Genomic DNA, 128,034 nt, shown 5'->3' on the forward strand with positions numbered 1-128,034 from the left:
GACAAACTATGAATTCGTCGCAGAAACAAACATATCTAAACAAAAACGGATCAAATTGCGAAAACAGTTAGAAGAGCGTCGTTCTTACCTTATGGAGAGTGGAGAACGGGGTGAAACGTCCGAGTCTGCGTGAATCCAATGGTGATGTTCGGTGTCTTCATTCAGGCTCGGTCTCCGTGTGCAGCATCTCTGCGCGCAAAGAGATGCGAAATCACACAGCTTCCAGTCACACAGGGCGCATGGTGCGTAAAGTCTGACGCAGGAGCTCAACGCCTGCCACAAGTTCGGTTACTGTAATGACATTAACGTGTGCTGGTGACGGCGCACTGCTTCTGTTTCCCTCACTCCGGCGCTTTAACGATGTTCTGCAGCTCTGCTACAGAGGCGCTCGCACCTCTGCTCTCCACGTGATGATGGCTGAGTTGAGGGATAAATCGACTCCCCGAGGATGGAGAAATTACTATGGAAAGTCACGACGAAGTCTGACGCAGGTTTGACTCACCCGCTCGTGCACACGTCAGCAGTTGATTAAAATAAATAAATAAATAACATCCGCAATGTTCACAGGACGGTAGTAAGAGCGTCACACAGGTCAGATACATCAGACGAACTATATGCTGCTCGTGCATATGGTGGCCCAAATCCTTTCTTCTGTAACAATAATAAAATGTATTATTATTATTATTATTATTATTATCTGCAGGATTCGTATAAGAAATGAACATATCTATCAGTTCATCAAATATTGTGTTTCATTGATGTAAAGGAGATAAACAGTTTAGGAAGTGTTTGATGTTAGTACCTAATAGACATGTCAGACTTTGAGCCCATGGTGATGCAAAATAAAACAGGTGTGAAAAGGCAGAGCTTCCTAATGGACGTTTCTCAAGAGTAGATAATTTGTGGCACAGTCATTTTTCTCCCTGACACCAGCAATTTATTCTGCCCTTGGCTCTGCCTGCCACGGCTCCACACTCCATATATCTTCTCCTCGCTCAGTGGGTGGCTTTTTATTTTCACAAAATAGGCAACAGGGAAGTTTTCATGGCCTTGTTTTTGCTATTTTGGACTGAATTGTTTGCCCAGATGATAACAAATGTGGATCATTTTTCAGACAGCTCAAGCTCTCATCAGCTGAGAGGGAAAATGAGGCTGTCAGAAGGTGTGAGTCAAACAAGCACAGGGAGGCTGTTGTTGGGATTAGAGTATTTAGGGATGGGATGTGCTACTATGTGTCAGACACTGAAGGATACCCGCGGCAGTTTGCTTTGCCACTGATAACATCTTGACTATCATCATAGCGTTGTTGACTGTTAGCCCAAACTTTGAGAGTTTCACAGTGTCACATTTTCACAGTGAAGGTGTTCAGTGATCGCTGCTGTTCCTCCTGTACATCAGCTCCCACTCTGTGACTGCTAATGTTTTTCAAAAATAAAACATAGAGGGCATCCTAACCCAGCTGTGCGTGCTAACCCTGGACACACACACACACACACACACACACACACACACACACACACACACACACACACACACACACACACACACACACACACACACACACACACACACACACACGTAGTAGTGTATCAAACCACAACATGTATGCACAGTATGCTTCCTGTCTCCTTCAGTTCACTCATGTGACTCAGTTTCCAAGGGCTGAATGCCTGGATCAGTTGCCATGGCAACCAGCGATCATATGATGGGTACTCACACACTACACTGTGAGCATTCCCCCCCCAGCACCTACTGGCTTTCTGCAGTACGCCTGTGAATGAGCTACTGAGTTACTGTACAATAACCCCCCTTCACTGCCCAACTAAACACAACTTATCACAGGGTTTGTTTTCCTGCTTCTGGTTCAGTGCTTCTGATGTGTGACTTGACTCGTGAATGCGTAGTTTATCACACTTTTAAATTATGCAGCAGGAAGCGCAGTGTTTCATGTCCTCCGGTCACAGCCAGAATCCTGCTGCAGTATTACTCACCTTAAAGCCTCATGCATAAACGCAGGTCATAATTCTGAAAGTGATGGCACCGAATCATCATGGCAGGCACTGTGGATGGAAAAAAAAAAATAAAATAAATTTAAAAAAAATCATATCTGATGCTTGGTGCCACATGACAAATATTCCCCACACTGCAGCATCAACATGACTCTCCGTCATTACAGCTCTGACCTGAAACATCTTGACCTTGAGCTGGGTGATGTTATTTTTATTTGTCTCGCCCGTCAGAGAGGGTAGTGGAGGAAGAAGCTGCAGTGAGGGCCTGGGATTCAGCCTCAATATTTCACATGTTAAATTGGAGCACAGAATGCAGAGGTAATGAGCCATCAGGCTGGGCTGTGATTTACTGAGCCTTTTAAGACCATTTATAAGGGTTTTGCTCTGTGGAGTCAGACTGCTAAATGCCAAGTAAAGAGACAGAAAGTGCGCTAGACTGACTGCAGTCATATGCATTAATGTAAGCCAAGAGTGCATCATCAGATATTGATTCTAGATAATACCTGGCATTGGAGCAGGTGGGAGATGACATGTTTCCCCACTGCATTGTTCAATAGAATTCTATGGTATTCTTCAGCTCGAGAGCAATTTATGAATGGCAGTGATGTTTATATATTTGATAATATTGTGAGAATCTCATTCACCATCAGTTGGGCACCAGCCCTTATCTCCAGACCTCAGGAGAGCCCAGTTGCCAGGTCACAAATTAACATGCTGACGAACACCGGCAGCCTAAATCTGCTCCGCGTCTCGAGGGGGGTGTGTTTCTGTGCAGCTGAGCCTCATCGCCACTCGCGATTCAACTTCCTCCCTCAGCTCTCCCCTTTGCCTGCTATTAATGGTGCAGTCCCAACTCTGTCAATGCACCGACACCTTTGCTTGCTCCCCTCCGGGCCTGAAAAGGCTGCCATAGGAGAGGGATGAACAAATGAGGAGGGAGGGATACATCAGCTAGTCCGCTGACTGCCTACCTGCTGCTTTTCTGTCCCTCAATAAAGAGGAAGCTGCAAGGCAACATGCTCTACAAAGAAATGCTACTGATGCATCAGTACTGAAAAAGTAGTGTTGAACATTTGTTCATTAAAACCTACATATACTATAATGTTCCAGGACACGTATTTCATTCAGTAATCCTCCCCTTTCCCTTTAATTGGCAGCCCTTGCTGTTCAAATGACAAGAGGCTCATCAGCATTCTGGTAAAGCATCACTCCTCCTCCTCCTCCCTCGATAAAGAAACATACACAGCAGTCTTGACCGCGAGAGGACAAGCAGGAGTATTGACACCTGTGATGAATGTGCAGAGGTAAAATCGATGGCGGACATGTGGCTTTGAGACTGTGTGATAGAATTAAGATGATGATCCATGATGGCTGTAATGTTCGACACGTGACACCACCAAGAGCCTCCATACAGACAACAGGCAGCATTTAGGTTTGATTAAATAGCATCTGAATTTGAGGCTGCTGTGGTGGAGTGTAACTAAGTACATTTACTCAAGTACAGATTTGAGCTACTTGCTACTTGTCTTTTCTTGCTCTTTTCTTCTTCTTCAGTACAATTTAATACTTGATGACAAACTTAGCAAAAAATATATCAAGAATTTCTAATATATGATGTTTTGTTCTAAATTAAACTACTCTCTACAGCAGAAACTAATAGTCCATTAATCATTTCATGGATTGGCAGAGAATGAACTGGCAACCATTTTGACAATAGTTGAAGCGATTTTTCATGTAAAAACATTTCATTCACAAATGTAATGATTTGCTGCTTTTCCCTCTAATAGTTTTAATCATTGTTATCTACTTTTTGGTCATTTTGATGTTTGGACTATTGGTTGGAGAAAACCAGCATTGGCTTTGGGCTCTGGGTAATTGTGACATCATTTCTCACTATTTTTAGAATTTTTACAAACCAAACAATCATTCAGTTAATAGATAAAATAATCAGCAAATGAATCCATAATGAATATAATCAGCAGTTGCAGTCGAATGCAAAATAGTTCTAAATGAGCTCCACCTCGACCAACTACATCAGTAAAGTAAAATCCTGCTTTTACATGGATGCATGAGTACAAATAATCTGTCAGTCAAGTACATTTTCCTGATTATACTGACACACTTTTACTTTCAATACAGGACTTCCGCTTGTGGCGGAGTGTTTTCACAGTATGGTATTAGTGCTTCACTTGAGTAAAGAATCTGAACTCTTCCCCCATCACGATGACTCTGTCTGGGTAAGCACAAAGCCGTCTGGCCTTCTCCCGGATGATTTGACAATATAACTCTTAGATCCAAACAAAACTCCACAGAAGAGTGAATTTACTACAGAGGTAGCTTTCATGAGCTCAGAGAGGCGTCGGCCTGTTAACACTGGAGGCAAAAACAGATTCCAGCCAGTAGACTTTTCATTTCATCATTCAGACATCTCAGCAGAAACTTCAGCTGCACAGAGAAATATGTAATTTGTCACTTCTCACTGAGCTTTACAGCCCGCTCCACATCGACCTTTGTTCTCTCATCCAAAATGCAGCGAGATTGTTTCATATTGGTTCAGTTCTTTGATAAAGATTACTCACATTATGAGGGTTTGTTCAAATGGAGAATAAACACTGCACTGCAAACCGCTAATGCCAAATTCCTCCATTAGAGCCCTGCGGTTGTCTATACAGCATGTGTGTGTGGGTGAGTGAGGAGAGGGGGCTGCTGGAAATAGATCAGACAACTTATCATGTCAGCAGCATTACCACATCACTGATCGTTCTGTTCTCTGAAGAAAATCTAATGCAAGTATCGTGCAGAGCATTTGGAGCAATTAGTATTATAGCACAACATCCCGCCTGATCGTGTGCTCGCTTTGCAAAAGGCAGAAACACATCTGAGTGTTCATTTGCTGGGAACAAAATCAGTGAATTGTGAAATGAAACAAATGTCACAATTCTTGTTTTGGGTTTGCTGTGCTTCCACCAGCCACTTTCACAAATGATGTGTTAATTGGTCTTTTTGATACAGTGCAACAAGCTGGAAAGGTCATTGCGTAAAGTGAGGCTCACAGAGGGTTAAAGTCGTCGCTGTACATTTCGGGGAGACTGTGTGAACACTGGTCCTCCTTGTCCTGCCCTCCAGTGTACCAGATGGCCGTTCAGAGCCCCGCTGTTTGAGGCTGTACAGTAAAAGAAATACGCAAACAGTAAAGACGTCCTGCTAGTCTGTGCTGATCAATGTGCATTCATCCCTATCATGCATAATGAATACTCACTGGGCCTTGCTGGTTTTAATGGGCCTGAGCTGGTCTGCCCTGATAGAAACAGCAGAACTTTTTAGTGGGAGCTGTTGTTCCCGTAAATAACAAAATTGTGAGTAAATTTGAACTCCATCATATGATCAGTTTTTGCTTATATGGCTAAATACAGAGTATGCAATACCTTTAACGTGCAGCAACATTGTGACCAGAGGAGCGTTTCTGAACACGGTGACATGATACACCAAAACCTCACCAACCCAGTCAGTGGCCTGTGAAAAGTCTTCCTCAGACCGTGGACACTTCTCTGCCACCTCATGATGACTAATCCACAGCGACTGGTGCCAGGAGCGCGCTAGAGCGCTTAAAGACACAGAGCAGGCACCATCTTTTTTGCAACGACATAAAAGACTGTGAACAAAATGTTTGCACCCCAGCCGTTGTGACCCTGTCAGCCGCATTCTTGTCATAAACCTACACTCCCTCAGGACGATCAGGATATGCTCATGTGCATTTGCACGGCCGTATTAACCAAACTCTCTGTGTTTTTACTGTCTCTGTTAACCAAGCTCAACCACAGCAGATGCGACAGTGCAAATTAAGATTGTAATGAGGTGTTTCTTTGTCATATTTCTCTAGAATCCATGTTATTCCCAACCCATCCTATTAATCAGTTCTCCATAATCAACCTCTGCTGTGCTGATACTATAGATGTTACTGAATGTTTTAATGACACAGCACACCATATGTAAATTAGGAATCCAGTCTTGGATAATGTAACTTTGCAGAGCTATACAAACCTATGCTGTGAGGCTTATTTATTCATGGATGAACATCTAATGGACCTATGCGATTTAAAGGCCACTGCTCACAAACAAACCACAGGGTGACTCATGTTCCCCTGCCTCTGATACCTCAGCCAGCACTCTGTAGGGAATTCAGCGCTGAAACTATGAGCCAGCCTGAATGAGGAAAAGACGAGAAGTCAAATTCTGCACCAAAAATTAGATTTACTGTTTTTGTTTGCAGCGTTTGGTAGTCTTCCAGTCTTTGCAGTCTTTAGGTTGTGAATTTTAAAAATCTTGTGCAGTTTTTCCACTTGTCACACAGCAAACTAATTCAAAGCTGATGGAGTTTCAAAGTAGCATAACACAAATGTAAATATCTGACCTATCTTCACTTACAATGTACTTTCAGGCCACAGCTCTGCCACATATTTTACCTTTACAAAGGTTATAAGAGCCAGTTCTTGTTCAGTTTTTCCATGAGGTGTAAATTCAACTCTCCGTGTGAGGCTGTGGTCAGCGGTAGAGTTTCACTGAACTGCTTTATTTTGAGATGTGTTTCTGATATTCTTCCCTGCTCATGTTTGTACACGAGGGCAGGAAAAACATTAAAAACACCTTTAATACAATGCAGTTCGACACCAGTGCAACCTCAATTATACACAGTTGAATGAACACGTTTCTGACAGTGTCGATCAAACCTGAACATTATCATCTTTAAATGCAGAATTTATGGCTGAACTGTTGTATTGGATTGCATATTTTAAGGGTGTACTTTGTAACTACAGTAAGTGTACTCTTAACCTGAAAGGGACTGAGGAAAGTTTCTGATTCTGGATGATCCTGTGATATTGTTGTGCCCTCTGCTGGTTAGAATTAAAGCAGCTACATATAATGTAAATTTCAGGACAAACCAGACCAGAGGTTATTTCAATACAGCTCCTTTGTATGCCTGCAGTGAGAAGTGAGAATGGAAGAAGCGCTCAGAGAAAACCTGCCCACGATGATGCTATATCATAAAAAGGTGTTTACTCTCCAATGTTGTTCTATGATATCAGTAAATGGCAAATATTGATTAGCCATCTTCCACAGGTTTGCACAATCAGTCTCACGTCTCAGAACGATTAGCATGGTAATCCTCTCTCCTCCCTCCGTCTCCTCTCCGGCTGTCGAGGCAGGCTGCTCAGACCTCTGCTGCGGAGGGAGGGCTTTGCTGCCATCTGGGCTGCAGCAGGGAGTGGCAACCAAGACTCCAGCACCAGACACACACTCAACCTTTATCTACCATCAGCAAGGCACATGGAGGAATAAGAGCCTCTTTTTCAAGGCTGCAGAGCTCACGCTCGAGGATAACAAGAGAGGACAAAGAAAAATACAAATCCATCAGAATAACAGGGACGGCATGCAAGCGTGGTTTTGATATAAATCAAATGCAGCAAACTCTAAAAGCATCCACACTTACAAGATACAGATAGCTTGATAGGTTGTTCAAAGCCACCTGGCTTTGCAGAGCACCTAGCCTAAAGGTACGCTGTGAATTATTCTGGGATGACAGCACACTGGATCTAAAAACAGGCCTGTGCTTACTTCAGGATCCTCCAGAAAACGGCTGTTCTTCAGAACGAGACTCCTTTCTCAAACAGAAGAGAATACACTGTTTTGTGCCATTAAAAACACCAGCTATGAATCTAATAGCAGGGTGACAGGGAGCATAATGAGCATATACAGTGTGTGTGTGCACTCAAGCGTACCCATAGAGTACAGTAAGACTCAATAAATGTGGATTTTTACATTTGGTCGTCACTGAATGCCAGCTCTGGGGTTTTCAGCTGGGAACATGGCTGATGTAACTGCCCTGCTCTCCAGCCTGATTCCCTCTCCATGTTCAGATTCATGTCTTCATCAGTAACAAGGCCGGCAGTCACTGTGATAAATTCTGCTGTTGCTCAGACGCCCTCATACAGAGTCTGGCCGGCTGCCAGCTCCATCAGCAGACAGCTCTGTCTGTACACCTCCTCTCCGTCCTCTCTCTCTTTCTCTCCCTCTCCTGGAGACAAACGACCTCATCTCTGCCATCGCTCTGTGCCCGCCATCGATTATCACTGCTCGCCGTCTCATTCTCTCCTCTCCTCACCCCTCTCCTACCTCGCTCTCATTTAATTTCTTGTTTTCTTTACACCCTGTTTCATTATCGATTCGAATGCAGGGTGACAAGAGCTTGATGTCTCTTTTGAAGTTTTTTGTAACGATACAGCAATAGCAAAAGGTTTCTGCAGGCTAAAAGCAAATATGATAAAAGCAGCACCTATTTATTAACATCCTTTTCACAAGATGTTGGCTTGACAGGATGATTCAAATGATTAAGGCAGAGTGTCATTCTTGTTGTAAAGATGCTTAATTTTGGGGTCAGCAGCATGTTGCCTGAGTTAAAATCAGCCACTGCAGCCATGAAAGCTGGCAACAGTCTGCCATTAAAACCATAAACAACAGAGTAAAGGGTGAAATGACCTGGTCATAAAATGTGGCTAGTCGCTGGGTTTGATGTACAGTTCTGGGCTCTATAAAACCTGCCTTTGCTCTGAGCTCCACGGCCATTAGTGGGAATGATTATCGCCATATATTTCAACCTGTAGTCGCCTACTGAAGTTTTAGGTAATAGCAACTCCAAGGTCTTGCTTGTGACAGTAGGGAAAACAAATGATTATTATAAGAGGGTAAAGGTAATTGGCCATAATTCACAAGGCCCACAAAAGAGTTTCTGGCCGTAATCAAAGCTGCTTTCCATACATTGAAGGTGCCTGTTTGACAGGCCGTTTGTCTGGCTGCATGAAGCTATTACACTCCCAGCTCTCTGTGCATGTGCCAACCTTAAGAGGAAAATGATTTTAAGTTGCATGATTTTGATGATACTATTTCACCAGTCACCACAATAGCTAAAAGCATATTTGGGCTTCAAGACATTTATCAATTACAAGACCTTGTTCTACACATTTACAGGATGTAGAAGTGAAATGCAATGTGAGAGGAAGCATTCAGATCCTTTAGTACAACAACCTCAAATTTGCTCTTAAACACTGCACTTGATTAAATGTACTTAGTTATAACCCACCACTGGCACCATGTTCAAAGCAGAATACCCAATTAAAGTTTCCATTGCTAAATCAACCTACTAATAATATTTTCACCCTTCATGTATGATCATATAAGCCATAAGCATGTACAGTTAAAGACATAGAGCCATGGCAAACATTTGCACTCACTGTTGATAAATTCAAAACAATGGATGCAAGTGCACGAGATCAAATTCTGGATGATATAACCGTTAATCACCACTAGATGGTATCATTAATGTCACCCTGCCTCAGGAAGTGACATAATGATGATGAGTAGCTGGCTTCAGGCTTGAAATGCCCATGCTCATTACAAATGTCAGTCTGTAGCTGCTCTCCTAGAGCTGCATGCTGCACTCTGGGATGGGCTGCATTCATCTCCACACACATAATACATGTGTCAGCTTCCTGGCTGACTGTAAACAGACGTTTTGTGTTTCATTACGCAGCAAGTAGACTGACATGGCATACACACTGACATCTGATATCACCCATATCTACAACCGGTATTCCAGCACTGAAGTTAGCGGGCCAGACAAAACAAACACTGGTTTCTGGCTGTAACTATAGAAAGCATAAAATTAATTTCAGGAACAGAAGTCATATTACTTGCGTGTGCAGGAGATATAGTCGAGCTTGCTAATAAAACAGCAAGAAACTGCACGAAGCAAGTAAAAACTTAGCTGTAAGTCTTAAAAGTGAGGCAATAAAATTTTTTATGTGAAAAAAAAAAACAGTGTCAAAAACACATGGACACACACAGACTTCAATAAGCGCCGTTGTCTGTTTGATACATAAAGGCCACTGATCCCTCGCCTTTTTCCTACGGGGTCAAAGGTAAAGGCCTGATCTGGTAAGGCCAACATGGCCTTGTTAATAAAACAATAAACAGCAGTCTTCTCTCAATAACCCCCCAGCCAGCGCCCTCATCAGCAGGGTTAGCTTTCTGAAACACGCACTTTCATCCCCTTACAAAATACAGCTAGCATACAGGTACACAAGGGAGCGCGCACATACACATGCATGATTTTGTTCATCACTCCAACCACAGGAATACGAGGCTCATAATGTATGATAAATCCTGTTTACACACGAGTGCTAAAAGAGAGTTTAATAAGGCTGTATTTACTCTGTGCCCACCATATGTGATGTTCCCGAGTGTTTGAAATCTAAGATCAGTCACTGGGGGAGGGGGGCTGTGGCTCCCAGGACACCTAATACTCTGCGTGCTCCAGGGCCGGTGAGAAGAAAAAGAGCACAATTGGATTAGATACCAAAATAGGGTCAGTGTTTGTTTTAATCAGTCTGGTGACACAGGGAGCTCTTGAAAGCACCGGGTAAAGAGAGCCTGGAGAGAGAGAAAATGAGAGAAAGAGGAAGGGAGAGAGTAAAGGAGGAGCAGATAGTGAAGGAGAAAGGGAAAAAGAGAGCCGGAGAGGGCAGCCGGGGTGATTGGTCCCCAGGCTATGGCTGGATAATGGAGACTAGAGGCTGGAGGGGAAGCTGTCTGGGAGGTGGCTGGCCTTTAAGAGTTCACTGCCAGGTCTCCAAACCAAGGGGACAGTGGTCACTTCCACTATCCCAACATTGGACAAATATGTGGTGTAGCTGGTTTGTTTTCCACACAGCACCAACAAATCATCTGACATCCAGTGTCTCTGAAGACATGAGTGTCTGTGAAATTGCTGATTTATCTGTTGATGGTCACATAGATCAACAACAACCACTGCTTTGTTGGTTTTGTGTTGATGGGGATTCTAATAAAGTTGTTCTGAAGGCATTTGAAATCCGAGGCTGGGAATGTCAACTGTCTTGTCTTGGTCCAGGATATCTGATTACCAAACGTTTTTGTAATCTTAGGCACGCTGGATAAGAAGTTTAGAAAGCAAGAGTGCTGCTGAAGCTTATGATTGAGAGAGATAGAGCACACCATCGGGCAGAGACAGGTCTCCTGTAAGTGCTCGGCTTTGGCTTTTTTTTTTTTTTTTTCCATCTAGGTTGTTGTAAGATTACACTCCCTCGCCAAGTCAGTGAATTGTGGCTCTTGGGGAACGAATCGTGGTCGCAGCTGACTAGACTTTCCATGGCAGGGCTTAAAATCCTTACTGGGATACACCACTGAATTTCAGATGTCAAAAATGATTTTCCTTTGTCCCGGGACAAATCCGCTCTGTGTCAGGAGGGGACGTTTACTATTGTTTCCTGTGGACAGAAACAAAAAGAGCAGTACTCATGCCCATTATCTGTGATGTCACATCTCAGTTTCATGAAGAATGAACAGGAAAACACAGAAAGGTTGGTGGCTTTTTTTTATACAAATAGATGTATTTTCTGGTTCATTACCAACCTCAAGTGAGTCAGTCTCCAATTTATGGTCAGTGGAGCTGCTCCAGGCTGTGGATCTGAGTGGTATTACAGATTAATGTTTTAGCTGTCTGGCTTTGCAAGTTAGTTGGTTATTTAGTTCCAAAATACCCATTGAGCCCTGATACATATAAATACTTAAAATGAGTCCTGCTTCCCTTTCAGTGTCACCCATGTACAGTCCACTGACCTACGAGTTTAGTTAAGCATGTAATAAGGAAAGTAAGAACAAGAGATCAAAATAGTGGGAACACACAAATCTTTATGTCATTATTCTTGTGTGAAGTTGCCCAAAATAAGCTGCAGTGTCATATCTCTTACCTCGTGTGCGATTTTTCTGCTGTGTGTGCATGTGCATGTTTGTGGGCAAGCCTCTATAAATATACAGCATACGTGTCTGTCGCAAAGAGGCAAGAGAGCAAGAGCGGGAGTGTCCTCCTAACTCCTGCATATCCATCAGCCCTCTCTGTGGTGTTTGGTAATGGTATCCCCTGGTCGGAAGTGCAAATCCAGCTGCTGCGAAGTGGCCATAAATTAGATTTTCTGAAACTTGGTGCAGACGGGGTCTCCAGTGTGTCGTTCACTGGAGCGCTCAGGCCCCACTCGCCCACTGCAGCTTTCATTATCATTACCTAAATCCCTTAAACTTTGCTGATCAATTGTCACATACCTCAAATGATCTCATTTGTGTATCAGCTATTCTGTCTGCTGAAAGGGTGTTTCCCTACAAGCCAAAGCAACACAAAAAGGTTAGTTTCAGTTTAACTTGAACCTCCAGCAGTGCAATTTATCTCTTCTAAAAAGCAGAGACATGTTGAAAACATTACAACTCATGCTTTTGCTCTCTGAGCCTAGAGGTTAGTGTGATGTGCCTGCTGAAAGCTTTTCCAAATCACAGAGAAATCAACTGAGTAAGTTCAGATTTTTGCAGCTGCTTTCTATTCCTCAATGTGCAGAGTAATTCCAAACAGTTTATTTTCTATCCAGCCACTTCAGCCCCCAAGGTCATTTGCTTTTTCTCTTTCTAAACAGGCAGAATTCTCACATGTCCTTTCTCGGTGAAACTCCACTCAGTCTAATTCGCTATGCTGGTCTGTTCTTCCCCAGCAGAGTTGTGACAGCCTCATTCAGATGTGTCAGAGTTCCTTTAATTCACAGACCTCATCTCTTGCCTGAGATCTTCTGATAACAAAATAACAGGGCCATTTTCAGCTGCATGGAGCCTTTCACACGGATTACACAGCTGAGCGTTGAGCGTAATGATTGAAAAAGATGCTCTCTGTAGCTTTTCTAATAGCTTAGAGACTGCACACGTGCTAAAGTAAAGGAATACCTTCTGAGTGCGCTGTGTGAGCTGCATGTGCTTAAATGTTTGTGCATAGAAATGCTATAATTGCAGCTATGTCCTGCATGATAAAAATACATTTGAAAGCAGAGGATGAGTCAGCGCAGACACAAAACACGAGCCACCATGCTAGCTGCAGTGAGCTGCGGGTGAAGGGGGGGCATTATGGCCAGTGTCTGGGTGGCTGTTTTGGGGGGTCATACTCTGTGCCCAGGCCCTCGGGGCACCAGTAGCAGGATGGGCCCGAGCATCCGCTGAGAGGATGACCCCAGCTATCCCTGTGGAGCTTGGCTTGTACAGCTGTATCTGATTGGACAGGAACAAAGGGCTGCACTGCACCAGGGGGTTTGGCATTCAGCAGATAGAAGGACTGATCCTCTTAGACAGGACTCATCCTCGACTTTCACTAATACTTGTGTTGATCTGTACTCCCTCCACGGAGGATGGTGGAGAACGTGTTTAAAGGAACTTTTTGCGTCTCTGCAAGGCAGACACGGTGGCTGCTAACAACACAACTAATCTTTATATTTTACCAGCAGTTCCAATGTTAACGCACATTTTCAGACTCATGTCTTGAGCATTGCAGTTTGTACTGTATTGTTTAAATTAATAAACATACATATGAAAAATCACTGCAAGAAATTTGATTTTGCTCACATTGAACTTTTAAATCCTGTTTTTCATGATCTGCAGAAATGCCTCTAAATGCAGAATGGAAAGTTTTATTGTTTACCATAAGTTTTGCTATCAGGCAACATTTGATGCTGCCTGAGAATCTAATTAAACATGAGTCTGAATGTGGAAATATGATCTATCTATCTATCTATCTATCTATCTATCTATCTATCTATCTATCTATCTATCTATCTATCTATCTATCTATCTATCTATCTATCTATCTATCTATCTATCTGGGTTATTTCTCATTGCGAAATTCTTATTTATTTCACATATTCCTCGAATCATTTTGTAGTATTTAGTCGCAAAAACCTACTAAATAACAGCCCAAATCCTTCTGACACCACTGACAGCAACTGAGAAACATGAGCAAGTTAGTTATAATTTTTGCATCTGTCATCCTTCCCTCAACTGAACTCGCAACAGCCGGCTGATTTATTGTGAGGCGCTCCGGAAAGAAAATAAAATAAAATCATCATCATCCAAAAAAAAAAAAAAAAAAAAAGTGTTGTTCTCCCGCGACCGTTCATAAGTATTATCCAGAATATAGCTGACAGGTTTCTTCCCCAAAAAATGTGAGAAAGCGGGTCGGCTACCGGAGACCTCCTGTGCGTCAGGAGTTTTCTCATTTGATGCGCTGGAGACGGAGGCCGCTGCCAAAGCCGCAGGTCCTGTCTGGAGCCTCAGGATTACAGACCTGTGAGTGTCTGTCTGTCAGTATGTCTGTCTGTCACAATGCCAGAGCAATCAGACACACTGCCACACTCACCGATGGAAAGGCTGCGACCTTGAACGGGAATAAGACAACTGGTCACCAATATCAAAAGTCACTTGTGCTTTCAGAAAAGTCCGTTTTCCCCGCAGAGATCACCTTTGTAGTTTTACATGGTTAACTGTGAATTTATATTTGGATAAACAGTTGTTTCTATTTATGATTTTTTTGAAATATTCCGTAAAATGTAAAGTTTAGGATAACATAGTTTATTCCCATGCATTTTAAACAGAGAGTAGTTTATTATACTGTTTTTAATTTTTATTTTATTTTGCAATGTCGTCGGCTTTAACAACTTCAAACTTTTTGCGAACACAGAACATTACAATAATCTCACTTATGTTGTATTTCGTTTCGTTATAGGTTTCTCATGAATTAATTTGAATTTATTTCACTGCAGGCCACTAAACATTTGAGAGTGAATATCTCCTCTCCGTTCTTCGTCTTGAGATAATTAGCCAACAATAATCTGATTTTTTAGTCAGTGAAAATCACAGAACAGATCATTCATTTTTATATATACGCCTATGAAAAACGTCGTGTTGATCCATTGTTCGTTGTCTTGCTTTAATCCGTTATCACGCTATGGAAATGCAACATGTTTAGCACAAAGCTTTGAGATGATATGTGAATTTCCGATCCCGCGGTCAAAAAGAAGCTCGTTTCCTTTGATCAACAATGAAAACTGTCTTGACTTATCTCCAGAAAATAATGCCAAAATTGATCTATACTGGGGATGAAACTAAAGGGCAGTTTACACGCCAGAAAAAAAATAAGTTTCCACCAAACGTTCTGCTTTTGTTTTGCTGAGATAGAAACGATGAAAATACAGAGAAACTGGTCAGTAACGCTTGTTAAAGCATCATTAAACCAAACTGATAACGAAGACGAACTCATTGAGTTTTATGTACGCCTTAAATATTCATTTATTAGTTAGTCCATCATTGTACTTAATTTGCAGAACACTCGAGTTTTAGACAAGTGAAAAAAATCAGGAGTAAGCTGGTTAAATGTACAGCTTAATTTAATTCAGTTTGGATATACTAAGTATGATAAATAGATAAATAAATAGGTCTAAATGCCACAACTATGTTGATTTTAATTCTCCATTATTATACAATGATTAATTTATTTTTCTGGTCTTATTTTGTGTTAAAATGTATTTTTGAACAGCCTACGCCTAAGCGTCCACTGTTCCTGTCTGACAGGTGAACGTCACATGTTTCCGGGAAGTGCTCACCTTCCACACGCTCACAGGTGCTGCGGACGGTCTGCTCACCGGAAACCCGCGGTGGCTGCAGGACGCGCGGGCCCGAAGAGCCTCCAGTCCTGCCTCTGAGTAACCAAAGTCTCATGATCTTCACTGCGTGCTGTTTGTCACTGCTCGACCATCCCTAATTCAATCCCAGACCCCGGGTCACGGGCAAAACAGCATCAAGGATTAGAGCTGAAGTGACCCCACAGTTTAACCGACATTTGGCTCGTTGCGTTAGCCCACTTTCCCCTCAATGTCTTGGCGGAAATCAGTCAGAAATAGGCTAATTTATTACCTCAACCTTAACCTTCGCCAATAATGCTCACGACAAACAAATAGGCAATGCTATAATGTTCCTAAAAATCCAGGTTATACTTCCACCTGAAGGAAATAGCCTTTATTGACCATTTCTAATCTAATGTTAGTATATTTTAACCTGCGTCATTAAAGACGATGATTACTAGCTAGCTTAAGTGACATCAATATCTTAGGTTACATAAAATATAGTAGATGAGATCTAGGATAAGAGTGGGAGTTTGATGGGCCTATGGAGCTATAGAAATTAAATTTAATATTTAGCCACATATGCTAACAGTTAACAAGAGCAACGGCCTAAAACCGTTTTGACGGAAACTGCGGGCTGACGCATGCGTCACGGCGCGTCAGGGTCTCTTCGTCAACGGCTCTCCGTCCGCTCTGAACACATTTAGGGATTGTTTATTTTTAGCTCTGGCGTGTGTCTACGTATCGGGGGCCGAGCTGATACATCCAGATGGTTTTGCTAAGGTGCGTGTTTACGGATTCCTGGAGATTGTGAGTAGGGAGCGAGGCTGCACCGGTCTGTCCTTCATTAAGAGCCAGTCAGAGCAGAGAGGCATTTATCACGACAGACTGGGCTTTCATAACCCGGTGTTCCCGCACACACAGAGCATTTCTCTCCCTGAGCTACTGTGCCGAGCAGGCCTGCTCGTTCAGCTCTCTGTAGCCAATATAAAAGAGGTTAAGTGCTCATATTAAAGTGCTAAAATGTCAGAGGCTAAGCTAGCTACCTGTGCGGTGCCCTCAGCTTCCTGCCATGACAGCCCCAGTGAGTGCAGTGTGGCAGAGCGGTTCGCTGCTGGTATGTACAAAACCGGCCCGTAGTTATTACATTATAGGTGTGTTTTAAGTAAAATGCGCAGCTAACAATTATTTTCTTTCTGGATTCATCTGTCTGTTATTTTCTCGATTAATCCATTCGTTGTTTGATGTCAGAAAATGGTGAGAAATGTCCATCAGTGTTTCCCAAAGCCCAAGATGACGTCCTGAGATGTTTGGTTTCGTCCACAACCCAAGGACATTTACCTTAGGTTAACAGAAAACAATATACTCTTTTAAGAAGCTGGAATCTGAGCATTTTCACTTTTTTCCTGGACAAATTACTCAAAATGATTGATTGATTATCAGCCTAGTTGGTGACCAGTTTCATAGCTGTCAGATAATCGATTACTCGTCGCAGCTGTAGTGCGAAGTAAAACTGGCAGTTTTCATTTACTGCTCTGTCTGTCGTGGGCCTTGTCAGCCTTTGTGGTTCTCCTGTCTTGGATTTGAACTAAGTGCTCCCAATTTCTAGAACTACAGTAAGAAAGTAACACACAGCATGTGTTGCAGCAGAAAATCTTTCATCATAAATCAACCATAGGAGAGCTAAGTCCAAATTTAAATTAACAAAGGGTGCTGGACTTGTCATTGTTGGTTTGTCTACACTGTCAAACATCAAGGTCCTCTGGTTTGAAGAACCACCAGGGGGTTAATTGAGTAGCTTAATATGTCACGATCTTTCCAGCAGTGAAATGAATGGAAAAAACTTTTCCTTTTCAATGTTTAATGCTCTTGCAGAGCAGCATGGAAAATAATATTTTCATACAGTAAAGTTCTAAGCAAAACAAAACATGTACCATCTATTATGAGAAACTTTTTTTCGCCGACAGATATGCGCCCAGCTCATCTCGTGTGTGTTGTGGCTGTGGATCCTGACTTGCAGCTAACGCTCACTGGGCTCCAGTGTGCTCCATGACGCCTCATACGAGGTCAGACAGAGGACAGCAACCCCACTTCCCATTTCCCTTCGAAACCTCAACCCCCATTGCCACAGCGGTCCGGCTTAAGCTTCCCAGAATGCACCTCTTCCAGCCGACTGACCCTGGGGTCGGCAGCTGTCAATCACATCCTCAGCTGGCTCTGCAGCTTCTGGACACAGACTGGAGGATGTGAAGGAGGCCTCTGAGAGGAGCCCTGGCTCTGCATATGGGATCATCTCTGTGCATTCATGGCGGGTAATTAAATTAGCTATCCTTCTCCTATTCTAATGCAAACCTCAGGTTGAATCGCCACCCTGTACGTGAGAGGAAAGGCCCCAGGCAGTGATAGCCAGACAAAGACAGCCAGCTTGTATGAAGCACAGAGTTGTACTTCATCCTAGCTGGCTGTCTGTGTTCATGTGGCAGGTCGCTCTTAATAACTTCTCCATCTTTATGCTGATCACACAGATAGTCACTGGAAAAGGTCAGATCTTTGTTTACTCTCTACACTCATGATCATGTGCTCTTAGAAAATCACTAATTTATTATAGAAACTTTTGAAACTCTGATTTTGTGTTGTAAAGAAGATGAGTGCACAGCTGCTTAATTCATCTGAGTACGGATGTGTGCACACATGCAAACCTGTGCTCACATGCCATGAAGTATACTTGTGTAAGACAGAGGATGTAAGGTGTAACTGGGTGTGACAAAGCCCTGCAGACTGACAGCCAGGCCGAGAGGATGTAGTGGAGGGAGGGGTGGAAGCGGCTCTCTAACCCGAGGGCCGCAGGGTGCGCGGTGAGAGTGCAGGGTCACCTTTATCCACGCTGTCTGTGCCCAGAGCCGGGGGGTGGCGGGGGGAGACCTGGGACTCCCAACAGACTGAACTGATTTCCTGTGCAGGGTCATGCCCAGGACAGGCTTGGGGGACAAGGGTTTAGGACCACGGGGAACAGTGAGGGGAGCTGGTCATGGTATGGACAGCGGGTTGTTGCTATTTTCTGCCATTTCCCTGCTTTTAACCACTGCCTCTCTCCCTGTGAGTGGATGAAGATAAAGCGCACACGTCTGTGTCCGAGGTAGGACTTAGTCCAAATTTCACATAATGTGCTTATTTTATAAAGGACACTGCTCTGTTCTGTTTGATGTGGCAGAGATGTCAATGTCTGTTTTACCCTGAAAGTTAGCCTTTTCAGTGCATGAATGGACTGCCCCCCCCCCAAAGTATAATTAAGGAAGCCACAGCACCCAAACGTTCACATAGGAGACTTTGATTCCTCAGCAAAAAACATAACCCATAATCCTCTACATCTTCTGCTCTCTTGATGCAGTATTCATATAAACACTGTTACCTGCGGCGGCTCGGAGATCATAGCGCAGACGTTCTTCCTCTTGCCCACATTTCTGGAATGCATTTACTCAGCTGGGTTTGCGAATTCAAGAGTGCTCTGCTGCCTCGGGCCACAGAGGACATGCTTGTCACGAGATTTGAGAAACATATCCGTGTCCCCCCTGTGTGCACATCTTAAAACGTATGCTCCCCTCTAACAGAATTATAAGGTTTTTAATGGTGGTCAGCCAGACAGCTTGATAAATGCTGGCATCTACACCTAGGCTGAAGTTTACGGGCTTGAATACGCTCAAGAGTGTGTGAGGGTAAAAGGTGGTCACTGTGGTTGTGATTAACATGACAGCGCGGTCTTTTTCAGCCCCTGTGCTCTACTGACCCAAACATGTTAATCGAAGTCATGCTACTCATAAATGTCATTAGCTCTTATATCTCAGGTCACTAATCATTTTAAACTTGAAGGAGCTCTTCTTTTCCATGCAGGCAGCCTCGTCAGCCATGCAATTTGTGTGCAGATGAAGACTGGAATTTTCTTTTTGTTCATGACTACACTTTTATGAGCCTCTTGGTAAAGAGAGGAATGTAGCGTCAGAGGATTAATCTGCACATTGGAGCACCAATAAGATCGCTGTTAGTTTTAAAAAATGTTTGATATTAAAAAAACGTCCGTTTTTTGACAAGAACAGTTTCTTTTCTCGCTTTTGCTCCATTTGTTATTTGAATTCGGATGTGAATCAGTCTTTGTGCAGATAACGCTGTGCGCTGGAGCTCACTTGGGGCCATCATTCATAACTCCACTTTTCTTTCTCCTTCCGCTTGGATCTGAAACGCATGCTGTGGACACTTTGATACTTCAGAGCTCCAAATGGAATCAAATGGGGCTTATAAGGCCTCTAAGCCCAAATGGACCTCATGTTTACACACTTGTCCATCAGCTGAGCGGCGTGCAGCCTCAGGTATCCAGAGAGATGGTGAGATGTCCCCAAAGCCAGCGGTACCATGTCTGAACCTGGTAAGTGCACTGTGTTTAGACGAGGTTTGTCTAGATCGGAGATAACGTGTCAGTATCAAAAGCCTTCTATCTGACTCTTTCTGAGGACATTCAGTCAGTTTTTGAGCTGCATGGTAGAAGAATTAGTAACACATTTTGAGCTCTGTTCTATGGACAAAGTGTATTTTTTTCTGCTTTTGCTTTAGATATTATTATTTTTGTTTTGACTCTTATCAAAATACTTGTCAAGTAAAAATCCCGCAAGATTTAACAAAATATTGCATTAATTAAAACTGCACTTCACTGCAGGCAGAGACATGGTTTGACCTTCATGACTATTGTTTGGCCGTTTCCGTCATTTCTGAGAGGCATTCAGTGTTGTTCAGTTCAACCGCAGGAAATGAGCAGCTCAGTTTAGAGCTGAACGACAGGGCGACCTCACTCACTGCCGGGCCCAGCATCGATAATCTGAAGTAACAAGGCGAGTTTGGATTTAATCTGTTCATCAGTATATTCATGATAACTTATATTTCGACTTGCTATTGATTTTCTGGGGTGTAAAGATTGCCGATCTAATGATCCTTTGAAAAAACAAATAAATAAATAAATTTAAAAAAATGACGCGCAGACTCGGAGTTTAAAATTAATATAAATTAGAACAGTTTCCAAAAACCCCAGATTATAAAGTTAGCTGCATATCTAAATATATTTTAATTAAACTCATTTTGATATTTTTTTAGATGCTTATTTCTTGAACGCAGCATTTTGAGCGAAAACTAGCAAAGGAAAAATCGCATTGTGGACAGTGAAATTATGTCACTAAAGTTTGTTATTAGTTTATTCTAATCAGCATGTTTAATGATGAGGTGTGCTTATCGATTGGTGTGTAATTTATTATCCACATTTGTTTGACCTCGGCACTGATTCATGCTTTGTGTTTTTATTTTTTCATCTTTCATTTTTTACACGAGCCTTTTTTTTTCTTTTTTTTTTTTGATGATCACTAATTCTCACCCAGCAGGGAAATTGGTATTTTTTTCCGTGACACGCAGGCTGAGCCTTCTCTGCTTTAGCGGCAGAAGGACGCTTATTTGTCGTCAGTAGAATAATACATCGAAATCCAATCGGAAAAACAAATCTGAATTATTTAATAGGTTGAACACTTTATTGTGCGCGCAAAGAAAAGTTCAGTAAATGAAAGAATCATCAGTCTGATTTGGCTAGCCTACAAGCACAGAAACAGGATTTAGGCCTGTTCATTATGCCCGACTGTGAGAAATAAAACCAAATCAAATCAAACAAAATCAAATCAAATCAAATCAAATCAAATCAGATCAAATAGCTGCATGAAAAAGTTAAAAACAAACAGACAAAAATAACAGACGTTGTCATGATGGCCTTCAGTAAAGGTGTGCTTTTATTCAGCCTTTCTCAGCGTAAACGTGTGTGTGCGTGTGTGTGAGAGAGCGTTAGCGCGCGCGCGCCTGCTGTCTGCTTCTCCTGTCCTGCTTCATTTGCTGATTAGACCCATAACAGTATATGAAATAGGAATTAAATGGTTAATTGGACGGACAGAAACCACACGTGATTGAATTTTTGGCGGATTATATCAGACTGTTGCATGCTGTAATAGACATCCCGACACACACACACACACACACACACGCACACACACACACACACACACACACACACACACACACACACACACACACAGAGCAGAGCTTCTCTCTCACACACAGACACACACGCAGCCTCTCTCTCTCTCTCATTCACTCACACACACACACACACACTCACTCTCTCTCTCACACACACACACACCCTCTCACACACATCCTCACACAGTCCAGTCCCGGTTTCACGGGTCTTTGTTTCTGATCTGTTAAATCCCACCCACTTGACATGAACACACGGGAGAGGAAAAAAAAGCTCTCACTCCGGCGCCCACACCATCAGCGCCCAGTCGCTGTTGTCTCTGCTGCCTGCTGGACCCGTGAGATGGACACGGACAGTTGTTTGCCTTTCTCTTCGCAGACCAGCAGGAGGACACCGGAACACTCTCCGAGGCTGGAGCACGGCGGCTCCGGCTCCTTCCTCCCATGCGATGAGCTGCAGAAACCCTCGCACCTTCCTCCTCCTCTCCCTCACCGCCTCAGCCTGCGCGGGGATCTGTACTCCGCCGCCGCCATGAGCAGGTTTGGGGATGCTGCGGCGGACTTCACGCACGGCGCTGCCGCGGCGAACCCGCCCGCCTCGCCCTCCAAACACAGCAAGTTCTTGGACAGTATAAACCAGGATCAGAAGGGGACGGCGATCAGCGGCAAGCCGGCGTTTTATGACAGCAACTCGGAAGGTAAGTTAGAAATTATGCCTTTCATGTATGTAAGAAATAACCGAGAAGTAAAAGAAGGAGCAACACAGCTCCATAAAAATATAATGATCTTTATGCTTGGTCTTCTATTTTAATTACCCCTGTATGAAAACTAAGCACAACTGATTGAAAATACACAAGACATTTATACTTAACAGGCATTAAAGTTAAAGTATTTTATGCAGACATTTCTCTAGTGTTGAAGACAATCCTTACATGAGCTTTTTTTTTTTTTTTTAAATTTTGACATTTCAAAAATTAACATTATGGCCTTCCTGCGCAGGATAAGGCAGTGTAAAATAATGCATATATATGGAGGAATAAAATCTGAGAATAATCTTTATCCTTTCAACAAATGTCAATAATTGAATGACACAAATCCAGATGATCACTTGAACAGTTTTTTTTTTCAGTTTGCAGGCTTTGAAAATGTGTCATTTCAACTAATAACCACACAGAAGCGTTACGTGGTTTTTACAGGCTATGCAAATGAAAGCGCGGCTGTGATAAAAATGTCAACAAGTTTTCTTTCACCTGACAGTCCTTGATGGAAAGTGAGGGAGGTTAAAGGTCAGCCTGGCAGCAAGTTGGGTGTGTCATTGGACTCGTAGTCAGCCATCAGCTCTGTAGGCCTGTGTTCAACTGTGTGTGTCTGTGTTTTAGCCCTTAACCTCTTTCTCAGTCGCTCCTTATTCTCCTGTTATGCACCTTTTTTTGTCACATAAAACCTCAAAATCAAAATTGATGTTGAATTTCACAAGTAGGCATGCGCTCAAAGGCTGTCAGACATATTAGCCTGGAAATGTCCGTCTTAGAAAAGTTACAGCTGAATGTGTTGACCCGAAGCCTGAGGAAATGATGTGGTCTTTCACTTTATTTATTGGTGTTGATGAATCTGCAAAGCAACAGAGGATATGAGCGCTGATAAGGTCTTTCAGATATCAGTGTCCAGAATAATATACAACAGCTTGATTCATGTTACTGCCAAAGACAGCCGATGGACTTTTTTCCACAATTAGTTATGATAATGATATCAGCTCTCCTGGCTGAAAGTGAACTTTCATTACTTTTCTTTTAAATTCTGTTTAAAGAAGCGAAGCGAGGCATGTATGCTTTCCCCATTCCTCTGGCGCACACGCACGTACGCACGCATGCTCACACACACAAATGCATGCTTGCGCACTGACAATTTTTCAGTGTTAGTTTATTTTGTAAATTACTGACTTTATTGCTGTAAGCGAATAAGGCTTTGCATGTATGCGTGTGCAGAATGGATACCGTGTGTGTGTGTGTGTATGTGTGTGTGTCCACCCATACTACTCAATTTGTGTGTTTTTAAATTTGGGTTTGTGCACCTTCAAAGGCAGACACGTCTTCCTGTTTTGTCGACAGTGGGAGGAAAGTTTAGTGACGCGTTTAAAACCCTTCGCTCACCTATGCAGACTTTGAAGTTTTAAATTAGTTTTGCAATTTTTTTTTTTTTTTGCAATAAATGTTTGCATTTGGAATACAGAATTACAAGATTTCAGTGGTTGAGCCGATTTCTGTAAAATACTTTCTTTTTGTAATGCAGACTTCTTTTTTTTCCAACAAGTCGACCCAAAGGTTTCTCACGTTTTTTCCAAATTAAAGGGGTCAGAATGTGAAAAACACATCTTTTGTGTTTACTCACACTTTAATGACTTTGTTATGATGTTTCATGCTATTTTTGCTGCATTGCCAATTTCTGGTTTATATGTATGATGTTCCCAGAGGGACATTTGTGTTTTTATTTGTATATGTGTCTGACAATATTTATCCCAGATAAAATGTATCCAAGGGTACAATAGACTTCTTACATTATTCATATTTTCTGATATATTTCTGATACACACTTCTTATTTCGCCGTCAAAATAAAAAAATCTCCCTTCTATCTGTGAACTCAGCAGCATAAACTCAAGCTCAAACCTTGCTGTTAGAGGCTGAGATCACCTCATATTTAATTACCTTCACTTTTATTATTTGTCTTTATTAACTATAAGAAATGAATTTAAAACCAGGGAATTTTCTACATCCGTTTAAGAAACAAGATGAACGTATGTTTGAAAGACTGAAGTGCCGTTTGCTCGGATTGATTATGTTAATGTACAGAGCAACAAGCCTGGAAAAGACGCAGCTTTAGTTTTTACCACGACTATTTCAGTGCATTAGAATTGATCCCTGCGCTCACAGCATGACACTCCTACCTACACATTTTTTATTTATCCTCTATTTGCCTTTTCCCGTATTTCACATAGATCTCCAGTTACACTGGAATGGAGGCAGAGCGGATGTGGGTGTTTGACAGGGTAAAAGCTATACAATGTCCTGCGGCCCCAGTTTGCGAGCTTACCGGAGAATATTTTCAGCATGAGCGGCGGTGTGAGGTGGGATCTAATGGACACGAGGAAATTAATGTTGCAATGAGAAGTGCTCTCTATTGGGTCCCATATTGAATTAGGAGAATAGCAAAGTAGTGTCTCAGTTGTCCCCAGTGAGTGAGTTCCTGCAGATAGATGGAGAGTGAGTTTTGTTTTGGACCTCTGGGTTAAATGTAATGAACATGGACAACAACATCAAAACACTGCAGGAGGGAACAGCCCTTTCCATGGTCTGTTAACAGGAAGGTGAAACCATGCTTTCAGATGTCTCCTTACAGCTCAATGTAAAGGGCACGATGTGTATTATTAATTCAAACAATCTTGTGCTTTATTAGATAGAAATATGTCAAATAATTCAGCACTGGGTCCTTGTTTTCTTAATGGGAATATTTTGACGTGGTCTGTAGAATATATTGTTGTGTCAGTTTGGAAGGCGACACTTAACATTTCTGTTTTTCCAAATGAAACAAATCAGATCTTGTTTCTCACTTATTGCCTTGTGGGTTTCATTCAAGCCAAAACACTGAGAATTCGCTGCTTTAATATGGGTTGCCCGAAATAATCAAATTAAAATGCTGTTTGGTTGGATTAGTGTTGTGTGTTGCTTTTCTCTCAGCTCAGCCTCTTATGGAGCTTTGAGTTTGGGAATCAAATTGAGAGGCACAGAAAAATAAGCACGAGGCGAACGGTTTTCAGTGATACATCACAAACAAAACGCTTGATGTGATCTCCTGTTTAAATTCATTTTGTGTTGTTCTTAAAATCTGTGCGGCAGAAACACATCCAGGTCAAAATGTGCTGGTTAAAAAAGGGACTGAAACTATTTCTCTGCCAGTGAAACTGGGAGTGGTTCATCATTCTGCTGTTTGCTGAGCGCTGACCTTTTCTATCCAAGAGCTGCGCGTTTCTCATCCTCATGTTTGTGATTTCCTCACAATTTGAAAAGATATTTGCGTTGGGTATATATACGTCTGATTATCTATATTTATCCTTTAAAGGCGGCTGATCTGTTGGTTGTGTTTCTTGGGGTCATGTCCAATCTTTCTGCAACCCTACAAAATAAATTAAGATGGAGCAATTAAAAAAAAAATAGCGATAATATTTAAATTTTATTAAACCTTTAACCACAAAACATTCACTGACATCAAAAATATTTTTTTCATTAAGATTTTTTTTTTTTTGTCAAGAGTGTGTGGCAGCGACAACAGTGCGCTCTCAACAAACAAAGTGAAACAGATTCCACAAAATGTTTCACAGATCAGACGTTAAACAGTGTGAAAATTTTAGTCGCTGAAAGAAAAATCTTAATCTCAGAGCTAAATAAAGCCAACACCCTGAAAAAAGACAGCGGTCACAGCGGTATAAACCCATCAAACAGTTAATTTAAGCTGATGAATTTGTGTTCATTTTGAAATATATGCAACTGTTTACCTTTCTCTGTGTGCCCTCCACGCCTCAGTCAGAGAGAAAGGCGCTCCAAAGACCATGGGCTATCCTGGCATTGGCACAGACTGTTGTGGAAAGCTGAAAGAGCCAGGCGGCGGTTTACATGGGGACTCTATCGCCGACTCCATCGACCTATCAGGCAAGAACAAGAAGCGGCGCAATCGCACCACCTTCAGCACCTTTCAGCTGGAGGAGCTGGAGAAAGTGTTTCAAAAGACACACTACCCTGACGTGTACGCCCGGGAGCAGCTGGCCCTGAGGACCGAGCTCACCGAGGCGCGGGTTCAGGTGTGTGTTAGGGCGGCGACCTCGCATTTCACACCTTTTCATTTTATAAGTGTACGCAGAGGAGAGTTTATGGCCTGAACAAGGCCTGGTGTCTTCTGGAACTTTCCTGTTCAACGGTCTTTTTGTATTTGAAAGGTTTGGTTCCAGAATCGTAGAGCCAAGTGGAGGAAAAGGGAACGCTATGGGAAAATCCAGGAGGTCCGCAACCACTTTGCCACGTATGATATCTCTCTTCTCCCTCGCCATGACACGTACCAGGTAGGCCGCTGCAGATCTTCAATGACGGGTTGTTGTTTTTTTTTTTCAAGCTCAAGCAGACCTTTGCTGATTTTGTGTCTTGCTTTGATGTTCACCATATGAAGGATTTCCATATTTATTCCATCAAATTCCAAATGTGTCCTGTCTGAAATCTCTCCTGGTCCAGATGCAGGGCAACCTGTGGCCAGGGGCAGCTTCAGGAGGAGGCGGAGGTTCAGGTGCCGGCTGCGTCCTAGGAGCTGACTCCATCCCCTCGTCCTGCATGAGTCCGTACCCTCACCCCCACAGCAATCTGCAGGGCTTCATGGGCATGCCTCCATCCTCTGGCCATCCCCATCACCACCACCCGCCTCACCATCCGGGTATCAATGGCCTCTACTCGCTCCACAGCTTCCCGGGAGGCCTCGGGTCCCCTTCCATCGAAGGGCCTGAGACCGAATACAAGCCAACAGGCCTGGTGGCGCTGCGGATGAAAGCCAAAGAGCCAGGCAGTATCCTCTCCTGGCCTACATGACCACAACAGTGCCAGCTTCCCATTATGCACTGACTGAGCCAAAGCATATTACATTCCTGACCATAGACAGTCCCTGGTGTGCACACCCACCTCAGCATATGACTCAGATATTTCCTCTTAGCGTTTATATAAGCCAATTTGGAGACTTTTCACAGTTCACAAAATCCTGGAATTTCATGAACATGGAGGGCAACTCGAGCCTTTTGCACGAAAACCCAGCGTATTCATAGGAACTTTATTGTTTTCGGTTGTAGTTTGATGTCACAATGCTGAGACCAAAGAGGAAAAATTATTTAAGCATGTAAAAATTGTAATTATCATATTAATCATTGTTTTTTTGTCTGTTGTGCTTTATAGTGTGACCAGTAATAAAGGCCTCCATCTAAAGCATCTCTCTTATTCAGTAGGAAACTATTTTTGGGGAAAGAAAAATGGAGCAAAAGCAATCTCAGGCAGAATTATGTTAGCCCTAACGTGACTCTTTAAAAAAAAAAGAGGAAAAGAAACGACAATCAAGAGAGTTAACCAAAAGTCTGTGTCGCAAATTTAACTGGGAATGTGGTCGTGAGGCAGAAATGCTTCGCAGGCTGTGGTTGCCGTAAACACAAAGATTTCTGCTGTGCGGGAAGTGAGCTTCTTTGTATTCAGGAAGCGCACAGAGAGACCGTGCATGTGCAGCCTGCTTGGCCTCGCTTCAAGAGGCCTTCAGGTGGCACCTCATGTATCAGGAGCGAGTGGCAGGTTCATTAATGGAAAGCTAAGTGAGTGACCACACTGCACTATTGATGATAAAGCAGAGAGCCTCAGACTCAGCCGCAGACGGCTCGCTTCACGTTTCTCACTCACATCTGCCATCAGAGGTAAACCTGACCAACTGGGTAACGGGTTTTGGTTTCATTGAAGAAATCGGGGCTACTGTGGCCCGCAGCGTGTTTGTTTGATAATATTATTCACTGAAGCCAGTTCATCTGCTTTCTGTTTTTATTTACAAATATGTGTGTTCATTTATCATCTTTTTAAAGAAGAATATGATATAAATAAGCTGCTGTGGCATACTTGCTCTCACATGTACTCTGAATGCATTCCTAATAATTGTTTTCAGGAAATCTCCTTGTTGTGCTCTACCCCAAACAATTTACTTTATTGTCAAGGAAACACTGAATTGCATGGTACCATCCCATCTGGTGTAAATTACTAAATACCAACATATTCATGTCAGATGTGCAAACATTTCAATCTGTGTGAGACTGAAAATGCAACTTGAACAGAGGAAAAAAAAAAAAAGAAAGAGAGAGTTCCACTGGTGGACAAAGCCCTCCCAAGCTCCACTTACTCCCCAGGAGTGTACATGGCTTACGGCGGAATATATTGGCTCGCCTTTCCCCTTTGCTTGCTTCACCATGACAGCCATGCTGGGGCGGATTAGCTGCCATTCCCTCGGTCTGTGCCGGGGTTTTGTGCGAGCCACTAACATGTGGTTCCAATAGAGGAATGCACAAACCCATCAGAAACACTTTCCACACCCACAGCTTCAAATTCCAGCCAGGCCCTGGGAGACGGCAGCCCTTACTGCAGTTACATAGCCCCCCTGATTAAATCCCAGATTAAGTAGAGAAGATAAGAAGACCTGTCAGTAGGGATAAGGGATTGAGGCGATGGCCATCTTTAGGAAAGCTGAAGAAATAGCAGATGGTGGATCAGTGTTCAATTTTAATATTTATTTTCAGATAGGGAGCAGGTTACATGTAGATACATTTTATCCGTCTATATACAAAAGAGGAGTTGCAGTGGCTTGATGCAACATGAACGACTCACTTCATCTTCAATGCAAACTTTATTGCACTTAAAAAAGGACCAATTACCTTATTTGACAGTAGGCTGTTCAAGCTTTGACCGTTATTAAAGTTACAGTGGTGTGGCAGAAGCTTTGATCTGTATCGACTCAATATATCAGGCTACAGAGGCCTTACGTGATTTGTCAGAAAAGAAATGCAAAATGTTGAGTTGCGGTTGTGCGATGCTGGGGGCAGTTAATTACCCAGTATCACTGTGTGTCAGGGTCATTGGGTGAAGACTGTCACTGGAAATTACACTACCCCTTAGCCTCATTAATGGACACACCAAAAAAAAAAAAAAAAAAAAAAAGATTTAATGCTCATTAAAATCTGTAAAGCTGCCTGCTGGCCACTGTTCTGAGCTTTGATCTCAACAAGATTTATCTTGGCCTTGAAGTGCAGCTATTGTGACACAACAGATCCGTGTATTTGAAGCAGTCTAACAGCATTAACATGTCCCACTAAGCTAAACAATGTGGTAGCACAGTCAAACAGTGGAGTGAGGCAAGTTCAACACAGTCTGTCGTGAAGTATTTGGCTGCTTCCAGTCATTTATCGGTAGAACTTCATTTTACAGTTCATCGTCTGTGGGGGAAAGAAAAAAAAACCCTGCCACACTGACTTTTTGAATTTAATTATACAGTGTGCACAAAATGTTTTTACATTTCCACGTGCAAAAAGTTGTTGAAAGTAAGTAAGAAACTATGAACTCAGCTCGGTGTTATTGCTTCAAGCAGTTTGAGGGAGAAGATAAATCTGTCAAGTGGCAGCCAGATAACACTGGTGTATTTTTGTTTTACTTTCGATTTATACCTCTAAAGGCAACCAGAGTATTCAGAAGTAACCCATTAAAAGGCATGAATTAATATAGTGGCCTGAACTCTATCCAATAAACCTCCACTACTTAACAAGGCTCATTAATTACCCATTAACTTAGAGGCTATTAATTCCATTTTTCATCAGTCAACATAGTTATGACTGACGCTTGGTCTCTGTATACTTATTACAAAATACATACGGAGCAACACCGTGAGCCTGTCGTATCTAAGTCATTCTTAAGGATTACTTCAGGGCTTATCGGCTACTGTAGGTTTATGGCCTCTGCACAAATACTGCCATCTTGTGGTTTAGGTTGAGTTGTGTAAAATGTTTCTCCATCACTCCCTGCTGGGGAAAGATACAGTTACTGTCACGGAATCGGGTCATTTTATACTTTTAATGTGCGCACTGTCTATAATAATAAAGTCACTTAACCAAATTTAAAAAACAAAACAAAACAAAACACACACAAAAACAAACAAACAAAAAAAAACAAACAAACAGTAACGCCTCACAAAACAATGCATTCACATAACCCTGCCACAAGTGTAAATAGTGTAAATCTCTAAATAAATACTACCTTGTTATGCTCATAATGTTTAATATGGAAGATTTCGTTAGTTGTAAAAAGCGAAAAACGCATAAATTATTTCACGTAAATGTCTCAGTGGGTGATTGACACGCACTTTTAAGTTTCCCACCCACTTTTTTAACCAATCAGGTCGAAGGGGAGGATCCTGTCAGTAATCTTTACAAAATGGCGACTGTTGTTGTTTAGCCGCAGGGGCACTGAATAAATCCGTTTTTCATTTCAATAATTTTCTGCACTCCGTTGCAGAAACAGCACCAAAAATAGCCCAGACGTCCCAGGGGTCGGCTCCGTGTGGACTGAAATGAAAGGTAAAGAGCGGTCGCCGATTAAAAAACGCTCCCGGGCCTTGGACGATATTCGAGACAGGGGAGGATGCCACCCGACCAGCAAGAAAATGGGGGCTATCTCCGTCTCCAGTGGGAGTAATAATGGAAATAGCTCTACCAAAAGCGACGGCGGTTCGACGAGAAGGAGTCTGCTCGGCGAAAAAAGAGACCGAGATTTCGACGGTCACAGTCGGACAGGAAATAATCACAGTTTGTCTGCCGCCGCGACCTCCGTCGGCAAAAACCACAACCTGAGCCTGACGCTGGATTTAGCCTCACCGAGGACCGCTTCACGGGGGGAGCAGCGGGTTCAGCCGCCCGGCGCCGAGAGTGAGTACAAAACCCTAAAAATAAGCGACCTCGGCGCCCAGCTGAGCGACGAAGACATAGAGGACGGACTCTTTCACGAATTTAAAAAATTCGGAGATGTGAGCGTGAAGATAAGCCGCAGCAACGACGAGCGGATAGCGTTTGTGAATTTCAGGAAGCCGGAGGACGCCAGAGCCGCGAAGCACGCCAGGGGCCGGCTGGTGCTGTACGACCGGCCGCTGAAAATCGAGGCGGTGTACATCAACAGGAGGAGAAGCCGCTCCCCTGTGGAGAGAGACTTGTATGGTGCAGCTCAAAGCCACAGACATTTGCAGAGACCACTCTCGCCCACCGGACTCGGGTACAGAGACTACCGGCTGCAGCAGCTGGCTTTGGGACGGCTCCCCCCTCCCCCGCCGCCCCCTTTACCCAGAGAGCTGGAGCGGGACAGAGAGTTTGCCCTGTTTGAAGCCAGGGCACGTCCAGCTTTCATTGCGGAGCGAGCAGCTTTTCGTGAGGAGGATTTTATATCTCCAGAAGATGACCAAAGAGCCAACAGGACATTGTTTTTAGGTAATCTGGACATAACTGTTACAGAGGCGGACCTGAGGAGAGCTTTTGACAGGTTTGGGGTCATATCAGAAGTGGACATTAAAAGACCCACGAGGGGACAAATCAGCACATATGGATTTCTGAAATTTGAGAACCTTGACATGGCTCACCGTGCTAAGCTTAGTATGTCTGGAAAAGTAGTTGGCCGCAACCCCATAAAGATAGGTTATGGGAAAGCAACTCCCACCACGCGTCTGTGGGTGGGTGGACTTGGACCCTGGGTTCCTTTAGCTGCCCTGGCGAGAGAGTTTGATCGTTTTGGCACTATACGGACCATAGACTACAGAAAGGGGGACACTTGGGCTTACATTCAGTATGAAAGTTTGGACGCTGCACAAGCAGCGTGCACACACATGAGGGGCTTCCCGCTGGGAGGTCCAGAGAGGAGACTGAGAGTGGACTTTGCTGACACTGAGCATCGTTACCAGCAGCAGTTCCTGCAGCCTCTCCCAATACCACCGTTTGACATGGTGGCCGAGTCGTTTGTCCACCGTGCCACTCCTGAACCTCTGAGGGTCAGGGAACGGACTCCACCGCCGCTTCACTTCAGGGAAAGAGAGCTCTTTCCTGGAACTGAGTGGCCCAACCCAGCACTTCGTGATCGGGTACGAGCCTCACCCTTTGAGCCCCTGGAGCACTTGGAGCGTGAGCGGCGGGCACGGGAGCCCTGGTCTTTGGAACGAGAGCTGCAGGGACGGGAAGCCGTACGCAAGCGTCGTGTAATGGAGGATGGACGCCATATAGACCACTCCCCTGACAGCACTGAGAGGACAGTAAGGCGTAGGCGTGCTTCTCCAGATGCTAGTCCTGGAGGTAGCAGCAGAGATGGAGGACGCTTCAGTGACTCAGAGCGCCCTCTGCGGGGCGAGAGACCTTCCCCCACACGAGAACATCACAGCGCACTGGAACGAGGTGGGGCTGAACGGAGACTCAAAAACCAGAGCCTCTCTGACAAGGGACCTCCGAGCAGCAGTGTTTTGGCTGTTGGAGAGCGCAAGCGCAAAGCAGGCGATGGTGGCAAGGGGCCGAACAAAAGAGAACGTTCTGAGAGCAGCGCCAAGGGAGGCCAGCCATCCAAACCAGACGGCATGAAACTCGGTTTGGCCTGGCATGGCATGCTGTTGCTCAAGAACAGCAACTTCCCAGCCAACATGCACCTGCTGGAGGGCGACCACAACGTGGCCAGCGACCTGCTTGTAGACGGCACAACGGGGAGGCAGGTGAGCGAGCTAAAGATCACCCAGCGTCTCCGTCTGGACCAGCCCAAGCTCGACGAGGTGTCCCGACGCATCAAGGTGGCGGGTCCCGGCGGCTACGCCATTCTGCTGGCAGTTCCTGGCGCCACAGAGGATACGTCTTCGACTGACCCCGCGGCCTCAACTCAGCGGCCGCTTCGCAACCTGGTGTCCTACCTCAACCAAAAACAAGCAGCTGGAGTCATCAGTCTGCCTGTGGGGGGGAGCAGAGATAAAGACAACACAGGGGTTCTTCATGCTTTCCCTCCCTGTGATTTCTCCCAGCAGTTCCTGGATTCCTCTGCCAAAGCTCTGGCTAAAAGTGAAGAGGACTATCTGGTCATGATTGTGGTTCGCGGAGCATCTTGAAAAAGTCAGAACACACTAAGTTCAAGTGGTGTTAAAAAAAAAAAAAAAAAAAAAAAAGAAAGAAATGTCTGCTGTATGTCAGTAACTATTGCATGCTGTGTGTTCTGCATTATGGGGTACACTAGTATGGTTCTTGAGTACTTTGTATGTTGCCATGTAATCCACTCTAAGGACAAACGGTGCCCTCCCACAAAACTAAAAGGAAGTGTGTTTTTGAAATTATTTTTTAAGGGAGAATGACATGCTCTCCAGGTCATAAACCTGCAGCGATTCAGTACTGTAAAACAGTAAAATATGAGGAGCATTTGTTGAATAAATTTCAGTTTCATTTAAGAGGAGATAAGTCCTATAGAAAACAAAATTTTGGTTCATTCACAGGTTTAAAATCTTAGCTTCCCAACTCGACTACAAGAAAAGAACCAGCAAATTTAGAAATGCAGCGAGCAGACACAGTAACACCTCCACTACAATAAAATGGGCAGAAGCTATTAGTGTTGAAGCCACATCTCTCTGATGCAGTCTTAACAAACGCTGAAAATAACAAGCTGAACAAAGGTCACGTTTGTTTCTGGGCTAATGTGCTGTATCACCTGAGACTGTGTAGGTGTTGTTGTGTCTACCTGCTGCACAGGTATTTACATGAGGGAAATCAGAAAACATCCCATTTCAAAGCTTTGAATTGCAGTGCAATAACGTGTCTGCTATAATGACTTTCTGACGGATGGAGGCAAAGGTGTGCATGACAGTTTCTGAGCTGGAGGTTTTGCTGAAGGTGTGGTGAAGGATTTGGTTCTGCAGTTTCAAAGCTCATCTCTTTGGAGAAAGACTCCTGGTAACATTTTGAAGGTCAAAATATGTTGTACCACAACTCCTCCTCAGCACACCACACTCCATTCACCAGATGAGTTTTTTTTTCCACCGTCTAACCACCTGATGACAACAATATGGCTGACAAAGTCTGGTGAATGTGGTGCACTGAAGAAGAGTTGTGAGCTGCAGACTTTAAAACCTCTCCAGATAAACATGACACATTTCAGTTACTTACGCTGTGAATTGTGTTTGAAGAATGGCAAATTATGACCAGGATCACGGTTTGAATTTGAGCAAATCTTCAATTAATGTGTTCCTCAACATCAGAATACCAAATTGCAGGATAGACAATGAACCGGGTGTGTGTCCACTGGTAAAACTAAATTGTTATGTCGCCTCGATGTGGGATGCCGAATACTAACAGATGTGAGATTTTTGCCCAGGGAACAGCCCATAACACGATACGCATAGCATAGTGAAGCAAATACTAACATGTTTTTCATATTTTTTACTTCACATTTTACTTTGTGCATCCCTACCTTAGAAATGGTTGTGTAATGTGATCTATGAAAAAACTACAGTAGTAATGGATAAAAAGCTTAGAGAGTTTTGTGTTGTTTCATTTATTTCTCTGAAACCAGTAGCTCCTCCAAGAATACATTCAGTATCAGTAAAATGTTGGTTCAAAGCAACAGAACTCCGCTATTTGTTCAGTAGGTTGGGTTTGTGTCATTTTAAAGTTTTAGAAACATTTTTACAGTTAATATTTAAAGTAAAAAGGTCTAAATTGGACAGTATTTTACTCATGCCTGCCAACATGTTCCCAAGGCCGACTTACCGTATTTTGTTTTGCCACTGTCTGTTTGTCATGCAATAGTAACCCACCCTGAGTTATAATTTGCTGAGTTTGGTTTAATATGTATTGAAAACAAATATGTCGGAAAATTGTCATGTGTGAACGTTGCACCCACTTCAACACTGGACTCCAGAGGAGACGAGTGCAGAGCTGAAACGCTCTGCAGAGAAGGCAGCCTAGTGTTTGTGGGTCCTCACTAATGAGGCAACTTTTAAGTTGTGTGTCCCATCTGCACCTGTGATGACTTCTGTTTTAAATGGAAAATTGAGCAATGTACACTTTGATGTCATGGGAAAGGAAAATCCGTAGAGCCCATGCGAAGCTGTTCACATACCTGCAAGTGCATTTGGGCACTTAATGTGACCGATTATCAATAAATTGTTCATTTGAAGGGAATCATGTTTCTTCGATGGAGGTGAATTGAAGAAACAAGCTGCCATGCCTTATTGTGTTTCGAAGGAGTTGTCACTTGAAATTTTGTTTCTGCACACCAAAAGGGAGACAATTTGCAGTTTGTTTAGCACCAGTGACGGGAGACCTCTGTATCACGCGAGGATCGCTGTTTGCTGACAGGCCTGTGCTGAGCTCCTAAGTTGCCCATCTTAAATTACTCTCCCACGAGCCACTGTTATACCCTCAACTGTTCCTGTTGGCATGTGAACACCTGCTCAAGACGGAGGAGCCACTGCCGCCGCTGCCGCCCCTTGTTTCCAGCCAGAAATCCAGTTTACAGCGTGAAACGGTGGCAGCGGCAGACGGCGGTGCAGTTCGGGAGTCGAGGGCCGGAGCAGCAGCACGCGGCAGTATCCTGTTGTCTTCCCTGGTCAGTGCTCTAAAGGTTTCATGCGCATTGTTCCTGGTTCTGAGTAGGAGCTGAGGAAACCCCGCCACCACGCCACACACTCCACTCGGGAGATTGTGGGTGACACTGCTCTGAAATTTCCATAGCACCTACAGTTCAGGCTGTCTCGCTGCAGATGCCAACCTGAACCACTGGGCTGATTTGTCTTTATTATACTTTGCCCAGTTATGATTTGATTTGACTTAAAGTTTGGCTCAGGCAAGAGGATTGGCCCAAACCTCAGCCAGGAATATTGTTTGCTCCCATCTTTGTGTTCTCCTCTGAACCCTCTCCGAGGAGACGAGTGAAAACGCGTTTGCTGCGCTGAAGCTGTATTCCATCATCATCTGAGGTCTGCTGCAGCTTGGAAATGAAACACCGACGGGGAAAAGTGTCCCTGTACCCTTTTTGACACCGCTGGAAGGAATCCACACTGCGGACCGCACCCCTCCCCCAGATTCTTCTAGGAGACCTGTTTCATTTAAGTTTATGGCCACTTTACACAGGAAAGAAAGTTTCCATTTCCTGCTGTCATCCATTTTAGTCATATTAGTGTGAAAACAAATGCTGTGTTCTGTGCTGAGAAGGACCGCTCGCTTCACCAGAGAAACATTGCCATCTTCAGGACCACGGAGCTCCTGCTTTCCCCTCTCACAGTCTACCTGACAAATCACACTCATGCACACCAGACAGCGAGGACAGAGCTGCTCTCACTGTACGACTGCTGTGTAGAAACGGCGTGAGGGTGAGTAAAGAGGAAAAGTGCTGCCTGCCAGCTCTGTATCGGTGGCTTAAGCAGCAGTGGTAAGTATGAAGTGTCAACACCATGTTTTCGATAACATGCACAACACTGTCGTTTTCAGCCAAAGTCATTACTGACGTTATTACTGATGTTACTTCCACCTTATTGGCATCAGTCCAGTTGTGTAAGATAATGCGTCGTTTACTGCCCACAGTAACCCATTGCAGCTTTGATCAGCAGTTAAAAAAAAACAAAAAACAGACCAATCTGATGAGAAATTGTCTAAAACAGCAAACATTTTAAAATCCAGATTGAACCTTTTGGTTAAGACACTCCTGCAGAAGCTTTTGTTTGCATTCATTGCAAAATTGATGTAAAGGGTTGAAATATAATTTGGTGACTTTTTATAGTTTATGTTTAAAAACACTGCACATTCAGCTGTTGCAGCCGTAGTGGAGATGTGAAATCAAATGGGGATTATTATCATTCACTTAAAGACTGATCTTGTCTCTGTTGAAGAAGAAATACAGGTAACGTTAATGTGATGTGATCTGTGAGAAAAGTGGCCTAATTGGTTGATGGCCATCCAACCAGCAGCTTCAAACCACTGCAGTCTCTCTTTAGACTCACATTCATGCGTAAGGTTGTCAGTAAGCCATTAATGATTATAGATAGTTATTGATTGGTTGTGCTAAAAGAAACCTTTATTACATTACTTGCCAAGCCTAAAGCATTATTATCAGTTCAGAGCTGGTCAGCTGGAAGGAATTATGATGACATAAGCAAATGACTTCTGCCGCAGAACTGTCTTTGCATTAGGAGATGTTAATGATTACAGGCCCCAAATGATGCTAACCTCCAGTTAATGAATGGACACTATTAAGACAAGGTATAAAGGAGGTCTGGCCTGCAGCCTGTGCCTCGGTCACATGCCACCAGTATAGCTCGTGAAAACAAAATCAATACTTTCAATCTGGCTGCCAGCACTTCACTGATACCAGTATGGCTTTTACTGTGCTCCCACTATATTATAGATGATATTTGTTACACTGTGTCAATTAATCACAGCCAACTAAATATTTACTCATCAGTATGAGCAGAAATACACACTTGGCAAAGTGTTTTGTTTGAAAATGAGATTCATAATTTAAGGTAAATATGCGCATAAAAATAAACTTTCAGTTTTTAGCTCAATGATCAGTTAATTTAGTCATTGATTTACAGACTGATGTTTGGACAGCTTTATGTTGATAAACAGTGTTAAGAAAATAGGACCATTTTTAATCTTAAGGAACTGGGTTGTTATCTATAGTCCTTTGCAAGGATACCATAAGATATCTTAACATTTCACAAATGTCCAATTCCAGAAAAGTTTGGTCGCTGTCTAAATCATAAATACAATAGAATGCGATCATTTGCTAATTCTTTTTGACATAAACTCAACTAAAAACAGTACAAAGACAATATATTTACTATTTTACCTCATCAGCTTCATTGATTTTTCTAAATATCTGTTTATTCTGAATTTGATGCAGCAACATGTTTCAAACATGTTGGGAAAGGAGCAACTAAAGACTGGAAAGATGTGGAATGCTCCAAAAACACCTGTTTGGATCATTCCACAGGTAAACAGGCTCATTGGTAACAGGTGAGAGTATCATGATTGGGTATGAAAGGGGCATCCTGGAAAGGCTCAGTCCTCAAGCGAGGATGATAAAGGATATGACTGCATGGACTCAGGAACATGTCATAAATCTGTTGTCAGTAAACACAGTTTGTTTGTAAATGACTGCATTCTGTTTTTATTTGTTTCACACAGAGTCTCCACTTGTTTGGAACCTGGTTTGAAGATTGGTGTGCAGCGTGGTATTGTATAATCACCTCAGTTCAACATGACATAATATTTGCTGTGAGGAAGATTATCTGATTTACTGGTCAACAAACAGTTTAGTTTATAAAAGCCACAAATTACAATTTCACACTTGATTTGCTCTCCATGCTGATTTCAGTGCAGTCCATCGCAGTATAAAGCACTCACTTGGATATCATGTCAAACAGCATTTGAATTTCTAATAACAGGTTGCACAGAAACTTGCACTGACAAGCATTTTCAAACACTGTCAAGATTAAAACACATTTGTTTGTGTCCTTCGCAGAGTTCTGCTGGACAGGTGCATCCGTTTGTTTCCAGGCTGCCCGTAAACACACCGTCAACTGTCATCTATTGTAAGTAACCTGTTTGCTTTGATTAACACTACATGAACAATCTGAAATTATGTAAATTGTTGAACCCTTTTTTGACAAAGTGAAATAATTGCAAGCATGTGTTGGGCCTACTTTTAAGCCTAAGATTAAATGAATGTAATATATACAGTCAAATCATTATGTTTATTCGTGTCACCGTGTCTAAATAATGTATCAATAAAATATGTTGAAGATGTTGAAAGTTGTGAGTGTTTTGTGCAGAGAGATAGAAATTGTTCTGGTATGAGTTAATTTATTGCTGAGTTGTCTGAATTACACAAGAACAGACTTGAGGCACATGTCAGTTTTTTGCAGCTGACTGTGCACTGTTACAAGGCTTAAAAATGAACTCGAAGGGCTCAGAACAGGACATCTATGATTGGTTAAGCATATTTTCTAAACTATCGGTTCGCAATCCAGGAGCCAGAGTTGTGACAAAACAGTGCTTTACCCATAAATTCATCTGCTGCAACAAAAACACAAGATCAGATGCCATCAAACAGAGCTCAGTTCCTTATCAGTGGTGTTTGAGACATCACCAAAAGGACATAGAAATTATTTCAAGATATTTCTCAAACATACAGTTCCTTAAAATATCCACATTACTAAGTAAAATAATCCCCAACCAAAATCTACTTTTAAAGCGTTGAATACTTTCATAAAAGATTTATTATGGTACAAAATATTCAGTGGTCCTCAATCACAAAAGCAAACTGGTGGTGAATGCAACTCGTGAGTCAAAAGAGCTTTTGTGCATGACTGTCGTTATTGAAACAATACAAAGAGCCTTGCTTAGTATTGTGAAAGTGAGCTGAGGGGGAATAATTTGGTACTAATTGAGACAGCATTCTTTGAGTAGAAGCATTCCTCTGCCACAAGAGGGCAGCGTAACAAAATTCATGTCCATCACTGGAGTCTGGGCTGTCCTCAAGACTTGGAAGTGACTGAATAACGGGTGGTCAGCATTGAAATCACATAAACTGTTTTTTTTGTTGTTTTTTTTTACTAACGATAAGGTTCAAGTTGTAGGTAGGTTTCTAATGTGTCTTTGGCTGACATCACAGGAAAGTTAGTAAAGATACAATACAGTACCTTGTAAGGCAAACTGGTGAAAACACAAAAACCTCAATTACATAAAAAAAAAAAAAAAAAAAAAAGATTCAACAACCAACAGACTTCCACATATAAACACAAGATAATTCTAAGTTGCATTGCCATTAATTGGCCAATTGCAGGCACTGTAAAGGCTGGGCAACTGTTTCCTGCCAGTCCAGTTGGGGCACTGTGTATCTACATATGAGGTCGACAACATGACAGTCATCCTTGCTATTCAGCGGAGCTCATCGGCTGCATCACCAACTGTGATCAAAACATTTTGGAAACATACAAATCTCGAGAAAACAGGCTGCTTCTTTCCTTAGCTGGTATATTTGCGACAGTTTGAATGACGTGCTAGTGAGCTGTCAATAACAGGAAAATCTCTCTGTGTGCACTTGCATAGAACGGCTCGCAAATGATGAGCTCGGCGTGAGCAGTTTCTCATCTGAAGATGCTGATTTAACAGGTGTACTATCATTGTTGACCCACTAAAGAAGAAAGGCAGTTGTAGTTTCGTTGTAGTATTTAAAAGGTCAAAACTGAAGATTTGAAGAAAAAAATTAAGCATGCTCGCTTGCACTGAAATGTGCAGGTGCAAACACTGTAAACAGGATAAAATGCCTTAAAATGTGATTACAGTTGAAGACGAAGCATTGAAACTGTCATCTGAAGTGAAAGGAGCTGAAGCGTCAGTAGAAGAGCTGAAGGCGGCTGAAATCAGATGAAGTGTTGTGGCTGAAATTTTAACATTTGTTCCCGCTCAGGAGCTGTTCAGGCACTGAAGGTGGTTAAACTGTTAGCTGAAGCGTAAGAGATAAAAGTTACACAGTGAATGAGTGAAGGAAAGACAGCTGAAGTTTGTGAGGAGTGTCAGTTGGTGGAAATGTCAGTGAAAGCAGTTGAAGAGTAAAAATCAGCTGAAGTGTAAGACATGAAAGTAGTTGGAATGTCAAAAGATGCCTTCACTGCTGAAAGTAGGTGAAGCGTCATTTGAAATTAAAGCAGCTGAAATTTGAAAGTGGAAATGCTGCAGACAGTTGTAGCGAGTCACCTGTGAGCAGTGGAAGTATCAGTTTGTTGAAAATAGGAGATGAAAGCAGGTGAAGTGAGTAGACGTGAAAGAGTTTAAAAGGGTTACTCTGTGTGAAATCAGTGAAAGCAGCTGAAGGGTCAGTTTATGCGCCAGTGCAGAACACAGCTGACACCTGAACTTCCCACTGCCTTTGAACGCTCCACTGCTAGAAGTCAGTGCCACCAGCACAATCCACACAGCGTCGCTCCTGAAAAGCTCCGAAAACGTTTAAAGCTTCAACTGCGATTCCAGAGAAAATACGAGATGTGAAAAGATGGAAGTAAAGTCCTGAAGTACTAAGATACAAGTATGAATGAGTATGGAGGACTACAAAGGAAAAGAAAGTGTTCAAATTTTGATGTCTGTCCATTCATTTCTAATGGGAAAGATGCTGAAAGACAGATATCCACTAATCTGAAAGGAAGCACAGATGTCCTTAATGAGCTGGACATTTTGAAGTTTGAATGGTGAGCCCAGAATATTAATAATAAAGTTATAAAACGGACAATAAGAGTGCATCACCAAAAAAATGTTAAAGTTGTTATACCTGGAAATGCTCGCACATGCCATACAATCTACAATAATCTTGTTGGAGGAAGAGATACATTTTCTTCTGTTTAACTACTGAAGCAGTTGCTGCTTTTTGGCTTTAAAGAGCAGATTACACATTGTGTCATAGAAGCAGGCTGCAATTAACTGGAGGCTCAGTATCTTCACTGTGTGCCAGTTAAAGATCAGAGGAAACGTCATGCAGCATAATCACAACTTGCCCCAAAGTGCGAAGCAGTGAGTACAGGTTTACAGATACAGGTAAATGCTTCCAGAGAAATCAGGTAAAATTATCTCATCATGGATGTGTGCTTCCATTGATGTCACCACAGAAAGGAATAGCTGACAGGATTTCGAGTTCAACTGCAGAGCTGAGTTTGTAAAAATGATGTGCAATGACAAGTTACTGCAAGGTGAGCGTTCTGCTGTCGTATCGGAGAAAAGAAAGACTGAACAAGTTATAGGTGCAAAGCTGCTAAAGTTAAAATGTGCAGTATGTTGGAGATTATCTTCGGTTTGGATGCATGTACCTCTGATAAGAACAAGAACGGGATAAAATAGTTTGCAGAACACTAAAATTTTGGCTTTTTAAGTTCAACATAATCATCTATTGACCGTTGCCCAGACTACTGTATGTTCTCAGACGTCTTAGGCAGTTCTTCTCCTTGGCCTGTGTTACGTTCCTGCTGAAATTAAGGGTCACTTGGGTCCCGACTTTAAGCTGGAGTCCAAGGTCCAAGGTATGCAGGCCTATGGCAAGTTATGAGCATGCTGGTTCAAGATCGAAGGCCTTCCCTGGGTTTCACTCCTACACAGCGCCGTTCTGTAGGCGGTCGGGGGCGAAGCAGCCGTTGGTCTTACAGCTGCTTTCTGCTCTCTTGTCCCGGGTCAGCTTGTTCCTGGCCTTCCAGCGCTGAGCCAGCGGCTCCATGAACAGCGAGAGGGAGGAGAGCAGATAGCAGAGCCCAGCCAGGTAGAAAGAACAGTCGTAAGTCTGAGTGTAGTCGTACAGGAACCCTGCAAAACACAAACATCACAGGAATCGTTTTTTTCTTCGACAGTTCGGGGCACAATTCCCAGGTTTCATGAAAGAGTTGATGTTTATCATCTTCTAGCAATTACTTAATTTTTCTAGCTCTTTCGATCATGAGGAAAAGAGCTGCAGAATGTCCAAAGCAAAATCCATGGGTAAAAAGAATTTATCGATAGTGTATTGATTTATTATTAAAAAAAACCCCTCTCTATTAATCACTTATTAACATGTATAACTGCTGATTTGATGGCTTATTAGAAAATGGAAACCCCATCAGTGCTTCTCTGTGTACTACAGAACATTCATAACTGTATTATTACCAAAACAACATTCAAGAGATTTTCTGTAAACTATTAATAAAGCCACAGGTCACAACAAACGTCTGTATGCAGTTTGTCCTGTCAGAGGGTTGTACCAAAAATGACATGGACATTGGTTCATAAAACTATTTTTGACGATAACGTTCTTTCAAATATTATACGATTAATTTCACCTTTTTTTTAAACCCATAATGGATATTGTTCATGTAATATAAACTCTTTATATTTCACATTTGACATATTCATATTACAGCATGGTGAGGGATCACATTTTGAGCATTCGTGACTTCAGTGTAAACTATCCTGCAGGTGACTCATAACTTCCTGTGTTTCTGTGTTTGATTTCTTTACACGATCCATGTTGACATTTCACTTTAGACATGTGAACTGGAGTGAGACAAGAGCCCCCGAGCCAGATAAAAAGCGGCAGTGAAGCTGCTGCAGAGGCAGTGAACAGACGCTTGGTGATCCTGAAGAGATGGACTGAACAACAGGAATGTTATCACAACCTGTGGCCTGAAGGAGGGACCTCAGTTTGCCTAACGTCCGTTTCTCACTTGAACCGCAGGCAGGGATGTAAACAGAGCCACACGCTATTTCCGTGTCACCCTAAAGGGGGTCACTAGTCACATTTCAACCCCGAAATCCATAAGCTCCTCTAAGGGGATTGCCCAACACAGTGTGCAGGGACCATGTCAATAGGTTCAAAGGAACCCCCCTCTGCCTCCACTGGGGCCAAATGTTACCTATAAGGTTATTTTTCCTGGAAACATATTCTCAGAAAGGAAAGTGTGGTGAATATATGCATTGATCATGACGAGGCTGTATCAGTTCTGTGCAAGTTTCAGTGTCCCCTTTATGAAAGATAAAAACTGGTCTGGTTCGAGAGGATGATTGATATCTGTCTTGTTTATTTTTTTTTGTTTTCATAGCTGACCTAGAAAAGGTGTAGTTGATGTAACAAAGGAACACTGTGATAAAAAACATATCCCAGATTAGAAACAGCTCTCTAGGGCTAACAAAGGCAATCTGCCATCACTTAAAGAAAGTGAGTCAAACCCAGCCATGAACAGTGTTTTTCTAAGGGTTAGACTTGACTCACTTGTTGGCAGGATGAAATTTGACCCAGTGACCCCTGTATGCATTTTCGTCAAAGCAACCTCAAAATCCCAGGCTGCACAGAGGGCGGCACTTACTATAGGTTGTTTTTCTCCTGTGTGTTTCAGTTTTCACACTCCACAGTGACTGCAAGCACACAGACGGGCAAACGCACACTTGGAGGCACTGCAAAGAATTTAGGGCCCCATGGAAAAATGTGCTACAACACCCCCCGCAAAAAAATATATGTCCCTAAGAATGGCTTATCAACCCCTTTGCTGGTCCCCCAACTCACTCACTCCGTTTGAAGCTCCTCTGGACCACCCCCGACCCCCCCCAACCCACACACACACACACACACACACACACACACACACACATACAAAACTCACCTTGCCCTCTGTGCAACAAATCACTTTCGATCAGTAACGTCACAGCCACAATTCCATTCATATGCAGCACACATGTAAGCGTTTGTTATTGTATGCATGTGGAAAAGTGGGTTAGCACATGTCTGAAGCCTGAAGGTTTTCCATGACGTGATTCACTCACCTGCCAAAGGAGGCCCTGTGAGGCAACCCAGCCCGACAAAGAACATGGAGAAGCCCATGGAGTTATTGAGTTTCTCTGACCCCACCAGGTCTACCTGCAGAGCAAAACAACACATTCAGCCTGAAGCTCCTCACACACCGGGACATCCATCTTCTTTCTTAATGGCACTTTGAAATGTACAGATAAGAGTGTTTTGTATGCATTTCTGCACTGCACAAATCACACGTACTTCACATTACTTCCATATTATAACACATGTTTTTCAAACCGTACAAGAATTTTAAATATATTCAATACAAAACCAGATAAACTGAAAACATTAAGCCATTCATAGATGGTGTAAAACAAACAAACAAACAAACAAACAAACAAACAAACAAACAAACAAACAAACGAACAAAAACACAGTTCAGCAAGTTGAACTTAATGGATCATCTGTCAAACTGTCATTTAAAAGTTGAAAGGAACGAAAGCCAAGCTGCTACAGAAATGATATTTGGAGAATGGTAGAGCGGTGTGCTTGACTTGTAATAAATTGTCTAAAACATGTAAAACAAACAAACAATAAAAAATAAAATAAAATGTAAACAACACATATTTTAAGACAAAACATAATCTGAGGTGACTCTTCAGGAAATTAATTTGGTAAAAATTGGCATTATTTGCAAATTAAATCATAAACAAAAATTATATCAACAAACTCAACATATGACACAAATCCTTGCTTCTAATTATTTCAGACTATTTATAAATATTTCAGAAATATTTTAGCTGAAATGGGACAAAGATTCAATAAAATGTTTGGTGTATAATTTCCCAAAGACTTAGACCAGATTTTATCCAGCATCACCTACAGACCTTTGAACTCTGAATATGAGGACAGGGAATGTCTCTCCATCTCTAGATTTAATGAATGGTCTGCCACGACCACTCTATGTCCTCCAAACACTGCTCCGACAGTGACAACCAAATGGTTCGCGGTACAAACTTATACCTATAGTGATGTGTGGAATGACAGAATAGCAACAATTAAAAGTAAAACCTTACAATCTGAAGAAGAACTTGGAGGAATGGAGCTCTTTTTTTTCTTACTGTGTCATAACTTCATAAAACCATTATAAAACACAGGTATATTTCACTGCTTTTCAAGCGTTATTGATGCAAGAAACCTTCAGCTGCATCAGAAAACGTCAGTAACTCAGACTGAGTCAGTGGGAGCTCCTGTGCTGAAAGACCTGTCAATCACTCTGGGAGCGACAGCAGTTCTGGGCCTGTGTTTTTAATGCTCTCTTGTTTAGTTTTATTGTACTTCTAGTGCACATACAACACAATACCAGTGAAAAGGTGACTTCAAAAACATCAGTACGTGTCAGTACTTGTTCTCAATTTATCTGATCCTCTGAACTTGAACTGGTTTGACTGGTTCCTCCATTAAAAAAATGATCCCACTCAACATTTAGGCCCAGAGGTATGTCCTGACCTTTGAGAGCACATCATCACACCACACACTGTACGTCCTCACGTTTTTGTTTTCAGCTGTGATATGACCTGATGATACTGGATACTCACTCCAGTTAGTTATTCCACCAACACAATGATGTAATCCAACCACCTTTGCATGATGGGAAAAGTCTCAAAGTACAGATACAGTTAGTGTGAATTCACCGTCTTACAGTCTGATACTGTAGGGGTCTGCATGGTTAATGAACGACTGACTGATAATATTGTCACAAGTCAAATGATACTGAGAGAGCACACTGCGGCACTCTCTAAGGGTACTTCCTAATCTTTATTGATTTTCTAAAAGACAGTTTTCACTTGAAAATTGTTCAGAATTCCTCTTACTCTCTGCACTGTTCCGTGAGGTAATGTGGTAAAGAAGCCATGATGGTATTTCATGCCAAATTGAGACACATCTTAGACTTTTGAATTTGCCAGTGAAAGCCAGGCAGCGCTCTATTTTATGGATCTGTAATTTTCCAATAGCCTATTCGCAAATTACCTTGAAAGGATTATGTAATGTGGCACAAGTGAGTGTGAGTCATGCACAACTGGGAGGCAGCGCAAAGTGAGCTGCTGGTATTTTGGTGGACAATGTGTCTTAAACTTTGTGACGAGAATAGATTTCATCAATCAATTTGAGAAATCAGTCTGCATTTATTTACAAATGAATAGAGTGACTCCTTCTGCATGTGTTACCCACAGCTGCTTTATATATCTGCTGTGTTAGAATCTCCTCCCTCAGTTTATTAAATCCCTGCAGTCATCTGAGGACAGCAGGACAGATATGTAGATAAATTTGCAGTGTCCAGTTTGAGAAGTGCCACGTCAGAGTGCAGCGCCATCACGCACAGCAGTCCACCATGTTTACCACTTTCATTGAATCATGTGTCACCTGGCTGCTACAAAATGACCGCATGCACCTCTACACGCATCAGGCGGGTTGATTATAACTCTGCATTGTGCTGTTTACGTGGGAGACATCGGACTGCCGGAGCTCATTGATCCTGTGCATTTGCAGGTGGCATTTCATTCTTGAAAAGCATTAGGATACACATCATGCTGCCCTGCACCAACCAAAGAGCACGTTCCTGGAGGAGCCTCTTTCCGTTTGTTGAGCTGTTGTCTTTATGCGTCACTATGATTGGCACAGCTGTTGCAGAGCAATGAGACCAGTAATGTGACTGGCTGAGAGCACTTTTATTAATCAAGATAACCTTTGGTTTCTATTCCACCTTAGCAAGCCTTTTTGCACTTTGCACTGCTGCACCTACGTGGACCTTATAGCAGGTGGGCTTAGAGACCACACATGCTCAAAACCTATGGCTTTAAAATAGGGCCTTTGGTCTTTAGACATATTAAATGAACACTGTCTCCTTTTTTCCTACGATTAATACCAAATTAGCCCACTCAGTCCATTCCAGGAGCCCTCCAATGAATTTCAAGTTACATATCAGTGATTTTCTATCATTACTGAAAAGCATTACTGAAAATTACAACCCTACAAGCAATAGTACAAGTGCATAGGCATGTTCAGACAGGGTGGTCTCCTTACTAGAACAGGCAGCAGCAGAGCCATGTATCCACCACAGAAGATGGCAAAGAAGATGGCGTAAACCATCAGCAGGATGTATGAGGTTGCCAGTGGGGAGAGCAGGTTGACGAGGCCGCAGAGGATCAGGTAGGCCTTGTGGTAGTGGTACTTATGGAACAGGTTCCTGTCTGTCACCCAGCCCGAGGCCAGCTGAGCGATGGTCTCTGTGATACCTGCAACAGAGGTGGACAGGTGAGGCTTATGAATGGGTGGAAGTAAAACTGTAAGATGGAGATGAGTCTCAGAGGTGAGAGAGAGAGAGAGAGAGAGGATTAAGCAAAGAGACTTCTAGTTTCAACCTTAAGCTTCCACAGTTCAGTGATTTGATATGGGCCTTAAAAATACTCAATTAGAAGATGGATCATTTTGAGACACAGGCTGTTTGTGATAGCACAGCTGTTTTCTTATGTGTTCTTGTCTTATTGTTTTTGAATGTAGGCGCCCAGAATTCCTTGGAAGGCAGTATTGATACTGAGCGGATTATCCCACATTGTCTTTCAAGTAAAGCGAAAAGCTCAAAACTGATTCTCAAAGGAAGGGATAAGAGAAGAGAGGCAAACTGTGGAACAAGTACAATAAAATATTCAGGTAGTTACAGGAAGTTGCTCTTTGGTAATGCAGATTTTGATGGAATCCAAAAGACAACAAGGGCATCGCTGCTATCTTCACCTCTGGATAAAAATGTCTTCAGTAACCAAAAAGGCTCACATTGAACATTTAAAAAAAAAAAAAAAACTTCTCTTGGCTTTGGTGGTTCCCTGTCCTTTCCTCTAGTACCCACGATATTGATATTTCTCTTTTTTATTTAAATGTTTTGACAACATGGAGGGAGTGGTCATGTGGATCTATATGTGTGTGTATGTGTGTGTGAGAGTGTGAGTGAGGGTGGGGCCAAAAAAAAGACGCCCTGCAGCAAAACGTAGGTCTGCATTAGCATGAATGTGACGTCTAGACAAGCCTGTTTCAAGCTGTTCCTGTTGTCTGAAATTAGAACAGTGCAACACCTCCATTTGTTAACATCTGTATCACACTCACAACAACCAAGCAAATTACTCATTATGCACTCCATCCCATCTGATTGATTGTTTGCTTCGGCCGGGTATGATGACTGGGCAGATATGTGCTGCTCTCTGCTGAGGTCAACTGGAACGCGATAGGCGGTGCGGAAACTGCAGTGGTGTATTGACCGTCGCAGGAATAGCTACAAGCAGGCAGTGCTGAGCCATTGATCAATGAAACAAACTGGTTCTATGCAGATCAGAGTTACCCCTCCTTTGCTCAGCCTCTGCACCACAACAGCTCAGGCTGCAGCCACCAAGACACTCAGCTTGAACTCAAAACGGATGAAAAACTGCTGAATATGGATGAAGTTGCACACAGTGTGTATTACTAAATAAAGTGTGCCTATTTACTTTTACTGTGACTGAAGTTCACATTAATCTACATAAATTAACACATAATAACTGATGATCAGCTACATCTTCACTCTTCAAGGCTCTGAATGAACTTGAAATGAATAAACAATGAAATGCCTCGTCAGTGAGCACCTCTGCTTTCCTTACATAACAGAATCTAGTTTCTCTCCTCCAAGGTTAGAGAGATGACTTGAGGCAGCTGTGCTGTGTTTATGTGTCCTCCTCTAGCGACCCACGACAGTGTCCTGGGGTGTCCCCTGCTTGCATACAGACGAGTTGTGAGTTTGTTTGTGTGTTTTAGCCTCAGCAGGTTGGTGCAGGCCTGCAGCTGTTCCTGTTCAAACTCAGCACAATGCAGTTTAAATTTGGCCTCTCCAAGTAGCACCTTAAGCCAACTGCATCAGGGACATTATTAGTTATGTCCATTTCTCTCTGTAGCGCTGACATTAGCTGGGCTTTAGCAGACCATGGGGGTTTTTTTGCACGCCATGGAGAGATGCCATTCCCTTTGCTTCAAAGAGGAGCATTTTGTCACTATATTAAAGCAAAGGGCCATAAAAGGCATATTGGTTTTCCCAGCTTCTCTGAGGTTGCAGTTGGCTTGTCTTGCCTCCCCTTTTGTACGTATTGCTGCCTCAGTGCTCCTCCGCAAAGTATCAGCCACTTTAGAGCCAGACTCAAACAAAATTGGGAGCCCCTCTTGTCACCATGCCAGCAAATTTACTCAGTTAGCTGTTGCTTAGCAACTTCAGTTAGCTCCAGTGTTGGTGGCTGAAGGTTGACGAACAGGCTGACCCGGACGATAGTGGCCTCCCTCCCTCAGCCGAGTCAATGGGCCTCTATGACAAGCGCCAGGTTGGGGACAGAGGGACAGCGGGACTCTGGCATGGCGGCTTTGTGGTGTGGGTGGCACCCTGTCTCTCTAGCTCTGTCTTCTCCTCTCTCATTGGGTGCACATGACCTCAGAATGTGACAGAGCAAACGTGTCCGAGTTGAAAGAATCTGTCAGCCTTTCTGCTCGCTGGCGCTGATCGCTGGCGCTGATCGCTGGCATGAAACTCATAAATAACTCGACAGACCATCAGGAAAAATTAAGACACCTACAGCATTTCCTCTGGTTTTTGTTACATCTCCACAGAACCATTGGAGAGAACCCATACAGCATATTTGTCAGTTAATTTTAGAGTATCCTGTGTAACTTTATACAACAGTGTTATTTAACCCCAGTTTTGGCTCAATCCATCAATGTCTCATCCCAGCTGTGTTTCTTATGCAGGTGTGCATAGTGTTTTCTTCAGACCTCTTTCTTCAATCTTTCCCCATGTCCTCCAGCAGTGGTGCTGTCCAGCTGCTGCTGCACATCAATGCAGCAAAGGAGATACAGAATTCTTCCAGGCTATCTACACACTGTATTTCAAAACTATGTTATTTTTTCAAAAATGCATCACTGAAACAGTCCTTCAGGAATTCTGAAACCATTTCCTCAAAAGCCAGAGAACTGATGCATAATTCAAACAATTATTTCACATTGAAGAGATGTGATGTAAAAATGTAAGAAATATGTTTGAAGTCAGCACTTGTGTTTGACGGCAGCTTCTCTCACACCCTCTCTCTTTATTACCTCCTTAAGAAAGTGTTAACAGTTGTATTTCAGATCATGTAACTCTCCTTAGCCTTATCTGAAAGACACCTTTCATCAAAGGCGATACAGTATCTATCTGCAGAGGGCTGATTACCAGGGGCGGAATTACAAAACAGAAGCATGTAACTCACAAATGCACAACCCCATCTGGAATATTTTAATTATTCAAGAACTGTGTGAAGAACTCTTGAAGAATCACATGCACATGTGGTCAGTGGTCAAAATGTTAATGCTGTTTTCTGTTCATATGGAGCGGCACCATCAGTGGCATACTGCTGAACCCACCCGGCCTGGCCAGTGGACCAAAGTTCAGCTTTTATGTAAGCACATTCATTACGTAAGACTGCAGAGTCTGAGCAGCTCACAAATAATTAATGCCTAGAAGTTGACTGGGGACTTTTTTGCATTGCTTCTTAAACTCTTGCCTTAAAGAAACCAGGACCTCCCTCCTCTCAGTCACAGTGAAATCCCTGCTGGAAGCCAAATTCAAAGACAAACAGCAGCATCGACTGCGTATTCAGTCTGTAGTCAGATTTCTAAAGAGCGTCAGGTTTATTATTTTACTTTATGCTTTATCCAAATTTCAGACAGTGCAATCAAGATTGGTAGCAATCTTCTCATCTAACTTTTGTTATAAAAGTACATACATTGTGTGCCCCAAAATGTCAAACTATTCCTTTAAAGTGGATCAATAAAAACACAGTGGGAACTATCGGTCAATGTGTGCCTCACCTGCCACAGAGATGATAAAGGAAGCGTCCATGGCATCGATGCCCAGGGTCCTGGCACGGGCAGACAGGTGGAAATAGGGGATGAAGTAGGCCAGCTGGCTGAAGACCAAGGACCAAGTGTAGATGCAAAAGAATGGGTCCTTTAGCAGGGAGAAATCCAGTACTTTGGCTTTTCTGACAGCCACCTCACTCGGTGTGCTGGCATGTGAGGGAAATCCAACAATGGTGGACCCATTCATGCTGCCATTGAGCTCCGTGGAGCTGTCTGGACTTGTGGGTTTACACTGGCTCACGTCATGGTGGGGCTCATGGCCATTCACACCATTCAGGACCAGTCTGGTCAGTTCAGGGTTCACTGACTGGTCCTGGTGTCCCTGAGTACCTTGGCCTCCCAGGTTCTCAGCGTCCCCATGAGGGGCAGGAGGAGGGGAAGGGGAAGAGCATGAGTCTGATTTGGAGATGCCATTAGATAGGTGAGAGGAGCCGTTCAAGCAGCTCTTGGTGTATTCCTTCTCTGAGGAACTCTTCAGGGAAACTGCAGGGCTCTTTTGGATGGGACAAGAGGTAGGGTTTGACACAGGAGGCTTCACATTGATGGGTCGCAGAAGCATCCCTGAGGCCACCAGGTTCAGCATGAGACCGCCAAGAATTAGCATTGCCCCTGTTTCGGACAAAGAGAACTCAGGACCTGAAATGTTACCTTGCACTGCATGAGCCATAGTTCTTCTATATTTTATATTATGCAATGTGCACCAAATCAAAGAAATGCATTATGGTCTGACAGTGTCTGCTCACTGACAGATCTGTCCTGCCTACCTTGCCAAGCATACTGATCCAGGAGCAGCTGAGTGAAGGGAGCAAGGGCAAAGGTCAAACCCATCCCGGAACGCCCGATCGCATATGCTGTCGCCAGCCTTTTTCGGAAGTACAGTGCTGTGACCACTGAGAAGGACTGGTAAAGTAGTGCAAAACCCATTCCTAATAGGACAAAGAAGGTTATCTTTATCAAAGATTCTATCTTTCAAAGGAATGTGAGCAGACAAGAATGAAAAGGAATTCATAGCTCACATAGATGCCCTCATGCAGAGGATGACCTTGGCTTTGTTTTGTAGTTGCAAAGTCATCAGGGAAACAGCAGGTGTCAATCTTATTGATATCTTTTGGCTTTCCACATATTTCTACTCACCAACTATTACTCCCATGCTGATGTAGAGGAACACCACATTGTGGGCAAAAATGCTCATGAGGAAGCCTCCACTAACCAGCACAGCACCGGTGATGGAGGTCACCCTGACACCCAGCTTGGCACAGGCCACAGAGGCAATGGGTGCTATGAACAATACAGGAGAGGAAGCATGAAGACAAAGAATCTCAGATTTTTGCATTTTCTACGGTTCAACATCAACATCACGCTGGGGAAATGTGGCTCCAAATGGTGACAGCTTTACTCTTCTCACAAATTGATCAAGGAAGATGCAATTACATGAGAAAAACTTTTGAGATAATACTGTCCAGTCTATGAACTCAGTGCAGAGCTGTGTAGGTGATACAGACAGAGTTGACGTTTCATGATGCAAACCTCCAGAGAGACGTAGACTCGACATGATGGAACCGATCCAGCTGATGCTCTCTGCAGAGCCTCCAAACTCATCTTGAAATGCCACAAAGAAGATCCCAAAGCTCTTCAGTGTTCCCATCACAAGGACATTTACCTGTGGGTGCACACGCACATGCAAATAAGAGAAAGAGATCAATGCCAGGAGAGACTGCATGTGTGGAAAATCAGTAACATTTTTTAAGGCTTAATTAGTGTCCTTGTTACAGGATGAACTCAGTGAAACACACATAAGGAGACCCAGAAAAAGAAACAGTGGCAAGCATTTTGCCTGTTAAAGTTTTATCTTTTCACTGCTATCTAATGAGAACTTGTTGAAAAAGACCAAAAGCCACATCATTGCACACACTATATCAGTGCACGGGAAAACAGGCAGTTGAAGACCCGTTGTTTGTTTGACAGATGAGGGATCATGAACAAAAGAGGAGGACAAACCAGGAAGCAATGCAGCACCACCATCCAGCCCCAACCTCCATCTGGAGGGTCCTCATACTGGATCTCTTTTTCCTTCTCTTTCTTCGTGGCCATGGCATCCTTCCTGAACAGGTTCATGGCTGCCTTGGTTTCACTAGGAGAAAAGGAAAAAAAAAAAAAAAAAAAATCAATCATTTAAAATCCATGCATGCACGACATGTTTTCATGTCGGTTATGTGGATATTAACTAATTCATTTTCTCTCTTGCATTTAAAGGAAGACATTCCTTTTTCATTCGGTTTATGCACGGTTGCTTCCTGGTTACGACCAGGTTATGATAGGCCAGCTCGGATACTTCCTGTCGCTTCCGAAAGTGAATTAACTGTCAACAATAATTATGTCGTGCTACACTGGATGTCTCCAGGAGTTACCTCAAATTACCATCAACGACGTATACAGACACATTCGGGCACATTCGAGGACGTCTTCAAGCCTCCAAGAAAAAGGTTTCCAGCTGCACATAACCAGCTATATCCACGATTATGAAGCTAAGTCTACAGCTAGCTAGCGCTACAGCTAGCTAGCTGACGTTATCATTAGCCCCGTCAGATTCGTTGACGTTAGTTGTGCTCCATATTGTTGTAACACGTTGTAATCACGTTGTATCAAATAATGTAATTAAGCTTGATTTCGCCACAGAAATGCATATTTCCGGCAGATAGACCGGCAATGAGGTAATAATGTGTGTTATTGTCGCCATGTCCTTTCTCATTTTCTATAGTATTCTACTTTCAGGGGATGCCTATGGTAGGCTAGAATCTAACTGCCTGTTATGATAGCATTAGCTGCTACTGCATTGCATAGTTAACATGAGCACAAATGAATAAGGTTAAACCAGGGATCTCCAAACTTTTATTTTTCTAATGCTTTGACCAAAGACCTGCTCTGTGTACCTATTGGAGACCCCTGAGTTGAACTTATTCTTAGCTGCATTATGTAAACAATGAATATCATTTGGTTTAAAGGTTATTCACTTATTTAGCTATATAAGCTAGTTCACTGCTATGTTATGCTACGCTTAACATAATATATGCACAAGTCACATTGTGAATGTCCTTTTCTATTAACAGATTGTTCTCAAAGACTCGAAGCCTGTTGAGCTAACGGCATATCAATGCTCATGTGTAGCAGGGCTTGCGCTGTGCAATCACATTGCAGCCTGACTTTATCAATCTGCATATTATAGCCAGCAGGGAGCAACAGTTTCCCCCCTACTTACAACCGCACTGAGTCTGAACAGCAGTGGCATAAACCCAGAACTCAGGTAATGTTATTGTAGCACCTCCACAATGTAATTGTTATTGAAATTTTACATACATGTTAACACACACCTAAATAAGTGTCCTCTACAACATGTGTTTACAGGGATTCAAGCCTGGCCCAACAAATGAGATGGTGGTGTTATCGGCTAGGCCTAAGGAGCGAAGACTGGCTGAGGGAATCAGGTAATAATTTGTGATGATGAATATAATTATGTACTTAACTTTGCTTCTTCTATTTCTTTCTACATGTGCACTCACGCACACACTGTCTATGTAGCGCAAAGATACATACTGGAGTAGAATTTAATTTCATTTACCCACTGGAGTACTTCCACTCTTGCACTGCTTTGAAATAAGTTGAATATATGTATTCATGCATTTTCAAAGAAGTTTGTCGTGTCAGAAGACAGTCAACAGCTGAGAGCCTGGCAGCCAGAATTTTACGTCCTGGCTATCAAACAGCCGAAATGAAGAGGGGCCTGGACATGGAACCAAGGCAGTGGAGGAGTACTGCCAGGCAAAGGATGATAACCACTAACCTTGCAGCTTTATCATCCATCCGGATGCACCATGGCTTGGGTCATCACCTGATGGGTTAGTGTACGACCCAAAGGGGGAGATTGTATTTGGATTGCTCGAGGTTAAGTGCCCAAATGTCTTGAGCTATGTGGATTGTGCCTACCTTAAAGTATCTGACAATGTCTTACAGCTTTAGCATACTCACCATTACTGGCAGGTACAAGGACAACTGCTTATTTCCAGTCTTGAGTGGTGAGATTTCATGGTCTATGCTCATGATGATATGTTTATTCAGAGAATACACAGGGATAATGAAATCATGAAAACAATCAAAGAAAAGGCTGACTTCTTTTACTTTTATACACATCTTCATTCGCTGTTGTCTTGAAAATGTCATTACCAATATTTTTTGTATTACTGTACTGTATACTGTAAATGTTACTTGTAATCACCACAATTAAAGAGTATATGTTTTTGTGCCCTAATGAAAGGCTAAGACTTTATTTTTAACATTACAAATGGTTCAGGCAAGTTATATAATTCACATACAAAGATGGTAATCTTGATTCCTCTACTTCACAGGTGTCAAACTCATTCCACAAAGGGCTGAGTGGCTGAAGGTTTTCTTTCCAACCAAGCAGCAGCACACCAGACCTGACTTATTTCATTAGCTGATCTCAGTCTTCAGACAGCTGATTGGTCAGACTGCGTGCTCTTGATTGGTTGGAGGAAAAACCTGCAGCCACACGGCCCTTTGTGGAATGAGTTTGACACGCCTGCTCTACTTTACCCAAGCTTTTACTAGGGGCCAGCCTGGTAATTTAACAGAAGACATGCAACTACATACAGTTGGTTAATATTGCCAAACATATTCAGGGGAATAACAGTGTTAAACAACTTGTGTTCCTTAAATCTACGAATCAGGTGCTCAACATGAACTCTGAGGTGTGCAATAGACTGTGTCTCCCTGACCTCATCGGCAGTCATCTGTTTTCTTCCAGCCAGGAATAGTGGCCTGTACACCTTACAAGGTACACAATTATCAACTAAGAAGCCTCTGTCCACCATTATAGCTGAGTCCGGCCTGAGGAGCGTGCAGATTCCTGACTCTACAAGGAGCTGTTTGTCACTGACTGAGCCAGCATAGAGGGGGGAAACAAAGGTAACCGCACCATGGGGAGCCATGCCAATCATTCCCTTCAGGGTGCAATGAGACTTGTAGCTGGAGTACACCTCACTTTGGAGTGAAGGGGATGAGGGTGTTTGGCACCTCACCTCAGTGCAGTCTAGAATGACAGTGGTGTCTGCATAGTCTTTGAATTCTGGGGGCAGAAACTCTTTGATTTTTTCTGGTGACATCCAAATGCACTGTGCACCAAGAACACAATGTAAGAAATTACTCCACGAGAGTACAATCCTGCTCACGGTAGACTGATGGATTCCATATCGGTCAGCCACGTCCCTCTGCTTCACTGCCATGGTGAGGTAGTTCAGGAAGAGGAAGAGCTCATCCACTGGGAGCAGAGACTGTACCTGTAAGACATATGAGATGAATTAAGCTGTACCTTTCTACACTGCTTACATATACTGTAGCATAAAAAGATCAAGTAGCCTATCACAAAACAATACATTGACATACCATGGAAGGGCTTTGCCGTGTGGGTTCGCCTGATGTTCTGGTCACTCGCATCATGTATTGCAGAGACGGTTCAATGAACTGCCAAAACTGCATCAGGTGATCATAGGATGAAAACCTAAAGACAAGCAAGACTTATGTAAGCTCTCACAAATGTGCTCTGTTTGCATGGGTGTTAGTAAGTTAGGTATGAAAAAATTAATTTGAGCTTCAGGCTACAGTTCAGAATTGAACAGTCTGAACTTTTGCTTCTGATAGTAATGTTTACTAAAGTAGACAATTTAATATTTACTCGAAGTAGACTGCATATGATCTAGGCCTAGCCTGTTACAAAAGGCAGGCAGTCTAACATTTTAGAAGTAGGCCTAGGCTACACTGCAAGTTTACCAACGGACACAGGTAGACTATCAAATTGGCTAAATAGTTTTATTTAGGCATACATACCCGGTGAAAAAACGTATGTCCTTGTCTGAGCCAGCAAATCTTCGTAAACCAAATCGCTGCGTTAGAGAGATATCCTCCAGCTGCTGCCTCAGCTGAGCGACCCCTTCGCGCAGACGATGGTTCTCGTCTAAAACCGTATCGACTGACGCGGGTTCTGTACTCGTGGAGTAGTCCTGTTCACTGTTGGCACACGCAACATCAACATCTCCATGATCTTCATCTTCGTCCACAGTTTCCGGTTTGTCCCTTCGTTCCCATAACCCAAGCCTTCTCTCTCCGAGAGAGTAGCTGTTCCAGGGGAACAGCACAGGAACAGCACCGCGCTTCAGTCTCCTTCGACCACCCTCGACAGGCTCGTTGACGTCCACAGATTGAAAGTGCCGACTGCACACACGAATGTGATGGCCTGTGGTACGGTCTTCTCTCCTGACGTTTACTATCCATCTCCTTCGGATTTCGCCGTCCTTAGGAAATCGGTGAAAGCTAAGGCTCGAATTGAATTTAGATGAGGCAGAACAAAACGGGACGCAGCAATGTTCGGCTGTCTTCTTTTCAAGACGCTGAAATTTATAAGTTGTCTTCTTCATAGTAAAACAAATAGGCTACTGCTACTGCTGCTAACTATACAAACTGTAAACTTAAAAACAAACTCGCTTCACCTATCAGTCACGAATATATTTTACCACAGGACTGAAAGTAGCCTACCGCCGCCGGCTAGCTGCTACCACAGCGCTTTGCCGTTCGACCGGAAATGAGTGAGCTGGACTATATTGATGCGGAAGTCCTGTAGAGCGTTCCGTGCATAAACCCGGTTCATTTGTTTTCTGAGTGAATTTCCGTCTCTTCATTTCAGTGTAACAACAACGTCAGCACAGCAGTATGGAGCATGTTTGTGAGGAAAAAGACAAGCAGGCCCTTTCTCAGAAAGAAAACCTTGATTATTTTCAAAATAAAACTAGCTGTGATGATTTTCTTCTTCCTTACAGTGCTTTTGTTTAAGCAAATTGGCAACCAAAAAGTCCAATCACTTTGAACCAATCAGAGAGACATCTGTTTGACATTGTTGTCATTATGTTGAGTCACAGAGCGATCCTGTAAGAATAACTCAGTAGACAGTGATGCTGCATGAACCTCTGAAGTCACTGAGCTGTGAAACAGGTCAGTTACAGTCTAACTAATCCTGGTTACTTTTCCACCTCTTTTATTCTTATTACAACCACTGCACAGAACTGAATGTCTCAACAGTGTTTACAGTAAGTCTTTCTATGTGGCTGCAGGTGCAAATATCATGTGTGTCTCAAAGCTCCCTGTCAACATGTGACAGCATGTCCTTGGCATGATGGGCTAAAGTTTGCCGTGATGATGATGATGTTTTAACTTTGTCATGTTCCGGCCCAGAGGCCAGTGCCAGGATGCAGTTATGCTGAGTTATCTGGATAACTTTGCAGAGTAAAACCTTGAAGCCCAAAGTTATCAAGACATCTCAATTCTCTATGAATGTTTTAGTCACGTTTGGGGTTTACTTATTTTGGATGCAATGACTGCAAGCTACAGTGGTAACTTTTCCTGTCAACCTTTGCAGTCACAGTAGCATTTTTCCTGTTTAAACTTTTGTCTTGCACATGCGATCTTGTAAAAAACCTATTTCAGAAACCCAGTGAAGAGCATTAATGGCCTAGAAATGTGGCTGTTTCTTCTCAGCTTTTACCCTGAAGGTATCCTGTGGAGTTGAGGACCACTTGTAGAGCAACAGAGGAATGTTCTTAAGAGTGGGTCCCCATTTTGTTAGCATCTCCTGTGCACGCACAAAGATGCAAGTACAGGCAGGTGTGCACACTGCTGACTTCATTCACAGTCCTGCCGATGGTTTCACCCTAGTTGTCATGTGTCAAGAAATGCATCAATGCACCAAGAAAGGGAGACTGTTAGCAAACAAACAGAGATAGAAATGTAGATTTCAAATGAGGAAGGAAACACATTCTATATGTTCATTAGGTCTCAAGACACACGCTGGGTGTTTAGGGAAGAAACAGTCAGAATAAACTCAGTAAATACAAAAGAAAAAAACTCCACATGGTTCATTAAGACAAGTTAGGTTACAGTAGACACCAGAAGAACCACAATTGCAAGTAAACACACTGATGGTTTTTATAAGATGATGCACATGTACTGGCACATGTAGACGGGGGTCAAAGAAGGTTATAATGGATTACTGAGTGCATTGATAATTAAATGTTTTTTTAAGTAAATGTCATGTTTGGCATGCTCAATGTTCTGGTGCACATGTGTGTCCACACGTGTGTTGATTCCATATGGTATATGTGTAACTTATGAAGTTAAGACTTAAGCCATAAGACCTCAGCTTTGTGAAATGAGCCTGTGCTCCTGCAGTGAGGGGATTCAGCAGCAACCTGTTCATGCCTGTGCTGTGAGCCAACTGTACTGCAGTTTGACTTGGCACCCCAACAGGCAATGTGTGAATTAACTGTGAGCCTTTCTTGCTTCCAAAGGGTACTTATTGAATTTGTGTCAGCAAGTAGTGTATCGTATGAGCCTTTGTGTATCCATTATGAGCAACAACGGTGTCAGAGTGGATACTCTGGAATCATGTCTGATGAAACACAAGTCCGTCCAGACAAACACGAGTCCGTGTTAAGACTTTAACTAGAGTTCAACATTGAAGAAAACTTTAGCAGCTCTCCACGGGGAGCTGTTGAGAAAGGGCATCCACAGCTGGATGTGAGGCCAGTGTTGGAGTTAGAGATGAATCAGAAGGGCAAACAGCAGCAGAGATTGCGTAATAGAGTTAGATGCCTTTAACCACACTGGTGATAGCAATAAGCAAACTCAGCTATTTACTGTACACACATACAGTTTGTACTGTGTACCAATCATCTGCACTTTAAAATCCTGCAACTGTCATTTTGCTATTCAAGAATGATTATTTACAAATGGCATACTGTAAGTCAGTGGACTTGGTAGAGCTTCTTCATTTGATAGTTTTCCAATGATCTAAGCAGATCATTGCCGGTCTGTCCTGTTGTTTTTATCAGGTAACCTCTCCCTCTGGCACATTTTACCACTCTGTGGTTTTCCTCTGTGATTGTCTGCCTTCTGTTGAGCTGAGATCTGAAATCAGCCAGTGCTCAAGTCTAAAGAAAAAACAACCTCTGTGTGCTGAGGAAGATGTTGATGCTGATTCAGCAATAAATACACATCATTTATGTCTTTTTATTTAGCTGAGTCATACTCGAGCCCCACAAACTCCCACTGTGCAGATGGAACATGTATCTATGAAGATGACGCATCATGCAGGGAAATGAGCTCCATCGAAGGGGAGTTTGAAAAAAAAAAAACCCCTGCATGGTGTGAAACTAATTAATTTGTTATCTGTCATCTATTCCATTGTATATTTTCTCCACTAAACCATGTAATTAATGCATGACAGCAATGCTGTGTAATATTTTACAAAATAAAGTGATGACATGCTGCCTTTCAAAACACAGTGCGTTGTTGCTTCTGTTTACTGACAGACTCACAGGTCAGAGCTTAACAGTGAACTTGGACCTGCAAGGAGACCACACCGAGCAGGAAAGGCTCGAATCCTAACAGGAGGGACAGTGAATATTTGCAAGGTTAAAGTGTAATGTGACACATACAGACAGATAACTATTCACAGTTACATTCACACCAGCGGACAATTTTTAATTCACTGTGTGATGTAACAAACACAGTTCAAATCTGAATGGGAGAACATGCATGACTCACAGACTGGGCCATCCTCACATGGTCTTTTAACCCGTGCCAGCATTGACATATATGTATGTTTTACTGAAATATTCCCTTGTTTGATACAAGGAATCAACATTAAACATGGGTAGCAGTGAATATAGAAAGCTGTAGTTGCTTCTTTGATGCTCTGATCGAAGCCAAAGCTTGGTTTTACCTGATGTCTTATGGATGGGAATAATTGATTGATATGAACTGTCTCTGAGAAATACAACTTTAAAAAGGAATGTGGGCCAGGGGCATAAAGTAGAGGGGTCCCTTTCCTACATCCTACCCACCTAATTCCTCCTTATTCACACACCCCTGAAAGCTTCGCTACAGACATTATTGTATTGTTTTTGATTCTGATTCCGGTAGTGATAACACACACACACAGAGACTCACAAGATGAAAACTATGCCAGTCATGTTTTACCAGCTGGCATTTAAGGTGTGACACATCTGTAACCGGTTCTCAAGAATGGGTGTGTCATCAAGTGATTAAAATGACTGTCAGAGCCTAACAAAATGACCTACACAGAATTTCTTTTAAAACCTGCCCTACCTGCAGTGCCTACACAAGGAGAACATGAAATATAACCGAGCCTCAGATGCTGGAAAGTAAAGAGAGCCCGAACAAAGGAGAAGGAGAGGGCGTAGTAAACCTGTGTTTATCACCAGTCTTTTGTAGCCTCCATCACTAACTCAGCCTGACTTAGACATGTATAAGAAGCCGAGACCAAATTAGGCAGAGAGCACAGAGCGGATTAAAAAGGGAATGAATTGGGCCAGTGTACTGTGGGGAAAGTATTTCCCCCCATGTGCTGTTCACAAGTTGTCCTCAGAGTGTGCTTGACTGCATGTTTGTGAATGTGCTGGGGGTCTGAGGGTTTTGAGCGATGGGGGATTGGAGATCAGCGTTTTGTAGTGCGGTATTAACTCAATGTTACTGCACACATCCACCAGGTGATTCTCTCTCAAACGTTTACATTGTGTGTCTGGTCTAAGTTTAAAATGTATTTCCTGTGGAAACGTCTCAAAACAGCCAATGAGATGCTGTTCACAGACACTTTCACTTCCACCTTGTGAGAGCCTGATTTATGAGTCTGGACTGGACAAAGTGAAAGCAGAAGTCTTAAAGGGGCCCTGTGGAGCTTTCTTGTAAACAAACAAAAGTTTCTGTTTACATTCAGTGTTACTCACTAAAACACACTGTTTGTATCTTTGAGCTCTAACAAAGTGTTGGGTGCATTTCCTCCTTCATGAAACATTTACAAAGCCAATTTATTGAAGTATTTTGAATCCAGCATTGTTTACATCAGTATTTCCTAGCTTGCAGTCTTTCCTCCATTTACCAGCACATTGCAGTATATCCTGGTGTGTCAGCGCCAACCGCTGATCAGTGGAATAGTGTGAAATCATTGGCAGAAATGTGTACTTGGCATTACCCATGTGTATGTGCATCAAAAAAGCCTTCAGAATAGTTGCAGCATAGTAAAGTGACCACAATCCTCTGCTGCCGTACTGGGACATTCATCATGATGAAAGAACTCGTGAAGCAGTTCAAAAGGCCATCATGTATTAAACAAAGAATTTCATCCATCCTGGAGCCTATCCCAGCTGTCAACGGGCGAGAGGTGGGGTACACCCTGAACCGGTCGCCAGCCGATCGCAGGGCAACTAAACAAAGAATTTCACATTTCCAATTGGACACAAACTAATTTTCATCAATCAACTGTTCACACTCCAACAAGCAATTTTCCTAATAATTAGGTCTGTAACATGCGAACAGCGAGGCTTGGATGAACATTTTGATACATAATTTGTCTATAAAATTGCTTTTTCTGCAGAAAAAGAACCAAAAAAATGGGTCTCATTTATATTGTCATTTATAAGTATCCAAAATCTCAATTTTCTGCTCACTACAGAGAAAACTACAGTATTATTCTACAAGTCTATCATAGAGGAAGAACCGAATGAGTGAATGAAGGACAGATTTGGGACACAGCAACAGTAAAGAGTTAGAAAACAGACACAGCCGCTTCCTTTCACCTGCCAGCACTGAGCTTCACTGAAATGATGTAAGGAGTGAGGAGGTTCTCGCTGCAACTTTTCGACCTGTGAATCAGTTTGGGAGTGATGGCAGTTTCTAATCTTTGTTTCGAAAACTCGTCATTCGCTCAGATAAGACTGTATGAAAGCGATGAAGTGGAGAGGCGAGAAAGAGGGACAGCCGCAGGAAAGCAAGTAGGTCACAGAGCAGACAGGTTTGCAGCCAAAATTACAAATTCAACATCAAAAAACCCAAGATGTCAAACAGAAGCTACTCAACAGAGCGCCTCCAGTCTGTCACACCAGTATTAAAAGAATCCATTTGTAAAATAAGTTAAATGAAATGTTAGCTGATGTTTTTCCAATACTCTAATTTTGTCTGAACACGCAGTCTTACTGCTACTGTTCATCCTGGGCAAGAGCACAAAGGCTGGCTTCACTGAACTGCCCCATCGTGTTCAGTTAATTGAGCACAGATGAATTCACTTTCACACCATAAAGCATCAGGGAGCAGCTTAATCTCCTGGACAATATTTCTTATTCACACACAGAAGATAGTGCTTTTATACAGGAAAAGCACAGAAATACATTACAGGCCATTACTAAAGAGGACATCTGCAACCAGATGCAGAGGTGGAATATCACACTGACCACTTTGGAAGATATCTGCTTCATTTGACTAATTCAGGCTGCTGAAGCCCCGTAGTGACTTCAGTTGGACGGTGGATTGTGCTCGCTGTCTTTGACATTGGAATCAATTCGATCTCTTGTCTTGTCTAACAGCCAGACATGGGCGGAGCCACATACACCTGATGTCTTACACCTTGGCAGGCAGGGCCTACTTCATCAGGCTTGAGCTGTGACACCAGGAGAAACAAGTTCAGCATAGTGAGCTCAGAGCCTGCTGTTCTCCTACTACAACGACGAGATCAGTGTGTCTTGTTTGGTCTCTGTGATTGCCATTTGTATGACGCCTGTGTGTGTGCGCGCGCGCACACACACACACACACACACACACACACACACACACACACACACACACACACACACACACACACACACACACACACAGAGCTTTGGAGATCAGGGGCAGCGTGTAATAGGTTTAGAAAGCAACACCATGTAGATGTTCTTCTTGTGTGAGTTCTTATTAATTTTTTATTTATTATTATTTTTGTTCTAAGGTGAATCTTTTACACAAAGCAAACCTTTGTGTTTGTTGGCCTGCAGCCAGGACAATAATGTTTCATAGAAACGTCTAAAAAGTAATGGCCATCACAAAGACCAGCTTTTCAAGAACAGCAAAACTGCAACTAAACCTCCATAAAACCTCTCCTCACTATTGATTCAGCATAACTCAGACAGGCTTGTTTATTGGTCAGGAGTCCTGCTACGTCACAGCTGCTCTGAACTGTAGGGATTCAGTTTTTTGAAGGGGACGCTCTGGGTGTGAGCATCGCATGCACAATATGTTGTAGGTGAATTATTCCATAAGTTGAACAATTTGAAAAAGGATTACCAAAACGCCACAGAGGTAAGTGAATGAGTTGCACAGTGGATATTTCTCCAGTGGGATATTACAGTATGTACAATCCTGATTCTAAAAAAGTTGGGATGTTGTGTAAAACGTAAAGAAAAAACAGAATGCAGTCATGTGTTCACAAGGAGGTGAACCTCTCTCCATCCTCGCTTGTGAATGGCTGAGCCTTTCCAGGATGCCCCTTTCATACCCAATCATGATGCTATCACCTGTTGCCAATGAGCCTGTTTACCTGTGGAATGATCCAAACAGGTGTTTTTGGAGCATTTCACAACTTTTCCAGTCTTTAGCTGCTCCTGTACCAATTTGCTTGAAACATGTTGCTGCATCAAATTCAGAGTAAGCAGATATTTACCAAAAAAAAAAAAAGGATTAGCAAATGATCACATTGTGTTTTATTTATGTTTCACACAAACTTTTTTGAATTGTGGTTGTAAAATAATGTTGGCAACAAATTCATATTTGCAGTTACACACCAGAATAATCACGCAGGAGAGGAATGAAACAGACAGGTGATCTCTGTCTGTTTCTGTAAGGACTGAGCATCAGCAGCATAACGCAAAAGACAAACCAGCATGTTGAGTTACCTCTTAGACTGATTTGGTAGTTTGCCTGAAGGCTCTGGAGGCGACGAATAAACTCGGAAGTCCTATTCTCTGAGTGTCATTCTCAGGTTGGTTGAAGGGCACTTGTAACTATGGCGGCATCAAGATTAGTGTTACACCTGCAACAAGAAGAGGACAACGATAAGTAACAAGTGACACAACCACATGAGGGTAAAAAAGAACAAAGAAATCAATGCAGGTGCACAGTCACTCTGAAAGCAGAGACATAAGGAGCGCTCTGCAGACAACTGTGGATATAATACAGGAACATTCTGTGTTGACATTATTCTGAATCTATCCAGGAGTTGTTCAGACGTTTCACACTTATCCTAGAAGCTGAGCCTTGTTGTGGCACGAGCGGAAAAGTGAGGGGATCACCGAAGTTATTGAGATTCATTGTCTGGGAACCTTCACAGAGATGACTGTAAACTTTGACCTGCTGCTGGCCCCAGGCGATCAATCAGACAGTTGTTGAGATATTTCAGGCCAAACTGGTTGACTGACCCAAAGCTTAGTCACACAAGTTTGTCACATTTGCCCTCAAATTGACGAACTAGTGTTCCATACTCCTTAACCTCCAAGAATCTGGGATTCTGTGATTACAGCACATTCAAAGTTTATGTACCACTTCCATTTTTTCTCTATTGCTTTTTTTTATTAAAGTGCACAAAAATAATATGTATTAGATGAGAAATGTAGCAATAGCGCTTCAGTCAGCAGGCTGGCTTCACATTTAGAGAGTGTAGTGCTGAGAAGAATATTGCATTGTGCTTCCTCCACAAATCAAATTAGCCAGATGTCCCTGTCAGTGACTTCCAAGCTCTCCCCACAACCTCACTGAAGAGTATGCATCAACACCTGCAGAAATGAAGAGAACTCCCCCCACCACCCCCGTCTACAGCTGTGCTTTAAGAAACCTACCCTACATCGGCAGGTTTAGAAGGTCAACAGCTTTGTCTTGTTAGAGCGCATTCTGTTTTAGTTTAGCGTCACACGAGTGCACACAGTGATGGACAGCTCACTGAATCTTTTTCAAGACAAAAACTGACACCTAAACAATTGGCACTGATGTGTCTTTAGGGAAACAACTAGAGCCCAAATGGCTGATAATCCACAACTTGTTGCATCTTCTATCTTTAAATTGGACGTCCACAAGGGCTTTGGGCTAAGAATGCAAATCAGCTTCAAGGTAGAGTAGGCGAATTAAACAAAAGAGCGGGTCAAAGATCCCGCTTCCAGAATCGTTACAAATTTCACTTCGACGCCACAAAAAACATTCAGGTTTATATTGTGTAAAAGTCTGGAAAAAAAAGAGGCCAGCTTGAGAATACACACATCTCATCTGTTGACGTCACTGTAATAGATTCTTCATATACATGCATACACATGCACATATCATGACTGCAGAGCAATGTGTGGTAAAATGATCTCCCCCTGCAGCATTATTGTTCATTAATGTAGCTTGTAAAAGTTTCTTTTAAACTCTCTAAACACAATTGCAGAATGTAAAAGTTTGCTCACACAGTGCAGACTAGAGATGAAAAGTCCTGTTCAGACTTTGTAGGTGTGTATTTTAATCCTACCAGGATGTGTTTTGCAGCGTTAAAACCTCAACAACATGACACTCACCAAGTAAAATGTCAGGATTGTGGGCATGTTCCAACACTGCCGATAAACTGCTTTTGTGCATATTAGATACACACACACACACACACACACACACACACACACACACACACACACACACACACACACACACATATACATTATATCTGCTCCTTCTGTATTCTGATTGTTTCATCCACCGAGGTAATACAAATTCTGGACCCTCCAACTATGAGCACAGCACAGTTATGAGGGGAGCCAGTCATCAGTCCTGAGGAATTGTGGGATTATGTAGTAAATGCAGAGTGTTGAGCTGCAAGCTTTTGGCTTAGTCCATGGAGGCATATGCAAAAACCGTATTACCATGGGGAGAAAACAGGGAGGTCTCACCGTGTGCAGCAGTGAACGACCTGTTATCTTCGCCTCACAGGCCTGTTGCATCGCGCCCCTCACTCAGACCAGCGCTCAATCAAGCAGATGCGACAATCCAGGAGCACTGACACTTCAGCGGTGTTTTTCAAGATGTCATCTGCGTGACAGCTGTCAAAAAGAGGCACGAATCTGCACTGACGCAATGTGGGTGAAAAGTTTTACAGGCAAAGATAACTTTGGAGGATTTCTTGGCCTTGAAAAAGTTTGCAGTGACTAATATTTCACCAATAAAGAAAACGAATGACAGTCTGAATAGAATGCTTTTGTTCAGTCATCTCATGTTTTAAAAGGATTACTGATTTATGTAAATATACAAATAAATAATTAAAATAATAATAATAAGAAATTCATACCTGAAATCTCCTGCAGTCCTCGACGCGCTTCTGTCCTAAATTTCATTCAGTTTAATTTGACGCGTAATTTAGGGGTTTCTAGCTCCGGAGTTGTGCGTCCCAGAAAGGCGTGCGCGTCACCGGTGTGGGACTTTTTGGCACAGAGAATTTGCTGCGGGGCCCTTTTCTCCGATGATGAGCGTGCCATAACTTTGCCTCTATGTGCGAGTCCCTCTGAGCTGCATCTCACATTTCAGCCTCAACATCGCTGGCTGGCTGTGCTGAGGAGCCGCAGAGGGCAAAGCCTTCACTGAGGAGAGCCACGTGACCGAGACGTAGCAGCGAACCTCATCTGAGGGCTCAGAGGGAGGGAAAAAAAAAAAAAAAAAGCTCTGCGGTCAGGACATCAGACGCACCGCAGACGTTCCTCGGGTTCCAGTTAAAGGCAGTGCGCCACCAGCACGCACTGCACGCTCTCTCTGCAGGTTTTCTGAACAAACCTGCAAGAATTCCTCTGATCATCCAGGGTGAAACCAGCATCCACCTGGTCCACTCCACCTCTGTCATGTGTGAGGTGACTCCAGTTTCTTCATAGCAGCTAGAATTAATGATTGCAATGCTGTTTTTCTTTTCTTTTCTTTTTCCATTTCTGGGATGACTTTCATCCAGCTGCCAAAGAGAGTTAATTGGTTAACTACGAAACACTGAGCAAAGGAGAAAATAATGAATACTTAATGCAGAAGAGGGCAGCACAGAGTCAAGTTAAAGTTTATTAAAGGTTGTTATTCTGCACGATTGCCTTGGATTTAAGGATATGAAACAAAATGAGACATGCACACATTAACAGGCTTACTTTGTACATGACATCAATACAATAGCATCACTGACAGAATGGCGATACATATATTTTCTATAAAAGAGCACGGCAAGCATCAGAAAGTTAGCGGTCATGTTCTGGTTTAAATATACAGGAAACACAACAGACGCGCATGGAAAGTCCAGATTTCTCCTGCAAAGTGAAGATCTTCCTCAAAGTTCACACTGATGTGTGTGTTAACATTTCTCTACAAGGAAACTCCTCTGTGAGGTGTGCTGTCTTCATGATGCTATCTTGTGAACTGCTACAGTGATGGTCCCATGACTCCTCACCAGAATGTTTCTACAAAACAAGGAACGAGAAAACAATGCAGTGAGACAGACATGCACCTGATAACTGCTCAGATAAATGGGAGACAAAAACTGAGAAACATGTTGCTTTGGTGTTATCTCTGGATGGCATGTATTGACCTTTGATAATCATATCAACCTGTCTGTCATTCACATTCAATTTTATGTACATGATGCAGTTTGAAGAGTTATTGCCTGACCGATCAATACTACAGTCTTTAACCCAGTTCCCTCAGCATTACTACTGCTGGTGATGTTCTGATTATATAATTATTTCTCATCATTAGCAGCATGCTGGGCATCAGCAGCAGAGTTAAACAGCTGCTTCAGAGGCTTTTTCAACCTGCCATAAATGAAAACCTTGTTATTTAAAAAGAACAAATATCTAAAGATAGTGAATGTTGGACTTTAAACTCTACTTAAGTCCAAACCCAAACTCAAATAACTTGCTCTGTTAGTCAATTATAGACTGCACAGCCTGTCACATTTTGTTTTGGAATCTGATATCTGAACCAGTCATCAAGCCATTGATTTACACCTTGTTGACAAATTCCGTAATCTTAGAAAGCAGCCTGCGAGTCACAACAGAGCGGCAGGCTCATCTGTCCCCTGAATACAATCACTGCGAGGTCGAACATTTGAAATGGTTTCTTTCTAATAATAACTACTGGTGGGAGTTGAGGTCACTGACAGCCTTGCAGCAGGAAGCGTTTTGTCCAGAAGGTGGCAGCACAGCTGAGCAAATGAAAAGAAACTCCTCTGCCAAGTTTGGATCACAGTCTGTGCTACAAGTAACAAACGCAAAATCAATCTTTGAGTTTGGATCTATCTCAACTGTTTTTTTTTTTTTTCTAGATCTATTGATCTCCCCAAGCATTAATCAAAACCACTACAGCCAGACCTCTTCAATCCACTGAGATGGAGGAAAAAAGGGGATGATACAGGTCAGTCAAGCAAATAAGACAAAGGGATGTGTCAGTGCTCACCCTGACTCAGACTCCAGGCACACAGTTGGAGAGTCTGTTGGGTCTCTGGTGAGAGCTGCAGCTTGTTTGGCCAAAACTGACACAACACCGCCGTGTTCATCAGACAGGGAGCCGCGGCCTGGCAAGTGGTACACATGAGAAAGTGTTACGGTACAGTTTTGAAGAAAACGTCAAAGCGCGTGCTAATGAATCGTTCTCCAGAGGCAACTGAAGAGCATCCATCCATCTATGGTATTTGGTATTGTCACAAAAACTGATAAACGACAAATATTTACCACTAATTCAATTTCAGTCATCTTTCTTTTGTTCGTTGCAGTTTATCACATGTTGACAAACTTAGTTTACAGGTGCAAATCCTCAGCTATAGTTTCTTAAACACATTTAATAAGAAAAAGCACAAAGCTTTCTTCAGGCACTCCGACCGAGCCAAGGATAGTTAAAAAGCCTTTATTAAATTAGGGCATATTGATATAAAATATTCTAAACACCGACCGGTTTCGACCTGTGAGATGAGACAAACAATTTCAATATCAGTCAAGTAATTAAACAATTATATAAAAAGGTTACATCAACAGTGATAAACCCATAATGAAAATATATATGTTTCAATCACGGGTGATATATCATAAACATATATATATATATGAAACATATATATTTTCATTTTCATTTTCATTTTCAGTCATATTCTCATCTCACAGGTCGGTGGCTACTTGAAAAGTTGATATGTTCTTTGAATAAAATCATCATAACTTATCTTTGTAATTGGAACTCCTGTTCTGTCTGATGATCGGCTGTATGAAACGTTTCATCTTGTGTTATGTGAGAATTAACTGGTCTAATTGCTGTTGACGTTGGCACTATATAAGCAATCAGTGCACCTGACTCGGGTCCTTACCTGTTTTTTACGCCCTGACAAAGACCCGCCGTGGTCGAAACCGGTCGGCGTTTAGAATATTTTATATCAATATGCCCTAATTTAATAAAGGCTTTTTAACTATCCTTGGCTCGGTCGGAGTGCCTGAAGAAAGCTTTGTGCTTTTTCTTTGTCTTTACGGAATCTTTCAACTTCAAGAGCACCTGACATTTAACTGGAGTCCACCACGTTTTTTACCTGCGAGCACTCAGTAATTCCCTCCTTTGTTTGCTGAACATTTAATAAGAACTTTACACTCAGCAGGCGAAACTGGGTTTTATGTAAGTAGCACAGTTACTGGATACAGAGCAGGCAGACATCAGACAACAGGCAAGACATGAGTCTTTTCAGTTGTTATAGAGGATTTTTTACTTTATAATTGAGTTGCTGTGAGTAGGTCTCATTGAGAAATAGCAAAGAAACACAGTCTGCTGTCTTGTGATCTTACTGACACTGTCCTTTAAGATCTGACCCCCGTGGCTTAAGCTGTGATACAAGGACATTTAGAGCTAAATGTTGTGAGTCAGAATACAACTAATGATTATTTTAATTATCAAATATTCTACAAATTATTTTCTCAACGTGTCGGTCTATAGAAAGTCAATAAATAACGAAAAATGGTCTCAGAGCCAGCGGTGACATGTTAAAATGTTTTTTTTTTTGATAACAGTCCAAAACCTCAAAGATATTCAGTTTACTGTGAGAGAAATACCAGAAAATATTCACATTTGAAAAGCTGGATCAAGTGAATTTGGGCCATGTTCGTGAAAGAGTACTTAAACAATTAACAGATTATCAAAATAGCTGCCAAGCATTTTTCTGTCCTCATCCATTAATCGACTTATGGTTTCAGCTCTAGTTTAGAGGCCTTTGACTAATGAAGTGTTGTGCTGCTCACTACAAAATGATGATGATGGTGATTGAACTAAACTTGGTTAAACTTAAGTTATTGCATTTCAAGTCAAGTCACGGTTGGTGAAAACAATGACAGCGCAATTAGTCAGTCATTTGTATTATTTGCAAGTAGAAACGTTTCTGTCTGAAGTATTAGTACTTTTTTAGAGCTAACTTAAAGGTCCGCCTGAGTCATTTTACTGACCGACACTCAAACTCCGCCCTCAGTAAAAGGTCAGTTTGTTATGATTTGTTAATGTTTTCTGAAGAACCTCTGACAGAACAAGAGAGTCGGTGTTTCTTACAGCCCAGGTTGTGTCCTTGTTGATCTGTGCACAGCACACCGACCACTGCTGGATTTTTCATGCTGCCAACAACACAACAAGCAAAGAGAAATCACTTGTCTGTAACGTCGCTGAATTTAAAACCCAAACAAAAAAAAACAGGCTGGTATCAACTTACGTATCATCGAGATGCTGCTCGAGGGTCGACTCCATTTTTAACAATCGGAAATAACTGCAAAATTCAAGTTTTGTGTATGAAGTTTTGTTATTATGGTTGTCTGCTTCCTAAGCTTCCGGATAGCGTCAGCTGACCGTCACGTGCACTACGGGTCCCTGTGAGGACCAAGCAGCGCGAAGTGCGGTAAAACAATAAACTAAAACGTGTGACGCTAAAGACTGTTGTGTATAATACTCTAATTTTGTTTAGCGTGCGATGCGTGCTTATCTGTGTAGCACATATGCATGCAGTGGATAGATAGATAGATAGATAGATAGATAGATAGATAGATAGATAGATAGATAGATAGATAGATAGATAGATAGATAGATAGATAGATAGATAGATAGATAGATAGATAGATAGATTTTTCCTTAAATAAAATAAGAAAGATTGAACCAATATCAACTTGGTAGTGTATATATTTATTTTTCCTGCCTTCTTCTATGTGGCGTGTTCCTCATCCACTAAAATCATTTTCTAAACTAGATCAGCAATGTAATGAAAACCCTGCCTCTCTATATTTCATCATTCTTATGGCACTCTCTTCATCCCAGCCCCAGAGAGAAATTCATTTTCAGACGTGCATGAATAAATAATTGCATTACTTGAGTTATTTTTTTCCTCTGGAATACATAATATATACTGTAATTGAATGCAGTTTCCAGTTTGTTCTCACGCATTGCACAGGCAGTCACTATCAGATGACTCTCACAAATATCCTGAGGTCGCCTAAAACAGCTCCAGTGTCACATGCTGCTCAGTCATAAAACAGATATTTGGAGAAACATCACGTTTTTGTTTGACAGTCAGATCTAGAAACAAGATCATCTCCACTGTCCCAGTTACCATCCGATTAGTCATAAAAGAATGGTGCAAGTATTAGTCAACATTAGAAACACTTAGAACATAAGGTGAACTTTACCAACATCTGCTCTTTACTGAACATGAAATATAGAGTTAATACTATGAGTATAAAGCAGGAGCCTTGTTCTTGCAGGCTTTTGTTGATGGATTTTGTTAATGTGTTTTCTTCAAAAGTTAGCTGGAGGCCACTGCCTGGGCTCACCTCCCTGCATGATTTCTGCTGCCTGCTCCAAGACAGTGAGGCTTCAGTGCTGCTGCTGACAGGGCAGAAATGGGTGAATGTAATTATGTGGCTACCGCATTGGAGGAATCCATCACCTGTGCAGCAGCAGGATAATGTCCTGCTGACTAACCCATGGGGTACGCTCCCTCTCTCCTCCTCTAATTCTATCTTTTCCTCTCCTCTTTGCTCACTCATATTTCTCTCCTCGCAGTTTAAATCAGATCCCAGGCGCTTCTGCTGACAGCCTGCCGCCCATCACTGCCAGAGCGTGCACGTAGGCAAACACACGAACAAGTTTACGGATGCAGAATAATTTATAAGGTCCATGCGTGTATGTGTCATATACACACACACACATGCATGCACACATACACACTCTTTAATCATGAAGGAAGGGCGGCTGACTGACAAACTAGATCCAATTGTTTGCTACATATGGCCACTTTACAACCTCAGTAAATCTCCAAATGAGCTCAACCCAAAATAGAGATCTGACTCAGAGTCAGTGTATCATCACCCTGCCATGTACCATATAATGGCTAATGTAATTCAGGGATTTCACTATCATTTATGTAATATAGTAGTTCACAAAGTAAGTGAGCATTTTTCAGGTTCTGTTATCCATTAAGTGACACTGTCACTTCATAAGCAATGTCACTGAGGTGCAGTGAGAGGGAGCATTGTGATGAAACTGTTTTCAAGTGAAGTAAATGCAAATAGTGAACAAATGAAAGACTATTTAAAGAAAATAGATATGTTTGAATACACATCAAAGAAATACTCATCATCACACCAGTTACAGAGTAGTTTATGCGGCATTGTTTTTAACCTTAGAGGCCTTATTCTCTCAGTGTGGAATAACTGGTGTTTTGCTACAGTTGGTGACAGCTGTCACAGTACGTGCCATCATGGCACACACACCCCGTAATAGAATAAGGAAAATGACTTTCCAGCCGATGAAAGCTTTACATGAAGCCCATCCCGGCTGCTTCAGACTGACAAATAACTGGATTTTGCAGCACCTGTGCCCTTTTCACTCACTGAGGTGTTGGATTCAGTTTAGTTCATATGAATGACATCAGTTGTTGAGTTAACTTTCCATATTTTTTGTGTTAGCTTGAACCACTTGAGTCATGGAAACTCTCTCCGCCTCTGCCTTGAGCAGACGAATGGTCAAACCCTAAAGATCTACAGGTAGCGCGTCCATCAGCTGTCATCCGGATGAGTAAAATGACGAAGCTTCTGAGGAAACAGGCAGAGAGGGAGTTCTCACACATGGGGAGGGAGAGAGGAAGGGAGGGAGTGTTGGGTGGGGGTCGGCAGGGGATAAAGAGAGGGAGAGAGTGTGGCTCCCCCCTCTGAGGAGTTCTGGGAACCTTCATGACTGACTGGAGAGCCGAGGATCCAGTGCGAGGTGCCGGAGAGAGCGTTAACAGCTGGTGTCCTGTGTTGAGGGTGCTGAGAGAGTCCACTTCTCCTGTTGCTGTCATGGGCTTCAGGGCGGTGCTGTTGTCCTTCCTCCTGCTGTCTCTGAGCTGGTCCAGAGGAGCCGTCATCACAGGGGTGAGTGAGAGGTTTCTGGCTCTTCTGCTTAACTCATTTTTGCTCCGTTATCGCAGCAGTTAATTAGATTCATGTATGTACATTTTGAATTATTGTCCTCTTGAGTAGTGCCAAATAAGAAATAACATTTTACACTGATATTATCTACGCTTTCTGTCATAGTATATTGAGACACTTTACACAATTGTTTGGCTGCAAGTAGCACTTATTTTTGTTATCACTTTCAGTCATGAATCACTTTAGTCTGCAACATGTAGTGAGAAGTATCCATCATGCATTTCCTGAGCCCAAGGTGATGCCTCCAAACAGCTTGTTTTTGTCTGAAAAACAGTCCAAATGCAGAATTTACAACCATATAAAACAGAGAAAAGCAACAAAACCCTGAGCGGCAGGAGCCAGCAACTGTTTGTCATTTTTGCTTGATGACGGTTCATTTAGTTGAAGAAAAACTGCAATTAATTTTCTTTTGATGAATTGATCAACTAATTGTTTCAGCTTTAATTCTGTTTGTGCTTTGAGAATCATGCTGCACATTCACTCAAACCTCCACATACAGTTTATTTATGATATTGCTAGCCATTGACTTTTGATTTTGGTTTGATTTTCTCATATTGAAACTATAAATATGAAAAGAAACAAAAAACTCCAACAATCTATATATATGCAAACAGCACAGTTCACTTTTCTGGGTAATTTTCTAAAATTTGATTACACATGACTGACAGGAGACCACATCCTCCTCCGCTTCAACTCCACTGGAAAAACGAGAGGAAATCATCTCTGTCCTCTGATTGATATTCATTTGTAAATGGATTAGGGAGATGACGGGCAGTGGATAACATGGCTTTCATTGTACAGACACGAGAAGGCATCTCTATTAGCATAAATGAAAATACAAGTGATTCACTGCCATCAAACAGACTCTCTTCATCTGATCCTCTGCCTCTTTTACTCTTTCCTGTCTGCACCTCCAACTCTTCGGCTCTCTGTCGTTCCACCTGCAGGCCTGTGAGAGAGACCTGCAGTGTGGTTTTGGTCTTTGCTGTGCCGTCAGTCTGTGGCTGCGGGGTCTGAGGATGTGCGTCCCAAGGGGTGTGGAAGGGGATGAATGCCACCCCTTTAGCCACAAGGTGGGGAGAAATGTGATGTCACTAGTCTTCCTGCATCACACTGTCTGTTACACACACACACACACACACACACACACACACACACACACTGCTATGTTTGTGAGGACCCTCATCAACATAATGCATTCTCTAGACCCTTACCCTAACCTGAACCATCACAACTTAATACCTAACCTCAACTTAAACCTAATTCTACCCAAACCCTTAAAACCAAGTCTAGCAAACAGCAGGTTTAATTCCGTAATATGTAGCAAGGTCAAGTTTTACAAGCACACAGTCATGTTTCCATCACCTCAGAGGACTTTAAATTGACACATTAATTTCCTGACGACTTACCATAACCAAAACCACAACTTGCCCCAAGAGTTAACCCAAGTCTTCATTCTAAGATTTAATGATTTAACTTACGGAGACTTGCGTTTTGTCCCCATACAGAAGGTGAGTCTTCACAATGTGACGGTGTAAACAGGTTTATGTCCCCACAGCTTGAACAACACACACGCACGCACGCACGCACGCACGCAAGCACGCACGCACGCACGCACAGTCATACTCTTATTCTCTCTCGCCCACACTTGTTTTCTGTGTTTGTGGAAATCAGATTACATCAAGTGCTGGCAGGTTGGCTGAAGCTTTGGAAAACCTGCTGATAACTGCAGAAGTTATTGATCTTCTCCACAGTGATGCAGGCAATCAGAGCCATACATCACTTTGACAATCTGGAGAGGGAACAATTAGTTCTGCTAACACCACATCTATCTCTGAATTTAGAGTCTTAAAGAGCAACTTTTTAAGACCTGCAGCTCCACTTGTCAGCTGATGAAGGATTTAAACTGTCAGATTATGCCCCCCTCCCTTTTTCCCACTTTCAGGTCCCCTATCCAGGCAAAAGGCAACATCACACCTGCCCCTGTCTCCCTCACTTGGTGTGCACCAGGTACGATGATAGCAAGTACAGATGTACTGACGACTTCAAAAACATGGACTTTTAAAAGGCACCCAAACATTCAGATGAAGACGAGCACAACAGAAACAGCATTTCAGAGTGAAGAACAGGCCGTGGACGAGAAACACATATTTAATCTTCACTGACTGTGTTCTTCATTTGTGTACTCTATGCACTATCATACATACTTTGGATTCTACTCATCCATCAAGGACAGAAAAAAGAAATGTCAAGACATTGTAACCTGTTAACAAGAGCCACAGTATATGTCAGACTCTTTTTATTTAATAAAATCAAAGAAGCTCTTTGTGAACAATAGAAACACTTTGTTTTGTTTTCATGCTCATTTTATGTTAATTTATCAAGAGAAATGTATAAATATTGTTGTCAATAAAAATATGATTACAACACTGTTGTTATGTAAGTGCGTCGCCAAGGTGTTTTCCATGTTCAGTTCATTTTGTTTGATTAAACAAAGTGTCAGGCGGCTTTTATCGCGGTCCGATTATGATAAAGGTCACAAACAACTCAAGACTTTGCTATATATTAAGATTAAGATTAAGATACTTTTATTAATCACTGCACACACATGCTACGGGGGGGAGACTGCACACACGCCATGCTGAGTGAAATTATTTCTCCGCATTTGACCCATCCTGGAAAGTCCTTCCTCCGTAGCAGACCAGGAGCGGTGGGCTGCCAGCCGACAGCGGGGCCCGGGGACCCAGTTCCTTCCATCACACTGGTCAGATGGTGATCTTCTTGCATGTTTTTAGTGGGTTTTTTTCATGGCAGATACCCCAGGTGAGCACGGGGAGAACATACAACACATGAGGAAAAGGGCCTTTCCTTGAGCAGCAGGCCCCGAAGGCATGGTGGAGGACACACCGCTGGCACCCACAGTAGGAATCAAACCCGGGACCTTCTAGCTGTGAGGCGACAGTGTTACCACCGCTCCACCAAACCAATATGAACAGACGACTGAGCACAATTAAATGGCAATTCCACCAGAAAATTTCCAACAGAAGTTTTAGTGGATTTTAAGAAAAAAACAAAAACAAAAAACCTGACATTTCTGACAGCCTTTTCAAAGACATTAGGACCTTCATCGTCAAAGGGTTAAAAAGCAAATTGATTTAATGGACTTGAATATAAAACAATAAATCACTAGGGATATTAGGAGCTGTGATTGACAATGGTGAAATGTACCTGGAGACATTTACTCAAAAACAATGCTGTAGCAGCTTGTAGCTTAAGTAAGAGCTGTAAATAGTCTTTATTTTGTAGATTAAATTATTATATACAAAACCTATGATGATCTTATTAAATAAATGGCTTCCCATGAATTAATGCCATGGACAAAATTAGCTTGACTTTAAAAGGCTGGAATACAAAAAGCTGCTGACATATTAATGCATAACTAATGGTAATAATAGGGCGGCACGGTGGAGCAGCAGGTAGTGCGCGTGCCGCACAGCAAGAAGGTTGCTGGTTTGATCCCCGGGTCTTATTTGGTTTTTATTTTCTTATTTGGTTTTATTTGTAAAGCGCCAAATCACCACAAAATTGGTCTCAGGACACTTTCCATACAGAGCTGGTACATGCCGAGCTGTTTTATCTACAGAGACCCAACAATTCCCCCATGAGCAAGCACTTGGCGACAGCAGCGAGGAAAAACTTCCTTTTAACAGGCAGAAACCTCTGCTGCAGCATTCTGGAGCAACTGGAGAATATCCAGCAACGAATTTGGGCAGCCTGATAGTAAGGAATTGCAATAATCCAGCCTGGAAGTTACGAATGCATGGACTAGTTTTTCTGCATCATTTTGAGAAAAAATATGCTTAATTTTTGCAATATTACATAGGTGAAAAAAGGCAGTCCTTGAAATTTGTTTTACATGGGAGTGAAAGGACATGTCCTGGTCAAAGATTCTTTACAGTGGTGCTGGAGGCCAGCGCAATGCCATCCATAACTGCTATGTCATCAGAAAGTGACTTTCTAAGATGTTTAGGGCCTACTGCTATAACTTCAGTTTTGTCCAATATGGTTTTTGATATTTTAAGTACATTCTACTGTTAATAAGTACATATGGTCACTTCAGTCACATTTTGAATGCAGGGCTTTTCTAATCAACTATTTTTATGTTGTTTTAATGAAGTAAATACTTGTAATAGTTTGTGCTTTGATAAAGGTCACTTTCAGTGTTTCATGGGATAAATTTATCGCACAAACATGTTTTGAAACCAAATGCAACTCAAGGTGACTTCAGTCATTCTGGCAGATATGAAATTGCTGTATGTGTACTGAGTGCTGAGTAAGCTTCTTAAAAGTCACTGCACATTTTGATATTCTTTGTTCACAATTCCGGCCATTGCTCCGTGTCTTTGTTTTGTGTCTCTTATCGGACAACCCTCGCCATGTAACCTCAGGTCACACCCTTGGAAACACGTGGAAAATTTCTTTATCAATGTTATACAGAAACTGTGGACATCTAATCCCCTGATCGACATGGCAACACATAAAGTGCACACTGTGTCTGTTAAACACTTATCTTATATATATGTTCAAATAATCTGATGGATAATATAAGTTAAAGACTGATTTTTTGCTGTTTTTCGTGACTTTTGCACATAAGATCTCTCTTAGGTAGTAGAAAGACAAAGATTTCAGAATATATGACTGATATGAGCAGATTATTTTAACAATATAAAACATAAAAACACACAAAGTATCAGTCCCACTTTATAAATCTTTTATAAAACTTTGTTTTCCAGTTCAGTGTGGGTGCAAAATACTTTCATATTCAGTCACAGGTCTTCATTGTTCATTTGTTTAATGTTTAATTTGCTCCTCGATAAGAGACAATTTATCACCATATTGCATATTTCTTATCTCCAACTGATACACAATATTTAGACATGTGGAAGGGCACAACCTTGATATGTCGTATATAAGGGCTAGGCTCTGCGAATGGAGCTTCACTCTCTGAGTCCAACAGCAAAGTGACCAACATGATGAAGTGGCTCATTGTCCTGACAGCCCTCGTGGCCTTCTCTGAATGCCTGCATAGGTAAGTCTGACCTGGCTGGTTCAAAAGCAATCTGTGCCCTCATTTCTTTGACATTTTACACCTCAACAGGCTGAACTGTTGAAATACAATCCTTCTCATCTCTTATTCCTAAGGGAAAATCTAAAGGCCACCCTGCGCTGAGCTATCACAGCTTTCAAACTTGCACAAAGCTCAAAGTCTGGAGCTTCATCTCTGATTTCCCCAGCTATACAATTCTGGTCATCTGTGCAGTTTGCTGATTTTTTTTTATCCACCTTTGTGATGTAGGATTCCCCTGATCAAGGGAAAGACTGCCAGGCAAGACTTGCAGGAGAAAGGTTTATGGGACAAGTACAGGAAGATGTATCCATACAACCCAATGGCCAAGTTCGTGGCTGGTAGCGAGTCAATGACCAATGATGCTGATGTAAGTCCAGACCAGAGATGACAGATTTAGACTCAGTCCTTCCTCTTGTTTGTCCTGTGTAGCCTTTGGTTGAAAGACATTGTATAGAGAGTTGTATGTCTCTGAATGTACAAGGAGCAGGTATATAATTTACGCTGGAAGAAAAATATACTTCTCCTCTGTTGTTCCTTGCAAGCACAAAGACACCTTCATATCTTATGCTTTGAATCAAGCTGTTCATCTGTTAATTTGTCTTCTTGTGTCCCTCTAGTTGGCCTACTATGGTGTGGTCTCCATTGGTACCCCACCTCAGTCTTTCACTGTCATCTTTGACACCGGCTCCTCCAACCTGTGGGTCCCCTCAGTCTACTGCTCCAGCGAGGCCTGCGGTGAGTACGACTGAGTACTACTGAGACTACAACAACCTGTTATTTAGTCAGTTGTACCCTGGGGTTTAAAAAGTCTCAGATATTTGGATAGCGTTGTACACAGTGGTGGCAAGTAACTAACTATATTTACCCAAGTACTGTCTATTCTATTATTATTATTATTGATTATAGTGTTTTGCTCCTAGTAAGTCTGCATCTCTACAAAGTAAAACTTTGATTTCAGGAAGCTAAGCTAAAATGCAGCATTTTTAGTTTGCTGTATGCTAATTTTGCTAATAGAAGATCTAAAGACTTGTTTAACAAATACAGATTATTAAGTGTAGGCAGTGGCACAACACTCAGTGCAGTTACTCCAGGACAAAAGGTGGTCCAGGTGTTTTTTTTTGTTTTTTTTTGGCATATTTCTAACATGCACATTTGAGAAACATACCATTTCTCTGCAGAGAACCACAATCAATTCAACCCACAGCAGTCCTCCACCTTCAAATGGGGTGACCAGTCTCTGTCCATCCAGTACGGCACTGGCAGCATGACTGGATATCTGGGCAGTGACACCGTTGAGGTAACCAACAGCCCTGGAAAAAATGCATAGTCTATTTAGACTTCAAACAGGCATATCTTCATGCTCTGTTGAACTGTGACTGACTGCTGTCTGGTGTATCCAGGTGGGCGGCATCTCTGTGGCCAACCAGGTCTTTGGACTTAGCCAGTCTGAGGCTCCCTTCATGGCTAGCATGACGGCTGATGGCATCCTGGGTCTGGCCTTCCAGTCCCTGGCCTCTGACGATGTTGTGCCTGTCTTCTACAACATGATCAGTCAGAATCTGGTGCCCCAGCCCTTGTTCTCTGTCTACCTGAGCGGGTACTGAACAGGATGGAAATCTGTTTTTTGAGAGCATGTCATTTGACATTACATTTACATATAATTTGTTTTGTTTTCTCTCTTATAGCAACAGTCAGCAGGGCAGCGAGGTGGTCTTCGGTGGCATTGACAACAGCCACTTCACTGGATCACTCACCTGGATCCCTCTGTCCTCTGCCTCCTACTGGGAGATCAACATGGACAGGTATAAAGAAGACACACACTAACAACAAAGCACAAGTTGCACAAAGCATCTTAGCTTGGCTGTAATCTTCCTTCTGCTGTTCCTCCTCACAGCGTTACCATCAATGGACAAACTGTGGCCTGCTCTGGTGGCTGCCAGGCCATCATTGACACTGGTACCTCCCAGATCGTTGGCCCAACCAGTGACATTAACAACATCAATTCCTGGGTTGGAGCCACAACCAACCAGTACGGAGAGGTGAGTCATACCATCACACCATACCATTTCAAGTAAATTTTCCCCATTTTCTGAACCCAGAGTAAACAGACATTTACAGCTCTGACGTCAAAACTGTCAAATGAAAATAATTAAGCAGGACTCGGTTACTTGCTTTAGCTGGAAACCTGTAAAATCCCAATAAATACAACTTCTGCTGCTACACGCTATTCAGCTGTGTGCGTAATGTTCTTCTTACAGGGCATAGTGAACTGCCAGAACGTCCAGAGCATGCCTGATATCACCTTCACTCTCAACGGGAACTCCTTCACCGTTCCTTCATCTGCCTACGTCTCTCAGGTCAGTTCACCCCAACCAACCTCTGTAACAGAAATGTTTTTTAACACTATAATGAAAATTTGGAGGAAGTAAATCTGGTTTCTCTTCTCTCTCCACAGAGCTCCTATGGTTGCAGCACTGGCTTTGGCCAGGGTGGCTCTATGGCACTCTGGATCCTGGGAGATGTCTTCATCAGGGAGTACTACGTTGCCTTCGATGTCTCAAATCAGCAGATTGGTCTGGCCAAGAATGTGTAATTAAATAAGACACCTGATGGATAATAAGTATGTACTGATGAGAGAATGTATGTGAATGTGATGTGCCTGCATTTATATTAAATTGATTACAGCAACTAAAAACGTTCTGTGTCTTTTGTGTGTGTGTGTGTGTCAGTCAGACAGTGGTGACTCCAACAGAGATCATTTATCAGTGCAGCAAAAATGTCCTCAGAAATGTCTCGCCTCAGTTTTGTGTTACGCTGCGGTACTGAAATGTCGCAGGAATAAGGATCTCCAGGCTGTTCATTCATCTGCTCTTAAGAGAAACTTGACCTTTTATCGAGGATACAAAAAGGATAGCCAGCAGCTTTTGTTGTGCAGAGGAAGAACGGGCCAAGAATAGAGTATCGAGCGGCTCTCAGAATAGTGGAGGGCCAGGTTTCCTCTGGGGCTGTAATAGAGAAGAAACTGATAAGGACAAACACTGATATTACAAAAGATAACTCGGTGACACGATCCGACAACTGTGCTGCTACCTGAACCTGTGAGAAGGTCCCAAATCTGACCAGATCATGTGGATTATCAAGACAGTGTTCATTTCTTTAATGCCATTGTCACTTCCTTTTTCTCCAATTTATCATTCTCACAAACAACACATTATAGACACTTTAAGGGGCATTCAGTGATTTAATATTGCACTTCCATAAAGTCGGGGGCCCCATGACAGTCGAAATAATGGTTATAACCAACAAGGCCAAGATATCATGATTTTTAGTCAATAATGTGGGTCAAGCTCCAAAAATGTTGGGTCCTACATTTCCCACAATGCAACCGAATGTATCTTTTGGTCAGATCCTCCTTGACCAGAAAAACAGGAGCGCAACACAAAATTCTGTACCCTGTACATAGGCCCCCTATATCGCCCCTCTCAACATCCACAGCTTTTCATTCTTGTATTGTTGTGGGCCCCCCCTCACATGAGCGCCCTGTATACCCAGTCCCCCTTCCCCCCAGGTCCTGCCCCCCCACTGGTAAATGTCTTCTGAACTCTAAACAGGCTGATTACTACCAACCACAACTAATTAACAGATTATGTTCTCCTTAAAAACACAGTGTTGCAACAAATAAAATCAGTCCCAGAAATTGAACTTTCTCCTGAAGTCACTGGTAGATTGCCAGTGTGGAGTACTCCACCATCCCATCATGCTCTGTGCCACAGGTGGAGCTCAGGGCTCCCGCTTGTGTTTTGTGCGTCCTCAGGTTTGCATACACCTCTGTGGGCTTCTGGTGAGCTCTGAAGTCGACTGTTGTGTAGACTATGCCACTCGTTTCCTGGGGGAGACAAACTTTGTCAGACAGTGATGCAGAGGAAGTCTGAAGCCCGAACATTCAATCTGCTTTTAAAAACAAGTGACGGTGAATCATAGGCGCTACATGTTCCCTGTTTTGCACTTACTAGAGGCTCCTGTTTCAGTGACTCATGCAGAGTTTCCCCATATTTGTCTACAAAGAAACAAAAATATTATATTCTACTTAATAATAATGCGCTTTTTTTCCTTTTCAGAAAAGGTATTATAAATTTAAGGAAACTTACCTGACTGTGTACATCTTGCCTTGGCTCTGCAGTAAACCACACCAATAACTGAAGTGATCAACATCATGCCTGTAATGGACACGATGACAACAAGAGGCAGGCCAAAGCTCCAGGGAACTCTGGAAAGGAAGAAAATACACTGCATTCAGATTAAGCTTTGTTTTTCTCCTGTCAGACAGCATTATGATGCCAGTGAGCAACAGAGGATGATCTGTAGAGTGAATACCTGGGATAGACGCTGTTGTCCTCTGCCAGAACAGCCCCAGTGGAGTCTGGGAGTGTTGTGGAGGTGTTGGGGGCTTTCGTGGTTGTTGTCAGTGAAGGCTGAGACTTACTATGGTGATAGGAAACCTCTGTAAAATGCAGGAATGTCCAATAAGCTTTCACAGTTTCTGGCTATAATTGCCCTTTGTTGTTTCCTTCCTGTCCAAAACACAAAACTACGCTAACATATTATTTTGCAAGTAAACATTCATCTTATGAAGCTGCAAAAATGCAATTTTGGTGTTACTGTACACACTATAGGCTATTACATAATAACTATTTATAACATCAGATTAATGAAGATTATACGACTACTTACCATACACCTCGACATAGTAATCACTGTAGATGTGGTTTTGAGTTCCCAGCACTGAACATCTGTAATAGCCTCCATCTTCAAACCGCACGTTTGATATCTTAAACTCTATCCAGCTGTCGTTCTCGGTTTTCGTAACTCTTCCTTTCAGTAGGTCACAGGTGTATCCTGTACTGTCCAGCAGCTTGTAACATCCTCCTGGATAGAGTTTACAGCAGGACTTGTTGTAACTACTGTAAAATGAAGGGAAGGTGAGTCTCAGCAGAATGTGTTCAAACTCCTCAATCCTCTGCTGCCCTTTCAGATGAGGGATATCTGGAAAACAAACATGTATTAATATGTCGTTACAGGCACCGAACAGAAAATGATCAAATATGACTTTTTCCTCAAACCATACCCAGGAAAAGAAACAAGACAAATGAAAACTTCATCTTTAGTGTAATGCTGACTGAGGCTCCTCACTTTGTGACAGTTTTCACTGTTTTTAGAGGATCTGATGCCCCTCCTTGCCAAAGAAAAGAGGAAGTTCATCAGCTGGAAGGAACAGACGATGTGTGCCCCATAAGGCTGTTGGATCTTTGTGTATTATTGTAGCACACATCCAATATTTCATTTTTTAAATTCTTTTTTTAACTACATGTAATCTGTTTCCATGATGCAGATATGCAGGGGGTGGACAAAAGACCAGGCCCACCTGTACGATATGACACAACCAAAAACAATAACAGTGTTTCAGTCATTTTTGCGGTCATACAATATACTTTGTGGTGCGTTTGTATTGGTTTACACTACATTGCTCAAGAGTTCTTGTCATCGCATCCTTCACTGTTGCAAAAACGTTGACACATAATGGAACTGCCATTAGTACATTATAACGCAATATAGCACCACAAATTACAGCTGCATGACAAACTGCATCAAGTCATCTGTGACAAAGTGTGCAAACAGAGAAATTCTTTGACAAAGGCTTTGTTTTTATTGTGCCCATTAAGATATAATGATGCTTTAAAGCAGATCTGAGTACCTTTAAGACCAAAATGTGGACATGTGTAGACACATTAAAGAATATGCAAAAGTGTACACAAAGTGATTTATTTGGTGTCAGCTTTCAGCTTATCAAACAATTCATATTCACCAAATCAACACAAATCCTCCATCACAGAACAAAACAAAATGCAAAAGGTATGTACATATTATTATTCAGTAAACACAATGTTGTGGTGTTCTAACAATTAACAGATCTGATTACAGGTCAAAAATAAACTTCCTTCTCACAACTCCATTCAAAAATTAAAATGGTCATTCGGACACTTGCTATATTTTCTGGAACATGAAATAAGCCATTTGATTTTCTCTGATAACATTGTCTTGCGAATTGAAGCAGTTGAGGCACGTAAACACGACTCATTTTTAATAATTACAGAACAGACAACCTTGCTTAAATTAACTACTGAATGCACAGCCCCTATGATTAAGTTAGAAGCAATAAGAGTGCAATAATTTGAATTTACAAAAAGCTGATCATCTTATTAAAGAGTGCGACTGCCCCGAGGAGATGATTCTGTGGTGGAGATGGTGCTTTAGCTCACAGCCAGCTGAATGCATAAATAAGTTGAGGTCACTGGACTTGTCCAATCATAGTGGTTTGTGTTGGCCCTCCTCTGCACAGGTTTGTACCCCAGGAGGTTTAAAAAGCCGCTTATTCATCTGTGAAGGTAATGACATCATAGTGGATGCCTTGCTGCTGCAGCTGCTCCAGCTGTTCAGGTGTAGCTTCAGTGTAGACTGTCTGTGTCTGCGCCATGGCTGCGTCTGCCACAGCTACAAGAACAAAGATTGCACACTTAGTCTGATTTGCTATCAGGGTGCTGCAGTTACTATTGGTGTTCGTTGTGATAGTGATTTTATAGTTCATGTTTTGATCAAGTTTGTAACCATTCATCATTCTCATTTCATTAAAATCAACCTGCTGAGACCTTAGTGGTTGTTGCTTCCTTGATGTTGTGTTCAGGAGTGCACTGTCAGCAGTGTTTTAAGAGTTAGTAGCTGTCTTTTTGTTCCAAGAATGAGCAAAAATTCACATTAAAACTGGATACGAGTTCACTGCTTTTCAGCGGACTCTCAAATGTGCATTAAACACACCAACAGGGAGCATTCAAAGTGGTCCCTGCTCCTACCTGTAATAACATACTATAACAACGCAAGTGTGACAAATGATCAGTTCAGCAGATTATCTAATGAAATATAAAATCTCCACAAGCTTATTTTTATCTGATACATTTTAAGAGTCAAGATTTATAAACCTAAAAACTCTACATGCAAGATCATAGGCATAGTCTTTAATGGATTTGATAAATTAAACAGTGGAATGGAGGACTGACTATGAAACAAGTCAAGTACAATTTGAGAGCCAACCTGTCACAGCAGAGTGGGCAGCAGCCTCCAGATCGTCAGTATTCACTATCTGCTGGTCCGAGCTCACCGGTAAGTACTGGATGTGACCGTCATGACTTACAGCAATCTGAACACGTAAAGAACACAGAGCAGTGAGCTTTCGTCAAGAAAAACTCTCACTGGGAAGCATTTTAGGTTATCTGCCAACTCTAAGAGTGCTGTAGATTATCAACATCTGCCTCACCTGTTGCTCCTGCAGAAAGGCCGCATCGTGCTCATACTGGATGATCTGTCCGTCTGGCATCTGAGGAACGGAGGAGCAGTAATAGAGAGACATGATCAAAACTCTGCATTTATCCATCAGTGACGGTGACTTCTCATGAGATAACACACTGACCTGTATGTGGTTGCCATCAGCTACTACGACATACTCCTGAGGGATCAAGTGCTGCACTCCATCCTGTGAGATGATATACTGAACCTGGAATATGTGACAAATGACTTCAGATGAAAGCATATAATAAGGGCTTTGTCATAAAGATCTATTTATTTCTGATATTCCATTATTATCATCATGTACTTAAAAGCAGGAAGAGGCAGAATCTAATACGGCTCTGACCTCAGTCAGCTGGTTGTCTCCTGTCATCAGGTGTTGTACTGTCTGTCCATCTATGGTGGTGATCTGCTGGATGTATGTGCCTTCCTCCTGATGGATGCAGTAGTTAGAAAACGAGTGGCTATACAGTGTATGCAAAAAGAACCTATATGACCTGTTCAGTTACGTATGTCCAGCGTAGTCTGCATACCTGGTCTGATAGCGCCTGTTCTTGTGCTACGATGATGTGCTCCTGTCCCAGAGCCTGCAACCGCTCTGGAGTGATCACTGTCTGATGTGCCTGCAGGGCTGTTAGACACACACACACACACACACACACACACACACACACACACACACACACACACACACACACACACACACACACACACACACACACACACACACCTTAAGTTAGAGAGTTTTTGTGACTTAATTCCTTCCTGTATAAGGCGTCTGTTTATAACCTTTAACTGTCATTCATTTGTATTTTTTTCAGCCTTGCGTTGTGTTGTGTTCCTTACACTGTAGTGTGGCCAGGGCCTCCTCATCGTTGTTGACGATAATAGTTTGCTGAGATGTGGCCGTACGGTTCTTGCGAGTGGGATGATCCTGATTGTGGAGACGCTCCATGTGAAACTTCAGGTGGCCATTGCGGTTAAACCTGAGATATTGGGTGAAAAACACATTAACCCTGACAGCTGTTCATTACCATGTTGCGGTCTAATGCATACAGATATGCTGCATAAGGGTTCCTAATGTTAACTAAACACAAGCTTTGTGATGATTCAAAGGATTTGTGCTCCCACCTTTGTCCACAGAGTTTGCAAGAGAACGGTTTCTCATTGGTGTGTGTCATCATGTGTCTGCGCAAGTCTTTCTTGTTCTTGGAGGCAAAGCTACAGTTTGGACACTTGTGAGGGCGTAGATAGGAATGCAGCTCCATGTGAGTCTAAAAAACAGGATATCACACTCAGAGAGTAGTATGCAGGTTTTGTAACTGTGACTGGGGTCACCTTCTGCCATGACATGGATTTAGCAATACTGTAAGTACAGTGACAAATGTTTTCACATATTAAAAACAATGTGGTTTTCTGTGGCTGTGATAACATGCAGATAGAGGGCTATGCATGCACTCACAGAACTGGAGTTATATCCAGTAATTATTATTTTCCTCATTAAAACGCAGACTCTGGTAACACAAAAATGTGGAAGGTGTCATAGTGAGCAACACATGCAAATTTCTCTGTTTGCTGCAAGAACCAACACAAAAGGCTCCATCTACTCCCACCATCCACGATCTGAGGGAGAGGGGACCACTGGATCAATTGATGGAAATGGCCCCACACAACAACAACAACAACAACTCTTAGGCTATATGTGTGTGCTAATCATTTTACTTTGAACTGCTTTGAGAGCCAAAGCAGGATTCACTCCAAAACTGAAGTTTGAGGATCGATACTGTGTATTTTGCTGGCTAGCCTGTTGAATTTTGTGGCTAGTAGAAACTACTGTAGACTGACACACTGGAGCAATGTTGGCATATTTCATATTGATAGACAATCAAGAGTAACTGTTAAATAGCCAGAGTAGTAGGTTGGATGTGGGAAACTGATTTTTCTTGTAGCATTTTGTGTTGTCTCACAGAGCCAATGCTGACGTTATCTCCACACTTCATACAACAGCACAAGCTCAGCTGGTTTTGTTGTCACAGGAAAGCCTCCTCTGCTATGTGCCGTGTCAGTATGTGTGTCTGTTACTGCCGGATGTTAATGTACTTGTTAGACACACCCTGTGGTACACTGACTGTTGTACTTATATAATATACTTTGGGTTTTCTGCCAATTAAATGCTGTTTAGATGCCTAATCCTACCCCTTGTCTAACTCTGACAATTAATCACATGACTTTTACTAAGGCTACACTCACTGGTGATTATTGTTTGTTTGTGAGCTGAAAACAGTGCTGCACAACTTGGAGAGACTCACCTTGACCTCAGGCCAGGAGGTGGAGGTAAAGTCACAATCAGGACACTTGAAGGTGCTGGGATTCAAGTGCGCCCTCTTGTGGTTCTCCATGTCAGAGCGTCCGTGGAAAGACTCCATGCATATTCGACAAGAAAACCTCTTAGTGCTCAGGCTGGGAGAGCTCACAGTGGAGGGAGAGGCTGGAGCCTCACTGCTCAGCTGAAACAAAACAAAAACACAGTCAGAGTGGAGGGATACTCAGTGCAGACATATCTTTACATGCCAAAATAAGAGATCTCTCAGTTACCTCCACCTGCTGCAAAACACCATCAGACAGAGCTGAAGTGAGGTAGTACTTGTCACTTTTCAGGTTCTCTGACCCAGAGACTTCTACAGCCTGAGAAGGACTGCTCTCACCATTACTGCAAAGACAACAGTTTCATGACATTATAGACTGCTGGGACATCATAAAGGTCATCAAAAGAAGTTACATGCCTGTGCTTTCCAGTCTAACAGCATCTGTTCTGCCTTATCAGAGAAAATCAGTGTGTCATGTCACCTGTATTCAGGGCTGTTTGGCTCTTCAGCCGCCTGTTCCACCACACTGAAGTCCCCTCCGCCCTCGTAGGCTTCAATGGCGATCTGGGTGAGCTCTCCTGTTTCAGAGGTGGCTGCCCCATAGGCCTCTTGCAGGACTGTCTCACCGTTCTCAGACACATGGAAGGTCACGACCTTTTGGGCCTGGCCCTGCCCTGCAGTCACCGTACTCCATGTGCCCTTTTCCAAAGCTTTACCGTCTGACTTCAGCACTGCCACCTGAGAAGTTGATTTTTTACACAACTTTGCTTATTTCTACATAAATGTAGAGTTACTTATGTAAAGTGACATTTTTTGAAGAGCCACAGAACCAACCTGCAAGGCGTTTCCAACCAATTCCCGCGCATTGCTCATATTCAGCAGCAGGTCAAGGGCATTCTGGGCGGAAAGATCGCTGGATTCAGCTGAGGAGCACATGGAGAAAAACATCAGCATTCGTCTTTACCGTGAGATACATCACCATAAATACTCAAAAAGTCTCTTGAATGACAAGAGGACTGACCTTGTTCGTAGATGATGGTGGTGTTTCCCAATGCATCTTGAGACACTGAGGCATTTTCCATACCCTGCATGGCTTGCAACGTTGCAGAATCCACTGCCACCTAATGAAGGAGGTCGAATCAAAAAACAGTCACAACACGTGCTAAAGTCAGAAATCAGACCTGAGATAAATAACAAACATGTCTGGGAGACTAACAATTGTGTTCTGCAAGCCCTGGGTGTCTTCATGTTGTTGTTTGAGCTCCTCTATCTGCTGCAGGGTGAAGAAGGGTCTGCGTCGCCTCCTCACAGGCTCCTCAGGGTGAGACACACACCACTCCTCAAACGCCTCAGGGTGGCGACACTGCACATGTAGACGCAAGTTCTTCCTGTGCTTGGTCATGAAGTGACACATGTCGCAGGAGAAAGGCTTCTCTCCTGCAGAGAACACATTTTTATAACAGTGTTTCTACTGTATAACATTCATAAGGTGAAACACCCTCAGTTTCATTGAACTTTATGAAAGCCTTTCCGCCACACTGACCTGTGTGTTTGATGGCCAGATGGGAGACCAGGAACTCCTCTTTTGAAGTGGAGTATTTACAGTAGTCACACTTGAAGGGCCGGTCGTTGGTGTGGGACAGCTGATGGTTGAGCAGCAGCTTCTTATTGTCACAGGTGTAATCGCAAAATTCACACTTGAACCTGTCACATGCACATCCATACGTTATTCATGGTGATGATGTCATCATAACAAACATCAAACAAAATGACCAGTGTTGATTCATGAAGGCATATTCTAGCTCAGCCTGCTAATCAGACAATTCGGTTACATCCGTCTTTCTGAAATACAGACTGATGACATAAAAGCTTTCAATACTGACTTGTTTTCTCCGAGACTCTGGATGTGGGTCAGCAAGTGCATTTTGAACGTGTACCGCTTCTTGAAGGATTTGCCACACTGCAAAGACAAAAAGGCTCTTCAACAAGAGTTTTGGAGTAGATAAAAAAACTCCATAAAATCATTTGTGCACTGTAAAGACTGTCACGGTAATGCACAACACTGTCACACAATAAAACTGTTCCACGGGACAGGTAAACCATCTTACAGGAGTAACAAGCTTGCCTGATAATCATATAACGAAGTATTGAAAGTGTAAGAGAGAGTTTATGGAAAGTCACTAAACTGTCAGGGAAGAACAGGTGATAACATCCCTCCTGTAGTTGTCACTTCTCAGACACAGGGACAGGTCACTTGTTGGTAACTGCTTAAGATATTCTGTGACTTTTTTTATATTAGTGTTCGAAAAGCATTCTTGAATTGTACAATCTTTGTCTCCTGACCTTGTCACACATGTGTGGTTTCTCTGAGCTGTGGGTCTTCATGTGCTGGGTCAGTCTCTTTTGCATGGGGTAAATCCTGTGACACACAGGGCAGACGAACTCGGACACCTTCGGTGCCTGCAAGAATGAGCACAATCTTGACTAGTTCAGTGGCCCAAAAGACAGCAACAACCAGCCAAAACAGAAACAAACTGCACTGCTTCTGCTAGAAAAATTCCTAAAATTATTGTTATATCGTGAGCATGCTAATTAGCAGTTAACAATCGTCAAATAAGGGAAATGTCTTACCAACTCTGTCTTTCTTTTCCTGTTGGATGGGGGGAAAAAAAATCAGCGACAATATGTAAAAACCTGTGAAACTTGTTCTGTATTAGGAATCACTTATTGTGCATGTGGTGCATGTTGTCACAGTATGAGTTACTGACTTGTCTTTGTTGTGGACTGCTGAATGGCGAATGACATCTTTCCTGTAGACACTTGTGTAATCACACTCTTCGCACTTGAATGGCTTGGTGCCCTCATGATTGAACATGTGTTCCTGCAAAACAGCCAGTAAGACATTTAGGACGCTGTGCAAATGTCTACGTAAATGGAAGTCAACCTGAATGTAATGGCCTGTTTTACTGCAACTGACCTTGAGTGAGGACCAGCGCTTGCAGCGATAGTTGCACTGGAGGCACTTGAAGAGCTCTGGGTCATTGCCTTCATGAGAGTCCACATGGAAGCGCAAATCTTCCTGAGTGAGGAAGCGTGAGCCACAGATCCAGCAGTTGTGAGGCCTCAGGAGCGGTTTAAGGGATTTATAGTACCGACTGGAAGACAATGAAGCAATAAGCTTCTTCTAAAGGTTGTGTAATACTATTTGCAAGACAACTTTGACAATGTGACACTTACTTTCGATTTATATATTTCTTATATTTCTTGCGAAGAAAATGCTTGGAGGGTCGGCCGCGTTTCCTCTGGAAGAACTCCTCCTCTGGCTGTGTGTTGGATGAAGGGTCTTTGTTCTCAGAGTCTGATTGGCTAATTGCTGCCTCAGCTGTGTCTCCGTCACTCACCATAGCTGGACCATTGTTTAACCCAGAAGAGCTTGCCTCTTCTGGTGCATTAGCATCCCCACTGACCCTGGGCTTCTTTGCAATGCCCTCCGCTTCTTTAACATTGAGACAGAAGAATGAAAACGTGTGAGCTTTGAGGTGGAGACTCTCCTGCATAGTGATTGACTGTTTTTTGTGTTTTGCTCTGTCAAAATTGAAAACTAACCTTTGCCATTGTAGCCTTCTTCTAAAAAGCTGTACTTTCTTGGACGGCCAACTTTACGTCGAGGACGCCCATGAGAGGAGGAAGAGATAGGAGGAGCGGGCTTCCTCACAACAGCAGGTGGTCTTCCATTGCAATCCTCATCTGCTGGGTTGTAGTCACTATCCTCTGAGGATAAACAAAGAAGCAGGGAGGGGGATACGTGAATCCTCTTACTTATTCACTAACTCAGCAAAGTATGTATGTTTAGGAATCTTCCTCTCTGACCATCAGGATCATCAATAGCACCAGCATCCACAATATCATCCTCCTCTTCTTCCGCTTGTTGGGGCTCAGCAGCCTTCACCTTTGCTGCCTTCCTCCCCTCAGCTTCCTCCCTCTCTGCCTTGCGACGGGCCAGTGTCTCACTTTTAGGAGGCCGTCCACGTTTACGCTTCTTTGGCATGTCCCCTGAAAACCGGAGATTATACAAACACAAAAAAATTTAAACAAAAAAAAAAAAAATTAACAACTTCAAGTCAATTTCTTTGTGATAGATAATCAGACATAATTCTGTACCGTACCTACAGGTTTGAAGTGTTTGTCTCTCATGTGGTTAATCAGTGTGTCTTTAGAGGCACTCTTGTATGGACACATCTTACACTTGAACTGCTGTACAATCACTACTTCCATCATCTCCTCCAGCTCAGCCAGATTTGGTGGTCTGTCTCCGGAGCCCTCTGCCACTGTTGATGTCTCCATCTCCCTGACCAGCCCAGCTTCATCCTGGGGCCCCTGGGACCCTTGGGGCTCCTCTTGGCTGGGTGAGCACTGTTGGGCCCGCTCAGGCTCTGGATTGGAGGTGTACGTCCCACTGCTGCTAATGTAAGGCCCAGGCTGGCTCTCGCTGCACTCCAATGCCTCAGGCAGCCCACCTGAACCTGCCGTATCTGCCAGAGGGTGGTCTGATGAGGAGCTGTCATCGGCATAGAGAGAGGCCTCTGGGCCATTGCTGCTTTCCATGTAGCATGAGTGCTGGGGCTGCTGCTGGGAGTGCTGCGGCTGATCTGGATCCTGGTTCTGCTCATCATCTTCATCATCGTCCCTTGCTTGGTACCTAGAACAACCTGGCTGCTCAGAGTCTGCAGCTGCAACACACTCCCCTCCATACTCAGCCCCATACTGCCGACTAGTCTGGGTCCGGTGGTCTGCGCTACTGTCAATGTAACTGCGTGAATGGTGTGGTCGCTCGCCATCATCCACTGCACACTCCAGATACCCAGCGCTGCACTCCACCACATAGTGACCTCGGCTGGTTGGGTTTGAGTCAGCCCCACTGCATTCCACATACCCAGGCAGGTCCTGGTCACTGTTATCCCCGCTGTAGTCAGGGAAACCTGACTGGGAGCGAGTCTGATCTGGTTCCTCACTTGAACACTCCACATATGAAGATGAGGACTCCCCTGTCTGGTCTGGACCATCTGCACTGCAGTCCATGTACTGGGAGGGGTGGGAGTGCTGGGGCTGGTCGGGCTGACTGTCCTCTGGGTAACCCGAGTGACCAGGCTGATCGTCGGGCTGGTCAGGTTCTAGGTTGCCCTGCAGGTCTCCCTGGTCCAGACAGGTAGATGTAGGGCCTTCTGCAAGAGCTTCTATGGCTATACGATCAGAGAGGGCCGAAGATGACATCTGGGCTACCATAGGAGCACCTATGGCAGACATATTGATATGGATGAATTGTACAATAGTGTTTCATCAACATAAGTGAATTTGAAATTGCTTACTTAAAACTCACTTGTTGGAGGAATAAAATGAAGTTGGCTTCTAACAAGTTGACAGAAAGATTCAATAATTTCTCCACGCTCTAAATAAATACTGTCCGAGTAAAATTCCACCAGAATATTCAGAATGTTGTTTCTATTGTGCATAAACATGGTGATAATTTTCTCATCCAGTTTAAGAACGTCTGGACATGGGTTGAAGAATTAATGACGTAGCAGTAACAATAGCACTCATACCGTCATCTGGTCCTTGTAATATCAGATACTGGGTTGTTTCTGCACCTCCATCTTCTGCACTGGTCACTGCTATGCATCCTAAGAACAGTAGACAGCATCAGATATCTGCGACTTTAAGGTTAACTAATCAAACTGACACAATGTTAAAGCTGCTCAGTCTATGATATAAAGTGGAGTATCAGTGGAAATACCATTCATGATGTCAGGACCGATGGTGGACTCTATGATCTTGTCAATGGCTGACCCCAAATCTGACGAGGTAGAAGCCGTTGAGTCAGAAACCATCATGGCTCCTTCAGACACAGCACTGGAGTGGACCAGCATATGGGCTGACTCAGACACCAGCACTGACTGAGTCACCGTGGAGACACTGGACACGCTGGTGGACTGGGCCACGGAGGAGGAGTCAGGGAGGTGGACTGATGAAACTCTGACGTCTGTACTGGAGCTGGTTTCTGGGATGAACACCTTGACAGGGAGGAACAAGAATATGGTGACAATAACAAGGAACTTATTCGTGCAGTCAAAAAGACTAATCACTAAATGTGGTTGTGTTGCCTTTAGTATTTGATCGTTTTCACCCACATATGTACACAAAATCTTGCATTTTTTAAATCAAAAAAGCTTACCACAAGTCCCTCCGAGCTCTGTCCCACATGGCAGTCAGACTCTGGCGCCTGTGCATGAGAGGCAGCAGCATCACTGCTGTCTGCAGACATGGCCTCTGAGGACTCCATGCCCATGCCGCTTTCAGACGGTTCCTCCATCCCAGAGGGACCTGCATCACTGCTGCTCTCCACCTCATTCTCCTCCGAATCCATACCTACACAAAAATGAAACATAAATTCAGAAACAAATTTGAATTTTCAGTCATCTTTCAAGCATGCCCTAAGTTACGTGCAAGTGTATTGTATTAAGTTCAACTCAAGTCATGCCTAGTTCCTTAGTTACAGTTCACCAGGCTACTCTCTTGGTGAGTGTTTGCACAACTAAAGATATTTTATAATTCCAGCTGATTTTACACTAAATAAAAAGTACAGTGTGAAAATAGTAAGAGCTTGAAGACCTGCATACATCCTGGATGGAAAAACAGAAGCAGTTTGTCAAACTTTCTCAACTCTGGGGAGGTAAGGATGTGCAATGTTGGAAAAGGTAACTTAAGTAAGAGTGAACATGTTTGTATCACAGTTTGAAAAAGCAGACTGAGCAATATCACTACCCAGAAAGTAACAAAGTACATCTAGTCAGGTACGCAGTTATGATGTCCTGACACTTCACATTTTTAATGCACAGGAGTTATTTTGAGGGGGAAATTTTTCGTTATGAAAACTGAGGGTCTAAGGACAGAGACTGTAAAGTTCTTTGGCTGCAACTAATGATTATTTTATCACATCTATGGGTCCATTACCCATAGATGTTCAGTTTACTGTCATACAGAAGCAAAGAAACCCGAAAATATTCACATTTATGGAGCTGGAATCAGAGAATTTTGAGAGGTTTTTTTTTTTTTTTTTTTTTAACTTTTAATCCATCATCAAAATAGTTGGTGATTAATAGGTGACAGCTAATCAATTAATCGTTGAAGCTCTTTAATGGCAATTTCTGATTTTGGATTATACAAACTAACAGTGTCACAAGTCTTGTGATACTATGAACAATTTAGTGACTTAATCCTTGAATGTGTCTCCAGAATATTTCACACATGACCATTTTCCTACATTGCTTTAGTGTAGGATGTTGAGTTTACTAGTGTGAACACATCACGTAGTGTTTAGTGATAGGCGAATAGAAACGTGTTTAATTAGGAAGATTTAGAACTGCTTCTGGAGATTTTAAGTAACATAGCATTTACCCGAGCCAGTGGCTGTCATGTCTGTCTACATTAGCTTTATACAATGCTTACACCAAGGACGTCAAAATTAGTGTGACTGAAAGGTCTTTACTTATGAAGTTTAGCTTTAGGCTTAGCAAGTATGACTATACTTAGAAAATGACATCAGCCCTTGTCAGCTATTATTTACGAACTTGAAGTCAGTCAAAACTGTTAGCTCACGGTGAACCAGAGCAGCTAAGGTTAGCTTTTACTTGGCTAACTAGCATTGTTGTCATTGTTGCTCTGTATCTTGTTTGGCAAGGAACAATTCACATATAAATGTCTCACACTTTTACCATTATCATTTGAATGGTTTAACGGGACAAAGCTATTGAATGGGGAACATATTATTGCCCCAACCACAGCGACTTATCGAGTGTAACAGCGTCCAACACAACGTGTGTTAGCCGTTTTAAAATGGGCCTAGCTGCCCTTCATCCTGCCTGCTCCGCGTCGCCATTTTACACCAGGCAACCCGCTTTTACACTCAGGCATTCTGAAAGCTCTACTAGGGACCTCGAGGGCCTCAGCCGCGGCAGACCGCCCAAATGCTCCCCCTGAAGAAAATTAAAATATTTGCCATCTCCGGCACTAGAATCTCCACGCTTTTTTCTTACCGTATATTTTCGTGTAAGAAGGTATCCTGTAGTGTAACGTTAGATGCGCTAAATCCAACAAAAATAGTAACCGATAATTGTTGCTTCATTCTAGTCGGGCGCCATGAGACTCTCCTTGCTTCCTGTCCGTGCAACCGGATCTTATTTATTATTTTTGTTGAAAAACAGCTCGTTGTTTTATCAAACACTGGTCTATTTAGGGATTTTAATTACTTGTGTTTCTGTTAGATTGGTCGTTACATGTTGCTTCACATACGGTAAAAGTGTTTATAATCACTTATTGGACTATTGTTTTTAGAGGAAGGCGCATTACGCAATTCGATGCGGAGTAATACGTCGCCACTTAGGACCGTTGTTTCTCGAGACGGTCGGTCAATGCAGTAGAAAGTAAAAGGATGACATTTGTTGATCGGACTGTACCTCATATGTTTATGTTTATGTTTATTTCGGAAGGGTCGAGTTATATGTGATGTGGGCATGATAGTGTTGTCAGATAATTTATGTGAATTTGAGACGGAGGACAGTGGTAGGTAGTTCTCACGGAATGTTTATTGCATTGAAAGTTATAATTTTTAATACAAAACAAATCATAAATACTTTCAGTGAAGGAGACATGCATTGTCTTCCAGTGCAAGTAATTGGCTTTGAAGCCATTTTCAGAAATACAGAATTATACAAAACAGACAAGCTTTAGGACACAAAAAATAATATTAGATATTGCTATAAATACCAAAATAATCCATTAATGTTAAGAATCTGAACCCGTCAGATGCAATGCAGTTATTTAGCAAATCTGGAATCTGGTCCAGATCTTTTGATAATATTTAAAATGTTTGTGGGTCTTAAATTTTAGACCACCATCAGTTCACAGATGATGGGACTGAGGGCAGGCTGCCAAGGATTGCAATTTGCCTTGCTTTCCTTTGGGCCCTTGGCTTATTCTAGGCCAATGCTGTATGTTTGAGAATTAGCCAGCATCAGCGATGGCCAATAATTCACATCCCAGAAAGCACACACACATCACACAACAGGTGCTCTACACAAATACTGCGTCTCATTCTCCCAGGCATCTACACAGAAGAGATAAATAGGTGCTACCACATTACAGACGATTTCCAGCTCATCCCTGTGTGTTCATTTTAGTAGCGAGTGCTTGAATCTGAGCACTTGAGGAGGTCATATTTCACATAGCCAACACGATCCACCTGCCTGCGGGAGTTCATGCGCCAGTAGAAGCGGTCCCGGCAGAAGTAGAGGTGACCTAAAGCAGAAATATTTCAGTTAAATCATAAGAACGCAAAATGAGGATTCTGAACATCCAGTGATCAGCTGTTAGTGGCTAATTTTTTGTAAAATTGACAAGTTTGTTTACCTTTGTACTGAAATACATCATGAGCATCATTGGGGACGCCACCAAAGACGGCATCTGTGTATCTGGGGTATCCTCTGTCGATTTTCTGGGCCTTCACATCAAGCCTGTGTTCATCATACCAGAGAATGTCATTAAAAATTGCAGACTTTGTTGCAAAACAAAGAAACCCAACCTGATTCCCAGATTTAAATATGCTGAAGGCACAATTTTAACTCACCTCCAGAAGTTCTCCCCACTGAAGAGCAGCACCTTGCCTTTCCCCCTCTGCAGGGCTCCCTCCACCTTCTGGATGCTGCTGGGGAGGCCGAGCTTCTCTATGCTGCGGGGACCCAGAACACTCTTCCCTGTGTACACCCAGAATCTGGTCCCTGTAGAAAGAAAGTGATCATTATAAAAATTGTCTGCACTTTTGGCTAAATTGCCATTGGTCCCTTAAACGATGTAAGAAGCTTTATTACCTGAGAAGAAGTACAGTTTCCTGGTCAGAAGGTCCTCAAAGGCAGAGTCAATGACTGGTGGCAGAGCCGGCCACTTCTCAGAGACAGCAAACGGTCCCTTGGGTCCTGCATCGCTGCCACTGGACACCTTCCAGTAATTTCTGTTGATTAACATGTGAAATTAAAAACACTTCCTGTTCTTGTTTATATCTCTGCTTTTACTTCTTTCACAAAGAAGAATATGTTTGCACACCCATCCTTGAAGAAATGCAGTTCTCCCTCAATCACAGTGATGGTGTCAAATTTGGTTATCTTGCAGGCATCTTTGGTTGGATCCACAGGTCGTGTGGTGGTAGTGGTAGTGGGTTCAGTGGGTTCGGGTTCTTCTGTAGCATCGGTCTCGTCGGTGTCTGGGTAGGTGTCAGTAGTGGGTGTGTCGGGCTGAGGGGGTGTGGGATCAGGGCCTGTTCTGCTTCCTTTAAAAAAAAAGTGTTGGTTGAGAGATTGTTGAGAAGCTGGAAATGTATTTTACGTTATAAAGCAGTTTGTCATGGCCTCACCATAGAGATACTGAATGCCTTCAATGTCATCTGGATGCAGGGAGAAGTCTTCCACGTAGCTGTACATGGGATACATGAGCGCCTCTCTTATGTTGGAGTGATCCAGGCCAAGGGCATGTCCAAACTCATGGGCTGCTACCAGGAACAGACTGTAACCTGGCACACAGACACATACAGTTAGGAATATCAATGAGGGACAAGGGTAAATACATATCTATAGCATTTAACCTACTCTACTTTCTTATATTTGTTTCTCACCCTGGTCAGGACAGAAGCCCCATTTCTTGTCGTCATCATAGCTGTCAGTGGTACCGCACCACAGTTTGCCATCATTTCGCCCCTCACTAGTGCAGGAGGTGTACTCTTTACCCAGGAACACAAAGGGGAAGTGGCAGGAGTCTCCCTCAGAATTTCCGCCGATTACAGTGGTGTCTGGCCAAACAAAGACATAACAACATCAGTAAAAAACAAAACAAAAAAACAAGCCATTGTAGCAGTATTATGCAATATTTATGCAATGTGGTTCTTGTCACTCACCACGACTGGGACAGAATCCATATGTCTTGTCATTGTCAAAGTTGTTTGTGGTGGCACACCAGCGGTAGCCATCACTGCGGCCCTCTGTGGTACAGCTGTCATATTCCTCCCCCAGAAAGATGAAGGGGAAGACGCACTCAGCTCCATTGGCGTTTCCTCCAAATGTGTACAGAACTGTCAGGATGAGAATTGGGGGCAAGGATGAGTGAGTGAAGCGAATCAGCATTCCAGAAAAGCAAACACGCTCATCTGGCTGACCTCCGGCCTATGATTTTCCTTGTAGAATAAACTGTCAAGCTTACGTTCACTTGGGCAGAAGCCGTATTTCTTGTCTCTGCTGTAGTCAGCTGTGGTGGCGCACCATGGCAGGTTGTCAGAACGGCCATCAGTCGTACAGGTGGTGTAGGATTTGCCCTCGAAAGTGAAGGGGAAGTGGCACATGGCACCATCCGCATTCCCATAGCGAGTCTTCACAGCTGAGGTGACAGAGAAATTCATACATTTAATGTAATGTTTAAAGTAAACACTAGAGGGAGACAACATCACAACTATTGCTAATGGTGGAGTTCTATCTCTTGGTGTGTGTGATTACCTGGTCCTGTTCCCAATGTCCAGTACTCATCATCGTCAAAGTGGGCATCTCCCTGCACACCCTCACCAGGAGGATAAGCATGGGCCAGGAGGCCATCCTTACCATCAAATGGGTATGGGTCTCCGTGGTCTGAAGAGAAAATTAAATTACAGATCACTTTGATTTTACACTTGGGTTGAGTCCAAAATCACAATTCAACTATGTAACATCCATACAAAAACACTGATGAAATGACCACCATGCAAACACGTACTGGCTTTTCCAAACGATATCATGATGTCAGCTGTGCCATCAAAGAGGCGAGTAAAAGTCAGAGGCGTCACATCACTCCACACCTTGAAGGCTCTAGCAAAGGCGTCATCAACCAGAGAGCTCTCCATGTCTGGAGTATAGTTAATGATCCTGTGGACAAGAGCAGAATGACCTGTCATTCATTTTACTGTCATCGTAATGGACAATCTAAGTGAAGGTGCTTGGTGATACATCCCCATCACAGACTTTGTATCTGGTGCACTGCATTATAAAGCACAAGCATTATAATGTCCTCATATCTAGTTATAGATTCTTTCGCTCTACTCACCTGTAAGTGACATCATGATGGTCCCATTTGAGGTCTCCATCAAATGTTTTGTAATTGGCCACATCAGGAACCCCACAGCGAGGCTGTTTCATGGCCTTTAGGGTTTGCTCGTCCAGCTCTCCAGTCTCGTCCAGCCCCATCTGCCTCTGCATCCTCTTCAAAGCCTTGGAGGTGGACACCATAGACTGGAAGCCACTGCGGTGCAGCGAGTCAATGTAGCCAAACTTCTTCAGATAACCCTGACAGGAGAGCATGAGAAACCACATTAATGACTGGGTCTTTATGAAGTAAACTTTAGCTTGCAACAAAAAAAATCTATCCCAGCATTTCTGTCTTTCTGAATGTAGAAGAAAATGTTTTCCTTTTCATTAATATTATGACTGGGATCTCTTCAGGTAATTACCTCCCTGCACAGCTTGATTGCATACAGTTTTGGGAATTTCACTCCATCAACACCAAATGAACCATCTGCTACTCACTTCTGCCAGCTCCGTATCAGTTATGTTTTTGATGATGTCTCCGGGGAAGGTGACAAAGACAGACTTGAGGGGAAGGCTCCATCCGTCCTGAATGCTTATCCCCAAAACTAAACACAAGGCTAAAGCACAGTATCTCATGATGAGATCTTCTGTAGACTGCTGCAAAAAGTAAGAAAAACTATAGAGAGCCTTGCAATGAACCAGTACTCAGCTTGATGAAAAAATGAAAACGCTTCTCTGCTGAAGATCAACAGTCTCTCTCCGTCAGTGTTGGCGTCCCTCTTTGTTTTGACTGGTGGCTCTTGTTGTTGTCTCTGCCTTGTGCCCTTGGTTGGGGTTGTGGACCTTGTTTTTATGCAATGTAACGTCTTAGTCACTTAACCTCGCTCCCGCCTACTACCTAACCTCAGCCCCTCCCACCTACATCTTGACAGACTGTATCGGTTGAATGGACACAGGGAATTTCCAAAATATCCACATTTAGCTTTACCTAACAGCTAATGAGTGGTTAAGTAATTGTTTTTTTTTTTTTTTTTTGGAGATATTTCAAGCCAGAAGTGGGTGGTATTCCGTGTACAATGGCAGTGGTGGAAGAATTATAGTGGCAAATTATTATGATTGCGTTCATATTATTGTTAATAACTAATGAATGTTGCCTGAAAACCCAAACAAATTATGAACCAAATGACCAATGACTTTGAAAGCTCTTAAAGTAGCGGTGATCTTAAGAACATGCATCATAAAAACTGGTGTAAAAAACTCTCAGAAAAGAACCTACAGAGAGCATGGACACAGCGTTGAGATGCTCATTGTCATTGTCATCCTTTCATCCTTTCCTGACACAACACCCTCATCATGGGACCCAGCCAGACACTTCTGTTATTTCAGTGCTTAAAGTAATGATATAAAAGCGTTGCTTCCACTTTTTTTCAAAAATAGACATTTGTTTCCTCTTGACCTATAGTTGGATAAAATGTCAAACTAGGTGAAGCCAAAAGTAGATTTCTTTCAGTAAAACTGGAAAAAATCTGTTGTCTGTTTGATGATGGCAAACCTTTTATGGTTTGTATTTCTTGCATTGCATGTTTTTTTATTTTTCGATGACGAATGATTGAGATGATGAAGAAATCCATGTGTGCTTAAATTTGACTCTTTGTTGCTGGCCAGAGTTTTGGGAACTACCTTCATCATCACTATGCTCTATTGCTGATGCAACATCCCCAAAATGAGCCAATTCATTAGCAATGATTTACACGCCTCATTTAGCAATGACTGTTTCTGTATTTTTCCTGACAAAGATCTTACTTCTCTATCTCAAAGGATCTCTGTTCTGTAACAGTTGATTGTGTGATTTTTTTTATTCTGAAGAACTTGTGTGTTGGCTAATCTGCAGTCTTAAGAGCACCAGCTCTGTGCAGTAGTGTGTGTATGCTGAGTATATGTTGATATTTTGGGTATGTGGATATCAAGGTGTTGTGGGCAAGGATGTGTCTCAGCCAGCATATCATGACTCACTGCGTTCCCACATGAATGGCCAAAGCTGCCGACGAGGGGCTTTTTTCAGTGAGCACACTGCTGACATACTTTCTTCCCGTGCAAACATGTTTACTCAGTTGCTCTGCTGCGTTTTCAGATGCAGGAAAATAAACAACTCTCTTTAACTGATGTGCCAAATCAAAATAGTCCATGTAAAGGAGAGAGGGTAGTTCCTGCCTAAGCCCCGGTAGAATAATGGATACGAAAACATTTACTGCAACTGAGAAAGACTTTATTAATTTGGAGGAAGAATTAAGTGCTCATCCGCTGTCACAGCTTCTCTTCTAACACGCCTTTTATGGTAAAGGAAATCTTGAACCTATTAATGTCCTAATGAGGACGAGGTGTGAAATCGCTGACCTGTGGTTTGATGAGGAAGATATCCTTCCTCATCTCCGAATCTATGGTTTCCTGATGTGGTTGATCTTCACACAGACATCATACATCCCCCCAGTTTTAAGGTTATTATTGATATGTCGAGGAAATGTTCTCATATTGTTTCTCCCTGAGCACTTCTTTACTCGAATGCTACTTCTGTTATTTGTTGTGATTTTCCAGCACAGAGGCCAAAATTCATGGTAACAGTTTGCATATTTAGATCAGTACATCAACACAGCTGCCACAGACTTAAAATCTATTGTTCGCAGTCCTGATAAAACACATACCTCTTCAGATTTTGACAATGATACTGACAGGTCAAAACACAGGTGTTCATTAGGAGCGTTCAAAAGTGTTCATTTCCTTTATTTTATGATGCTTGTTGCCCTTTGCTGACATATGCATATTAACATGTATATGAAAACCAACACATTGCTGGAAGAGAGCAAATGTAACTCTGCATGAGCTGAAAAATGTTCATCGTTTTCACATTTAAAACAGACATTTACAGCTACAGTGTAGTTACATTACAGACATTCATGTTGTATACCTTTTTATGGTCACATGGATTAAATTTCATTCACACTAAAGCAGCTCTATCCAGCTGTACAAGCCCTCTTTCATGAGATGCAGTTTTTATGCTCATTCAGACACAATCATAAGGTTATTTCTGTTTATATGTGGTTCCTCGGGCCTGCTTTGAAAACATCTGTCACTGATTTTACATGGCGTCAAAGGCTTAATGAATACGGCTCCATGCATTTTAACAAATGCCACATTTCATTTGGTTTCGCCACTTTGCTTCTAAAAAGACGTCTGGCACCGAACCTCGAAAAATACACATTTTTGTGTGGCATTCTTCCCAAAATTGCCCTCAATCAAAGCACAGCCTGTTGGCACACACCATATAGCTGTATGAGGTGGCCAACTGCGTCATCAGAGAGCTGGATAATATCATAGTAGAGCAGCAAGACCCTCACAGCTCACGTGGGCGGGATCTTTATGATTAGGTTAACCATGCAACGTCAGAGTCATGTCATATCACAGTCATCATTTATGACCTCTCGCTATTTTTCCTGGAGCTCTGAAAACACAGTGAGGCAGAAAACAACAAAATGCTCTGTTGTTGGCATTTTCAGATCAGTAACAGCTCAAGGTGAATAATGTGTGGAGCTTCACACATGAAGCTCTTACTTCCCACCAAATCATGGCATGTTTTATATCCTGATTTTTTTAAACTGGTTTCAGATTCTTCAGTGTTTACAGTTCAGCTTTACAGCAAGTTTTGCAACTTTGAGCTTAATTGTCAGAGGCCCTGTTTAGTTTCCAACTGTCTTGTTAAAGCAAACTGTTTATGTCTTATGGTATGTTTCTAGCAGGCAGTTATAAATACAGAAATCACTTCCTGTCTGCCACGGTTGATGTGGTTTCTTGGCCAGCTTCCTCGTTCAGCTGCGTTGTGTTTTATGACGGCTGGTTTGTTGACTTTGTGGTGGGACACAACGACTGTGCAACACACAGGAGCGTCACTGGGTTTGATGTGGGGGGAGTGTTACCCCATCACCACGTCCAGGTACTTTACCCAGCCCTGCTGAGTCTGCTTTGCCTTGCAGTTCTTCTGGGAAAAGTTTTGTTTTTATACCCCACTAAACTCTCACAACAGTTTATTTTGGCTCTCCAAGAAGTTTGCCTGTGCATTTCCTTCGTCCTATTTTGATCATTCTATGTTGCTCGCCTCATTATTACAACAACAATGAAACTAAAACAGCAATGAACATGTCTAATGTGTTGTCTCTGAATATTTGTAATCCTTTTTAATTTGTCGAGATACTGTGCATGCTTGTGGGTCAAATTGGCACACAGGGATCCGTAGAGCACAACAAACAAAACAAATGACCCAACCAAAACAAATACTGATCAAAACAAGCAATCGGCAGGGCGGAAACCACGCTGTGCCCTCTAAGTGTCACTCATATAACAGCTTGTCTGCAGTGAGTCATAAGTCAGCATGCTAAGTTCGACAGAAATAATTCCATGAACAAACTTAAAACAGTTGCCATAAAGCTGTGTACAGTCATATGAATAGGGCTGTAGGAGCACAAGAGGCCACAGCTTTGACTCATGTCTCCCTGGAGCAGCAGACAGGAGTGTTACTTCTGCCTCGCCAAACACTTTATCAAAATCTAGACTATTAGTCACCTTTGGGAATATTTCTTGCTTACTGTGCCAATACTTTCTCATACAACACTTTATTGTAACAACCTATAGCCAGCTGTAAAGATTATGAGAATCTGATTCAGTGGCAGCCAAAATGAAAGAGTACAGTGGTCAGAGTTCAAATAACATACAAATGTAAATCTTTTCAAGAGTTTTAGGTGTATGATAGTACTTTCAGGTGCTGAAATGGCAGTGATAGTGATGATCCTCATAGTGATGTGTCATTTGGTTGTAGCTCGGGATGAACAATATGAAATGTTAGGTTAGGTTGAAGTAGGTCATTCCAAGATGACTTGTTGATGCTATGACAAAGCTAAATAAACAATCGGAACATAATAGTCGTCTTAATTTGGTGCTCTTGAAACAGCAGCTTTTCTTAATCTGATATGGGGAAATGAAGTTCCGTCACACCGCTGGGGATCAAAGCACAGCGCCATGTTAAGCCAATTAAAGCTGTTAAAAATGCATGTCATATAAACCACTACTGCTTATCGCTGTTTTCTCTCCCATTGGTCTGCTCTGCTGGTCAACCGCAGACCAGCCGTGCACACTTCCTCTGCTTCCACTCAGGTACTCTACAGGATTGGGACACATTGATAGAGATGATTGAAACAGGATATGACAGAGAGTCCTCTACCCAAAGAGATGTATGTGTACTGATGTTTTGCACAATTTGTATGGATACATACACGATTATAACATTTGTGGCACTTTGTTGAGAAACTTGTGGCCTTATGAGAACCAAACATATCATCTTAGTTGTGTACATGGTTACCTTGCGTGAGAATGGGAAATTATTATGACAGAAGTAATTGAGGGATATTTATACAGTATATATATATCTATATATATACACACACAAAGTTGGGACACTGTAAAATGTAAATAATAACAATGCAATCATTTGCTGTTTACCGACAATGGTTTCACAAAGTGTTCTCAAGCCCATGTAGTAATATCCTTTATACAATCATGTGTTCACAAAGTGGTGAGCCTCGCTCCATCCTCACTTATGAGCCTTTCCAGGATGCCCCTCTCATACCCAATCATGATGCTATCAGCTGTTACCAATCAGCCTGTTTACCTGTGGAATGTTCCAAACAGGTGTTTTTGCATTTCCCATCTTTCCCAGTCTTTAGCTGCTCCTGTCCCAACTTGTATGAAACATGTTGCTGCATCAAATTCGGAATAAGCAGATATTTGCAAAAATCAGTGAAGCTGATGAGGTCAACATTATACATATGTACTGTTTTCAATTGAGTCTATGTGGAATCAGCAAATGATCGCATTCTGTTTTATTCATGTTTTACAATGTCCCAATTTTTGGGGGGAATTGAGGTATATATACTGTATGTATATGTGCATTTTCTACTTTATTAGATAGTGATGGAAGAGAGGTAACAGGAAATGGAGAAGAGTGTGAGATGGGGAATAACATTCAACAGAGGTTCCCTGCCGGAAATGAACCAGGGACATTGTGGTTCGTGGTTGGCGCCTTAACCCCGAGGCCACCAGGCCGCCCCAGGGAGATACTGTAGACAATTTGTATGAGTTCATGTAATTATATAATATCACTAAAAAGGTCTGGCTGAGAGCCATGACTGAGGGTAGACTGCGTATGCTGAGGCGTGGGCTACCACTGCAGAGTTGTGTTGGCTTTATGGACAGCCATCTTTCACCACCACCGTTAAAAGCTAATTACTGCCAGTCATAAGCAGTGGCCTTTATGGGCGTTCCATCCTCTGCCATCCAGAGAACAGCCACAGGGAGTGACAGCATGGGCCACGATGGGAGCTCTGATTGCACCGAATATTATTATTGCTTGTTTAACTGCAGATGGAGCAACGCCTCCATAACTTTTTAAAGAGTTGTTTTCAAAATCTGCCACATGGAACAGAGAGCCTGTTAACCAAAACAAAGAAGTGCTCTGTTACAGATAGGCATTTTGTGAGCTGTCACCCCCCCCCCCAAAAAAATAGTATAATGAGGTCATGTATTGTGAAGTCCATTCAACAGGTTTTTAAAAGCACCGTTTCATAAAATGGGAAAAGGGATGGGAATTTCCCCTTCCTGAGAAAGGCCAAGCAGCTGATAGCAGGCAGGAAGTGAGTCAGGTTCAGCACTTCAGCTGCCTCTGCACACTTTGGTTCAGACTTGTTGAGGCAGGCAATTATGCTTGCTTTTGATGTGTGTTTGCTGGGGTTTGAGCTCTCTGTTACGGTATGTGGGGTTGCCGGAGTTTGAACTTGTGTGGCCTAAAATAAAAGCAGCTTTTCCCTCCAGGACAAAAACCTAGATGGTTGTGCACACTCTGTGTCATTTTCCAGTAACACAGCAAAAAAACTTGAACTCTGACATTACTCTTAGTGGTTATATACTTGCTGATGACTCTGCCTGTGTCACTAAAGTGAACTGCAATGTATTTAGAATAACATTATCTCAAGCAGAACATTTTAACCATAAGTCCTCTGTTTAAAATGCTGGAGGGATGAAGCAATAAAATACCCCGAAGTTCAAACGTGGGTCTCCTGACAGCCGAAGCAGCATTTTGGCACAATGACAGAGACTGGGTGATCTTATGATGTGAATGTGGGAACATTTTCTGGATCATACCTTTAGTATCTCTGTGAGATAATCAACAACTTCAATCAACTTCATTCTCAAATCTAGAATGATACAAAAAAAATGTTGTTTATGATAAAAAGACATCATGTACTATCTTGCAAATTCTACTCTAAATTCTTTTGAACTGCATTGCCTTATTTAAGTTTTTACCCTACAGCAATAAAACAGAGTAAGTTGTGGATTTGTGTTGTTTCTGAGCACAATGTGCCACATGGCTAAATTGTGTATTGAATCCATTGTGCAAATGCACATAGTGGGCTTTTTGTTCTGACTCTTTTATCTCAAGTCCGTGATATAATTCTAGTGTCTTGAGGATATTAATTAACCAAGCAGGTCTTTGGAACTGCCATCAGAAGATTTTAAATAAAAGTCTGTGGATGCCAAAGTGGCCATCCGGACCTGTGGGAGAAGCTTAATGAAGGAACCAGATGGGACTTGAGCACCCTCCATCAGAGAAACAGATCAACACTGAGTCCTCCTGGCACTGCTCAGTTTAAATTAAGCACACCAAATTATTCTTTACCAGCAGGTGGCAGTCTGCCATAAGGACAGTAAATGAGGCCAAAAGAGAGAAATAGAGCTCTGGTACAGGGAATTAGTGTCAAGAAGAAAATGCAGCATCAAGCTTTGACAGCCATGGGCTGACTGCATGAGGAAAATCTCTCATATACACAAGCAAGTGAATTATGCTACTAAACAAAGCGTGTAACCATCTCTGCCCAATCTGCTCCATAAAAACATCTTTTTAAATGAAATCCTGTGAGCCACTTATTCCATCTTCTCTTATATGCTGGTTCACACAGGAGGCAATCTTCCTTTACATTTTACAACATTGCTTCAAGGCTGAGCTCTCAAAACACCTCCTGAGGCAGAGATTTGATAAAAGAAAAGAAAAGAAAAGAATGGAGATAAAATATTGATGTTGTTCTAATTTTGTAAGCCTGTTTGGTGAATAATTGATTATAGCGAAAATGAGTTTGTGTTATTTGCAGCACCCTAATGCTGTTTTATTGAAGGGTTTTCACACATGCTGTGATCCCTTATTGCTGTTTCTCGGAGGCTCAGTGAGTGGGATGAAACGCGGTGACAGTTGATCACACGGTGTTTTCTGCTACAGCACCTTTTGGTTAAATTCACAGCTAAAGGTTTGTGTAACTGCTTAGCAATATCACAGCTAAAATCCAAAATATTTTGCACATCATCCATCTGCTGCAAATTTTCTTCCACTTTTTTTTTAACCTTCTCTTTTTTATGCACATCAGTTTGGACGCAGCCAACTGAGAATTGACGTTCTCTTCACTGCTGTAGCTTCACGCAGATGAATCTGACACTCTTTCAACAGAGGCAGAATTGGTGGCCTTGTTTTTATGACTGATTGCTTTTCAGTCAAATCACACATACACAACAATACCAACAACACACTGTATGTGATGGTGGATACTGTTCTGAGTTTTACTGTATCACACCATCATACTGTCATTGCTGGTGTCATTGGATAATAGAGCCTCTTTTATGGGGTGTTATCCAGCCTTCATCCTTCAAAAGCCCACATCAGAGCTGTGTTACAGCTGTTCCCTGAGACAGATGTTGTGATGATATACAAAAGTGTTCTGACAAGGAGCCTTGTTTCCTGTTGTGCAGCAGCACTGGGGGCACAACATGCTTGTTTATTTATGACGCCTGATCAGAGCCCAGGTGGATCAAACCGCTACTCCATTTTTAATGAAAAAAGCCTTTCACTGGGACATAAATATTAAGCTATGTATTTTCCCCTCAGCCTGCCCTCGTGGAGGTACAGGGAGTCTTCCGGGGATTGGAAGGTCAGTGTCGGTTAGAGCTTCAGCTAATGTACAGAGCTAAGTATTGACCTACACATGGTTAGAACAAACCATCCAGTGGAAAGATTGACCTGGTGCATTCCACCAAAGGGGACAAGTGCAGGTAGTGAAGAGTAGAGGTCACTTGCACTGTTATTATTCATTTATTATTATATCATTACAATACTCAGATAAATTTGACTTAATTCCAACATGATTAGCACATATCATGTTTCTGAAGAATTCCCCTTGCACCAAAGCATTTTACTGAATCGAATAAGCAAATGTGTTATAATGTCTGTGGTTTCATAAGATACAAGGTTAGTACGCCCTGAACCTGAGTTGATTATGCTGTACAATGTGAACATGAAGTGGTGGAAAGGGAGGGCGCTCTCCTTCTCTCAGGATCTGCAGTTAACACCCACATTAGCCCCAAGGACAGCAGGTCGCTGCAGGGAAAGGTCATCTCTGCTGTTCTATTGGAGTTGCAAAAACTACAGTATTTCCTTTCCTTTATTTGTAATTCTTATCTGAAGTTTCCTGCGACTTGATATTCAATCCTTCACTAAAACTCAGCATCTTTGGCCCAGAAACCAAAGCAACGTAAGAACAGTCTCCAAGAGTTATTACTGTTGTAATGCATGTGAAATATTCCTAATATTAAACCAGATTACTGAAACATATAAACGTGTGCACTTAAGTGTATTTTCTGCTGTATGGATTCTGGACAAGTTCTAGTGCAGACCTCACAAACACAGCAGGCAGTCGTCACTAGATTAGGCTGTTTTTCCAGGAACTTTATATGTCGGCAAATATCAAAGGAATTCATATACTGAGAGGAGAAATGGCTGTCAGAGCCGTGACAACTCTCGACTGTTATCTAAGAGCCCCTTCACTGTGTTATTGCACAGCAGTAATGAGAATTCTGACAGCACTGCTGAGCTGCAGCAAGGTAACAATGGAAAGTTGAGATATCCAGGGCCTAAAGTGTCGATTGTTGGTGAGTAATTACAACTCAGGAAGTGCTGACTCATCGAGAGGACCGAATAGGCAGAAAATAACTTATTTATCATTCTTTTTAAAAACAGGCTACATGAGAAGATGCACTGGGTGGATGGCTAATTGAGCATATCCTCAGGTAGCACAGAGGAAGTGCTGACTTTATGCAAAGAGGGAGCAGACTGATGTGAACTACAGGCGCCTATCTTTAAAGCTGCATTAACAGATTTTGTTGACTACTTGCAAGCAGCAGAGGCAAGCTGTATACAATGATATATTATCACTTTAAGGTGACATGGTGAAAATGTCAGCAAACAGCTACTTATTTACACAGCGAGCAGATATGAAACATTAACACAAATTTGGAGTCGTGTCTGCAACATAATGATAATATTCTCTCTTTTTCATCTCTGTTTTGGTTTGGCTATCTCCAGGGGAAAATATCGGCCTCCTTAGCTGGTAAAAGCTCAAATTTCATCGCCAGCGACTTGCTAACAAAGATGAGAGCAGCGGGACTAAACCACACACTGAACCTCTGAGTCTGAAGACCAAAACAACAAGATGAGTCTTCATGTGATGTATTGTTAGTACAAAAGTATTGATTGTAGCCACTTTAAAATGATTGGATGAGCGCATCAGGAATTTGTATCTGGCTGTGCAACCCTGCACCCTTGAAATTATGTTGTGGTGACAAACATAATCACGAGCTGGATTACATTCAGAAGCAATGCTTTTTGTTTTTAGAACATGAAGCTCTCCACTTATCTTCCACATAGGAGACAAGGATTACGGTTGAGACGAGGATTATGGTTGAGGTGGATGGTGGGCGTACAAAGCTCAGGACTTTGACACCAAAGTCTGTGGTTTGCATCTAGATTTCTGTGTCTGTCTGTGGTTCTAGGTTTAGGCAACAAAACCACTTTGGGTTTAGGTTAGAGGAAGGCTGTGGTTTCGGTTAGATGTTATAATCCCGCTGTGTCTCGAGCTTAAATTCACTGCAGACTCCATCAGCCAAAGAGCTTTTGCTGCCTAAAAATAACCATAAAAAGTGTAATAATGCAACAGTCACTATAGGTGGATTTTGTATTGCTACATTGGCTATTTTGGCAGAAAACAGATGAAACACGCTCTCAGTGAACATTTTGCTGATACGTTCAGTATTAACACGTTTGCAACTAACCAGATATGCTAATTAACAACAGGTCCTCATTACATTAATAGAAGATGGAACACATTTGCTGTTGGACCAGATGTCATTCATCAAACTATGAAATAACATAAAACAATGTCACAAACATGTGTATTTCACTATCCTGTTGGAATCAAAACTGTAAACCTGGGTTGTAAAGCATTATCTATAAAAAGCACATCATGTTATACATTTATTCATCCACTTTTTTTCCTCAGGTTTGTGTTATGTACAGTCCACCTGGCCTATACACTTTGTAGGTGGTGTGGATTAATGTTTCTTCTCAGCCATCCAGACTGTTCACTGCCTGCTCCTGCCTGAGAGATGTTTGTCAACACTGCAATAAAAAAGTCTTAACCTTATTTAAGAGATTGTCATCCACTTAAGAGAACATCAGTGCACTGTCCAGAGTCTCGTCCACAGCTCTGAGTCTTCTCAAGAGATAAAACAGAATTACTTTACATTCTCATACAGTGTTTTTTTTTATATATATATCAGTGGCATTGAACATTGTTTAAGTATGAATTGACAGATGCCCCAATTTGGGATTATGCAAAAAATTGAGTTTACAGTATAGTAAAGGTACTCACAATCTTCACGTTGTCTTTTCTTGTCCAGTCCACACTATTTAAAACACTGAATAAGGCCATGGAAATGGAAGCCACTGTGTCTAGTGGTAAGTTGTGATAAGGTTATTATCAGTCCACTAAGGGGGGAAAAAAAGAAAACCTCTCCTCCTCCTCTCACACCACCAGCTGGCATGGAGGCTGGATAAACATGAGCTTTAAGTGCGTCTTGTCTTTCTCCCCCCTGAGTAGCTGTCATTCTGCAGCCAGGAGTCTCCTGAACACAGCTTCTAAAGAGGTTAAAATCTCCCATCCCCTCCAGCTGTTTGTTTCTTATCCCTGTCCATCTCCTCTGTAATGGATCAGTGCTGCTGGATCACTGAGGGACTCACCTCCAGTGGATAGGCGTTAAGGGATTACAAAACCCTTCTATCAGCACACACACACACACACGTCCTTGCTGCAAAAATCTCACCCAGAGTGCTACCCCACCACCGCTGTGCGATTAAGACCCTGAAGAAGAGGTGAGCATTCACAGCCGTGCTACAGTCCCTTATTTACAGTATCATTACATTCATATTCCTCAGCCACTGTCAGTTTAAACATACACACAGTATTACAGAAGTAAGATGAACCTGCTTCTATTTGAACTTTCATTCTAAAGCAAGTTATGACATTTGATAATCTGATACTGACCAACCACAATAACTTATATTGCACATTGTAATGTTTCACACCACCTGTTTGACCATAATGAACAAAACATTAAAGCTTAATGTCTTCAGTCTGTTACTAAGATAGACAGTAGCTGTGAAAAAGATTTCCATTATTGCAAGTTCATAGGTAACCTTGTTTTCTTCTTTTTCTATGACCAAACTCTAAGTAAATCCACTCCTCCTGAGTAACAATAAATGATCTTCCAGTGTTTGAGATTTATCATCCAAGTCGCCTCAGTCATGACAGCATCGTAGCACTTCACGCCCCTCATTAGACTACATTCAAATGAGGAGAGAACCAATGTTCGTGCACTGATCATTACCTTCCCAGCCAGCAATCAGCTCTGCTCCTTGGCTTAGACTGCGTTCTGCTCCAGTAAGGGCGGATGTTCTTTAGGTTGTTGCGGTGGTTTGGTACTCTGGTCCTGTTGCTGCTCAGGTGGAGGCAGCTGCTCTTGCACTGTATCGGAATTTAGGATTTTCTTGTGAGGGGGCTGCGGGGTTGTCGCCTGTGGCTCTGGATTGGGCATCTCTTTCCTATCGCTGGGCTGAATCTCCAGAGCTGGTGTGTCCTTGCAGCAGAAGTATTGTTGCCAGATTTTCCTGAAGGCCGTGCGGAACTTCTTAATGCGGAAAGCATAGACAATTGGGTTGACAGCAGAGTTGCCGTGGGTGAGCAGGATGGCGATGTAGAGGAGGACTATGGGCTTCTGGCACTCAGGGCAGAAGAGTGTGATGCAGTTGATGATGTGGAGTGGGAGCCAGCTGATGGCAAAGAGAAAAAGGACCAGAGCCAGCGATTTAGCAAGATTCAGCTCCTTGTCATAGTACTTGTTGGGGTCTGAGTGACTGGTGGTGAACTTCTTATTGTTGAGTTGCTTGTGGATCATGTAGAAGATCTCCACATAGATGACCAGCATGAGCAGCAGTGGCGGCAGCACCCAGCCAAAGAAGTTGAAATAGACCATGTAGTCCATGCTGATGACGTTTTCGAACTGGCAGGTGATGATGAGGTCGGAGCTGATGGAGCCGTTCTGCTGGAGGCGCCCCAGGTTGTTCCAGCCTAACATGGGTGTGAGCCCCACGATGAAAGCCACCATCCAGCATATCACCACTGCCAGCCCCGCTCGCCGAGGGGTCACCACCCGCTTGTATCTGCAGGAGCAAACACAGAATGGTGTCAGCACTTTCTCTCACAGCGCTCACATGCTCTTACTTTCTTTTATTTGTCATTGTGGCAGTGCCACAAAAAGATACAATTCATGAGAAAGTGTTATTGTTGAAAACACACAGCCCCATGTGTAACGACACTCTACACTTCACACATGGTTCCTTGCAGCACATATTCCCACTTGAACAAGACAGTCTATAAAACCGTTGTCCTTTGCAGTGCTGCTGCTTTGCATGCTTCTTCTGTTCAGGGCAAAACTGAATTATACTTCTGACAACTGGCTCAATATTACCAGCTAATTTATCACAGAGGTACAGTGGACAGAAGCTGCAGTACTTGGCATGCTACATCACGTTTTACAGGTTTCGCTTTTTCATTGTTACGGTGTTTTATGGATAAGAAGCTGGAGCTAGAAAAGGGTAAAAGGTGCAGAGACTCTAACATTATATCACTACTGTCCTGTGACCAAGAAAGGACACAGAGAGACTCATCATGATACTTCATGAAAGAGGAAGGGATGAAAACAGTTCATGCTTGTGAAGTGCAAGTGTATAGAGCAACAACTCATCCCTTTTGCATTACTAATAGTTGATATATACTGGTGTTGTAATTGTGAGGGAAATAGAAGCATTACAACAGCCTGGTCTTTGTTTAATTGCAGCCAGAGGCTGAACAAAACACTGCAATTTAGCACAGCTGTGACAAGTGCCAGATCTTGGGTTACTATCGATTAGGAGTGTATGTTCTAACTTCAATCTGTGTCTGAGCTTCACAGCAAGAAGACTGTTATTTTTTACACAGTGAGCCTGGGAGCTGATCAGAGATCACATACTGGGGGGATCAGCACTTTATTCCTATGTGCAAGAAGCACAATGTTGGAATAATCATAAACTAAAAATATTCTAGTTTCTGGGAAATGTTGTATTCAAGTTTTGAGCTACCCCCACCCCCACATCCCCATTAAGCTTGGGTGGTTTTACTTAACAAGGTTAAGCAATCAAAAGCTCAAATTCCTGATAAACTGCTATCATAAGCCTGGAAGACTTAGCACAGTCTTAGACAGGAGATTTGAGTTTGAAACTATCACAGCCAATATTCTCAGACAATAAATTCCCATCTTCTATGAAGCTTATCTTTTCAGCCTTTCAGCGCCACATCTCAGTCTTTTGTTTCAGCCTGGCAAGGTGGTCCTGCGCACCAAATACAAAGAGATTGAAAATTGCTGACAGCAAAACTGACCTTTTCTCTGAGAAAAGGTCAGACACACAGAAAACATGATTCTCCTGAAGACAACCCCACAGTCAAATGCACTAATTCTGTCATGTGCTCCTTCAAACATTTATCAATCTTGAAGGCAGAGGGACTAATTAAAGCGGCTGGTTTACCAGCCATGTTCTAGTGAGCTGTCATGTCTGCGCTGGTGAGCCAGATCTATATGCATATAAAGGGACAGGCGTGATGGAATGACTACCAAGGGACACGGCTTCTGGACTGTCTTCTCCTGTGTGTGAGGAGGCTTTTCTGGGAAATAAAACAGTGCCATTACCGTCACTTTTTCTCGTGGCTCAGGTAGTGCGAGTGAATCGTATTTTCATGGTGAAAACCTCATTACCTGGTGGGGATCTTGACCCTGAGATAGCGGTCAATTGCAATGGCCAGGAGGGCCAGGATTGAACTTTGAGTCAGAACCAGCACCGTGCACGCCACGAGCAGGCAGCTGTAAAAGTGAGTTTGGAGTCCGATGCTGATAGTGATGGCCAGAGGGATGACGAGGGCTCCCACTGCAATGTCCGCCAGAGCTAGGGAGACGATGAAGCAAAACGTGGTATCTCGCAACGATTTGTTAATTTTCACCGCCCAAACCACCATCACATTCCCTATCACAGACGCAAGTGCAATCACCACCTCCATTGCTATGTAGAGCGACTCCGCTGATAAAAGTGCTCCGGGCATTCTTGCAGATGATTATGTCCTCGATAAGAGCGAGATTGATTTCAGAGAAACAGCCTTGTGGGAAGCCAACAGAGCAGTCCTCGGTTTTTCTTTCTTTTGTGTCACTACTGTTTTTCAAATGAGCTGCGCGTCCACCAGTTTCATGCCCACGCTCTCCTGTTTTCCACATATAACTTCCATGAAAAAAAAAAAAAAATCCAGTTATTTTGAAAGGGTTGAGCAGCAGCAAGGATGAGAGGTTTTCCTGTGGAGCAGGTATTGTGGTCCAGCCGCTCTTGTACGCCGCTCCTGCTCTATGCCCTTCGCTTGGATGAGTACACCTGCTCCTAGTGAGAGCAGCATCCTTCCCGTGCGCTCCGATTTATCCAAGAGGGCGCTTCATCAGTGTGCGTTTTTTTTTTTAATTCAACAAAGCCAGTTTTGCCGATGCAAATAAGAAAGTGGCTTTCTCCTGGATGAAAGCGCGCACGGCTGAGGCTCCTGCGCAGGCGGGCGCCTCTTTCTCTCTCCCTTCGCTGTGCTATCAGTGAGAGCAATAACGCACTTGCCGAAAATAGCAGTGTGATTTCCTCCTCTGTTTTTTCTCCATCCATTTAGAGGTACTGTCGTTTCTGTGAAATATATAATCATTGTTTCACTCTGAGTTCTAGTATTCTCTTCGGTTGTGTCATTTTCCATGCAGAGGTGGGGAGGCTGCAGCCTTCTGCGGGACCGTCCCGAGTAAGTCAGGTGAAGTCGGGCAGAGGTGATTTGAGCACACTCTTATTTTCTGTGTTTCTGTGCCATTCACGCCTTTCTCCTGCGCCCTTTCAAATGCTGATGGACCTTGCTCGGTTGGGCATTGTTCTGATAAGAGGTGAGGCAATGAGCTGCCACAGCTCGCAGAAAACCAACACAGATAAAGCCAATGAAAATGGCGTTGTAGCTCAGGAACAGGACTGAGTTACAGGACGGGGTAAAAAGGAGCACAATTATGGAAGAATACAATATCCCACCAATCCCACCTCTTGTGTTTTCCCTCCTTAACCAACATACACTGTATTTAGTTCAAAACACTCCAGAGATGCATAAATCTGTAATACAAATAGATATTGAGGTCATTCTAAAAAATATTCATATGATTCAGACTTCAAAGACCTCCATGCTGAGCCTCAGGCCAGCCCCATCTCCAAACTAATAGGAACAACAGAAGTGGAAATCTTATGACTGATTCAGATCTATTGATCAGCCTTTCATTAAATGAAAATGATATTTCCTGCTTCTGAATTTTGGCTATTTTGGAGCAGGTTCCCAGTGACTCTGTAATCCATCCAGTGGTTTTATGAGAAACACTTGATGAACCTTGAGCTGCAAATATACAAGAGTGAACCACAGTACTGACATCTTACACTCATTCACTGTGGTTCAAAGGTCAACAGCAGGCAGCTGCATGAGCTCCCTGATTATAGTAGGATCTCTATTTTCACATCCAAGCAGGGATGACTGTAGACCGGATGTGAAGACATCCCAGATGGTGCTCTGTGCTCACTCCCTGTATAATGGGATATGGAGGAGAGCAGGGTGGAAGTCCTGGGTTTCAGCTGACAGTTGGCATGTGATTCAGAATGAAACAAAAACAAAAGGCAGTGCATGGTTGGACTGTGGTCAACATTCACACTGGGTAACTGTGTGTGATGGCAGGACAGCCAAGAGACAGCAGGAGCCCCGCTGAAGACAGTCTCCATCTGTAACCAGCATCATGGTCACAGATTTCAGTATGAGGTCTCGAGGTCAGCCAATGTACACTGAGGAAGGAACCCGCCATATGGCCTGCTCGCGGTGATTGGCATCGGATCCACTGACATTTTAATGAGCATGAATGTGGTGGTAATGCATGGGAAATCAATCATTATAGAGCAAATGGTGTGAGCTAACACACTAACACACCGATAAAGCTGACGATTAAGAGAATTCTCAATGTTTTCAGTTTCACTCACCATCAAGGGTGCATTACCTTCCTTTTTTGCACTTTTTCAATTAGTTATCAATTGTACAAATCCCACTGTTATATTTCATCTGGCTTCAGCTGAGAGTAGCACTCCATCATTTCAGGCTGCTGTGTTTCTCCTTTTAGCAGCTTAAAGATAATCGTGCTCAACATGGCTGACAGACACCCCATAATGCTTTTTAAGCTTGTTCACAGTCAGTGTTTTCACTGAGGACACCACAGCAATCTGACAATGTGTGAGATGCAAAACACCCCATGTATTTTATACAGGCTTCCTAAAATAGCTTAACTTTGCATACTATCAAGGTCTTTCAGGGGTGAATTTTACCAACCCTGAAGTACTTCTATGACTAACAATTCAGTTACACTGTCTGCCATGTCCACAGAGAAGCGAAATGAGGAAATGCTTCAGTAAACGTTTGTCAGATTTTGCCATTTGGGGATGTGCGACCAGTGAAGTGCAGAGAGCTTCAGTTTTATGAGACAGATTCTGCTCTTCAGGGCTCTTTTCTGCTGAGTCCAGGATCAAATATACCTCAGCAGTTACAAATGTTCACAGTTTATATGTGGCCTTCAAAAACCCAGCGCAACAGCTTTTTGGGCTGTTCATTTCTGAGGTTCACTGCTCTTAACAACGCCGCTTCAATAAACCTAGGTAATTCTGATAGATGACAGACAGACCCTCTAATGGGCACAGACACAGTGTGACGCCCTCACAGCTTGTAAAACGCATTAAACTTTTTGCTCTGACATACAGCACAATTTATACAAACGCTTCTGTTGCATGGCTGAAAAACCCAGCCGTGAACCATATCTGTATTAAAATGAGCAAAGATCACATAGCGACTTCCTCCCCAGTGTCTTTTATGCTGAAGTGGGTTCAAAAACAATATTGCTCAGTCGTTAAAAAAAAAAGCCCTGGCGATGAACTGCAGTGGCGTTCTCAGCGGACTGGTGAAGCAGACAGCTACAACATTATTAAAACTGCCAAAGACTTGGGACCTCATTCTATTAACCAGGACTCCCTCCAGGAAAACAGTTTAGGTATTTCAAACAAGACTTGGGGCCATCGAGGAATACAATTGCAGCGTTAACACAAAGGATACTCCAGGAAACACAAGATGGATGGTCCTGGCTCAGCTCTTGCTAACAAGATCTTCAATGAAAATCTCAGACAGGAGGCAACATGGGAACACTCAAGCACTCACATGTATCCCCTGGACGACTGAACAAGCCTCTAAACTATTATAGCTGCAGGGAATGAATGTGGCTGGTCTTTAATCTCCATCGAAATTCAGCAAAAATAATAAGAGTCCAAATCCTTTAGATTGAAACTTTTTGTTTCCACAGCCATTAATTGTTTTGTTTCTTCTACACAATTAATAAACATGTTGTATTTCTGAGTGCTTTACAAAGGAGTACCATGACCTGACCTGGATTTCACAGATATATATGCATGTGATGAAACGAAAATTTAAAAAACTGTGCACAACAGAGAGTGACAACATCTGCAGAATTTATTTCCTCTGGAATAATGGACTTAATGGCATTGCAGAGGTGACTTTAAGGATAGAGACACTGCACATTTGACTGTAGGGCAAATGCATTTGTCATGATTAAATTCAATGTTATCCATGTGACCCAGATTATGGGTTATATTTCATAAAAATACAGTCCAGCTAGTTGGAGTCCTGACTGTTGAGTCTCATTGTGGCTCATCTGGAGCACATAATCATATAGTGTACATGAAAAGTACTTCACAGACTGATTTTGGTGTAAGACTTCCTCTCAGAGGTGCCAGCGGGCTGACCCACATCATCATCGCCTGCTGGAGACCCACAGCATGCCTGGGAAATTAACCACCACATCCACTCGAAGCTTGAGCTGACAGAGCGAAAATGAAAAATGTCAACAGTTAATCCAGCAGCTCGCTGTCTGCTGCTGTACAAAAAGCCCTCCAATGATCAAAACCGGGATTTTTTTGACGTGTGAGTCTTTCAATTTGGCCAGCTGATAAGATTTTGTCAGGACTGTAGAAACATTGATATCATGAGCCTTCTCAGAAATGTTGGACTACCCCCAAAAGAGTCAGTAAAATATTCTGGTTATTTAAATTATTTCAAATTCATGAAACCATTCAAGTATAGTTCTTGCAAATTCAGAAGTTTTCTGATGACTCTGCGATAGTTTCCATCCAGGGGGTCAGTGTGGACACTGTGGAGGATTACAAGTACCTAGGGGTACATACTGACAATAAACTGGACTGGGCAAAGAACACTGACGCTCTCTTCAGGAAGGGCCAGAGTCGTCTCTATTTTCTGAGGCGACTGAGGTCCTTCAACATCTACTGGACTATGCTCAGGATTTTCTATGAGTCTGTGGTGGTATTCCTTGTGCTGTTGCATGCTGGGGCAGCAGGCTGAGGATGGCGGCGCCAATAGACTCAACAAACTGATCCACAAGGCCAGTGACGTTGTGGGGATGGAGTGTGACTCTCTGACAGTGGTGTCAGAGAGGAGGATGCTGAATAAGCTATGGACTATCTTGGACAACGTCCTCCACCATGCCTTCGGTGCCTGCTGTTCGAGGAAAGGGGCCCTTCTGTGTGGAGTTTGCATGTTCTCCCGGTGTTCACCTGGGGTATCCTTCATAAATTATACCCCCACTAAAAACATGCAAGAAGATCACCACCTGACCAATGGTGACGAAAAAAAGGACTGGGTCCCCGGGCGCCGCGGTTGGCTAGCAGCCTACCATTCCTAGTCTGCCACGGAGGAAGGACAGATGATAGATGGGTAAAATGCGGAGAAATAATTTCACGAAGCATGGTGTGTGCATGTAGTGTGTGTCATAAAATAAAGTATGTTTCTTCTTCTTCTTCTTCTTCTTCTTCTTCTTCTTCTTCTTCTTCATATTCCTCTTCTAATTGCACTAAATGTTAAATCTCTTCTATCTCAAGGAGCACCTGTAACGAAAACAATTTCCTCTCGGGGATCAATAAAGTATATAAATAGATATATATAGATATAGATATAGATACACATAGAAAATCAAAACAAGCCTTAAAAATATGAGGAAGAGTCAAAGGAGGACTTGGCAATATACTTATTTGCTCATCATGTCTGTATGTAAAGTATAAACCTAGAGCCAGGAGGTGATCTATAACTAACACTCATTTGTACAAACACAGACGTGTAAAACGACACTTGTCGGCTTTGTATGAGTTAAACAAACAAGATAAAACATGCTAGCTAGTGAGCTTTAAAGGTGCTGGTAGGTGGATTGTGTTACCTTTGGACAGGGCAAGGCTAGCTGTTTCCCCGTTTCCAGTTGAAATGCTAAGGTAAGCTAACCTGATGCTGGCTGTAGCCTCATATTTACTGTACAGACATGAGAGCAGTGCTGTATCAATCTAATCATCTAACTCTCACCAAGAAAATAAAACAGCATATTCTGCAAAATGTCAACATATTTCTAGAATATCTTCATCCTTAGATTAATATGGGAAAGTAGGCTTCTATGCAGTGTAATCATGCCGCTGTGTTGCTCTCTGATTATAGTTTCTCTCTCTTAGGTTGTTCCCCAATAGTTGGTGCATAACGGGATTCCCCAGTGGGTTTTTGTCTCTGTGTTTGTGCTGAAATGTGAAGAGGAGGTCCACTCCAACACAAAAGCTAAACCCAAAGCACGGGTGCTCAATGCAGCTTTGTGGGGGGAGCGCCTGCATGTCATCCGATGCCAGCCCCAAATAAGATTACTGTGCAGAAAAATACTGCATCTCTCACAGCTCTTCACTCCTCAGCAGTGAGTGCCACTCTCTACCTCTTACAGATTATCAAGGTTAAATATATAATTCACACCTTGCATGTTGACATTTTCACTCTTCGGTTGCCATCGCCCACCATGCTCACTGATGAGCAGCTGATTACGCGAAAACATCTCAGCCGCTCCCACAGACAGCTTCACAGTAAAATGCTCTGCAGCAGCCTGCACGCCACTCATAGAATTACATACAGAGCAATTTGTAGATCAATTGTGTCAAAAAAGAAGTGAGGAACCCACATCCTGGTTTCCTGCATCTGGGTGAACAGCTATTTTTGTATCACCTAAATTGGCCCCCATGAGCCCGCTATAGCCGATGCTAACAATGTAGAAAAGATTTATGATTAGTCAGAGTTTCTCCTTGTGCTTGCATCATATCAAAAGTCCTCTGGATAATAAGAGAGAATATTCATTGTCTTTTTCCCAACATACGCTCCCATTACTGCTGCATAACAATAAGATGATGATAATTGGAGGCACTTTGACAGCAGTATGTACAGTAACATGCCTCCCATGATCACAGCTTGCAAATGAAATATTGATGCTATGTATTATATCAGCTGATGATCTCTAATTTCTAATTTGTCAACAATGGTTATAATTAGGGTACAATGTGGAATGGCATGTTATGCGTATGTTCTTATTACTGCATAAACAAGTCTCACACTGTACAATTAAATAACTCTATATTCAGAGGAAGTGAGAGGGATAGAGCCACACCTGAATGATTATGGCGTTCATAACATGTCAGCACTTCTCTTTGAAATCAGGCTCCTGTTCTCGTTCGCCTCAACACTGCTGAGCTCTCTCGGCTCATCATATAAAGGCAACACAGAAGAAAATGGCGGAGAATCACTGAAAAAGAGAATATTATTAGATAGAGGGGTAGGAGAGAGGCATCAGTTAGGGCTCTGTGCAGCGACTAGCTAGATGAGAGAGGAGATGAAAGGGAAGTGAGGGAGAGGTGGAAAAATGTGTGGGTTTAATGGCAAAACTCTGAATCTAATCTATTTAAGAGGTGTGGTCAATCCCAAATCAAAGGACTTGATGTGGCCTCTTGTGCATTTATCACTTCAGAATGCGTCTTTTAACTTGTGGCTGTTGTCAGCCCACTTGGCTGTGATGTTCCTTTGAAAAGCTGCTTTCGAAAAGCGACTCCTGGCGAGTAAAAGAGAACTGGGTCAAACATGCAGTTTTGGTTCTCTGTGGAAAAGGATGTCGTGCCACAGCCTCGGCTTCTTTGATGTTGGCTCTGTGATTTTGGAGGCTGTCAGGATCCAGTGTTGTAAAAGAAAGAATTAATCATCAAGTCTAATTCTACAGCAGGATACACCAAGAGGCTCCAATATTCGGTGTGCAGTGTCTGCATGCTAAAGACTATGTTTGAATTCTGGATGCTCATCCATCACTGTGCCTATCAATAAAGTTGCTTAGAGACTGTGGATCTTGCATGCTGCTAATCAGACTCTGACATACTTTGGGGATGATGCAGCATACACAAACAAATTCTAGATGCTGCTGATTAGATGGGTGGGATGCATTTCATCTCCTAATTTATTCTGATTTCTCCAACGTGTGTTCCTCGGTGTTTATCTGATTGTCCTGTGTCATGCATAATACAGTGACTGCCCATGTTCTATTAATTCTGAAAACTCCACTGATTGATAGAAGGCAGGCACTGCAGTGTTTGTTAAATGAGCTCTTGTGAGGAGATTATATGGCCGCCTAAGTGCATGCATTTATTTTGCTGTGCAGAAAACCAATGGTACCTCCAAAGTACCCACTGCCTATGCAAGAAATTTGTTGTGCAGATTCACCCTATCGAAATCATATTGTTTAGTGCTTCAGTCACGCCAAACTTTCCTGTATTTTAAAATTGTATTTTCTCGCCATTTAGGCCCCAACTTACAATATTTTGTACATTCACACTCCCAGAAAGGAAAAAAAAAAACACGATTTTGGTGACACTGTGGCCTCCAAAAACTAAATGCTTTCTACCCTTGAATAACTTTTAAGCACACTGATTAAAATCAGAGGATTATTATTCCTTTGCTTCTGTGCATCAAAATCTTAAATTGATTCGTCGTTTCCCTCTTTCCATACCATGTACAACATGTTTTCTACTTATGCTCTTTAATCCACTGCAACACTGCATAATGTGTGTATGTGTGTGGAGATGGTATGTGTGTTATTTAATTGTTTTTTGCAGTTATGTTCTCACACGTGTGGGTTTTTCCTCCTGCAGTCCAAAAGCATTTGTTTAGGTTAATTGGCAACACCACAATGGCCGTAGGTGTGAATGTGGGTGTGAATAGTTGTTTGTCTATGGGGGTTGTCACACTGCATATTCTTAGCCAAGGACTGTCCTTAGCTCTGAGCTAAGTGCAGTGTGACAAGCCCTTCTACCTTTATGTGTCAGCCTTGTCCAGGGTGAACTGCACCACCTACCAGTGTTAGCTGGGGTCAGCTCCAGCCCCCCTCAACCCTCTAGAGGCTAAGCAGGTATGGCTAATGGATGGATGGTTGAATTTGTCTAACAGCAGTGCAAAAGGAAGATATGTTGCCCAGCCTCCATAAAACAAAGCCACCACCAACAATGTTTTGATGATTTGTTGGTGTATGAAAGACCAACCTTAAAGCTGTGGTAGGCAGTTCATGTTAGGCGTGATTGGGCAAAAATTCCGACAGAGAAAGTGAAAGAACGTCAAAAAAACTGCAGAATATCCTGCAACTGTTGATACATTCCCAGTAACTCCTTTGTCTACAACGGCGTATCGTACAGAACGTGTGAGAACTCACAGAGAGTCAGCCTCATTATCATCAACGCCATGGCTCTCTTATCGAATAGTGGGAAGGAGGAATGCTGACTAACAGTGGGGAATAAGGTTTGACCCTTGAGTGCACTCTTTGCACTCTTTGCTCATCCTGCTGTTAGATGGCACTGTAGCTGCCTCTGGATCCCAGAGTGCTCAACGCTGGAGCCACGAAACACTGGAGAGGTGTCTTTGAGGAGACTAGTTGCAGTGAGGCTCACCCTGGGCAGAATGGGCTCTGTGAAACAAAAGGTTTCACAGGACAACTGACTTTCTGCTGCCATTCGACATTGTGGGTTTGGTAGTAGGGGCTTAAAGGAGTGATGCACAGCAGCAGAAACAGAGGTTTTGCATTGTGTATGTTCAGTTGTTGTCTATTCCAGCTTTAAGGACAACATCTGCTTCACCCACAGAATAAATAGAGCATAATGCTTTTGCTTCAATGGATGTGTACTGCATTCACATTGTATGGCAGCCTGCATGGCTTGCTACAGCATTTTTCCTGCTCACCATCTCTCAGTGGTGGTTGAAATACCCAGCACATGGTGCAAATCTGTGGGCATGACAGCATTTGCTTACCTTTACTGTCTCCAGCAATGACAAATCTCTTTGCATAAGCCATTGTCTTTTAATGTAAAAAGCAGTGTAGCTGTCTGGTTTCGCTGTTCTTGTTATCCAGATAAAAATAAATAAGTCCTAGTTTATACTTCAGAAAACAATCCTCTCTTTGGCCACCGTATGAAAATTGGAAAGCCTCAGGGAAAAAAATATTACAAAGTGTAACACTTGAAAACAAACAACCACTCAGTCAGATGGAAGGCAGGAGGAGAGGTTTATGCAAATTGTTTTACCTAAAGGCAAATTTGTTCCCTGTCAATTTTTATTACATGTTCACCCTTTACCTTGAACAAGCAACTGAAAATTGATCTTAAAAGGCCCTCTGCCTCTTGCCACTGTGACTTTCTTTTAAAACCATCTAAGACCCGAGAGGTGACATAACAATTTATTAATGAGATGAATCCATGCACTCTATGGCCACTTACCATTTCAATTTAGAGCAATATTGCAAATGAAGGAAATCGTTGTCGCATCCGGGATTATAAAGCACCATTTGAGTGGTGTGAGTGGGGGAGTCACAAATGAGAGGACTAAATATTGGAGCAAAGACAGGAAATAATTAGAGCACTGTGAAATGCATTATTCGTCCTTATGTGTGGATGCTGAAAGTGGCAGGCAATAGAAAGACTTCTGCAATGTGAGCACCTCTTTCAGTGAGGATGCATTATTAACATTCACAACATAATGAGTATATGCACCATTTTAGGCTAGCATTTGGAATAGTCATGATTAAATTATCAAGGCAGTCATCAGTGCACTGCACTGTGCCATGGACCTTTAAAATGAAACAGACCTCACTGGGTTGAGCTTTGATTGATTTCATGTAAGCAGGTTTTCATGAGCCTTACGTCACATAAGGTGATTGATGGTGAACGAGTTTCAATGTAAGAGACCTGAGTGGATGTAAACATTCATGCAATTGATCATCTTGCCTCTCCTTTCACTGAGTTCAACTTTGATTTACTCGTCATTCAGCCATCCATCCATCCATCTTTTCCATCCATCCATCCATCCATCCATCCATCCATCCATCCATCCATCCATCCATCCATCCATCCATCTTTTCCATCCATCCATCCATCCATCCATCCATCCATCCATCCATCCATCCATCCATCCATCCTTTCACCAAGTGTTTCTGATTGACTCTTGATTGATATTGATTCTGGCTGATCTGTTCACAGATTGGGACATTCTTACTG

General features: G+C 42.6%; 9 protein-coding genes across 9 annotated transcripts in view; 4 read left to right on the top strand and 5 right to left on the bottom strand.

Moving 5' to 3' along the window:
- The window catches only part of slc6a17 (solute carrier family 6 member 17), a 21,881-nt gene extending 21,422 nt beyond the window's left edge, over positions 1-459 (bottom strand). Inside the window, exon 1 of the mRNA XM_070967950.1 lies at positions 89-459. The gene's annotated coding sequence lies outside the window, so the exon portion shown is untranslated. The remainder of the gene's footprint in view (positions 1-88) is intronic.
- A 21,500-nt stretch (positions 460-21,959) lies between these two features.
- On the top strand, positions 21,960-27,438 carry alx3 (ALX homeobox 3). The gene is made up of 4 exons (XM_070969340.1): positions 21,960-22,314; positions 26,192-26,466; positions 26,602-26,724; positions 26,891-27,438. Exons 1-4 carry the CDS (start codon positions 21,960-21,962, stop codon positions 27,236-27,238), a joined length of 1,101 nt encoding a protein of 366 aa, XP_070825441.1. The 3' UTR covers positions 27,239-27,438.
- Positions 27,439-30,640: 3,202 nt separating this feature from the next.
- On the top strand, positions 30,641-39,030 carry rbm15 (RNA binding motif protein 15). Its single transcript, XM_070967651.1, has one exon. The coding sequence runs from the start codon at positions 30,786-30,788 to the stop codon at positions 33,333-33,335; it is 2,550 nt and encodes an 849-aa protein (XP_070823752.1). The 5' UTR covers positions 30,641-30,785; the 3' UTR covers positions 33,336-39,030.
- A 781-nt stretch (positions 39,031-39,811) lies between these two features.
- slc16a4 (solute carrier family 16 member 4) lies at positions 39,812-68,021 on the bottom strand. Its single transcript, XM_070967653.1, has 11 exons — positions 67,737-68,021; positions 67,342-67,491; positions 65,329-65,465; positions 53,483-53,615; positions 53,012-53,144; positions 52,619-52,762; positions 52,249-52,410; positions 51,434-52,093; positions 47,606-47,817; positions 44,551-44,644; positions 39,812-42,564 (listed from the first exon to the last, which is right to left on the bottom strand). Exons 4-11 carry the CDS (start codon positions 53,597-53,599, stop codon positions 42,356-42,358), a joined length of 1,731 nt encoding a protein of 576 aa, XP_070823754.1. The 5' UTR covers positions 53,600-53,615; positions 65,329-65,465; positions 67,342-67,491; positions 67,737-68,021; the 3' UTR covers positions 39,812-42,355.
- A 439-nt stretch (positions 68,022-68,460) lies between these two features.
- lamtor5 (late endosomal/lysosomal adaptor, MAPK and MTOR activator 5) lies at positions 68,461-72,274 on the bottom strand. The gene is made up of 4 exons (XM_070968724.1): positions 72,141-72,274; positions 71,984-72,045; positions 69,869-69,986; positions 68,461-68,874 (listed from the first exon to the last, which is right to left on the bottom strand). The coding sequence occupies exons 1-4, from the start codon at positions 72,173-72,175 to the stop codon at positions 68,814-68,816; spliced, it is 276 nt and encodes a 91-aa protein (XP_070824825.1). The 5' UTR covers positions 72,176-72,274; the 3' UTR covers positions 68,461-68,813.
- Positions 72,275-74,649: 2,375 nt separating this feature from the next.
- On the top strand, positions 74,650-76,954 carry prok1 (prokineticin 1). The gene is made up of 3 exons (XM_070969364.1): positions 74,650-74,832; positions 75,837-75,962; positions 76,835-76,954. Exons 1-3 carry the CDS (start codon positions 74,650-74,652, stop codon positions 76,952-76,954), a joined length of 429 nt encoding a protein of 142 aa, XP_070825465.1.
- Positions 76,955-79,879: 2,925 nt separating this feature from the next.
- LOC139334640 (pepsin A-like) lies at positions 79,880-82,610 on the top strand. Its single transcript, XM_070967654.1, has 9 exons — positions 79,880-79,978; positions 80,246-80,384; positions 80,635-80,752; positions 81,196-81,314; positions 81,418-81,614; positions 81,703-81,819; positions 81,912-82,056; positions 82,276-82,374; positions 82,473-82,610. The coding sequence occupies exons 1-9, from the start codon at positions 79,920-79,922 to the stop codon at positions 82,608-82,610; spliced, it is 1,131 nt and encodes a 376-aa protein (XP_070823755.1). The 5' UTR covers positions 79,880-79,919.
- Positions 82,611-83,659: 1,049 nt separating this feature from the next.
- On the bottom strand, positions 83,660-102,626 carry LOC139335537 (uncharacterized). The gene is made up of 46 exons (XM_070969180.1): positions 102,426-102,626; positions 101,947-102,185; positions 101,620-101,768; positions 101,367-101,495; positions 101,077-101,250; positions 100,775-100,948; positions 100,496-100,669; positions 100,238-100,393; positions 99,931-100,153; positions 99,699-99,838; positions 99,458-99,608; positions 99,241-99,344; positions 99,016-99,129; positions 96,008-96,243; positions 95,570-95,846; positions 95,379-95,456; positions 93,945-95,069; positions 93,649-93,831; positions 93,385-93,549; positions 93,016-93,274; positions 92,756-92,933; positions 92,547-92,659; positions 92,410-92,428; positions 92,122-92,238; positions 91,662-91,738; positions 91,322-91,482; positions 90,995-91,215; positions 90,800-90,899; positions 90,613-90,701; positions 90,260-90,516; positions 90,008-90,122; positions 89,722-89,919; positions 88,544-88,686; positions 88,259-88,398; positions 87,946-88,043; positions 87,759-87,845; positions 87,537-87,620; positions 87,384-87,443; positions 87,161-87,266; positions 86,447-86,566; positions 85,143-85,199; positions 84,749-85,060; positions 84,392-84,518; positions 84,166-84,284; positions 84,028-84,074; positions 83,660-83,903 (listed from the first exon to the last, which is right to left on the bottom strand). The coding sequence occupies exons 1-46, from the start codon at positions 102,561-102,563 to the stop codon at positions 83,733-83,735; spliced, it is 7,704 nt and encodes a 2,567-aa protein (XP_070825281.1). The 5' UTR covers positions 102,564-102,626; the 3' UTR covers positions 83,660-83,732.
- Positions 102,627-110,432: 7,806 nt separating this feature from the next.
- adora1b (adenosine A1 receptor b) lies at positions 110,433-118,297 on the bottom strand. Its single transcript, XM_070969493.1, has 2 exons — positions 117,252-118,297; positions 110,433-115,623 (listed from the first exon to the last, which is right to left on the bottom strand). The coding sequence occupies exons 1-2, from the start codon at positions 117,590-117,592 to the stop codon at positions 114,825-114,827; spliced, it is 1,140 nt and encodes a 379-aa protein (XP_070825594.1). The 5' UTR covers positions 117,593-118,297; the 3' UTR covers positions 110,433-114,824.
- Between the last annotated feature and the right edge of the window lie 9,737 nt (positions 118,298-128,034).

Source organism: Chaetodon trifascialis, chromosome 8 (genome assembly GCF_039877785.1).
Source record: "Chaetodon trifascialis isolate fChaTrf1 chromosome 8, fChaTrf1.hap1, whole genome shotgun sequence".
Taxonomy (NCBI): Eukaryota; Metazoa; Chordata; class Actinopteri; order Chaetodontiformes; family Chaetodontidae; genus Chaetodon; species Chaetodon trifascialis.

What these genes read in the sequence shown, in the direction of transcription:
- alx3 (XM_070969340.1), top strand. Translation starts at nt 21,960, where the DNA reads ATGGACACGGACAGTTGTTTGCCTTTCTCTTCGCAGACCAGCAGGAGG. An exon ending in TTATGACAGCAACTCGGAAG is followed by an intron (nt 22,315 to 26,191) that starts GTAAGTTAGAAA and finishes TCCACGCCTCAG; the next exon opens with TCAGAGAGAAAGGCGCTCCA. An exon ending in CTCGCCATGACACGTACCAG is followed by an intron (nt 26,725 to 26,890) that starts GTAGGCCGCTGC and finishes CTCCTGGTCCAG; the next exon opens with ATGCAGGGCAACCTGTGGCC.
- rbm15 (XM_070967651.1), top strand. Translation starts at nt 30,786, where the DNA reads ATGAAAGGTAAAGAGCGGTCGCCGATTAAAAAACGCTCCCGGGCCTTG.
- slc16a4 (XM_070967653.1), bottom strand. Translation starts at nt 53,599, where the DNA reads ATGAACCTGTTCAGGAAGGATGCCATGGCCACGAAGAAAGAGAAGGAA. An exon ending in GGATCAGTATGCTTGGCAAG is followed by an intron (nt 52,094 to 52,248) that starts GTAGGCAGGACA and finishes TGTCCGAAACAG; the next exon opens with GGGCAATGCTAATTCTTGGC. An exon ending in CTCTGCTGCTGCCTGTTCTA is followed by an intron (nt 44,645 to 47,605) that starts GTAAGGAGACCA and finishes TTTGCTCTGCAG; the next exon opens with GTAGACCTGGTGGGGTCAGA.
- lamtor5 (XM_070968724.1), bottom strand. Translation starts at nt 72,175, where the DNA reads ATGGAGTCGACCCTCGAGCAGCATCTCGATGATAC. An exon ending in ACAAGGACACAACCTGGGCT is followed by an intron (nt 69,987 to 71,983) that starts GTAAGAAACACC and finishes ACCACTTGCCAG; the next exon opens with GCCGCGGCTCCCTGTCTGAT. An exon ending in TGCCTGGAGTCTGAGTCAGG is followed by an intron (nt 68,875 to 69,868) that starts GTGAGCACTGAC and finishes CTTGTTTTGTAG; the next exon opens with AAACATTCTGGTGAGGAGTC.
- prok1 (XM_070969364.1), top strand. Translation starts at nt 74,650, where the DNA reads ATGACTGACTGGAGAGCCGAGGATCCAGTGCGAGGTGCCGGAGAGAGC. An exon ending in GAGGAGCCGTCATCACAGGG is followed by an intron (nt 74,833 to 75,836) that starts GTGAGTGAGAGG and finishes TTCCACCTGCAG; the next exon opens with GCCTGTGAGAGAGACCTGCA. An exon ending in GCCACCCCTTTAGCCACAAG is followed by an intron (nt 75,963 to 76,834) that starts GTGGGGAGAAAT and finishes TCCCACTTTCAG; the next exon opens with GTCCCCTATCCAGGCAAAAG.
- LOC139334640 (XM_070967654.1), top strand. Translation starts at nt 79,920, where the DNA reads ATGATGAAGTGGCTCATTGTCCTGACAGCCCTCGTGGCCTTCTCTGAA. An exon ending in TTCTCTGTCTACCTGAGCGG is followed by an intron (nt 81,615 to 81,702) that starts GTACTGAACAGG and finishes TCTCTCTTATAG; the next exon opens with CAACAGTCAGCAGGGCAGCG. An exon ending in CAACCAACCAGTACGGAGAG is followed by an intron (nt 82,057 to 82,275) that starts GTGAGTCATACC and finishes TTCTTCTTACAG; the next exon opens with GGCATAGTGAACTGCCAGAA.
- LOC139335537 (XM_070969180.1), bottom strand. Translation starts at nt 102,563, where the DNA reads ATGAGATACTGTGCTTTAGCCTTGTGTTTAGTTTTGGGGATAAGCATT. An exon ending in GGCCCTGGCCACACTACAGT is followed by an intron (nt 88,044 to 88,258) that starts GTAAGGAACACA and finishes TGTGTCTAACAG; the next exon opens with CCCTGCAGGCACATCAGACA. An exon ending in CTGATGGCAACCACATACAG is followed by an intron (nt 87,444 to 87,536) that starts GTCAGTGTGTTA and finishes TCCGTTCCTCAG; the next exon opens with ATGCCAGACGGACAGATCAT.
- adora1b (XM_070969493.1), bottom strand. Translation starts at nt 117,592, where the DNA reads ATGCCCGGAGCACTTTTATCAGCGGAGTCGCTCTACATAGCAATGGAG. An exon ending in AGGGTCAAGATCCCCACCAG is followed by an intron (nt 115,624 to 117,251) that starts GTAATGAGGTTT and finishes TTGCTCCTGCAG; the next exon opens with ATACAAGCGGGTGGTGACCC.